Source organism: Hemiscyllium ocellatum, chromosome 10 (genome assembly GCF_020745735.1).
Source record: "Hemiscyllium ocellatum isolate sHemOce1 chromosome 10, sHemOce1.pat.X.cur, whole genome shotgun sequence".
Taxonomy (NCBI): Eukaryota; Metazoa; Chordata; class Chondrichthyes; order Orectolobiformes; family Hemiscylliidae; genus Hemiscyllium; species Hemiscyllium ocellatum.
The window spans coordinates 28,440,315-28,584,493 of record NC_083410.1 but is presented as its reverse complement, the minus strand read 5'-3'; the positions used below and the strand labels follow the sequence as shown (position 1 = coordinate 28,584,493).

Here is a 144,179-nt window from a genome sequence, read left to right as displayed (position 1 = left end):
CATGATAACACAAAGCCAACGTGCCCAGACTGCCCATATAGCAGTTGAGATGGGTCAATATACAACTATACTCTCAGATCTAAAACCTTAGAGTTTGCCTGTTAGAATCATCTCAAGACTCTCGTTTGGGCATCAGCAACCATCAGCTGAAGCTACAGTATGATCATCATTTTGACAAATTAAAAACTAAAATATCACTGAAGACAAGCAGGCTGCAGTAACACCTAGGTGTAATGTTGTCTCAGAGAGGCAGTGACGCCAGTTCTATACTAGCTGCTAAGCCTCTGTTGTCAAGTTCCTTTTTGTTGTTGAATGGTTGGATATTCACCTTTGGAGGATGGAATGGTATGATGTTGTGTGGTAGGCCTCTGAACTAGAGGTAGGAATGGGTATATATTAATTTACTTGAGGCACTGATTTGGCTCATGAAGAACTCTTGTTGGCAACTGTTGATGTTCCAGCGCTTCGGATTCCTCTTCATGTTTCGCAGCGTCAGAACAAGCCAGTTCAACTCCAGTGCACACTGCAACACAGCGTTATTTATTACATGCTTTCCGAAGTTCATCTGTGCTGCAGTGTGTGGTGGCTCATTGGAATAGTGTTCTGATACAGAGGAAAACAGAGGAGAACCACCTATACAACATATTCATGAAGAACGAATACTCAAAAAATACAGTGCGCAGATTCCTCAAGAACTAACCATGACAAGCAGACCAAACACAGCCAGAAACCCTAACCACCTTACCATACATCAAAGAAGTTTCAGAAATGACATTCAGACTACTAAGACCCCTCGGAATCCTAGTAGCACACAAACCCACCAACATTCTCAAACAAAAACTAACAAATTTAAAAGACCCAGTACAACCCATGGACAAAACCAATGTCATCTACAAAATTCCATGCAAGGACTGCCACAAACACTACGTAGGACAAACAGGAAGAAAGTTAGCTACCAGGATATACGAACACCAGCTAGCCACAAAAAGACACAACCCTCTCTCCCTAGTAGCCCTACACACGGATGAAAAAAACCATTTCAACTGGGACAACACATCTATCCTGGGACAGGCTAAGCAAAGACATGCCAGAGAATTCCTAGAGACCTGGCACTCCAACCACAATGCCATAAACAAACACATAGATCTAGATGCCATCTATCAACCCCTCAGAAAACAAACAGGAAATGACATCACCACAAACCCCAGGAACCCCATCCAGGAGAAAGATATAAATAGAAAACAGGAGACAACATCTTCGCTTCACTTGGAGGTCGCCACTGATGATGTTACCTAGCCAGGTAATGAAACTTCTGGATATCAAACTTACAGCTCAGCGAGCAAACCTACACCCTATTTACAACTCCTTTCTCTAATCTATCTTTTACCTTCCCTTCTGGAATACTAGTCCGATAAAATCCCCAGGAGAAAGTAAGGACTGCAGATGCTGGAGATCAGAGTTGAGAGTGTGGTGTTATAAAAGCACAGCAGGTCAGACAGCATCTGAAGAGCAGGAAAATTGATGTTTCAGGCTTAAGCCCTTCATCAGGAATGAGACTTGTGGGCTTCAATTCCCCCTCCCACTCCATCAAGGACATGCAGCTCCTGGACCTCCTGCACTGCCAAACTGTCACCACCCGATGCCTAGAGGAGGAATGTCTCATATTCCACCTTGGGACCCTGCAACCAACGGGATCATGTGGATTTCAACAGCTTCCTCATTTCCCCTCCCCCCACATTATCCCAGTCCCAAGCCTCCAACTCAGCATGGCCTTCCTGACCTGTCCATCACCTTTCCCATCTATCTGCTCTAACCCTCCCCTGACCTATCAACTTTTCCCTCACCTTCATCCACATATTGCTTTCTCAGCTACCTCCCCCCCCAATTATATCTCAACCCCCCCGCCCACAAGCCTAATTTCTGATGAAGGGCTTATGCTGAAACATTGATTCGTCTTCTCTTGATTTGCTGCTTGACCTGCTGTACTTTTCCAGCACCGCACTCTCGATAAAACCCCCAATTAAGATTTACGAAAAATTAAAATGTCAAAACCAGGCAACAGTCGAATCTTCTCTTTGCGTTTTCCTCTGTAGATTTGCTCTCCAGTCGGTGTTGATGTTTTTCCTCTGTGCAAACTCCTTCTCCAGACAGGTACCTCTCAGACAGTTATAACTAGCAGCTTACATCTGTTGGTCTTTTGGCAATTCTCTCTCAACTTTTCATGTTTTCCCTCAAAGCATTCGATCATGTCAGTGGTTTTTAAGATTGTGAATATGCTAAATTCAAACTTGAGTGGAGTTTGGTATTTTTTGGAGGTATAATTTAAACTGATTGGCCTAATTTGAATTTGTTTTTGTCTCCAGGCAACCAGTTACTCTAGCTGCCAGGCCGAAAGGTGACATTGTATCTTGTTCAGAATATTTAGTGCTCTCAGGTAGTTCTGCTAACTTTTAACTCACTTAAAAGTATAGTACTTCATAACACATTATCAAGCCACTAACATTCAGGTCACTCTTTGACAACGATATTGAAGGACTTCTCAAGACTTGTCCTGGCAACAAGTGCTTTGCTTTAAGATGCCAACAAATTGCTTAATGGTTGCTCTTTGGAAATAATGACCGCAATTGTGTCTTCTTTCTTCAGTGGTATTAGTTCAGGACACCACTTGCGGAAATGAGTATCGTGAATCCTTCAAACCACACACCATGTTGTTGATCAAGATGCCAGTCATCAGTCATCCATTGTGGTAGTTTGACTGCTGAAGTAAACCTTTTCAAATTCTCGGTCATGTTCCTGAAAGATCGCTGCCCACGCAGCACTATTTCTACTACTGGCATAGATTATCCTGTTTTGGAAAGCAGAGATTGAACATTTCCACCAGTTCTGTGAAGTGTGTGAGACTCACTTTGTGTTGACAATGTTAGAAGATTCTTTTATGCCACCATATGATATAACATAATTGGATTCTTTCTTCTGTTTGGGTTATGAGTCAGGGAAGCCCAGTAGGATCTTCTACTCGTTGTGTCTTGTCTGGTTGGTCATTAGTGGTATGTTCCTGTAAAAATGAATGAATGAATAAATAAATGATTTATTGTCACATATATCTTGGGGAATACAGTGAAAAGTATTCTGTTGCCAGAATCTGGTGACATTTTGAGGTGCAAAGGAATAAAAAGAAAGTGCCTAAATAGAATTTCTCTTCATCATCCCGGGACCCAAACATGGCTCCAGCACTTCTGCACGGTCCCTACTCTGGGCTGACCGCAGCCAGGAGTCCTTGCTCCCGGCACCAACACTGCCACAGTCAATCACCCACCACTGCCAAAAGAGTCCCTGCTCCGCTAACTTCTCTGCTGTAATTGAAGTTGAGACATGGATGTTGATGGGTGTTTCACTTGTAGACCTCTTTATGTTTTTATCTACCGGTATTTCTGCTGTTCTGAAACTGTATCTTACACGACCTCCAATATTTCTTACTGATATCTGGATATCATTTGTGCCACTGATCCCTTGCTGTCCCATGATATTGACATTGGTTTTTACTTCAGTTGTTTGACTTGTTCTCTGTGTAGAATTATCCCATTTCTTTTTAAGTTAATAGGCACTGTTGGCCATTTGAAATAGCCTTGACTTCTCCTTTCAGTATCTACCTTGAGACTTCTAGTTTTTTGATTCCTGTGTGAATTAATTAGTTTTCTCAAAGTTAAAACTTTCTTGGTCTGTGAGAAATTCAAAAAAGCCTCATCCAGAATTCCACAATTCTCCTGGCTCTCATGAATTATATTCAATGCTCTATGTTATAGTTTTCCACTAACCTATAAAGGTTATTAGTTAAATTGTTGATGGGTTGCCCTAATAGGTGAACTCTTCTGTTAAATTGTGCTCATTCAAGAATTTTATTTGATTATCAATTGATATAATTATCAAAAACTATTCTTTGACTTTATAATCTTTTTAAGTGTCTCTCTGCTGTTTGCCTGTAACTCTGCTGTTTGGCTATCACTTCCTGCAGTTTTGCCTGTGATTCTCTGCTGTTTAGCCTGTGACTTTACGCTGTTTTGCCTGTGACGCTATGCTGTTTTGCCTGTCAATAACATAGTCTGTAATGGGACCCATTGAATGCAACAGTGTATTCATTCATTCAGCTTCAGTTTTTATGTTTAAGTTTGAGCGAATACTGTATCTTAAGAATAAGATCACCTCCGTTATGTCCAAACTTGTGTTTGATATGGTTCTTCTTTGGTCTTGAGTTCTTCTCAATATGCAAATTAATTTTACTTCAGTAAAGGTATTTTCAATCTGCATCATTTCAGTATTGCTTTAAACCTTCTGTTCTTTAAGCTTGCATTCTTGTACCTATTAATACAGTTTGAAATTGAATGACTGTAGAGCTTGCTAGACTGTGTATCATTGCAATATTTCTTCTATTTGCCAATCATTTAAGCTCTATATTGTTGTATTTTGTATTGGAATCTTCAATAAAGCTTTAAATTATGTTTTTGGCTATTCTGTAGTAAGTTACTGTTTTCAAATTTTTAACATCTGTTCTTTCTAATACTGTCTTCAGTGATTTCCCTTATTTTATATTAATCAAAATAATGGCTTCGTCCAGGGTTGTCCAGCTCTTTGCAATCGAGATAGAATTTTCCCTCCTCTTCCTGCGTAAAATGAATTTTTTCCTTACCTTTCACAGTCTAAATCACCAAACACTTTCCTCTGCATTGATTTGCAGGTAAGATGCTCTGGTTTTGGCTTTACTGAACCTCGCCACTGGAAACACAATTTCATTTTGAGTCCCTTTAAACCTACAGAGTCATACAGTCAGAGAGATGTACAGCACAAAAACAGACCCTTCAGTCCAACTCATCCAGATCGACCAGATATCGTAACCTAATCTAGTCCCGTTTGCCAGCAATTAGCCGGTTTCCCTCTAAATATTTCCTATTCATATACCCATCCAGATGCCTTTTAAATGCTGTAATTATACCATCCTCCACCACTTCCTCTGGAAGCTCATTCCATGCACACACCACCCTCTGTGTGAAAAGGTTTCCCTTAGGTCCCTTGTAAGCCTTTCTCCTCTCATCCTAAACCTATACCCTCTAGTTTTGGATGCCCTTAACCCTGGGAAAAGACCTTGTCTATTTATCCTATCCATGCCCCTCATGATTTTATAAACCTCTATAAGGTCATCCCTCAGCCTCCGACACTCCAAGGAAACCAGCCCAGCCTGTTCAGCCTCTCCCGAGAGCTCAAACTCTCCCACCCTGGCAACATCCTTGTTAATCTTTTCTGAAACCTTTCAAGTTTCACAGCATCCTATAGGAAGGAAATCAGAATTGCACACGGTATTCCAAAAGTGGCCTAATCAATGTCCTGTACAGCCTCAAATGATCTCCCAATTCCTATACTCAATACATTGACCAATAAAGGCAAGCATACCAAATGCTTTCTTCACTGTCCTATTTACTTGCGACTTCACTATCAAGGAACACTCTCCAGGACCTTCCCATTAAGTATATAAGTCCTGCCCTGATTTGCCTTTCCAAAATGCAGCACCTCGCATTTATCTAAGTTAAATTCCATCTGCCATGCCTTGGCCCATTGACCCATCTGATCAAGATCCCGTTGTACTCTGAGGTCACCTTCTTCTTTGTCTACTGCACCACCAATCTTGGTGTCGTCTGCAAACTTACGAACTGTACCTCCTATGTTTACATCCAAATCATTTAAATAGATAACAAAAAGCAGTGGACCCAGCACTGATTTTTTGGCACTCCACTTGTCACAGGCCTCCAGTTTGAAAAGTAACCATTCACCACCACCCTTTGTCTCCTCCTTCAAGCCAGTTCTGTATCCAAATGGCTAGTTTTCTCTGTACTCCATGTCATCTAACTTAGCCAACCAGTCTCCCATGGGCAACCTTGTCGAACGCCTTACTGAAGGCCATATAGATCATGTCCTTTTCTCTGCCCTCATCAATCCTCTTTGCTACTTCATCAAATAACTCAATCAAGTTTGTGAGACATGATTTGCCATGTTGACTATCCCTAATCAGTCCTTGCCTTTCCATATATAAATTTACATCCTATCCCTCAGCATTCCCTCCAACAACCTGCACACTATTGATGTCAGACTTTCTTAAACAGTGGCACCATGTTAGCCAACTTCCAGTCTTCTGATTTTTACTGATTTCTTCCTCTGCCGAAGGGTCTGTTTCCACGCTGTACATCTCTATGACTCTAGACATTTCTGCGAGGTTTCTTTAAAAGCGCTTGTTTTCAACACTGAGGCCAACTGAATTCCGGGTAAACTAATATTGTGAAGGGAGCTTTGAAGAAGTGATCAGCACTAAGTTTGAGTTTGTAAAGGCACTAATGCCCACTTGAAGTCAGCTTGGAAGCCAATTTATTTTGCTACCTCCAGTTACATCTCATAATGAATGTGCCTTCTACCTGCTATGTTGGAGGCTTAGTGAGTAGCTTAATACCTGAAAAAAGGGGAACAACACAGTCAATTCCGATAAAGCAACAAAAATAGAAATGTTTAGGTAGTTGTTAAAAATTCAACAGTAAAAAAGTATTATCTGCCATCTTTCGGTGCATGATAAGACTAGCATCACCATTAGGGTCATGTTGACATTTACTGTTGAAATGCAGCTGTTTGCAGGGTAGGTAAACAAAAGCTAGTTGAAGGGAAGTTGAAATCCAGGGAATTCACAAGGAATATAACACTTCCAAAAAATAAATTGAATCATGGTCTGGTGTATAACAGTAATGCTACCCTCGCAACTCATTTTTTTACTTAATTTACTTAGAGAGAAGAACAAAATAAGTGAACTTGAAAAAAAGTTTCTAAGTAAGTTGGCTGTCATACATTTATCTTTTTGCATTAACAAATATTAGTTGAACTTACTGTACATTGGAATCTCTTTTGAAGTAAAAGCTAGAGAAGTGATTGCTGGCTTCTTGCTGAGATATTTGTATCATCGATAGTCACAGGTGAGGTGCCAGAAGACTGGAGGTTGGCTAACGTGGTGCCACTGTTTGTTGACTCTAGTTGTTGGAGGGAATTCTGAGGGACAGGATATACATGTATTTCGAAAGGCAAGGACTGATTCGGGATAGTCAACATGGCTTTGTGCATGGGAAATGCTGCCTCACAAACTTGATGGAGTTTTTTGAGGAAGTAACAAAGAGAATTGATGAGGGCAGAGCGGTAGATGTGATCTATATGGACTTCAGTAAGGCGTTCAGCAAGGTTCCCCATGGGAGACTGATTAGCAAGGTTGGATCTCACGGAACACAGGGAGAACTAGCCATTTGGATACAGAACTGGCTCAAAGGTAGAAGACAGAGGGGGGTGGTGGAAGGTTGTTTTTCAGACTGGAGGCCTGTGACAAGTGGAGTGCCACAAGGATCGGTGCTGGGTTCTCTACTTTTTGTCATTTACATAAATAATTTGGATGCTGCAAAAAAGGTACAGTTAGTAAGTTTGCAGGTGATACCAAAATTGGAGGTGTAGTGGACAGCGAAGAGAGTTACCTCAGATTACAACAGGATCTGGACCAGATGGACCAATGGGCTGAGAAATAGCAGATGGAATTTAATTCAGATAAATGCGAAGTGCTGCATTTTGGGAAAGCAAATCTTAGCAGGACTTATACACTTAATGGTAAGATCCTAGGGAGTGTTGCTGGACAAAGAGACCTTGGAGTACAGGTTCATAGTTCCTTGAAAGTGGAGTCACAGGTAGATAGGATAGTGAAGAAGCCGTTTGGTATGCTTTCCTTTATTGGCCAGAGTATTGAGTACAGGGTAAAAAGTGAGGTCTGCAGATGCTGGAGATCAGAGCTGAAAATGTGTTGCTGGTTAAAGCGCAGCAGGTCAGGCAGCATCCAAGGAACAGGAAATTTGACGTTTCGGGCATAAGCCCTTCATTAGGAATCATCAGGAATCTTGATGAAGGGCTTATGCCCGAAACGTCGAATTTCCTGTTCCTTGGATGCTGCCTGACCTGCTGCGCTTTAATCAGCAACACATTTTCAGCTATTGAGTACAGGGGTTGGGATGTCATGTTGCGGCTGTACAGGACATTGGTTAGGCCACTGTTGGAATATTGCGTGCAATTCTGGTCTCCTTCATATCGGAAAGATATTGTGAAACTTGAAAGGGTTCAGAAAAGATTTACAAGGATGTTGCCAGGGTTGGAGGATTTGAGCTATAGGGAGAGGTTGAATAGGCTGGGGCTGTTTTCCCTGAAGTGTCAGAGGCTGAAGGGTGACCTTATAGAGATTGACAAAATTCTGAGGGGCATGGATAGGATAAATAGACAAAGTCTTTTCCCTGGGGTCAGGGAGTTCAGAACTAGAGGGCATAGGTTTAGGGTGAGAAGGGAGAGATATAAAAGAGACCTATGGGGCAACTTTTTCACACAGAGGGTGGTACATGTATGGAATGAGCTGCCAGAGGAAGTGGTGGAGGCTGGTATAATTGCAACATTTGAGAGACATTTGGATGGGTATATGAATAGGAAGGGTTTGGAGGGATATGGGCCTGGTGCTGGCAGGTGGGATTAGATTGGGTTGGGATATCTGGTTGGCATGGACGGGTTGGACTGAAGGGTCTGTTTCCATGCTGTACATCTCTATGACTGTATCTCCACATGAAAGAAAGAACTTGCATTTACATAGCGCCGTTCGTGATCTCAAGGCAGGGTGCTTCACTGTCAGTTAAACAAGTTTGTAGTCACAGTTGTAATGTTAGGAAATCCACAGCAACATATAGATTAAGAGTCAATGCAAATTTGTAGATAGAATTAGGAAGTTACAAAGAAAAGCAAACAGATTAAATGAGCACTGTAAGCTTTCCTGATTTGAATAAGCATGCAGAAAACATGCCTAGAGAAGTCAGCTCGGAAGCATAAAATTCAGCAAGGCAGGAAATTATGAAGAGGTCCAGGTTGCAATAAAAGTGAATGATAAACTGGTGACAGAGAAACTAATTATTCACAAAGGCGACATGGAAACTTGTGGAGTAACTCTCCTTTCAATGTTACTAAAGTCATTCAGTGGGTGAGTTGAAGGATGTATGTTACCCACCCCAGGATCTAGTGGCAGACAGCAAGATGACTGAGCCATTACAGTCACTTACCTATGTAATTTGTAAGAAATAATAACATTCAGTGCTATGGAGATCTTGAGGAGGAGGAGTATGTCACAATGCATGTTAATCATTGGTTAAGATTAAGTAGTTTCAGTACTTTGAGGACAACTGAAAGACAAAGAGATTTGATTAAAGATTTAGGGAAAAATAGGTATGAAGCTGGGAAGCAGTGACAAATACAAGAATTTTGTAGAAAATATAGAAAGTGAACATGCTAAGCAGGACAAATAGGTTGCGTACTCTTTTATTGAAGAGGGAGTAGGTGCAAGCATTTTTGAAAAGTGACACTTGCAGAAAAGGAGCCAACTGAGATATCATAAAACAAAGAAATGCACATGTTGGAGATCTGAAACACATAGAAACAGAAATTGTTGGAGATAGTCAGCAGATATGGCAGCATCTGTGGAGACAAAGCAGAGTTAATGTTTTGAGTTCAGAACCTTCTTTGGAAGGGTCACTGGACCTGAAAAATTAACTTTGCTTCCTCTTCCCAAACGCTATCCAACCTGCTGAGTTTCTCCGGCAATTTCTGCTTTTGTGTGTGTCGACTGTAATATTATCTAGCTTGGGGTTTAGGAGAGATGATCCAGATGTCAGAGATGCAATAACACCTTAAGTCCACTGTTAGAGGGTTAAATTACAGCACTTCAAATTTCCATTATAAAAGTGAGCATAAAATTATATAAAAAAATAGAAGTAAGGACATAATGCATTATTTTAAAATGGAGATAGAATTACACCTGTTGACCATTGTCATCCTGTCTCTGATATTATTTTAGCTGAAGATCATGGTCAATTTTGACACTCCACATGCAATAACACAGGAAATCAATTTGAATGAATAAAGGTTCAGGAGCAGTATAATATGAATGTATTTTGTCTCCATTAATCAAGATGTTTATTGCTGTGCATAGTTAGGTAAAACAAAGAGCAGTGATGCTGCATTGTCAAGATTCATATTTTATTCATCATTTTTATTAAGGAACATTATTTTATGACTTTACCAACCTTAACAGATTTGAACTACAGACAATTGAAATAATTTGTTAGACTTCTTTTTTTGATATCAACAAGTTAAAGCACATTCCGGGAAGCTAAAGAATGAAGTTCAGCCAGTCTTATGGTAACCAATGAGTTGGAGCTTATATTTAGACCAAGTTAACAAGAGAATGAGCCAAACATCAATACAGATACCAGTAAGATTCTACTGCACAAAAACAGGATAAAAACACCCTGCTTCCATCCTTAACACTTCAGGAGCTGGTTATCTCTTTTCTTGTTGTCACAATTGTTTTATCGTTTACAATCTCCCCATTTCATCCTCACATTCCCTTTTTGCCATTCCATGCTGGAATTCTTCCTATCAGTGTCACATACTACTTGCCACACTCTTCCCCACACCCCTTCCAACACACACACATGCACACGCACATAAACTATTTCTTTCTCTCTCTCACCTCCAGCGTGCACACACGCACACATGCATGACCTCATGCCTAACTCTCAGCATTATTCTTATGCTCTTATGCTCTAATGGTTTTATAAGGAGACCAAAATTGCGCACAATACTATAGGTGTGGTCTCACCAAGGCCTTGTACAGTTGCAGTAAGACACCACTGCTCATCATTACTGCCCTGAAGCATCCAGCCACACCCTGTGCTTGTCAATGTTCTGCACTGGATCTGGGTTATTTGTCTATATATTTTAGGACAAGGCTCAAAATGTAATTGTTTTGATGTATGACAGTTTCAAAAAAAGACCTGAATTGAAATATTTGCAGGCAGTGCTGAAAGAAAGGAAATTTTTAAAAGTACATTGCTTTTACCTAGCCCTTTTCTTGACGACTGAACAATTCAAAGTGATTTATAGCCAATCGAGTACTTTTGTTGTGTAATGTAGAAAACAGCAACCAATTTATGCTCAGCAAATTCCCACATATAATAATGACCAGATAATCTATTTTAATGATTTGGATTGAATGATAATTAGCTGGTAGTCAACCAGGGATACGTATCCTCCACTTCTTCAAAACTGAACCATGAGGTCTTTCACATCCACCCTTAACCTAAAATCTGATCTGAAAAACTACATTTCCTCCAGTATTGCATTGTCAGCCTTGTTTTATACTCAATCCTGAGAGTGAGAATTGAACCCATAATCTTGGGATTAAGAGGTGAGTATGCTATCCACTCAAGCAGAACTACAAGAGCATAGCACAAGGATTTGAATACAGGAGCAGTGATGTCTTACCGAAATTGTACAGGGCCTTGGTGAGGCCACACCTACAGTATCATGCGTAGTTTTGGTCTCCTTATAAAACCATTAGACCATAAGAAGTAGGAGCAGTAAGCAATTCAGCCTCTCGAGTCTGTTGTGCCATTTAATATGATCATGGCTAATTTAATTTTAGCCTCAACTCTACTCTCCTGCCTGTTTCCATAACTCTTCAACCTGTTACTAATTAAGAATTTATCTATCTCCTCCTTAAATTTACCCAATGTTCAAACATCTACTGCAAACTGGGGTAGTGAACTTTTTTTGACTTATGGGATACAGGTAACTCTGGCTAGGCCAGCACTTGTTGCTCATCCCTAATTGCCCAGATTGCTGTGGGTCTGGAGTCACGTAAAGGTCAGACCAGGTAAGGACGGCAGATTTCCTTCCCTAAAACTCATTAGTAAACCAGATAGGTTTTTCCAAAAATTGACAATGGATTCATGGTCATCATCAGATCCTTAATGCCAGACTTCTTTTTTTTCAGTTGGGACCTGAGGACAGAACTCTGTGGGGCTCCACTAGTTACAGCTTATCAACCAGAAAATAATCCATTTATCCCAACTCTCCAGTTTTTGTTGGTTAGTTAATCCTCCATCAAAGCTAATAAATTACCCCAACCCCATCTGATATTTCCTATTGTATTAATGTTTTGAGTGGCATTTTATCAAATGCCTTCCCAAAATCTCGATAAACTACATCAATAAGATCCCCATTATCTACATTGCTTGTTACATCCTCAAAGAATTATAGCAAATTAGTTAAACATGATTTACCCTTCATAAATAAAATTACTAAGTTATGAATGCAAACAGAGATGAATGGGTATGATTTGGTAGCAATGGCCGAGACGTGGTCGTAGGAGACCAGATTTGGGAATTGAATATCCAAGCACTCTAAAGGATTGCACTTTGATTTACCAAATGCCCTGTTTTTACTTCCTTAATAATGGATCCTCACAAAATTCCAACAACATGTTAAAATCAACTGGTCTAAACTTCCTACCTTTTGCCTCTCTCCCCTTTTGAATAAAGGTGTTATATATTTTCCAATTGACTAGAACCCCTGTATCCAGGGAAGTTTGGAGTATTATTACCATCTATCTTTGCTGCCACTTCCTTAAGACCCTAGGATGTAGGCCATTAGGCCCTGGGGACTTCCTAGTTTTACTATGCTTATTTTAAGCCCTATGAGTCTTAATTGTTTAACCCCAATAGTTTGCTCAGTACATCCCCGCGGTGATAATGTTTATTCTGAGTTCCCCATGATTACAGCTGAACGTTTCTTATAAGCTGCCAGTATTTCCTGGTTAATACTGTGTCCCACTGGGGAATTACTATTTGGGGACCTATAGATCACTATCATCAGGGAATCCTTTCCTTTGCTAGTTCTTATTTCTGTCTGGACTGATTCTACGTCTTCATCTTAAGTGCCTACATTATTTTTTATCATAGCAGTGATTCGCTCCTTTACAAACAAACAAAGCTACACCACCTCCTTTTTCTTCCTTTGGAGACACTGAGTATCTTTGGATATTCAATTTCCAAAGCTGGTCTTGCTGCAACCACATCACAGCAATTTCGCCCAAATTGTACCCATTCATCTCTATTTGCATATATAACTTATTGATATGATTCCAGATGCTTTGCTGATTCAGATACAAAGCCTTTAAAGTTTGTTATATTCTCAAATTTCCCTACTTACAGATATCTCCTTGGTGAAATATGACGTTCACACATTTTGTCCCTTCCTTTGACGGTAACAATCAGCCTCATCACGAATCTGTTCTCCCACCTTCTCCTATAATTTGGTTTCCTAATTTTCCATGCAACTGAACCTTCCCCCTTTATTATTTAGTTTGTAGCTCTACCTATATCCCTTCATTAGGGCTGTGGTCCCAACCTGATTCAGGTGGAGCCTAAGCCATGGCAACAGCTCCCTCCTTCCCCAGTACTGGTGCCAATGTCCCATGAATTTGAGACTGTTTCTTCCAAATCTTTCAGCTACACACTTACCTCTTTAATCTTACTCACCCTGTGCCAGTTAGCTTACAGCATAGGTAGTAATACAGAGTTTATTACCTTTTTGATTCTTTTTCTAATTTAGTCTCTAGCTGCTCATAGCCCCTCAGCATAACCTCTTTCCTTATTCTATCACTGGTACCTATGTGGACCATGATAGCCGCATCTTTCCCCTTCCATTCCAAGTTTCTCTACATCCCAAACCCTGGCACCAGATATGCAACATGGCCTCTGAGGCTCTCGGGCCTGGTGACAGACAGGAGTGTCTCAGGCTTGGAGGGCCAAAGGGCCTGATCCTGGGCTGTAAATTTTCTTTGTTCTTTGTTCTTTGTCTCTGCCCCTAATTATACTTGCCCCAATTATCACTATCTGAGGAATAATGTTCTGGCTAGGAAGGGAGTGGTTTACCAGACAGTTTCCTGGGATGACAACACTGACATACGAAGAAAGATTAGATCTGTTAAGATATATTCACTGGAGTTTAAAAGAATGAGTGCCAGATCTTATAGAAACCTATAAAGTTCTAATATGAATTGACAGGGTAAAATAGATGATTTGGAAGTGCAGAACCTGGGCTCAGTTTAAGAATATAGGATTTTTGTTTCTTTGTTCATCCACAGGATGAGGGTATCACTGGCCAGACAGAATTTATTGTCCATCCCTAATTGCCCAGAGGGCAGTTAAGAGTCAACCACATTGCTGTGGGTCTGGAGTCACATGTATGCACGACTGGATAAGGATGGCAGTTTCCTTCCCTAAAGGGCATTAGTAAACCAGATGGGCTTTTCCTACAATCGACAATGGATTCATGGTCATCATTAGACTCTTTAATTCTAGATGTTTTATTGAATTCAATTTACACCATCTGCCATGATGGTATTTGAACCTGGGTTCCCAGAATATTACCTGGGTCTCTAAGTTAACAGTCCAGCAAGATTAGCATCACCATTTAAGACTGAGATGAGGAGAGAAAGAAAGAACAAAGAACAAAGAACATTACAGCACAGGAATAAACCTTTCGGCCCTCCAAGCCTGCGCCGATCCAGATCCTCTATCTAAACCTACCATCTATTTTCTAAGGATCTGTATCCTTTTGCTCCCTGCCCATTCATGTATCTGTCTAGATACATCTTAAATGATGCTATCTTTCGTGCCCCTACCATCTCCGCTGGTAACACATTGCAGGCACTCACCACCCTCAGCATAAAGAACGTTCCAAGCCTATCTCCCCTAAACTTTACCCTCCTCACTTTGAACTCATGACCCCTAGTAATTGCGTCCTCCACTCTGGGAGAAAGTGTCTTGCTTGTCGACACCTTTCACAATTTTGTAGGCCTCAATCAGATCCCCCCCAACCTCCTTCCTTCCAATGAAAATAATCTTAATCTGCTCAAGCTGTCTTCATAGCTAGCACCCTCCATACTAGGCAACGTCCTGGTGGACTTCTTCTGCACTCTCTCCAAAGCATCCACATCCCTTTGGTAATGTGGCAACCAGAACTGTACGCAATATTCCATATGTGTCCGAACCAAAGTTTTATACAATTGTAACATGACTTGCCAACTCTTGTACTCAATATTCCGTCAGATGAAGGAAAACATGCTGTATGTTTTCTTGACCACTCTATCGATCTGTGTTGCCACCTTCAGGGAACAATGGACCTGAACACCCAGATCTCTCTGTACATCAGTTTCCCCAGGACCATTTCATTTACTGTATAGTTCACTCTGGAATTGCATCTTCCAAAATGCATCACTGCACATTTGTCTGATTGAACTCCATCTGCCATTTCTCTGCCCAACTTTCCAATCTATCTATACTCTGCTGTATTCTCTGACAGTCCCCTTCACTACCTGCTACTCCACCAATCTTAGTGTTATCTGCAAACTTGCTAGTGAGGCAACCTATACCTTCCTCCACATCATTTATGAATATCGGAAACAATAGTGGCCCCAGCACGGATCCCTGTGGGACACCACTGGTCACAGGTCTCCATTTTGAGAAGCTCCCTTCTACTACAACTGTCTGTCTCCTGTTGCCCAACCAGTTCTCCAATCATCTAGCTAGAACACCCTGGACCCCATGCAACTTCACCTTCTTCATCAGCCTACATGGGAAACCTTATCAAACATCTTATTAAAGTCCCTGTATATGACACCTGCATCCCTTCCCTCATCAATCAACTTTGTCAACTCTTCAAAGAGTTCTATTAGGCTTGTAAGATGTGGCCTCTCCTGGACAAAGCCAAGTTGCTTATCACTGATAAGCCCATTTTCTTCCAACTGGGTATATATCCTATCCCTAAGTATCTTTTCCAGTAGCTTCCCTCCTACTGACGTCAGGCTCACAGGTCTATAATTACCTGGATTATCCCTGCTACCCTTCTTAAACAAGGGGACAATATTAACAATTCTCCAGTCCTCTGGGACCTCCCCCATGTTCAAGGATGCTGCAAAGATATCTGTTAAAGCCCTAACTATTTCCTCTCCTGCTTCCTTCCGTAGCATGGGATATATCCCATCCGGTCCTGGGGACTTGTCCACCTTAATGCCTTTTAGAATACATAACACTTCCTCCCTCCTTATGCTGACTTGACCTAGAATAATCAAAGATCTATCCCTCATTTTAACATCCGCCATCTGGGCGGCACGGTGGCACAGTGGTTAGCACTGCTGCCTCACAGCGCCAGGGACCTGGGTTCAATTCCCGCCTCAGGCGACTGACTGTGTGGAGTTTGCACGTTCTCCCCATGTCTGCGTGGGTTTCCTCCGGGTGCTCCGGTTTCCTCCCACAGTCCAAAGATGTGCGGGTCAGGTGAATTGGCCATGCTAAATTGCCCGTAGTGTTAGGTAAGGGGTATATGTAGGGGTATGGGTGGGTTGCGCTTCGGCGGGTCGGTGTGGACTTGTTGGGCCGAAGGGCCTGTTTCCACACTGTAAGTAATCTAATCTAATCTAATGTCCCTCTCCTCGGTGAATACCGATGCAAAGTACACATTAAGAATCTCATCCATTTTTTCTGAGTGTTGAGCCTGTGGAATTCTCTGTCACAGAAAGTGGTTGAGGCAAAAACATTGAACGTTTTCAAAAAAGAGTTCTGAGGCCTAAAGGGATCAAAGAGTATGGGGAAAAAGCAAGAACAATCCCTGTTCCACAATCATATTGAATATTAGGGCAGACTTGAAGAATGAATGGCCCGCTTCTGTTTTCTATGTTACTCAGGCCTGAAGCTCAGTGAGGAAGAAGCAGCAGATATGGCCATTGTGTAAGAATGTTTTGGCCTCAACTGTAATCTGGGGCAATAAAACATGTTAATTGCACTCACTGTCCAGCTCACACCTAAGAATTTGTCATTTGGAAATAATAGAGCAGTAATCATTCTGAAGTCCAGAAAGATTCATGAATCTTGAAGAGAATGAAGCTTGATAAGGAAAAACCCAAAAGCATTAAAAGTAAATACATTTCATAAGAGTATATTCTAAAGGTCAGATTTTACTCAGTGTGTTCAATATTATGTCTATCTAATCCTGTTCAACTTTTTCTGCATTGTTTATATGTACTTGTTTGTATTGTACTGTAAATTATATAAAGGAAAATTATCTTCAGAAAAAAACGATGAATACCAAAGATCAGCAAGAATATATTTAAGGCAAAACAATATTCAGAAAAACAAAATGGAAGGAAGACAAAAACCCCAGAACAATTATCTATCAGGAAGAAAGTTGGAGTTGGTTGCCACCTAGAGGAGTTTCTGCACTATGCAACTACAACTTTAAAAAGTGTGGCCCTGTCATTCCACATGAGGAATTATGAGGAATTGGTGCCAATGAGGTAGGACTTCCAGCCTCTGAGTGATGTTTTGCAGTAAATGATGAAGTTATTCCAATATCCATTGATTGTCCAGTAGCACAAATCTCTTACAGGTGCATGATTGCAAATTAAAGATTTAAAATGCCAGGTTTTGCTGCACATTTGCAGTAAGAAACTGAGGAAACAGCAAACCAAGTACTCAGTTTAGTCAGTTGACTGCTCAAATGTGTTTCTATGTCATTTTCAAGAATACAGAATTGTAGAATTTTACAGCCCAGAAGGAGGCCTTTTGTCCCATCCTTTCTATGCACTCTTTAAAGAGCTAACCAATTATTCTACCTTACCGTGCACCCTCACAAGTTTTGTTTTACATCTTCAATGATTTACAGTTAGTCAGGTATCGCCTCATACACACATCATGCTCCCTCCTGTCACCCTATGCCTGCCTTTTATTTGATGGTTAATATATTTCCCCTCAGCCCCTGGCCTACTGTAATGCTAGGCCCACTATTTTGATACACTGTCCTCTTCATGAAGTCAGGGCGGCTTGTGAAAGCTGCCCATCCCAACTCTTACAGTAGTCTATGCCTTCTTCGGCTGTTTCAGCATTCTCACCCCCCCTCCACCCCCTTACTGTCATTACCCCATAAGCATCGCTTTGTAATTCAGCCCATTCACAGACTTGAAACCCTCTCCCCCCACAGAAAAATATGTGAAAATTTTCCACAGATAATCCCGACCCTCCAACATTTACTGTCCATATTCCCCCAGGAACTGATGAGGTTAGCTGTGACTGGCCCAGCCACTGACTGATGTCTCCACAGCTTGCAGATTGAATGATCTATAATGCTCAGACCTGGCACGCTTGGCCCAGTGTGGCCCAAGCCCCCGACTGTGAGGACAACGATCCCTGGACCCTGATCACTCTTATAGAATGTGGCAATACCCCTCCCTAGTCGGAGTGGGGAGATATCCCTTGACTGCCATAAAACAAACCTGTGCAGACAGATGAGATGGGTGTGCATCATTATGAGTTCATCCATGGTGACTTGATGAGGCTAGTGTTTTCTCAATGCCACCTTCCAGAGATGAATGATGGAGGCTGTTGTTGACCATGGAGCATGCCATGACATGTTGATGATTGGGATCTTAAATTGGATGCCTTTGGGTAAGCCAACCAAAGGTAGGACTTACACAATTAGTAATCAGGAGAGAGATCTAGGACTTCAGGTACATTGTTCCTTGAATGTTGCATCACAGTGTGATTAAGAAGGCGTTTGGCACATTGGCTTTCATTCTTCAGACCATCGAGAGTAGGAGTTGGAACGTCATGTTGAGGTTGTACAGGGTGTTGGTGAGGACATTTTTGGAGTACTGCGTATACCTTGCTGTAGAAAAGAAATTAAATTGGAGATGGTGCAAAAAAGATTTTCAAGGATGTTACTGGGATTGGAGGGTTTGAGTTATAAGGAGGGGCTGCATAGGCGGGGACTTTCTTCACTAGAGCATAGGAGGTTGAGGGGTGAACTTATATGGGTTTGTAAAATCATGAGGACCATAGATAAGATGAATTGCAATGGATTTTTACCCCTAAGGTAGGGGAATTCACAATGAGCGGGCATAGTTTTAGGGTAAGAGACAAAAGATTTAAAAGAGACCTGAGGGGCAATTGTGGGAGGAACTGCCAGAGGAAGTGGTGGATGCAGGTACAGTTGGAATATTTAAAAGACATTTGGAAAGGTACATGAACAGGAATGGTTTAGAGGGATATGGACCAAATGTAGGAAAATGGGACTAGTTTATTTTGGGATGAGTTGGACCAAAGAGTCTGTTTCCGTGCTGTATGACTCTATGAGCTGAAAATGTGTTGCTGGTTAAAGCACAGCAGGTCAGGCAGCATCCAAGGAACAGGAAATTCGATGTTTCGGGCCGGAGCCCTTCATCAGGAATATGACCCTATGAGAAACAGTTGGCAGACTGCTACTGCCCACGTAACCTTAGGAATTGATGGTCTATCTTCTTGACGGTGCATGAGAGAATCATGAAACGCATTAGGAATGAGGTCGAGGGCTAGGCAAATTCCATCCAAAGTAATTTTACAGCAGTAATCATTTTAATTCCCGGCTGCTCACCAGCTGACAAACATTGCCTGGAAAACTGCCTCGAACCATTCCTGCTTATTTCTATATTACTGTGCCAGAGGTCCTGATGTATTTCTAACACAATTACTAGGCAGAGCTTGACCAAGGAACTACCCAGACAATGCAGTGGCACTGAAGAATGGGAGAAATAAGATTTTTTTCTGCAGTGATTCTGTATCAAACCGGACATTCTATGAAGGGATAAGTTAGCAGCAACAATTCAGGGTCATCCTGCCATTTTACACAGACTGAAGCTCTGAAGTGAAAACTCATGGGATCATAGAGGAAGTTGTAAACTGGATAAGTAATCAGTTGCATAATACAACCAGAAGATGGTTTATTAATAATAGCCATCCCTATTGTGCAGCTGTGATTAGTGGAGCTCATTGGAGATCAGTTCAGGAACACCTGATACTCCTAATATTTATTAATGGCTTCAATAAACACAATCTAAGTAGACAGTCAAAGTTTGGACAGCAGTGAGTGGGAAGATCAACAGTTCAGAAGAGATGGACGTAACTAAAACTGCTTCATAACTCAGCTGGCTGAACATCAAGTGATATTTAAAATGTTGAGAAATGCAAGATTGAGCTTATTGGTGCTGAATATAGCAAAACACAATTAAATACTAAACTCAATATAGTCAACCAAAGTTTAATTTGGGTAAAATTTAGGTTCGTTTGTTTAACAAATATTGAAAAGCTATGCCATAGAAATGCATCTGCTCTTTTTTTGATTATTAAAATTTCCAGGGTCTCTGTTATTGATCTTAAAAAAGAAACAGTGAACCATCTTCTTGATTCCAACTAAGTGGCTTCCAAAGCCATTTCATAGGCCAATTATGCATTATTTATCTAGATGTAGACCAGAACAGGTAAGGACTGATGTTTTCCTATCCTACAGGACATCCGTGAACCTGATGAGATTTTATAACAATCAAGTAGTTTAATGATTATTATCAATAACACTTGCTTCTGTTTCTATTGATGGGCTTTCAATCTGAATTACTGTTTTGGAAAAATGACCACAATGCTACCATAGTCCTAAGCCAAGTAACGTCAGGTTTCTGGTACCTTAATGCACTTTGTATAGTCCAACTGCCAAGATCAATAAATGTGAGGTGCTGCATTTTGGAAATGAAAATCGTAGCAGGACTTCTGCACTAAATGGTAAGATCCTGGGGAGTGTTGCCGAACAAAGAGACCTTGGAGTGTAGTTTCATAGTTCTTTGAAAATGGAGTCACAGGGTAGATAGGAGAGTGATGAAGGTGTTTGGTATGCTTTCCTTAATTGGTCAGAGCATTGAATAGAAGTGTTAGGAGAGCATGTCGCAGCTGTACAGGACATTGGTTAGGCCACTGTTGGACTATTGCATGCAATTCTGGTCTCCTTCATATTGGAAGGATGATGTGAAACTTGAAAAGGTTCAGAAAAGATGTACAAGGATGTTGCCAGGGTTGGAGGATTTGAGCTACTGAGGGAGGCTGAATAGGCTGGAGCTGTTTTCCGTGGAGCGTTAGAGGCTGAGGGGTGACCTTTTGGAGGTTGTATAAAATCATGTATATATCATGTATAAATGGACAAGGTCTTTTCCCTGGGGTGGGGATGTCCAGAACGAGAGTGCATAAGTTGAGGGTGAGAGGGGAAAGATATAAAAGGAACCTAAGGGGAACCTTTTTATGTAAAGGGTGGTGCATGTATGGAATGAGTTACCAGAGGAAATGGTAGAGGTTGGTATAAGTACAGCACTTAACAGGCATCAGGATGGGTATATGAATAGGAATGGTTTAGACAGATATGAGCCAAGTTTGGTAAATGGGACTAGGTTAGGTTAGGATGTCTGGTTGGCATGGGCGAGTTGGACTGAAGGATCTGTTTCTGTGCTGTACAGCTCCATGACTATATAGCACATAAAACACCACCTTTCACTGTATCTCGGTACATATAACAACAATAAACCATGAGTGTTCAAATCAGACTGGGAATCAGACTTGGAAAACACTAAGAACACTTCCTAAAAATTATCATAACATTCAGTAACACTGATGAAGTCACAGGTAGATCTCTAAATTTCTCTTTGATTGAAACTAGCAGATGTGCTAATTCTGTAGATCAGAGGTAACAAATTTGATTTTGAAAGATTTTAAACTCATGGGCTTAGTTTGCAATGTGCGTTTTGGAACATTTATATGGGGACACAATCCCAACCAATGTGGACCTTGCTATCATACTGGATGTCCTTAAATCAGGTTCTACGCAGAATATATTAAATTCAGACAAAGTCTGCACACAGCCATAAAGTAAAATGAGCAGATCAGTCCCAGTAGATGAGGTCTTTACCATAAGGTTCTGAAAGGTTCTTTAGCCAACATAGTAAAGCCTTTCACTTGCTCCAAAGGATGTTAATTATCAAATCAAAAATGGTAAGTTCCAATTTTAGCAGGAATGTAAAACTGGCAACAGCAGTTTATCCATCCATTGTCAGCCCAGATTTTCACCACTAAAGAGATTCGACCATTTTAGCAAAAATGGTGGAAGTTAGAAAAAAATCAGAATTCCTGTTCCCGAGCAGAGCATTTTTCTTTTCTGTGGGAGCAGGAGAATCACCAGCTATCTCCACTGAAGTGGGATTTTAACATTCTTGTATCATGATTAGATTAGATTAAATTAGATTCTCTACAGTGTGGAAACAGGCCCTTCGGCCCAACAAGTCCACACCAACCCTCCAAAGAGTTACCCACCCAAACCCCTTTTCCTGCTGTACTGAGTCTGCACATTAAGCCTGTTAAGTACAGGTCTGAGCTTCATAAACTAATTTGGATGGCTAAGGCACCTGTTTGGATTAGTAAAATGAATGGGATGGGCATACGGCAAGTTGCTGCTCCCAGGTACCCACTCTGTTTCACCTGTTGGACGTTTGTGCCATCTGGTGTCTTGTTGGGGGAGAAGAGAATTTATATATGATGAGCTGGGGTTTTAATGAGATGTAAAAGCATGGAACTAAAGTAGTCGCCATTCATGAACAAAGTTCAGAAATTACCATTTAAGTATTGGGAAAATCGGGAACATTCTATTCAATGTTGAGACTTTGTTTCTCGCTTTCTCACCCTATTTTGTCTCCATATCTACCATTATCTTCACCACATGGGGCAGGAAATTCTGCCCACAGTTTGCTGACATATTGGCAAGAGCACTGCTAACTGACCATCAATGAGCAAAGCTTTAGATAGGAAAGATACCCTCAGACCAATTCTGGTTATTTGTGGATGTGACAAGTTGGATTGTCTTTCATCCTCAGATCGAGCATGCTTACGCTGCAAGAGGATTTGTATAAAATTCCACTTGGAGAATGGCTAAATGGTGGCTGAGCAGAGTGTAGTTGAAAATAACAACAAGAAATATTCATTAACAGGGCAAAATCAAGGAACCTCAAACCTCACAGTTGGGATCAATAATATTCCGAATTAACTTGTATACTTGATTTCTGATCATCAGTCCAAACACAGATATATGGAATAGAAGCAGGAGTAGGCTATTTGACCCTTTGAGGGAGAAAGTGAGGACTGCAGATGCTGGAGATCAGAGTGAGAGTGTGGTGCTGGAAAAGCACAGCAGGTCAGACAGTATCCAAGGAGCAGGAGAATCAAGTTTCATCACAAATGAGGCTTGTAAGCTGAGAGGGGTGGAGAGATAAATGGGAGGCAGCTGGGTCTGCTGGGAAGGTCGCTGAGTGTGTAATAGGTAGATGGAGGTGGGGGTAATGGTGATAGGTCGGAGAGGAGGGTGGAGTGGATGATTGTGAAGGAAGATGGACAGGGAGGACAGGTCATGAGGACGGTGCAGAGTTGGAAAGTTGGATCTGGGATGAGGTGGGGGGGAGGGGAAATGAGGAAACCAGTGAAATCCACATTGATTCATGGGATTGGAGGGTCCCGAGGTGGAAGATAAAGCATTCTTCCTCCAGGCGTCGGGTGGTTAGGGTGTGGCGATGGAGGAGGCCCAGGACCTGCATATCCTCAGCAGAGTGGGAGGGGGAGTTGAAGTGTTTGGCCACTGGGTGCTGGGATTGGTTGATGCGGGTGTCCCTGAGATGCCCTGTGAAGTGCTCTGCGAGTAGGCGTCCTGTCTCTCCAATGTAGAGGAGATCCCATCAGGAGCAACGATACAATAAATGACACAGGTGGAAGTGCAAGTAAATATCTGATGGATGTGGAAGGCTCCTTTGGACAGAGGTGAAGGGGTGGGGTGGCGCAGGTTTTATAATTCCTACGGTGGCAAGGCCTTACAAGAGAGTCGCAGAGGGAATGGTCTTTATGGAAAGCGGATGGGGTGTGGAGAGAAATATATCTTTGGTGGTGGGGTCCGTTTATAGGTGGCAGAAATGGTGGAGGATGGTGTGATGTATATGGAGGTTGGTGGGGTGGAAGTTGGAACCGGGGGTTTCTGTCCTTGTTGCAGTTGAAGGGGTGGGGTTCAAGGGCAGAGGTGCAGGAAGTGGATAAGATGTGCTGGAGGGCATCATCAACCACGTTTGGTTGGGGGGGGGGTACTGCAGTCTTTGAAGAAGGAGGCCATCTGGTGTGTTCTGTGTTGGAACTGGTCCTCCTGGGAGCAGATGTAGTGGAGGCAGAGGAATTGGGAATAAGGGATAGGGTTTTTACCGAAGGCAGGGTGGGAGGAGCTGTAGTCAGGTAGCTGTGGGAATTGGTGGGTTTGTAGAAGATGTCCATGTTGAGTTGGTCACCGTTGATGGAGTTCACTCCACCACACAATTGGATCATGGCTGAGCTGACTGTAGCCTCAAATCTACATTCCCATCCCCTCTCCCCAGTAACTCCTGATTTGTTAGTGAAGAATCTAACTAACTTTGTCTTTTAATCAGCACATTATATAACATTAAAAGAAGCATTTGAATTGACAGCTGCAGCCCAGAAACCACAGAACATAGAATTGGAATAAGGAAATGAACTGAACAATGGTAGAGTACATTTTAATGCAGATAAATGTATTAATCCAAGAAAAGAAAATTGCTAGCAAGTATACTGGAGGAGTCAAGGAGTCATACAGATATATAGCACTGAAACAGACCCTTCGGTCCAACTAGTCCATGCCGACCAGATATCCGAAATTAATCTAGTCCCAGTTGCCAGAATTTGGCCCATATCCCTCTAAACCCTTCCTATTCGCATACTCATGTAGGTGCCTTTTAAATGTTGTAATTGTACCAGCCTCCACTATTTCCTCTGGCAGCTCATTCCATATACACGACATCCTCTGCATGAAACTGTTGCCCCTTAGGTCCCTTTTATACCTTTCCCCTCTCACCCTAAACCTATGCCCTCTAGTTTTAGACTCCTTTACCTGGAGAGTCATTTTATATCTTCTGCCTGACCAAAGAGGATGTAGGAGAGCATTACCAAAGTGGGAGAAGTTTTTGATGATGTTGGAAGCCTCTCCACAGCAACGAACTGTGAAAACTGTGGAAGGTTAGCTTCCGTGATGGCCTGGACTATGCACATAACCTTCTGTAGTTTCTTATGGTCCTGGGCAGAGCGGTTGCTGTACCAAACCCATTATGCACCAGGGCAGTACACTTTTAATGGTGCCTTGGTCGAAGTTGGTGAGAGTCCTTATGGACATTCCAAATTTCTTGAGTTACCTGAGGAAGAAGAGGTGTTGTTGTGCCTTCTTGACTGTTGCATTTATATAGGAGGTTCAGGACAGTTTGTTGGTTATCATCACTCCTAGGAATTGTTTGCTCTTGACACTCTCAACTATTGACTATTCTCCCTATCCATGCCCCTCATGATTTATAAGGTCTACAACATCTATAAGGTTACCCCTCAGCCTCTGATCCTCCAGAGAAAATAGCCCCAGCCTATTCAGCCTCTCCCTATAGCTCAAACCCTCCAACCCTGGCAACATCCTTGTAAACCTTTTCTGAACCCTTTCAAGTTTTACCAACATCCTTCTGATAGGAAGGAGACCAGAATTGAATGCAGTATTCCAAAGGTGGCCAAACCAATGTCCTGTATAGTTGCAACATGACCTCCCTACCCCTATACTCAATGTACCGACCAATAAAAGCAAGTAGACCAAACGCCTTCTTCATTACCCTGTCTACCTGCAACTTCACTTTCAAGGAACTGTGAACCTGCATCCCTAGGTCCCTTTGTTTGACAACATTCCGCAGGACCTTAACCTTAAGTGTATAAGTCATGTCCTGGTTTGCCCTACCAAACGTAGCACCTCACATTTATCTAGATTAAACTCCATCTGCCACTCGTTGGCCCATTGGCCCATCTGATCAAGGTCCTGTTGTACTCTGAGGTAACCTTCTTTGCTATCCACTACACCTCCAATTTTGGTATCATTTGCAAATTTACTGACCATATCTCCTATGTTCACATCCAAATCATTTACAGAGGTGACAAAAAAGCAGTGGACCCAGCACTGAACCTTGTGCCACTCCACTGGTCACAGGCCTCCAGTCCAAAAAGCATCCCTCCACCACCACCCTCTGTGTTCAACCTTTGAGCCAATTTTGTATTCAAGTGTTAGTTCTCCCTGTATTTCATGTGATCTAATATTGTTAACCAGTCTACCATGCAGAACGTTGTTATATAAATTGCTAAGAGTGGATCAGAAAGCGACCTGGAAGTTTAAGTACTTAAAAGTTTTTTTTTGATTTATTGTAGTTGCATGTACCTAAGTACAGTGAAATGTACTGCGAGCAGTACAAGCAGATCATAACAAACAAGGACTTACAGATCATAGACAGAGCAAGGCATATAAGTTATCCTGCAGAGGAGGTGAATAAAACAAGATCAACATTAGCAAGATCGACATTATTTGAAGTTAGAAAGTCCATTCATCAGTCTAATATTGGGAGGGAAGAAACTGTTCTTGAACCTGTTGGTTTGTGTATTCAAACTTCTGTATCTTCTGCATGAAGGAAGAGGATGGAAGAGTGCATTACAGGAGTGGGAGGGGTCTCTGATGTTGGCAACCTTTCCATGGCAACAAAGAGAGTAAATGGAGTTCATGGATGGGGGGGTTAATTTCCATGATGGTGTGGGTTGTGTTCACAACCTTCTGTAGCTTCTTATGGTCCTGGGCAGAGCAGTTGCCATACCAAGTCGTTATGTACACATCACTGGGGGACTCATGATGAAGATTATCATGGAGGAGGTACTATTGTCTATCTTCACTGATTATGGTCTATGGGTCAGGAAGCTGATGATCCAGTTGCAGAGGGTGGAGCCAATCCCTAGGTCTCTGAGTATTGAGATTAGTCTGAAGGGTATTAAAACTGTAGTCAATGAGTAGGAGGCTGACGTAGGTTTCCTTATTGTCCAGATGTTCCAGAGATAAGTACAGGGCTAGGGAAATGGAATTGTGGAAGTGTTATGTCAGTAGGCAAATTGTAGGGGCTCGAGGCAGGCTGGGAGGATAGAGTTAACGTGACTATAACCAGCCTCTTGAAGCACTTCATGATTATGGAGGTCAGAGCCATTGGGCGGTAGTCATTAAGGCATGTTGCATGTGCTTTCTTTGGTACTGGGATGATGATGGTCTTCTTGAAGCAGGTGGGGACTTTGGCTTGTAAGATAGAAAGGTCGAAGATGTCAGTGAATAGCTCTGCCAACTGGTCTGCACAAGATCTAAGTGTATGCTGGGGACTCCATCTGAGCCCATCGCTTTCCTTGGGTTGATTCTGAGGAAGACTGACCTGACATGTGCAGTGGCGATGGAGGGAACAGGCGCATCCTGGGCTGTTGGGTGACACCGCACTGCTGGCATTCTGCTTGAACCAAGCAAAATAGGATCAGAATGTCCAACTAAACATTAAATTAATGAAATGTTTACAAATTCTTGGATATCGTTATGTGTTGAGCTAATGATAAAACTATTGATAAAGGAAAGCACTGTACAAGTCAATAGTTTTGAAATATCGCAGGCAGAGGGCAAGTAATCATTGGACTCTTAAGGAGGAAACCAAACACCGCAGGTTGGTGAGGCTAGGGAAAGGCAATCCGGTTCAGGTTAGTAATGGCATGAACTGACTACAATAATGTCAGTGCTTATAGTCTGTTGAAGATACATTGATCTCTGCATTCAATCATTGTCTACTCATTTCTTCTAATCACAAGTCAGTATGCACCTTAAGAAAATGAATTAGCGCTGTAATCTCACAGGTGACTGGATGCTTAAGGAAGAAAAGGAACTAATGAGTGACCTGACAAATCTGCAGTACTCAATCTCACACCTGATTCACAGACAAATGGTTTATTACTGAAATATTTTAGCACAAGGAGGTTGTAAATAGCAGTATGCCACAGGGTGAAGTACAGAGCACCAGTCAGCAGGGGGAGCTGACAAGTAAGCATGAGGAAACAGTTATGTGCGGAAATGATGGAGAATGGAAACTCAATGAAACAAATATCAGGAAAACGAGCTTCAAAATAGCCATGATTTAGGAACTTAGATATCATATGTCGGCAGTTGTGAAAACTCTACGTGTTAGAGATAGCAGACAAATTCAGAGGAATCCTTAACTTACATTTAGAATACACTATAGCTATAACAGGTTCTGTGGAATACCTGATGAATGTTACTATCCACAAGATTTCTGAGATAACAGAACACAACAAAGAGGTTCTCTGAGAGCTACCTGTACTTCTGGAATGCTGACCACAACTGTTCCTGAAGGTTTCTGCCATACTTGAAGACTTAATTGGGATTGTGTGGTTCACTCTCAGGTAACCCATATTAAAAATTTCATACTGCTACCTATGTGAATGCATCAGATCAGTTTCCTCCAATGTCTGCATGAGGAAGTTTCCCTTTAGACCTGCATAAATTTATTAGAAAGGAAATGATCATGTTCCATATTTCAAATTTAGACCAATAGAGATTGTTTTGTCATGGATATCTTATTAAGAGTGGAAATAATGTAACTGCTCATAAAATGGTGTCCTTTGTCATGAATCAGATACATCTCACAAAATAGTACTTGTTACCTAGTGTATCATTTTCGACAGGTTTAATCCATATCGTGGCGAATTCATGAAGTTCCTGTTTTAAACTGGAACAATTCATTTTTTTAAAGATTTCAAAATTACAAAATAAGTTTTGAGGCTAGAATTAGTAGAAATAACTGCTTTTTGTCATTCATATAAATAATTTGGATGTGTATAAGCTCCTCTAATCGATGCACTAACCAATGAAGGCATGTGTGCCAAATGCTTCCTTTACCACACTGTCTACCTGCGACTCCATTTTTGAGGAACTACACACCTATACCCCTAGGTCCCTTTTTTTGGCAACATTCCCCAGAGCCCTAACATTAACTATACATTTCTATCCTGATTTGCCTTACCAAAATATAACACCTCACAGTTACCTAGATTAAACTCCATCTGCTACTCCTAGGCCCATTGGCCCATCTGATCAAGATCCCTTGTTCTCTGAGGTAACCTTCTTTGCTGTCCACAACATCACCAATTTTGGTGTCATCTGCTAATTTACTAACCAATCCTCTTATATTCACATCCAAATTATTTATATGAATGACAAAAAGCAGTGGATCCAATACAGATCCTTGCAGCACACCACTGGTTCACAGGCTTCCAGTCTGAAACACAACCCTCCACCACCACCCTGTGACTTGTAGCTTCACGGCAATTTTGTATCCAAGTGGCAAGCTCTCCCTGGATTCCATGATCTAACCTTACTAACCAGGCTATCATGCAGAACTTTACTTATACGCCTTGCTGAAGTCCATATGGACAACATCTATCACTCTGCATTCATCGATCTTCTTTTGTACTTGTTCAAAAAACTTAATCAAGTTAGTGAGACATGATTGCTCACACACAAAGCCATGTTAACTATTCCTGATCAGTCCTTGCCTTTCCAAATGCATCTAAATCCTATCCCTCAGAATCCCCTCCAGCAACTACCCGTTACTGCTGTCAGGCTCACCGGTGTACAGTTTCCTGGCTTTTCCTTACCACATTCCTTAAATAATGACACCACATTTGCCATCTGCCAGTCTTCTGGCACTGCACCCATGGCTATCGATGATACAAATATCTCAGCAAGGGGCCCAGTAATCTCTTCTCTAGCTTCCCACAAAGTTTTGAGATAAGCCTGATCAGATCCTGGGGATTTATCCACCTTTGTACTTTAAGGTCTCCTCTTCTGTGATATGGACATTTTCAAGGCTATTAATTCTTGATAAATAGCATGTTAACACACACATTCAGCAAGCAATTAGGACAGTAAATGGTAAATTGGTCTTAATGAAGAGAATTTGAGAATGGAAATAAAAATGCTTTGCTTTAATTGTCCAAAATTTCAATGAGACTGCACCAAATATTGTGCGCATTTTGGTTCCCTTATTAAAAGAAAAATAATGTATGATGAAGTTTCATAATGTATTATTATTGTTTGAGAACTTATGTTCTAAAGTGGAGGATTGATGCGTAACTTTACAATAAATCTCTATTTCTATATTATGTGTGTTAAGGTGAGGGAGAACATCAGCCCAGATTATTCAGTGACCAGATAGTCCAGTTATTCCAGCCTGGATGGGCATTGCTCATAGGATTGCCATCGCAATATATTCTGAAGAAATTGCCCAGGAAATTGAATTTGCTGCTGGGTGATTTTCCTACACTTCAAACCCTTTGAAAATCTCCATTTAAATTTGAATGAGACTTTGGGGGGTCCAGTGAAATTAAGTAAGATATTTACTCAGGAAAATGTTTAAACTATTAATATAGTCTAATAATGGTCCCTTCCTCCTTACACGTGCCCAACTACATCTCCCCAAATCACCTACAGCACTCCCAGATCCTGGCCCATTTCTTCCTCATCTGAGTTAGATGGAAACAATTTAAATAATGCCTTCCAAATAGCATAATTCCAATTAGAAAATATATTACTTCAGTGGAAAATATATTACTTCATTGTTGCTGGGTTTAAAATCTTGAAACCCTCTATCTGGTAACACGATGTGCATAATTAAGCCTGGTAGGCAAAAATCTGAATTTTGCTGAGCTCTTTAGAGAGCTGATATAGAGAGGAAATATATCCTTTGGATACAGTCCTTGCAAACATCTTGCAAGGAGAGAAATAAAGTGCCCTTCAGGAGAGATCATGTGCCATTGGGAGAGCTAGGTGTCCTTTAGGATGGTTAAAAGCAGACATGAATGTGCATAAAATATGCATAAGCGTATTAGAATTAGCAACCTTACTGGAACTGTCAAAAGTGTCAAAGCAATAAGCAAAAGAGCCAAAAGGACCCATCAAAAGCAACTGCCCAGCTGTCAACAATTTCAAAATTTCCACTCTTTTTCCATGAAAAATTAATTTATAATTTTAATTTGTCTGTTGACATAAACCTGTGAGTTACCATTACTGGATTTGTGCTACATAATGGATTTCACAACTTTCTGTTATCACAGTAGGGTACCTGCAATTTTACAGTTTAATTGACAGCTCCAAGTGGCAATAAACTGTTTGAAGTGGGACTGTGAATTCCAAAGCTTGTTTTTAATTGTGATTATAGTCAAATTCAATGTTTTTCTAATAAGGGATTAAGAGTTGTAAGTACACAAGTGTAATTTTTTTAAAATTAATGATGTGTTTTTCTTCAAAACTGAAGTCTGCAATAAATATAGAACCTATCTGATGATAGATGAAAGGGTAAAGGCTGGTTGCTTGGAGTATTATGAGTTGACATAAATTGGCACCAGTTTGGAATATGGGCAACGAAAGACTTTGGGAGTGTGTGGAGATTATAGGATTGGCAGGTTATGAAAGGTCATAGGGTAGGCAGAGGGATATGGATTGAAATGGGAGGTATGAGAGGTTATGGCTGTGAGTGGAAGGCATGACATGGCACAGGCCTGTCATGGGTGGGAGATGATGAATATGGGAGGTTGTTGAAATTGAATGACGGCTGAAGTGTTGTTTTATGGGACTTTTAAATGAAAACTTCAAGACATTGCTAGATCACCAACACCTACTGCCCAATCCCCCTCTACTTTGGGGATCGTGAACATGAGTTCTAGAGACCCCTAGCCTGACTCCAAGGGAATATGGGCACTCAGAATAAAAGCTCTAATTTCTGTTGACTATCTCTCAGGTCAGGTTTGCACAGCTGGGAAATGCATAGAAACTCCATGCATTAGACTGAGAACTCTGTACCTAGCCAACCAAAATTTTTCATTATTTTAATCGCTTCTATTAAGTCATTCCTCAGCCTTCTGTTTACAAGAGAAAAATACATTCAGTCTGTGCATCCTTTCCCAATGTATATCCCCACATATATCTGATATAACCCTTACTTTTCTCTGCATCCTCTCCAAAGCCTCAATACTCCTTTAACAATATGACAACCACAATTGCACAATTTATTCTAAATGTAATCCAAAATTCCTTTACAATTCACACTCTCAAGAAATCAAGCCGCATGTTTGTTTTGTTTTTAGTTCTTTCTAACCTGTGAGACAGCCTTTAGTAATTGTTTCCCTGTATTCCAAGGTCCCCTTATCAGTTCCCTATCACACTTTCAACTTCCAAGTAATTAGGCATGAGTAATAAACGTGGGCTCTGTTATCTCATAAATAAACAAAGGATAGCGAAAAACATATTTAAGTTGTAAAACAAAACAAGTGAACATGGGTGTAAGTGGTAATTGCTTATTTCTTAGAACTTACCTACAGCTTGAACATTGGTTCTAGAGAGATTTGGAGAGTGAAAATTCTTATCAGTTTCCCAAATATCTTCATAGATTCTTTACCTTGTCAATAATTGATTACTCGGAAAGTTAACTTTTGATTTCATCCTCACCCTTTATTAACTTTGCATATGTTGAATACATTTAGCTTGTTCAATTTACACTCAATCTGGATTGTTGTGTCCAGTTCTGGTCTTTCTGCTATAGGAAGGATATAATTAAGATGGAGAGGGTTCAGGAGAGATTTACCAGGACATTCCCTGGAGTGGAATGTTTAAGTTATAGAGAGAGATTGGATGGGCTTTGACTTTTTTCACTGGAGCATAAGGGAGTTGAGGGGTGACTTGAGAGAGGTTTATTAAATCATGACAGATATAGGTAAGATGAATGCCAGATGTCGTTTCCTAGCATGGGGGATTTCAAGACTAGGGGGCATATTTTTGAGGTGAGAGGAGAAAGATTTAAGAAAGACATGAGGGACAACGTTTTTACACAGAGAGTGGTTCAATATAAGATAATCAGAGAGTTAGATAGGGTGGACAGTGAGATGGGATATAGCTTAAAATTGAGGGTTGATAGATATAGGACAGAAGTCCGAGGTAATTTCTTTACTCAGAGAGTAGTAGGAATGTGGAATGGCCTGACTGCAACAGTAGTAGACTCACCAACTGTAAGGGCATTTAAATGGTCATTGGATAGACATATGGATGAAAATGAATAGTGTAGAATAGATAGGCTTCAGATTGTCTCCTCATGTCTGCTCAACATCGAGGGCCAAAGAGCTGCACTGTTTTGTTTTATGTGTAGAATGAACTTCCAGAGGAAGTGGTGGATACAGGTACAGTTAATGTTTAAAAGGCGATTAGATATTTGGAAATTCAAAATATCCAGGAAATTAGACAGCTACTATTTTGGAGAACTGGTAAGTTCGACAGCAATTCATTGAAATGTACAGCACTAAATGGGCACTTTGGTCCAAATTGTGCCAATCAGGTATCCTAAATTAATTCAATCCCATTTGCCAGCCTTTGGCCCATATCCCTACAAATCCACTGATTCATGTACCCATCTAGATGCCTTTTAAATGTTGTAATTGTATCTGCCTCCTCCATCTCCTCTAGCACCTCATTCCATACAGGCACCACCCTTTGTGTGATAAAGTTGCTCCTTAGGTCCTTTTAAAAGGATGCTCAGCTTTCTGACCCACAGACTGCAATCAGTGAAGAACAACCGCACCTCCTCCACATTAACACTCAACACTGGAGGTCCCCAAGTACATGTCCTCAGCCCCCTGCTGTACTCCCTATACACCTACAACTGTGTTGTCAAATTCTATTTGCAAGTATGCTGATGACACCACTGTGGCAGGAGGGATATCTAACAATGAAGAATCAGAATACAGAAAGAGATAAAGAGCTTGGTGTCATGGTGCAATGAAAACAATCTCTCTCTCTCAATGTCAGCAAAAAAAAGAACTGATCATTGACTTCAGGAAGAAAGAAGAAGGACCCCCCCCCATCTACATCAATGATGTTGAGGTTGAGAGGGTGCAGAGCATCAAGTTACAGAGATACAGTCATAGAGATGTACAGCATGGAAACAGACCCTTCGGTCCAACTCATCCATGCCAACCAGATATCCCAAACCAATCGAGTCCCACCTGCCAGCACCTGGCCCATATCCCTCCAAACCCTTACATAAATTCTTAGAAATGACAATTATTGACAACCTGTCCTGGATATCCCATGTAAATTCAACTGTCAAGAAGGCACAACAATGCCTTTTCTTCCTTGGGTGGCTCAGGAAATTTGGCATGTCCATAAGAATCTTCATCAACTTTACAGGTGCACCATTGAAAGCATATTGTCCAGTTGCATAACGGCCTGGTATGGCAGCTGCTCTGCCTAGGACTATAAGAAACTACAAAAGGTTGTGTGCACAACCCAGACCATCACGGAAGCCAACCAACCATCCATTTACAGTTTTTGTTGTCGCAGAAAGGCTGCCAACATCATCAAAGACACCTCCCAGCTTGTTAATACTCTCCTACAATCTCTTCTGTCGGGCAGAACATACAGAATCGTGAACCCATGCACCAGAAGGTTCCGGAGCAACTTTTTCCTGGCTGTTATTAGACTGATGAATGGATTCTCTGACATCAAGTAATGTTGATCTTGCTAAAGTTGATCTTCCCTAGCACACGCACTGTGTGATGTAAACTATATGCCTCTGTCTAAGGTGTTTTTTCACCCTATGATCTGTATGTCCTCGCTTACTATAATCTGTCTGTGCAGCTCGTAAACAAAGCTTTTCACTGCACTTAGGTACAAATGACAAATCAAACAACTAAATCTTTCCTTAAATCTACACCCTGTAATTTTGGACCCCCCCCCATCCTGGGAAAAATACCTTGACTACTTACCCTATCCATGCCCCTCATTATTTGATAAACCCTATAAGGTCACCCCTCAGCCTCTGACACTCCAGGGAGAATAGCTGCAGCCTATTCAGCCTCTACCTACAGCTCAAATCCTCAAATTTTGGCAACATCCTTGTAAATCTGTCTTTCAAGTTTCACAAATTCTTTCCTATAGCGGGGAGACCAGAATTGAACGCAGTATTCCAAAGTGGCCTATCTAATGTCCTGTATAGCGGCAACATGACCTCCCAATTCCTATAATCAATGCACTGACCAATAAGGACAAACATACCAAATGCCTCATTTGCTATCCTATCTACTTGTGACTCCACTTTCAAGAAACTATGAACTTGCACTCCAAGGGCTCTTTCTTTGGCAATACTCCCAAGGACCTTACCATTAAACATATAGGTCTGCTCTGATTCACCTTACCAAAATGCAGCACCTCATATTTATTTAAATTAAACTCAATCTGCCATTCCTCGGCCCATTTACCCATTTGATAAATGTCCTATTGTACTCTGAAGTAACCTTCTTTGCTGTCCACAACACCACCAGTTTTGGTGTCATCTGCAAACTTACTAACGACACCTCTTATGTACACATCCAAGTCATTTATATAAATGACACAAAGCAGTGGACACAGCATCGATTCTTGTGGCACACCGCTGGTCACAGGTCTCCAGTCCAAAATGCAGCCGTCAATGACCATCCTCTGTCTACTGCCTTCGAGCCAATTTTGTATCCAAATGATTACCTCTCCTTGAATTCCATGTGATCTAAATTTGCTAATCAGTCTACCATGCAGAACTTTATTGAACACCTTGCTGAAGTCCAGATAGACAACATCCACCGCTTTGCCTTCATCAATCTTCTTTGTCACTCCTTCAAAAGACTCATGATTTCTCATGCACAAAGCCATTTTGACTACCTCTAATCAATCCTTGCGTTTAAAGCATTTAAATTCATTTAAATGTGTAGCAATATAATAGCATGCACTTTCAACCATTCATTCTCAACCATTTATGCTGGGATATCTGTTTTCCATGATATTTTATTTTATCCCCCTTCAGCATCACTGGCATCCAATGATTTCCCAATGGGAATAGCAAAGTCATTACAAGTTGGGCAAGGAATGGCAGGGAATTCTGGTCTACATCTGTTCAATCCTGCACATCTACATCTGTAAGTACCTGTGAGCATTCTTTGTTTTGGCAGATTATTGTAGGAAATATCCTCTGTTGCCTTTGCTCAAGGTTAAAGTTACAAAACTCTTGGGGGAGACATGAAGTATAGAGTTTTAAGCAAGGCAGGCTTTAAGGGCTGAACACTCATGATTATCCAATGAAATGGAAATAGAAGTCAGAAAGAAAGAACATTGCAAAGGAAGTGCATTGGCAACCATAATACTTTAAAGAGCTGGTTTTTGCTTCCCAGGCCCCACCTGGGTGTTTCTGGTCAAGCAAGCTAAAGGTATGCTTTGTGAGGCTTGAACCAGCCTGTGTTTAAAGGTGCAAATCTAATAAGAATCCTCCCACAGCGGAGCCCTGTGCCTGAGGGCAGGGAGAACACCGGCTGTAGTACTTGATCTGTCATTACGGAGTGTTAGTCGAGGATTCTCTAAAAGGTAAACATGCAGGTTGAGTCCGTGCTTAAGAAAGCGAATGCAATGTTGTCACTTATCTCAAGAGGGTTGGAATATAAAAGCACCGTTGTGCTACTGAGACTTTATAAAGCTCTGGTTAGGCCCCATTTGGAGTACTGTGTCCAGTTTTGGTCCCCACACCTCAGGAAGGACATACTGGCACTGGAACGTGTCCAGCGGAGATTCACACGGATGATCCCTGGAATGGTTGGTCTAACATATGAGGAACGGCTGAGGATCCTGGGATTGTATTCATTGGAGTTTAGAAGATTAAGGGGAGACTTAATAGAAGCTTACAAGATAATACATGGCTTGGAAAGGGTGGACACTAGGAAATTTTTTCCGTTAGCGAGGAGACTAGGACCCGTGGACACAGCCTTAAAATTAGAGGGGGTCAATTCTGAACAGAAATGCGGAGAAATTTCTTCAGCCAGAGAGTGGTGAGCCTGTGGAATTCATTGTCGCAGAGTGCAGTGGAGGCCGGGACGCTAAATGTCTTCAAGGCAGAGATTGATAGATTCTTGCTGTCTTGAGGAATTAAGGGCTACGGGGAGAATGCGGGTAAGTGGAGTTGAAATGCCCATCAGCCATGATTGAATGGGGGAGTGGACTCGATGGGCTGAATGGCCTTACTTCCACTCCTAGGTCTTATGGTCTTATATAATCCCTGGTTGATTTTGAGTACTTTGGGGTTAGGTTGCCATGATGGTTGGGGATCCAAATTGCACATCTGAGAGATTCCTTCCTTAAACTATTTCATCGTCACACTTCATAAGTTATTTTGTTTACACATAAGTATACGCCATTCTGATCCATGTAATAGATCCATGTAATCCTCACTTTCTCCCAGAGACCCTATAGCACATAGCTGCTGATATGAACCTAGGAATGTATGGAATAGGAGCAATTGTAGACTATTCAGCCACTGTAGTCTGCTCCAGCATCCAATAAGATAATGGCAGATTAGTTTATGTTTTGAATTCCATACTATCCCCAAATAACCCTTGACTCCCCTGCCTAACAAGAATCCATTACATTCTGTTTTAAAAAGACTTAATGATCCCACTTTCACTGCTCTCAGCCATAAAGCATTCCAAAGTTGCACAACCCTTTGAGAGAAAGTATTTCTCTTCACCATTGGCATGCAATATTGACCCCAATTTTTAAACAGTGACCTCTAGTTCTGAACTGACCCACAACAGAAAATACCCTTTCCACATGCATGTTGTCAAGATCATTCAGGTTAAGTTAATCAAATCAATACTCACTCATCTGAACTCCAGTGAAGACAAGCCCAGCATGTCCAATCTATGCTCATAAGATAACCTGCTCTTTCCATGTATCAATGTGGGAAAGCTCCTCTGAACTGCCTCCAATGCATTTACCTCCTTCCCTAAATATGAAAACCAAAACTGCAGACAGTATTAAAATATGGTCTCACCAATATCCTGTATAACTGAAACATAGCATCCTTACTTTTATGTTTAATTTTTCTCATAATAGAGGATTACATACAATTCTTGATTAGGTGCTGTAACCGCAGGCTAACCTTTTGTGACTCATGCACTAAAAAACTTAAATCCTTCTGTATCTTGGAATTCTGTAATCTACTGTATTTATGTCAAATTCTGTTCTTTTTTTATCTTGCCAAAACAAAAACATTTATGTTCAATTTCTCATTGTAATAAAACATTGCATTTCATTGGAATTCTTAATCACTTGCTGTGTCTGCTTCCCAACATTTTGTGACAAATGCACTCAAATACCTGGATCCCTCGCCATCTTGGAAATCTGCAATCTTTCTACATTTGAGTAATACTGTGTTTTTATATTTTCCTGGTAAATTGTACAACTTTGCATTTTCCCACATTATACTCTGTTGCTAGATTCTTGCCCTCTCATTCAACTTACCTTTTCATCTGTACATGCCTTATGCTATCTTCATAACATAGGTTCTACCTATCTTGGTGTACTCTGTAAATCTAGCTACCAAGCTTTTGTTTCTCTCATCTAAGTCATTAAAATGTACTGTAAAAGCTATTTGTCACACTCTGCTAATCAAACACAGACCCATTTATGCATACTCTGTGTTTTTTGCTACCCAACAAGCCAATCTTACATCCACAATAATATGTTACCCTCTATACCGTGAACTTTTATTTTGCACATGAAAGTTTGATGTAGCATCTTATGAAATGCCCCCTGAAAATTCAAGCGTAATATGTCTACAGTCTGCTCTTTATGGATGGAACATGTTACTCGTTTAAAGCATTCTAATAATTTGATTAAGCGTGATTTGATGAAACTATGCTAACTCTTTCCTATCGCCTTGAACTTGTTTTAAGTACACAGCTATAATTTCTTTAGTGATTTTTCCTAATATCTTCCCCATGACAGATGTTAAGCTAATTGACCCATAGAGTCATAGAGATGTACAGCATGGAAACAGAACCTTTGGTCCAACCTGTCCATGCCGACCAGATATCTCAACCCAATCTAGTCCCACCTGCCAGCACCCGGCCCATATCCCTCCAAACCCTTCCTATTCATGTACCCATCCAAATGCCTTGCAAATGTTACAATTGTACCAGTCTTCACCATATCCTCTGGCAGCTTATTCCATACACGTACCACCCTCTGCGTGAAAAAGTTGCCCCTTAAGTCTCTTTTATATCTTTCCCCTCTTATCATAAACCTATGCCCTCTAATTCTGGACTCCCTGACCCCAGGGAAAAGACTTTGCCTATTTACTCTATCCATGCCCTTCATAATTTTGTAAACCTCTATAAGGTCACCCCTCAGCCTCCGACGCTCCAGGGAAAACAGCCCCAGCCTGTTCACCTCTCCCTATAGCTCAAATCCTCCAATCCTGGCAACATCCTTATAAATCTTTTCTGAACCCTTTCAAGTTTCACAACATCTTTCCAGTAGGAAGGAGACTGGAATTGCATGCAATATTCCAACAGTGGCCTAACCAATGACCTGTACAGCCGCAACATGACTTCCCAACTCCTGTACTCAATGCTCTGACCAATAAAAGGAAGCATACCAAATGCCTTCTTCACTATCCTATCTACCTGCAACTCCATAGTTTTGTCATTTTCTGCCTCCCTCTCTTCTTGATTAGAGATGTTATACTGCTACTTCTCAGGTCAGTGAACTCTTTCCTGAACCTGGGGAATGGAGGGAAATTTAAACTATTGCTTTATTACTTAATTATTACTTAATTAGAAAACTCTTTTACGCTCTTAGGATGAAATCCATCTAAACGCAAAGAATCGTAAGCCTACAGATACATCATTTTGCCTAGTACAGTTCCTCATTGACACTAATTTTGTTCAGTTTCTCTCTCTCTTTCATCTCCTGATTTATAGATATTACTGGAGATTTTTGATTTGACTTATTATTGTCATATGTACCCAACTAAAGTGAAAGATTTGTTTTGTGTGTAGTGCAGGCACATCATATCGTACATGGTCTCTCATGGTAACAGAGCAAGGTATACAATGTTATGGCTACAGAAAATGTGCACAAAGAGCAAAGTCAACATTAAATTTGAAATTAGGGAGGCACATTTAGCAGCCTAATAACAGCAGGGAAGAAACTGTTCTTAAATCTGTTGGTATGATGTGTTTTTGCGTTTGTATCTTCTGCCCAGTTGTAGAGGTTGAAAGAGATTATAACTGGGATGAGAGCTGTCTTTGATTATGTTGGTTGCCTTTCTGAGGCTGCGAGATTAATAGATAAAATCAATGAATGGAAGGTTGGCTGGCATGATGGACCTTGTACTGTGTTCACAACTCTCTGTAGTTTCTTGTGGTCCAGAGCAGAGCAGTTGCCATACCAGGTTGAGATGCATCTGGATAGAATGCTTTCTTTAGTGCATCTTTAAGAATTACTAAGAGACTTAATGCCAAAGTTCCTTAGCCTCCTGAGGAAGTAGAGGCATTGTTGTGCTTTCATGACTGTCGCATCAACGTGGGTGGACCAAGACAGATTGTTGGCGATCATCACTCTGAGGAACTTGACAATCTCGATCATCTTCACCTCAGCTGCACTGATGTAAATAGCCCTTCACCTTGCTTTCTGAATCCTCTAGGAGAAACTGAGGACTGCAGATGCTGGAGATCAGAGCTGAAAATGTGTTGCTGGAAAAGCGCAGTAGGTCAGGCAGCATCCAAGGAGCAGGAGAATCGATGTTTGGGGCATGAGCCTTTCTTCAGGAATTCCTGAAGAAGGGCTCATGCCCGAAACGTCAATTCTCGTTTCTGAATCCTCTGACTAGCTCTTTCATTTTCCTGACATTGAGGGAGAGATTGTTATCTTTATTATATAAATATTTTTATTGAAAAAAAAACTTTGGGCTTTTTACAAAATTACAAAATCAGTACAAAATAGTATGACAACATTATAATATAATAGCAATCATAGAAAACAAACTACTACTCTACTCCACCGACCACCGAAACACGAAAAAACAAAATAACTCTACAAAAACTACAATTCAATAAATAATCAAGGAGAAAGAAGAAAAATAAATAAACAACAAAATAACATTAAACCAACTTATAGCAAGGTAGCTTAAATTATATTTAATTAAATTACTGCACTCAGCACAATCTCATCGAAGCTCCCCACCACTTGGAGCAATAGTAAGTAAACCCATATTTGTTTAGGACTCCCCCCCCCCCCCCCCCCCCCACCCCCTCCTCCAAAGAGGCCCCCGCACCGACAGACACAATCCCCATGGCTACACCAATGCTCTGAATAATATAGTCGATATATCTGCATCAATATAACACAAAAAGGGCTGCTATGATCTGTAAAACAATTCCGTTTTCTGGTGTACCATACTTGTAAGGAAGTCCAGTGGGATGTGTTCCATGACTATCATACACCAACTCGAGAGTCCTGGATGATTCTCTGATACCCAGCTCATTAGAATGTTAGAAAGAAAGAATTTTAAAAAATTTCTTCCCATGTACATCAAGAGAGAGAAAATGTGGGAGACCCAAAAGGAGGGATACCAGATCCAACTTAACCTCAGTTCCCAGAACCTTTGCCAAAACACTTGCAATGGCATCCTGATACCTGTGGAGCTTGTGGCGTGACCACAAGCAGTGGGTAAGAGAACCAACCTCATTTTACACTTGGGGCACATTGGGGCCACTCCTGTCTTACATTTTGCAAGCCACTCCGGTGCCAGGTGAGCCCTATGACGTACTTCACTTGAATAGCCTGGGTCTTATTATAAATTGAGATCTTCCTAATATTTTCCCAGATATCTGCCCACATCTGAGGGGATTTCCACCCCTAATTCTTGAGTCCAGGTTTATATAACCGTTCAATGTCCCTCGGGATGCTACTACCTAACAAGTGATAGAGATTGCTAACCAAGAGGGTGCCTGTAGACTAGAGCACTCTCCTCTCTTTGCCCAACTTGTAGGGGTTAACCATCAATATAGTCTTTTTTTTGTACAAAGTCTCTAACCTGGAAGTAATGAAAGAGATCTTTCCTAGGTAGCTCGAACTTCTGACTCAGCTGTTCAAAGGACATCATGACCTCCCTGTCAAATAGATCTCCCAAACAGGAGATTCCTCTGGACTCCCAGAGCTTAAAGCAGTGCCCATCGAACCCGGCTGGAATCCCAACATTCTTACTATGGGAGTGAAAGGGGAAGTTTCAACCCTCACGCTGCTGCATCATTCTCCACGTTTTCACTGTGTTTAGGACAATCTAGTTTTTACAATGATCCATAACAGTTTCATCTTGTCCATAAATGTCAAATTAATGAGAGGGCATTTTGTCTGGGAGGTCTCGATGTCTAGCCAGATTGATCGCAGATCCTGACAGGCCCATTCAGCCACATAGGATAGTAAAGAACTCAATTGGTATTTCTTCAAGTCTGGAAAATCTAGACTCCCCCCCCACCCCTTGCAGAAACAGCAATTTATCCAGTTTAGTAAGAGGCCACCTACAATGCCAAATAAAAGATCCAAGCCAGCTGTAAAGCCTGTACAGTGCTTGCCTTGGCAGCATCAAATGGAGCATTCTTATGGGATATAATAAGCGAGGAAGAACATTCATCTTAACCAAAACTATTCTGCCCAACCAAGATATCGGAAGATCTTCCCAGCGCCGAATGTCCTGCCTTATCTTCTCTAGCAACTGCCCGTAATTGGCTTTATATAATTGATCGAAAACTGGGGTAATAAAAATGCCTAAATACAGACAACCTCCCTGTGACCATGGGAAAGGGAAACAGGTTCCATCCCCAAAGTTGGATATACTAGTAAGACACCCCCCTAACCCCACACACACAGGCATGGCCTCTGATTTCATGAAATTAATTTTATAACCTGAAAACAAGCCAAATAGACTAATCACTTGTATTAAGCAGGGTACAGATATCATTGGATCAGTTAGAAAGAAAAGGACATAGAGGGTGATATTATGCCTGCATGACCCTACCTCCGGGACAGTTATATTGGGATCCCTCCGGATGGCTTCCGCCAGTGGCTCGATCTCTGTTGTCAAAATAGTGGCAAGAGAGGGCACCCTTGACGGCAGCCTCTGCCAACACTAAAACTATCTGATCGTATACCATTAATGAGAACTGCTGCTTTCGGATCATTACACAGCAGTGCCACCCATTTGGTAACACCTCTCCAAGACCAAACCATCCATGACATAAAAGAGGTATGGCCACTCTACTTGGTCAAATGGTTTCTCTGCATCCAGGGAGACTACCAAAACTGGGATCACTCTTTGCTGACATATTTGGACCATATTTAATACTCTTCTAATATTGTTGGTAGACCTGTGACCCTTAATAAAACCTGTCTGGTCCTCCTTTACAATAAAAGGCAATGTCCTCTCCGGCCTTAACGCCAGCATTTTTGGCAGGATTTTAAAATCCACGTTCAGTAACAATATGGGTTTCTATGAATTGCAATCTTCTGGGGATTTTCCTTACTTAAGAATGAGGGAAATATTTGCTTCTCTCAAAGAAGATGGGAGGCAGTCCTGACTGGAAGAGTAATTGTACATATCCAAGAGTGGCCCGGCCAGCTTGTCTATAAATTCCTTATAAAACCCACTTTGAAATCCATCTGGTCTGGTCGCTTTACACTCTGGAGCAGTCTCAGTGCCTCCTGTATTTCCTGAATTGTCAGGGGCGCACTCAGAAAGGACACCTGCTCTGAGGTTACACCTGAAAGGTCCAACGGACTCCATCTTCATCATTCTATCCTCACAGCCCTCCGACTGATACAGCTCAAAATAAAACTTTCTAAATGCTGCATTAATCTTTTTAGCATTGCAAGTAAGAGTAGCAGCGCTCTCTCTGATGGATGTAATAGATTGAAGGGCATTCTTCTTTCTAGCCAAGTACTCTAGTTATCTACCTGGTTTATCACCATACTCAAATAATCTTTATTTCGCAAAAGAGATTTCCCTTTTTGCTGTTTGGGTAAGTGCAGCATTCAAAGTAGCCCTAAGGGCTGTAACATGCTGCAATTTAGTTACACACGGCCTATCAAAGTATGCTAGCTCAGCTGCCTTCAGGCGAGCCTTGAGCAAACATTGCTGTTCTTCCCTCTGTCATTTCTGATTCGCAGAGTAAGAAATAATCAAACCCCGTGCATAGTCTCCCATGGTACCGATGGATTACTGGCCATACCTAAATCAATATCTGAAAAGATTTTAAACTTCCGCACTGTAAACTTGCTACCTTTCAGGAGGAAAGGGTTCATGTGCCAATGCTGGGAATCCGTCCCACCACTATCGGTCTTGACCTCCATGTATACTGCCACATGATCAGAAATGGCTATATGGCAAGACAGAACCAAGTTCAAAAAGGTCAATGGGACAAAAAAAATGTCAATTCTCGTATAGCACTTATGTGGATTAGAAAGGAAGGTAAAATCCCCACCTTTGGGGTGAAGACATCTCTATACGCCCGCATACTCCAGCTCCCTGTTCAGGTCCACCAACTGCCTGGATTGCAGAGACATACCTGCAAGACCCCCTAGGCATCCTGTCCACCTCAGGGTCAATAATGCAATTAAAGTCTTCCCCTGAAATTGTATGATGCGCCCCAAGGGCCATCAATCTCGATAGCCCATCCATTACAAATTTAAAGGGGTGTTCGGGAGTGGGGGGCAATATACATTCAGAATCCCATATTAAATCCCATGTTAAAACTTTAAATATTATGAATCGGCCGCACTCATCCTTAATTTGGCCTAACATTTGAAACGGGAGGTTCTTCCTGATGAGAATAGCAACTCATCTACTTTTCAAGTTAAATGATGAGAAAAAACTTGGCCGAATCCTCCCTGTTGCAACTTCAAATGCTCCTTATCAGTTAAGTGCATTTCTTGTAACAAGGCTACATCGACCCTCTCTTTTCTAAGGCTTGACAGTATCTATTTTCTCTTAGTTGGTGAATGACTCCCCTTACAACTTCTAAAACTAAATCATAACTTCTAACAACTATTTCTACAACATACCAACATATAACATAACTGAAAGGAGACTTCCCCCTTGTCCACAGGGGGTACTCATGCCACCCATTAGTCCCACCGTGACTCCTTCTAGTTGAAGCTGTGCCCCCACCCCAGAAAACACAAAGTAAGGAAAAAACACCAATATCTTATAACAAACAAGTTAAAAGTGAGCACCCAACCCATCGCCTCCATACTGTAATCTTAGGCACTCCTGGTAGAACAACAAAAAAATGATAATATATGACCTCTCCCCGCTTCCCCTCACTGCACCCCACCCCCATCCAAAACAATGGATGACAGGGAAGGGGAGAGAAGGGAGAGAAAACAAAACAAAAATGATAATTATGTCCCCGGCATATATTAAACAAAAGACCAACACCACCCGCTGACAACCGGTAAACCTGGCAAATTACAAAGTTACAAAGAATAAAATAATTGTCCATATAGTTCAAGCCAGCCAGTCTATTTTAAAGCATCCAAGAAGTCTTTTGCCTTTTCCAGTGAATCAAAGTTGAACACATACATTCTGTGGCTGAAACACGGTATTGCCGGATATCTAATGGAATACTAGATATTCAGGTCCCTCAGCCGCCTTTTTAATCTCATCGAAGGCCTTTCTCTCGCAAATCACGACTGGAGAGAAGTCCTAAAAAAGCATGATTCATGATCCTTTATATACCATAGCCAGAGGATCCTTCCCCAGTGCTCTAGAGGCTTCCAGCATCATTTGTTTGTCTCTACAATGCTGGAGTCGCACTAGGACTGGGCCGGGGGCGCAGGTCCGATCTGGGTTCGCGCACTGCGACCCGGTGGGCCCACCCGACCTGCACCCAGCCTACCTCAGACTCCAGCCTTAGAAACTGTGGGAGCCATTGCTCCAGAAAGCTGATGAGCTGGCCTTCTTCCTCCCGTTCAGGAAGCCCCAGCAACCGATACTCTTTTCCAGGTCGTCAACCTGCTCCTCCAAGGCCCACACTCAGCATTCCAGGGTCTGAACCCAACCTGCTGAGGATTATGCTGCAGTCTCGGAAGCCGCGGCCTGTTACTCCGCCTCCCCAACACACTGCCTGAGACGCTGGATCTCCAGGTCATGCCTCTACAACATGACTGAGATCGATTCAAGCCTGGCTCGGGTCTCTTCCTTCGACGAATCAATCTTCCCTTGGAGTTTCATGAACTCCGAGATCAGGCTCTGCTCTGCAAGTGAATCTCCTGGGGCGGTTGCAGAGGCCAACGCTGCAGCCACGGGTGTGTCCGTTATTGCAGGGGGGGCCCCTGCCTGATTTGATCCCCATGCTCCTTCCCCTTAGTCCCCCACTTTGTGCCTCACTTTGTCTGGGTTCTGGTGCAGAGCTCAGCAAAGCAGACCTTCTGGATTGCAGCTATCTTGAATACCCCCCAAGATTTTTATCTTTAACACCATGCCACCAAGCACTCTATCTCTTTCACCTATACTCTGTTTTGTCATTGTTTGAGATCGAGACCATAATGTTGTCAGAGATTATTAAATAACTAAGGAAGTGTAAGTTTTCGTGTCTGTGTGTGGTTGTGTGTGTGAGAGAGAGAGGGAGAGGGAGTGAACTGAAAAAGTCAGTTGAACGTAAAGATTTGAGATAAAAGGGTAACCTTTGGGTTTGGCATTGTAAATTGTGATTTATATTCATTTAGTTTTGTTTATTTATTTCATTGTTTTACCTTGTAAGTCATAAACTTTACTTTATGATACAGTCGTGGATAGGAGGAGGAGTGGGGAGATAGTTGAAGTCAGAGACCAGGGAGAGATAAAGAAGGTTAGACAGATAATGGGTGTTTGATAGTAAGCTAGGGGGTGAAAGAAAAGCTGATCATGGAGACGATGAGTAAGTAATGGTTTCAAATAATGTAACTGTTAGCAAAATGATATTCAATAGCTTATAGACTTGTCCCTGAAGCTTATCAATTAAAATTTAGAACTACAGGAAAGAAAATTAATCAGAAATATCTGGAATTTGCAAGAGAAACAGAAATATTATGGGATCAGTGGCTTTGATCTCTGAAGTTACAAAAAAAGCTTATGGAAAAACTATGAAAGAATTCAAGAATAACATTCCTGCAAACTGAATACTGTATTTAGATGAGCATCAAGAATCAAAGATCAGAAAAGCAGCGGTTTTGTCAGGTACCTATAGTATCTCACACAGACAACTGCACAGAAGGTAGTCATATGGGTACCCACAACCGAACTGGAAGAGTAGAAAATCTGCAGATGTAAGAGACACGAGGCTTAGTGAACAAACAGAGGGCACCAAATTGAAAAAGAAGAAAGACCAGAACCATGCTTCCATTGTAATAAGATTCGATATGCCAAAGCAAATTGCTGGAAATTAAATAGGATTCTGATTGCAGCTGCAAGACCATCTAAGGAATTCACAGAAAAAAATGGCATCAGAAAAGGAAATAGGTATTAAAAATGTAGTGGTGGTACAAAAAGCACATGTTTCCAAAGAATGGACTAAGGCAGGAGAGATGGTTCTGGACAAGCAAGGAAGTTCTTCTTAAGATATTGATAAGGACAATCCAACCGCTGGAAGTTCATAATATTTTCTCTCAAGTGACAGAAGTTTCCTTATACTTTGAATCAAGGAGGTATTCCAATAAAGATATTGAGGGATGCTGGAATAAGTCGGCAACTGATGTTGACTGATGAAATGATTTGACTTTCAGATGAGTTAATGAAGGAAAAAATATTAATTGGACATATACATGGATATTATAAACCAAACCCACTTTCGAGAGTTTGATGAGGCAGCAACTTAGTAAACAGGTAAGTTGTAGTTGGGGTAGTGAAACAAATGTGTGGAAGAAAAGATTTTATTTTGGGGAATCACTTTCCTCACTGAGGGAACAACAAGAGGATATAATTTGAATTGTGACATTACAGATAAATAGTATTTATAAATGTATTGTGACCATGCTGTACATCTCTATGACTCTATGATTGTATTGTAACTAAATACAGGTTCCATTCACTGAGACAGAAAGAAAAAGAGACCATTAAAAAGAAGGAAAACTTTACTAAAAAGGGTGAAGGTAAAGAGAATGAGACTGATATGTTTAGCCCAGCTTCTTTCACGAAATACAGCAAAGGATTCTGAGTTGAGAGAATTACATCAAACAGCTTACATATAAATTGAATCAGAACCAATATCTGAATGTTAATACTTGAAAGATGAGGTACAATAAGGATATAGAAGCCACCTCTGATAATGACAATGAGAAATATGTGGTGATCCATCAGGTGGCTTCTCCATTAGGTGGTAATTCTATTTGAGTCTCATCAGAAATTTTATGAATGGCTCATGAAATTCCAAGGTCAGGTATTTTAGGTATTAAGAAAACACAGACTAAAACATTTTTATTGAGCAGGATTACATAAAGTTGTGGTCAAATTTTGCCAGACATGCCATACATGTCAAGCAGTGAGGAAAACTCACCCATTAAATAAACCTCTACTTCTAATCCTGAAACCAGCTTTTGGAGAACAAGGTCTTAATAGATTGTCTAAGACCTTTCACTGAAACCTGAATGCATGTCAACAAAATTTCTTGAAGTAGTGCTTTAAAGGTCAAATTACTGCAAATATGATAGAGGAAATGTTATTTTTTATTACAAAATATGTTTACCAAAAGACGTACAGTCAGATCAAGATTCAAATATTGTGTGACAAATATTCAGACAAATGATGACTACTTTGGAAATAAAAGAAAGTTGTGCCTGCTATTTATCATCCATAATTTCAAGGTGCATTGGAAAGATGACATCAAAATTGTGTTTCTTATGAAGAATATCCTCATGATTGTGATAAATGAATTCCCTTGTTACTGTTTGTCATTAGGGGTGCTCTTAATGAGTCTATATGTTTCGGTCCCTTTGAACTGATATAACTGATTATTAACTCAAAATGAAACTCAATCATGTGAATTATGTAGTGGAAAAAAATCAGTTTGTCATGTCGATATCTTCAAGAGATATTATGACAGGGAAGATAGAGAGCAGGAAGTTACATTTAAGGTAGTGAAAGTCAGAGGGAGTGAAACAAAAATGCCAGGACAATTGGGGAACGAAATGTTTAAAAGGTTAGTTAACATATATTTGATCTTCTAGAGTAATAACCAAATGGTACATAAAAGCTATTAAAGTCTCAAAAGTTGATTTGGTGCCAATAGATAGGAAAAACATTTTTGTCTAACTGTGACCTGCAATGGGGTTAGCTTTTCATTTATTTAACATTTAGCATCTAATTGCAAAGCTAACAGTTATATTCTGAAGTATACGAATTATGAAATGGATATTTGCAAGATCAGCAACAATTAACAAGGACAGATACATAATTAAATGCAGAGAAATGACACTTTGCTTTCCAAGATCCATTGCTCTGCTATTAGCTTCTTAGGGATGATAGATGTTATCTTCTAATCCCTTTGGCAGTGAGCCCGGAGTGAGGAAAGACATTTAATTAGGTAGATGGAGGCCTTCCTGCATCCATCAGATTTAAGTTCTGGATGGGAAAGCCAGTGGCCAGCCTTCCCGATCTAACCTTTAGGTGGCCAATTAGTAAACATTTAAGGGCCATATTCCACCCAGGGGCAGATGTGCCTGCCACCATGTGCCAGGCATGACATATAAAACTGTGCAGCCAGCTTGTCAGTTCTGGAGAGGTTCCCCTGGTAAAAGGCACTTGGGGCCCAGTTGAGGGAATCAGTTTTAGGAAAAGGAATGTTCACTGATTGCCACCAATGCCACCAACTAAACCACTTTTCCTACAGCCCTCACATTCTGACATTTTTTTAACCTCTGGCCTGGATCACTCTGCAATCCTGGGACTCGAAATCTCATTGTTCAAGCTGCCACCTCTGTCTCCTCTTAGTAGGTGAGACCTCCACCCCTGGAGACTTGATTCCAAACGCAAGTCCACTACTGGTCTTGCCGCTGTCTGACTGGTTTGTGGTTCATCAGGTTTTCGGTATTGGTGTGGTTCGATGTTAAATCTTGTCATTTTCAGACCGCGTAAGTGCCCTTTTACTGACACATTGTATGATTTATTCCCAGTTAACTCCTTCAGCATTGATAATTAACCATTGCATTTGGGGGATATCATTTCTTCAGGTATTAATTATTGTCAGAGTTTTAAAAATTTTACATACAGCAGCATTTGGTGATGACTTCTGCAATGGAGTGCAGACATTTGAAATATTTGTTATTGAATACCTTGGCAGGTATAATTTCCTGCTAAGAGTCATTCTCCCATACACCTCTACCAATATTCAGACTTTATGTGGTATCTGTTCATAGAATCCCTACAGCGTGGAAGCAGGCCATACAGCCCATCAAGTCCACACTGACCTACCAAAGAGCAGCCCACCCAGACCCACTTTCACCCCTGTATTTCCTGTGGCCAATCCATCTAACCTGCATATCTGTGGGAGGAAACTAGAGCACCCAGAGGAAAGTCACACTGACACAGGGAGAATGTGCAAGCTCCACACAATCACCTGGGGCTGGAATTGAACAAGGGTCCCAGGCGCAGTGAGGCAGGAGTGCTGACCATTGAGCAACCGTGCCGCCCTTTTCCAGTCATTGGTTATTCTGAAGGTCTTTTCCTGCAGTAAATCATGAAGCACCTGCCAGGGACAGGGACAGAAAAAACAGGTCCTGGTGTTGCTCTTTGTCTAAACTCCTGGTCCCGCTCGACACCCAGAACCTGGCAACAGCAGAGTGTGGCCCAGTTCTGGGTCCTGATGTTCCATCTGTACTGAACTTTGGCACTTTGCCTGTGCAGAAAGCTGAAGTCAAAAAAACCCTATCCCTAACCATGATCCTAACCTGATCCTGCCACATCATTCTGTGTAGATGTCTGAACCTTGAAGCAGCTATTGGGAGCATTAAAATGTGTGGGATTATAATGACCAGCACCATGCAAGTACTTGATTGTGCTTTTAGAAATAGCACTGGGGTGTTTTTTTTTATCCCGACGTGCTTTCATGCACAACTGAACAGATTTTACCATCACCAAATCATCTATGTTAATTTTATATTTTATTTTCCACTGCTAAACCACCCTTTAAATTACCAATGGACACCAGGGGCAGTGCATTGACTCCAAATGAAAAGGGAAAGGGAAATCAAAATGGTATTGGAGGGAGAAAGAAGACACTCCACCCTCTGCAGAGCCCAGTGCTCTCTGAAGGCCTAGGTAGTATTGGTGGACACCATGTGCACAAACATAGCCACGGTGGAGAGGCAGGCAGTTGGCAACTATAACCCCCTCCATAGCTTGCTGCCTAGATCTGGTCACGGCCACCTTGGCCAGTTCCAGGAGCTGACACAAAACACAATCTTCCAATGTATTGACTCCTCTCTGCGCCATTGCCCAGAGTTCAGAAGCAGAGTGCTGAGGTGGGATATTCTCATAATTTCTGAGCAACTTGTGCAAAGATGCTGTTACTCACCTCTTGTGCAGATGGGACTCGAACCCAGGATTCTTGGCTCAGAGGTGGGGTCACTACCCTTGCAGCACAAGAATGTTGCTGGAGCATTGCTCACTTTGCTTAAAAGCAAGTTCAACTGTGCAAGGTTAAGACACACTTGGTTTGGTTTAACTACAGCAAAGGTTAGGGAGTTATATAATGGACAAATTGGAAATGTGAAAGAATTTAAAAGGCTTAATAATGAATATTTTTGTTTTCCACTGGTTGCTGAATTCATATTATAAGATCATGAGCTTGCAGACTTCTTCTTCATTAAAATGTTGGGCACATGATCATTATTGGCAATTGAAGGCTGGTCATGGATGACATGTATCAGATAAACAATTCAACAAGAAATTAATGGGCATGGTAATGGTGCAAGATGATTCCAAAATGGAGTTTACACAGGCAAACTGAGACAAATAGCCTCGCTCTAAACATAAATTCCCATGGTTTTGTCAAATACAGACTACAGTGATAGTCATAGCAAAATGAACAATACAGTGTCATCAGTGGAAAGCAAATAATCAGAACTGTAGGGTGTGAATTACTTTTATGTACTTAGATTTTTGTAACTTTTGGGGAAATTGTATAATTGGGTTAAAGTCTAGGAAAGGCAAATTTTACATTCTTTACATGTAGTTGTTACTCAGATCACTTTCTGAAAGTTGAACTCAATATTGTAACCAGTTCAGCAGGTTAAATGCTTACCTTCATGTGATGCAATCATTATTTTTGGGAGTTTTGTAAATTACAAATATTGCAATAAGGATTCATGGCTGTAGTTTATTTGTTGATTCACTTGGAGTCACACCCATGAATTGTTTACCAGACTTCTAACAAGATAATTGCTCCTACATGAGTCATTGATGAATAAAATCTTATTAATATTGCACAAATTAAAATAATGGCAAATACACCTTTCAGTCCTAAATTTGCCTTCTCTTTCTTGTTTGATCTGTAATCTTAAACCATTTCTATAAGGCAAAGTGGTCTGATTTTCTGACCAGCTGCTAAATCTTCTAAAGATGTGTAAATGCCAGTCAGAAACATCTCCTTGCAGATGCAATGTGGAAAGAAATAACCCTGTGATATTTACATCTATGTATGAGAACAAATAGTTGTGGTTTTCAATGTCTCATCTGAATTTGGCATCTCTGACAGTGCAACACTTCCTCTGTACTGCACTAGACATGCCAACATGGAACACATCATTGGAATGGATCTTAAACAGAGCTGAAAATGTGTTGCTGGAAAAGAATAGCAGGTCAGGCAGCATCCAAGGAACAGGAGATTTGACGTTTCGGGCATAAGCCCTTCTTCAGGAATGAGGAAAGTGTGTCCAACAGGCTAAGATAAAAGGTAGGGAGGAGGGACTTGGGGGAGGGGCGATGGAGATGCGATAGGTGGAAGGAGGTCAAGGTGAGGGTGATAGGCCGGAGTGGGGTGGGGGCGGAGAGGTCAGGAAGAAGATTGCAGGTTAGGAAGGCGGTGCTGAGTTCGATGGATTAGACTGAAACAGCAGCAGCAAAAGGCATCACCACCAATGGCGGAACGTATAAATCATTGAAAATACCAAAGTGTGCAGAACCACACAGAGCATAAGGTCAAAGGTCAGTGATTCAGGTAGCTGATCTCAGTCAGGGTAGCATTGGAATGGTAACATGAAGATGGGAGTTTAAGCCACAATGTGCCGCTTGGAATATGGAGATCTTGTAATGCAGTGATGGGTATCTCTAATTCTCAGCTAGACATTCTGAATTCAAGTTCCATTCTAAGTCTTAGTGTTCAAGGAAGGTGCATTCATAATGTGGTCCAACAGGTTGAGCATCAACTTGTAACTCCTTAAAACATATATCAGTAGCAGGTGGAAGATCCCTGGTCAATGGTCTGCAGAAGAGAATGGCAAACCACCACAGTGCTTTTCCAAGTATATTTGTGGACCAATGTAGAAAAGCCATAGTCACCTAAAGCATTTCAGGGTATGGTTCCTGAGGAGTGGCACCCACTTAGGATCAAATCTATCACAAAGGAAAGGTTAAAAATCACACAACACCAGGTTATAGTCCAACAGGTTTAATTGGAAGCACACTAGCTTTCGGAGCGACACTCCTTCATCAGGTGACTCCAAAAGCTAGTGCTTCCAATTAAACCTGTTGGACTATAACCCGGTGTTGTGTGATTTTTAACTTTGTACAACCCCGTCCAACACCGGCATCTCCAAATCATGACAAAGGAAAGGAGTTTCAATTTTTTTTTCTTACGTTAAACATCCAACTTAAAAAATTTCAAGCAATATTTTTGCCAAAGACTATTTCCACCACCGTGTGAGAATTCTAGTTTGCATTTGAGACTCCCCACCTCATGGTGGCACTAGTTAGGCAATTGGTTGCATGAATTGCCACGGCTTTAAAATGTGCAACTTGGGAGTGCTGAGAGCAGCAGGGTAATTTTAAACACAGGAGTCATGCACACACTGTATTATGCACAATCTTGCCCTGAGGGTGAGCTCCTGTGTGTTTGTTTCAGCAGGAAGGTATGTGGAGGTACTTAAAGCTACGAGGCTTGTGAAGAAACGATATGAAATACGCTGCAAGCGATCAGGAGGCTGGCCCACCCATCACTTTTTAAGCAAGCTCACGAGTGTTTGCAGCCTGTGTACTCCGCCCATATGATTCTCATCTCAAATTCAGACTGGGACTACTTAATCTGTAAATCACTACACAGTTTGTATAATTAACTGAACAAACACGGTTCAGCACACCATTGTTCATGTTTTAGTGATTATTGATTCAAGAGAAATTGAAGTACTCTGTGGAGCATATTTAAAATACATGATGTCAATATGCTGTCTAAGACTTTTTTAAGTTGTTGTGCCTATACAATATGAGATGAGTAACCCTTCAGGAACTACTCTTGCATAAGTTCCTTCAGTAACTTTCCACTCACCAGTTATTAAATCATCATATCTGCCAAGCAACTTGCTCAGAATATGTGGTGTTACCCCTTCTTATATGAAGTCCTACCACAATGAAGAGCACAGCTTCAGGGACATCTGCTATGACATGGGATGTTTATATGCTGGATGCTTGAACAGAAATTCACGGCCTGAGATATTATTGTTAGAGTGAAGGATTTACAATGAGCAAAAGCAGGTTCAAATTAAAACATTTAGTTAGAAAAAGTATTTGATTACAAACAAACAACTCATCCATTTCTCAGGACATCCAGGATCTCTTACTGTAACTCACCTGAGCTGGAGGGTCATAGAGTTAAACAACACAGAAACAGATCCTTCAGTTCAATTCATCCGTCCTGACCAGATATCCTAAATTAATCTAATCCCATTTGCCAGTATTTGCCTCAAGTCTCTCTAAAACCTTCCTATTCATGTACACAGTAAGATGCCTTTTAAGTATTAATGATGAAGGGCTTATGCCCGAAACGTCGAATTTCCTGCTCCTTGGATGCTGCCTAACCTGCTGTGCTTTAACCAGCAACACATTTTCAGCTTTTAAGTATTATAATTGTACCTTTTAAATATTATAATTGTACCAGCCTCCACCACTTCCTCTGGCAGCTCATTCCATACATGCATTTCCTTTTGTGTGAAAAAGTAGACCCTTAAGTCCTTTTTAAATCTTTACTCTCTCACTTTAAATCTATGCCTCCTAGTTTTGGACTTCCCTACCCTGGGAAAAAGACCTTGACTATTCACCTTATCTATACCCCTCATGATTTTATAAACGTATAAAGGGTTACCCTTCACCTGCCTCTCCAGGGAAAATAGCCCCTGCCCCCTCAGCCTCTACAGCTCAAATCCTCCAACCCTGTCAATGTCCTTGTAAGGAAACTTTCAAGTTTTACAATATAGCAAGGAGAGCAGAAATGAATGCAGTACTTCCAAAAGTGGCCTAGTCAATGTCCTCTACAGCCACAACATGACATCCCAACTCCTATTCTCAATGCATTTACCAATAAAAGCAAGTGTCCCAAATGCCTTCTTCACTATCCTGTGATTCCACTTTCAAGGTCAGAAGTCACACAACACGAGGTTATAGTCCAACAGGTTTATTTAAAATCACAAGCTTTCAGAAAACATCTCCTTTGTCAGGTAAAGTGGAGGGAGGCACTCAGGCACAGAATATATAGGCAGAGAGTTAATGGCAAGATAATTCCAGATGATTAGAATGGCAACAGATAAGTACAAATAGTGTGAGCAGAGTGACGCCAGGATGCATAACAAGCCTTTACAGGTAATCAAAAGTGTCAAATCGAGTCATAGTGATGTACAGCATGGAAACAGACCCTTCGGCCCAACCCGTCTATGCTGACCAGATATCCCAATCCAATCTAGTCCCACCTTCCAGCACCTGGCCCATATCCCTCCAAACCCTTCCTATTCACATACCGATCCAAATGCCTCTTAAATGTTACAATTGTACCAGCCTCCACCACTTCCTCTGGCAGCTCATTCCATACACGTACCACCCTCTAATTCTGGAGTCCCTGACCCCATGGAAAAGACTTTGTCTATTTATCCTATCCATTCCCCTCATGATTTTGTAAACCTCGTTAAGGTCACCCCTCAGCCTCCGATGCTCCAGGGAAAACAGGCCCAGCCTGTGAGCCTCTCCCTATAGTTCAAATTCTCCAAACCTGACAATATCCTTGTAAATCTTTTCTGAACCCTTTCATGTTTCACAGCATCTTTCTGATAGGAAGGAGACCAGAATTGCATTCAATATTCCAACAGTGGCCTAACCAATGTCCTGTACAGCCGCAACATGACCTCCCAACTCCTGTACTCAATACTGTGACCAATAAAAGAAAGCATACCAAATGCCTTCTTCACTATGCTATCCACCTGTGACTCCACTTTCAAGGAGCTACGAACCTGCACTCCAAGGTCTGTTTGTTCAGCAACACTCCCTAGGTCCTTACCATTAAGTGTATAAGTCCTGCTAAGATTTGCTTTCCCAAAATGCAGCACCTCGCATTTATCTGAATTAAACTCCATCTACCACTTCTCAGCCCATTGGCCCTTCTGGTCAAGATCCTGTTGTAATCTGAGGTAACCTTCTCGCTCTCCACTGCACCTCCAATTTTGGTGTCATCTGCAAACTTACGAACTATACCTCTTATGCTCGCATCCAAATCATTTATGTAAATGGCAACAAGTAGTGGACCCAGCACCGATCCTAGTGGCACTCCCCTGATCACGGGCCTCCAGTCTGAAAAACAACCCTCCACCACCACCCTCTGTCTTCTATCTTTCAGCCAGTTCTATATCCAATTGGCTAGTTCACCCTGTATTCCATGAGATCTAACCTTGATAACCAGTCTCCCATGGGGAACCTTGTTGAATGCCTTACTGAAGTCTATATAGATCACATCTACCGCTCTGCCCTCATCAATCTTCTTTGTTACTTCTTCAAAAACTCTTATCAAGTTTGTGAGACATGATTTCCCACGCACAAAGCCATGTTGACTATCCTGAATCAGTCCTTGCCTTTCCAAATACATGTACATCCTGTCCCTCAGGATTCCCTCCAACAACTTGCCCACCACCGATATCAGGCTCACTGGTCCATAGTTCTCTGGCTTGTCCTTACCACTTCTTAAACAGCGGCACTACATTAGCCAATCTCCAGTCTTCCCGCACCTCACCTGTGACTATCTCAGAGATATACAAATATCTCAGCAAGAGATCCAGCAATCACTTCTCTAGCTTCCTACAGAGTTCTAGGATACACCTGATCAGGTCCTGGGGATTTATTCAGCTTTATGCATTTCAAGACATCCAGCCCCTCCCCCTCTGTAATATGGCCACTTTGCAAGGTGTCACCATCTTTTTCCCTACATTTCACATCTTCCATATCCTTTTCCACAGTAAATACTGATGCAAAATACTCGTTTAGTATCTCCCCCATTTTCTACGGCTCCATACACGGGCCGCCTTGCTGATCTTTGAGGGGCCCTATTCTCTCCCTAGTTACAGTTTTATCCTTAACGTATTTGTAAAAACCCTTTGGATTCTCCTTAATTCTATTTTCCAAAGCTATCTTATGTCACCTTTTTGCCCTCCTTGTTTCCCTCTTAAGTATACTCCTACTGCCTTTATACTCTTTTAAGGATTCACTTGATCTATTCTGTCTATACCAGAAATATGCTTCCTCTTTTTCTTAACCAAACCCTCAATTTCTTTAGTCATCCAGCATTCCCTATACCTACCAGTCTTTCCTTTCAACCGAACAGGAATATATTTTCTCTGGATTGTCATTATCTCACTCCTAAAGGCTTCTCATTTTCCAGCTGTCCCTTTACCTGTGAACATTTACCCCCAATCAGCTTTTGAAAGTTCTTGCCTCATACAATCAAAATTGGCCTTTCTCCAATTTAGAACTTCAACTTTTAGATCTGGTCTATCCTTTTCCATCACTATTTTAAATCTAATAGAATTATGGTCACTGGCCCCAAAGTGGTCCCCCGCTGACACCTCAGTCACCTGCCCTGCCTTATTTCCCAAGAGTAGGTCAAGTTTTGCACCTTCTCTAGTAGGTACATCCACATACTGAATCAGAAAATTATCTTGTATACACTTAACAAATTCCTCTCCATCTAAACCCTTAACACTATGGCAGTCTCAGTCTATGTCTGGAAAGTTAAAATCCCCTACCATAATCACCATATTATTCTTACATATAGCTGAGATCGCCTTACAAGTTTGTTTCTCAATTTCCCTCTGACTACTGGGGGGTCTATAATACAATCCCAGTAAGGTGTTCATCCCTTTCTTATTTCTCAGTTCCACGCAAATAACTTTCCTGGATGTATTTCTGGGAATATCCTCCCTCAGCACAGCTGTAATGCTATCCCTTATGTAAAATGCCACTCCCCCTCCTCTCTTGCCTCCCTTTCTATCCTTCCTGTAGCATTTGTATCCTGGGACATTAAGCGGCCAGTCCTGCCCATTCCTGAGCCATATTTGATGTAAGTAAAGTGTCAACTGCTGAATAATAAATGAAGGAATGACCTATGAATCAATTAATTAAGGCAAAGAGATTAACAATAAAATGATGTTAGAGACAAACCAAATGGTTGGAATATCATGTTAGGTATCAGAGACGCATGATGGGGGTCTAACAAAGTAACAAGTAATCAAAAACCAAACCCAATGATCAAGGTCGAGAGATGATCACAAGTGATCAAGGTAATGGTGTCAAAACAGCAGTAAGGAAGATTTTACAAACACTGAACAGTATGGTGGGGTTACATGAACCCAAGATCACAGTTGAGGCCGTCCTTTTAATAGTTTCTGCTCAGTGATTCTGCATTGCTGTAACCTTGAAGACTGCAGGGCAGATGCTTACCCGAAGATCGGAGACTGAATTTCCTTGACCGAGTGGGTGGAATATTCCTGTCCGGCGATTGTTGCATGGTGTCCATTCATCCATTGTCATAGGATCTGCATGGTCTCGCCGACATACCATGCCATGGGCCATCCTTTCCTGTAGTACATGTGGTAGACAAGGTTGTTGGAGTCACATGAGTACATACCGTGTACCTGGTGGGTGTTGTTCCCATGTCTGATGTTAATATCCACATCGATGATTTGGGATGTCTTGCAAATGTTGCCATGGCAGAGTTGTGCGGTTCTCCTGAAGGCTCAGTTGTTTGCTCTGAATGGTATTTCCAGGAGCTATGAACCTGCACCCCAAGGTCTCTTTGTTTGGCAACACTCCCCAAGACCCTACCATTTGGGGAAAGAATCCTATTATCTATTGTATGTCTACACAGATAAGAATCACTCAAATACAGAATGATTTTCCATTATTTGCTGTTTTCCATTACAAATAACTGACTAACAGAGCTACAGATTAAGATTTAGACTCATTAACATTAAAATTCTGCTGTGGGCTGCATAGAAGCATGAATCTTTATTCTATCCATCATGGTAAAACTCTGTGGAAAAGATTTTCAATATTGTTGCCTAAATGATAATGTAGTGGACCTGATTTAACGATGATAGAATCTGCCCAATTATCAGCCCATTGATTCACCCCACCAACAGCTCAACTGCTAGTAGCATGTTACAGATTACCACCTACACAGGCAATAAGGAGCTTAGGAATTGGAGTCAGCTAATTAACCACTCAAACATGTCCACTATTCAATGAGATCCATAACTGTACTGTGACTAACATCGTAACTTAATACCATGGTTAGCAAAAGGCTATCAAACTGGCGTCAATAATTACTAACTGGTAAATCAGCAATAGACATTTATGGGAGATAGTTCCAAACTTCTAGCCCCCTTTAGGTGTGGATGTGTTTCTGCATTGCACTCTTGAAAGTTCTGTCTAACTTTTTACAAAAATTGTTCATGGGATGCCAACGTCTTTGGCCAAACCAGCATTTACTGCAAATCCCTAATTGTCCTTGAGAGGTCAACAGTTTATCCACAAATATTCCACGTTTCTCCTTCATATCTTGAGAGCACCCACTGTATAACCTGCTATATTCTCAGTTCCAACCAACTGAGATTACCACAAAGGACTTTCCCCTCACCTTTCGCCTAAGGTCTAGTGACCTTAGGTTAGCCACCAGCAATCATCTGTGGACAATAGTAATGATACTTGCTTCTAATATTCAAGAACTACAACCCCAGTTTGTATAATCTTTCCATGTAATTTAATCCTTCAACTCAATTAATCATTCTGGTAAATGTATACAGCATTTCCTCCAATGCACAATGGCCATTATCTCTCCGCCTATGAATTCTGTGCCTGTGTGCCTCCCTCCACTTCACCTGATGAAATAAATCAAGCTTGGAGGGTTTGAGCAATAGGGAGAGACCAAATTGGCTGGGGCTACTTTCCGTGGAGTGTAGGAATCTAAAGGGGGACTGCACAGAGGTTTATAAAATCATGAGGGACATGGATAAGGTAAATACACAAGGTCTTTTCCCTGGAGTGGGGGAGTTCAAAACAAGAAGTTTAGAGTGAGAGGAGAAAGATTTAAAAGGAATGCAAAGGATGACTTTTTCACACAGAGAATGGTGCATATATGGAATGAACTGCTAGAGGAAATGGTGGAGGCTGATACAATTGCAACATTTAAAAGGTAACTGGATGGGTGTAGAGGGATACAGGCTAAGTGTCGGCAAATGGGACTAGATTCGTTAAGGATATCTGGTCAGCATGGACAATTAGACCGAAAGGTCTGTTTCTGTGCTGTACGTCTCTATGACTGTATGACTATAACCTAGTTTCATATGACTTTTGACTTTGTCCATCCAGTCCAACACCGACATCTCCAATCATGATTATTTTCTATACCTGTTCATGGTCTCTGAATTACTTCTGTACCTGGACCCACAAGTCTTACTAGAAGTCCATTATTTCCAGATTTCTCATTAGAAAGTATATCCTTCAATCCTTTACTGTGTTGAAGTCCATTTGTCACAGTCTAGTCCTTTCATTTAAAATTTCATTATCTCGTTGTCATTTAATTCTTCCATATATACAGCTTATCATTTCAACAACATAGAACATAGAAAAATACAGCGCAGTACAAGCCCTTCGGCCCTCGATGTTGCGCCGATCCAAGCCAACCTAACCTACACTAGCCCACTATCCTCCCATATGTCTATCCAATGCCAGTTTAAATGCCCATAAAGAGGGAGAGTCCACCACTGCTACTGGCAGGGCATTCCATGAACTCACGACTCGCTGAGTAAAGAATCTACCCCTAACATCTGTCCTATACCTACCACCCCTTAATTTAAAGCTATGCCGCCTCGTAATAGTTGACTCCATACGTGGAAAAAGGTTCTCATGGTCAACCCTATCTAAACCCCTAATCATCTTGTACACTTTTATCAAGTCACCCCTAAATCTTCTTTTCTCCAATGAAAACAGCCCCAAGTGCCTCAGCCTTTCCTCATACGATCTTCCTACCATACCAGGCAACATCCTGGTAAACCTCCTCTGCACCCGTTCCAGTGCCTCCACATCCTTCCTATAGTATGGCGATCAAAACTGCACACAATACTCCAGATGCGGCCACACCAGAGTCTTATACAACTGCAACATGACCTCAGGACTCCGGAACTCAATTCCTCTACCAATAAGAGCCAGTACACCATATGCCTTCTTCACAGCACTATTTACCTGGGTGGCAACTTTCAGAGATCTATGTACATGGACACCAAGCTCCCTCTGCTCATCCACACTACCAAGTATCTGACCATTAGCCCAGTACCCCATCTTCTTGTTACTCTTACCAAAGTGAATCACTTCACACTTAGCTACATTGAACTCCATTTGCCATCTTTCTGCCCAGCTCTGCAGCTTATCTATATCCCGCTGTAACCTGCCACATCCTTCCTCACTGTCAACAACTCCACCGATTTGCGTATCATCCGCAAACTTGCTCACCCAACCTTCTAGCCCCTCCTCCAGGTCATTTATAAAAATGACAAACAGCAATGGTCCCAAAACAGATTCTTGCAGAACACTGCTAGTGACTGCACTCCAAGATGAACCTTTACCATCAACTACTACCCTCTGTTTTCTTCCAGCCAGCCAATACCGAATCCAACCCTCCAACTCACCCTCAATGCCATACCTCCGTATTTTTTTCAGTAGCCTACCATGGGGAACCTTATAAAATGCCTTACTAAAATCCATATACACCACATCAACCGCTTTACCCTTGTCCACCTCCTTAGTCACCTTCTCAAAGAATTCAATAAGGTTTGTGAGGCACGATCTGCCCTTCACAAAACCATGCTGACTATCCTTGACCACATTATTCCTATCCAGATGTTCACAAATCCTATCCCTTATAATTCTCTCTAAGACTTTGCCCACAACGGAAGTGAAACTCACCGGCCTATAGTTACTAGGGTTATCCCTAATATCCTTCTTGAACAAGGGAACCACATTTGCTATCCCCCAGTCTTCTGGCACTATTCCTGTAGACAACGAGGGCATAAAATCTGCAATCTCCTCCCTTGCTTCCCAGAGAATCCTGGGATAAATGCCAAAGGGCCCAGGGGACTTATCTATTTTCACCCTTTCCAGAATTTCCAACACCTCTTCCCTACATACCTCAAAGCCATCCATTCTAATTAATTGTGACTCAATATTCACATCGGCAACAATGTCCTGTTCCTGAGTGAATACTGACGAAAAGTATTCATTCAGTGTATCCCCAATTTCTTCAGCCTCCACACACAACTTCCCACTACTATCCTTGACTGGACCTATTCCTTCCCTAGTCATTCTTTTGTTCCTGACATACCAATAGAAAGCCTTTGGGTTTTCCCTAATCCTACCAACCAAGGACTTTTCATGTCCCCTCCCTGCTGCTCTTAGCTCTCTCTTTAGATCCTTCCTGGCTACCTTATAACTCTCAATCGCACCAATTGAACCTTCATGCCTCATCTTTACATAGGCCGCCCTCTTCCCTTTAACAAGGGATTCCAATTTCTTATTAAACCACGGCTCCCTCACACGACCCTTTCCTCCCTGCCTGACAGATACATATTTATCAAGGACACTCAATAGTTGCTCCTTGAACAAGCTCCACATATCGATTGCACCCTTCCCTTGAAGCCTACTTTTCCAAGCCACGCATCCTAAGTCATGCCTCACCGCATTATAATTTCCCTGCCCCCAGCTATAACTCTTGCCCTGCAGTGCACACTTATCTCTCTCCATCACTAAAGTAAAAGTCACCAAATTGTGGTCACTGTCCCCAAAGTGCTCACCTATCTCCAATTCTAACACCTGGCCTGGTTCGTTACCCAGAACCAAATCCAGTATGGCCTCACCTCTTGTTGGTCTGTCTACATATTGTGTTAGGAAACCCTCCTGCACACATTGGACAAACACCGACCCATCTAACGTACTCGAGCTATAGCTTTCCCAGTCAATATCTGGGAAGTTAAAGTCCCCCATAACAACCACCCTATTACTTTCACTCTTCTCCTGAATCATCCTCGCAATCCTTTCTTCTACATCTCTAGGACTATTAGGAGGCCTATAGAAAACTCCTAACAGGGTGACCTCACCTTTCCTATTTCTAAGCTCAGCCCAAACTACCTCAGATGGCGAGTCTTCATCCATCGTCCTTTCCACTGCTGTAATACTATCTTTGACAAGCAATGCCACACCTCCCCCTCTTTTACCCCTACCTCTGACCCTACTAAAACATTTAAACCCTGGAACCTGCAATAGCCTATCCTGTCCCTGTTCTACCCATGTCTCCGTAATAGCCACAACATCAAAATCCCAGGTACCAACCCACGCTGCAAGTTCACCTACCTTATTTCTCGCATTGAAGTATACACACTTCAAGCCACCTTCCTGTTTACAGGCACCCACCTTCGAGATTGATGCCATGTTCCTAACCTCCCTACACTCCAGGTCCTGCACCCTAAAGCTACAGTCTAGGTTCCCATGCCCCTGCAGAGTTAGTTTAAACTCCCCGAAAGAGCACTAGCAAACCTCACCCCAAGGATACTGGTGTTCCTCAGGTTCAGGTGTAGACCATCCTGTTTATAGAGGTCCCACCTTCCCCAGAAAGAACCCCAGTTATCCAGATACCGGAATCCCTCCCTCCTGCACCATCCCTGTAGCCACGCATTTAACTGTTCTCTCGCTATTCCTCAACTCTCTATCACGTGGCACGGGTAACAAACCAGAGACAACAACTCTGTTTGTTCTAATTCTGAGCTTCCAACCTAGCTCCCTGAAAGCCTGCCTAACATCCTTGTCCCTCTTCCTACCTATGTCGTTGGTGCCAATGTGGACCACAACTTTGGGCTGCTCCCCCCTCCCCCGGAAAACACGATCAGAGACATCACGTACCCTTGCACCTGGGAGGCAACATACCAAATGCTAATCTCTCTCACCCCCACAAAACCGCCTATCTGTGCCCCAAACTATCGAGTCTCCAATAACTATTGCTCTGCTCTTCTCTACCCTTCCCTTCTGAGCAACGGGTTTAGGCTCCATGCCAGAGGCCTGAACCCCATTGCTTACCCCTGGTAAGTTGTCCCCACGACAAGTATCCAAAACGGTATACTTGTTCTTGAGGGGAATGGCCGCAGGGGGTCCCTACACTCCCAGTCCCCCTCACTGTTACCCATCTGTCTGCAATCTTTGGAGTTACGACTTCCCTAAAGCTCCGATCTATGACCCCCTCTGCCTCCCGAATGATCCTAAGTTCATCCAACTCCAGCTCCAGTTCCCTAACTGATAAATTTTAAAAGGTGTGACTTTCTATTCCATCCTCTAGTCATTAATAAATATGGGAAATAGTTGAAGTCCCAAAACAGATCCTTTCTAAAACCAACTAGTGACTTCCTGCCAGTTACAGCAATTATCCTTAATCTCTGTCAAACTATGTCAATAGCTTGCCTTGAACTCCCTGAACTTGGAGTTTAATGAATAGTCTCTTGCCTTCTCCAAATCTAAGTAAGTAACATCTATAAACTACTCCCAACCTCGCCCTTACTAATCCAAGTGTGTAAATCTGCTTGTATAGAGCCTTGCATCTCTGCAGAGCTCTGCTCACAATCACTAAAATTGTAATCACCCAACATCAGGCTATAGTCTAACAGATTTATTTAGAAGCAATAGCTTTCGAAGCACTGCTTCTTCATTAAGCGGTTGTGGAGTATAAGATCATAAGACACAGAATTTATTGCAAAAGATTAAGGTGTCATGCAAACTGAATTGATATATTGAACAAACCTGGATTGTTGAGTCTTTCATCATTTAGAATAGGTTGCAAGTTTCAGTTCCTTAATATGCAAATCCCAGAACTTATTTTAAGTCACTTTGTCGAGATAGCTTAAGGTTTTATATCAAAAAGTGACATCTCAGCTCAGTCAATGCACTAACGTTGTGAGGTCAGAGTCTGTCTGTATCCCAATCTTGAGTCAGACTGGTTCTATTTCCGAAGTGGAATTTACAAAATAATACACGTATTGAGTGCCTGCATTGATTGCCTGCAGATTGTGCATTTTTTGAGCCAAATAGAATGTATCTGCAAATATAATTCTGCAAATATATATTCACCCCTTAGATTTATATGTGTTTGCGTGCATGTGAGAGAGAGTGCATGTGAGTACATGTGAGTGAGTGTGAGTGCATGTGAGAAAGTGTGTGTTGTGTGTGTGAAAGCTTGGTAAAAGAAAACATTTTTGTTATATTTATAAAATATCCTGAACTCCCAATGGTGAAATGTGGAAGGTTGTGTCACCCACAAATCTATGCTGCTATCTCAGCTTTTCCTGTGTGTTAATGTTACAGCCAGTCCCAATCACAGTTTCCCGACGTATTACAGTTAAAGACTGTAGGGTAGGGAAGGAAAGGGACAAGCTGGGTTTGCTTTTATTATGTACCCACCTCCTCAGTTGATCAAAACAAGGTCAATTTAAAAGAATCCCTTCCCTAGTGGATATCTTTCTTCAAGAGGAACTGGTTTATCCAGGCATTCTTAAGTTGTAGAGTCATAAAGATGTGCAGCACCGAAACTGACCCTTCAGTCCAACTTGTCCATTCCAGCCAGATATCCTAAATTAATCTCGTCCCATTTGCCAGCACTTAGCCCATATCCCTCTAAACCCTTCATATTCATAAACCCATTCAGATGTCTTTTAAATGTTTTAATTGTACCAGTCTCCACCACTTCCTCTGGCAGCTCATTCCATATCAGCCCCACTCTTTGCGTGAAAAAGTTGCCCCTTAGGTCCCTTTGAAATCTTTCCCCTCTCACCCTAATTCTATGCCCTCCAGTTTAGGATCCCCCACCTAATCCAGGGAAAAGACTTGTCTACTTAACCTAACCATGTCCCTCAAGATTTTGTAAACCTCTATAAGGTCACTCTTCAACATCTGATACTCCAGGCTATGCAGCCTCTTCCTATGGCTCAAAGCCTCCAACCCTGGCAACATCCTTATAAATCTTTTCTGAACCCTTTCAAGTTTCACAACGTCCTTCCTATAGGAGGGAGACCAGAATTGCAGTCAAAAAGGATCAAGTTTCTTAATTGCTAAATATGAGAAATAGTAGTGTCAGAAAAAGCAGAAATGAGAACTGACTCCAAAAAATATAAATGTTAAAGGATTTACAATTGTGTTTTTTGTGAAGAGAAGACAGTGGAACATTGCATCAATTACATTGGATAACACCATTGGTATTGATGAAATTGATTTTGAAATTTTTGGCTTTGCAGGTTGACTGAGAACCATTTGTCCAGTTTTATTTGGATGGTGGCTGGCTTGAAGTGCTTAAAGTGAAACATTGTATTTTTTTTTGTCTTCAGTGCAGGAATATTTAACGACAATACTCAAACTGTGAACTTCACAGCACGCTATTCCATGCTAGCGCATCAGTCCATTAATACCAGGGTTTGCAGCTGGTGTTTGCACTTCTTGTATTAGTGAGTTTTGAGAAGATTTGAGTTCAGGTTGAGGTTCATCATCATTCTAGGTAACATCATCAGTGAGCCTCTGGTGAAGCACTGGTGTTTAGGTTTCCTTGGATTTGTGGTGTAATTTCCTTTGGTAATGTCATTTCCTGTTCTTTTTCTCAGAGGATGGTAAATGGGGTCCAAGTCGATGTGTTTGTTGATAGAGTTCTGGTTGGAATTCCACACTTCTAGGAATTCTTGCGAGTGTCTCTGTTTGTCTTATCCTAGGGTGGATGTTTTGTCCCAGTCGAAGTGGTGTCCTTCCTCATCTGCATGTAAGGATACTAGTGATAGTGGGGGAAAAAGAACAGGAAATGACATCACCACAGGAAATGACATCACTAACCCTTGGAAACCTAAACACATAAATAGAAAGAGGGTCACAACACCAGTGTTTCACCGAAGGCTCACTGATGATGTTACCTATTATGGTGCCGAAACATCTGAAAACTAACCTACCAACTCAGCAAGCAAGCTTACATCCAGAAGTGTTTTGTATATTACCGAAAAGGCAAAGCACAGACTGATGTTGCCAGTCTGGAATATAACCCACAGCAGATGCTTTCCTGCTGAAATGAGGTGGGAAATTAGATTACCTTCCACTTCAACCTTTTGAAGTCTTTCACTTTTTCAAGCTTCCTTGGCACCTTACAAGGTGCAATATTCAAGGCTTTACACAAATTATCCTCAGACAGTCAGTGAATTCCATGCTTTGAAGTTACGTTATCAGTCAGGCTCAGTTTGCAGTTTTAGTTTTTAAAAAAATACATTACTGTTCAAAAATTCAAAATGTAATTTGGTATTTTGGTCCATCATCATGTCAATGACTTGGATGAAAGAACAATTGTTGTATATTTAAGCTGTTGCTAAGTTAGGAGAGACAGAAAATTCTGTAATTGGAAGAAGAAAGTCATTAATTGTCATAGAATGAGGGAGGCAGAACTCAATGTGGGAAAGTGTGGCACAAATGGTATTTCCTACTTATCAGCCTGACGCTAAATTTTATACATATCTAGCAGTGTGTGGGCATGGATACCTTTAGCATTCCAGGAGGTACAAAGGCACTGATTGAACATAAGAATTAGAAGCAGGAGTTGAGCCTGCTGTAATATAATCATGGCTGATCTCATCAGTCTCAACTCCACTTTCTAGTCTGCAGCCAATAATCTTTTAACCTGTCTCTAATATAAAAATCTATCTCCTCCTTAAATGTCTTCAGTATCCTGGCCTCCACTGCACTCTAGACTGTGAATTCCTCAGATTCACACCCCTTTGAGAGAATTAATTCTTCCTCATCTCTGTTTTAAACCTGCCGCCCTGATTGCTCTGCAATACTCAAACTAAGGAGTAGTGGTGTGTCACGGACTAGCATTTAAATTTAGGAACTGGATTGAAACCACACAGATTCATAGCCATCTATGTACCTCCCTCAATTCAGTTGTATCCATTTGACTTGTGTTTCAGCCAATATTCCGATGCAATTCATTCATTACTATGAGGTCAGCATGAACCTTTTTTCAAGTTTTTATTTTCAAAACACTGAAAATGACAGGAAAGATGGAAAAGGGTTAATGCTATTTAGGATCTAAAATGATTTAACTTCTAAAATGAATTTAATGTCATGAATCAGTCCCTGTCCAAATTCACGAAAACTAATCTGTAATATAAACTTAACTTTGGTTCATGATTCTGGTCGCTATCTAGTGACTCTACTGCAATGTGGGTATGAATGGGATATCAGGTGAGAATTGGGCCGAACTGTTGCTTTTTGATTTGATTTGACTTAGTATTGTTCTATATACTTAGGAAAAGTGAAATGTTTTGTGTGCAGTACAGGCAGATCATACCATAGAAAGTGCATTAGGAACAGGACAGAGTGAGGAATACAATGTTAAGGCTGCAGGAAAGGTGCACAAAGAGTGAGATCAACATTAAATTTAAAATTTGAGATGTCCATTCAGAAGTCTAATAACAGTGGGGAAGAAGCTGATGTTGAATCTGTTGGTGCATGTGTTTAAGCTTTTGAGCTTCTGCCTGATGGAAGAGTTTGGAAGTGATTATAATCGGGTTTTTGATTATGTTGGCTGTCTTCCTGAGGCAGTGAGAAGTAAAGCTGGAGTCAATGGATGGAAGGTTGACTTGGATGATGGATTGGGCTGTGTTCACAACTCTCTGTAGTTTCTAATGGTCCTGGGCAGGGCAGTTGCCGTACAAATCCATAATACATCGAGATAGAATGCTTTCGACAATGCATCTACAAAATTGGTAAAAATCTTTATGGACATTTCCCCATTATTAAAAGGTTATTATTGTCTTGACTCGTCTCCAAAGGATGAAAGGGTTATCGGTATTGCTATGGAAGAAAATGTTGTCATGCTCCTTAGTCTTTCGATTCTGAGGTGTCACTTGGAATAGCCTGCTTGCAAATGTGTTAAATATGTACTAGATAGAAATGCTTGTTTTCCATAATATATGTCAACTCGATAAGATTTTCTCATACTGATAATTGAAACAGTTAAAAGCAAGGGCAACTCCCAAGCCTAAAACCTTATTCACTGTAAAGGGCAGGGACAGCAGGTGCACGCGAACGTCATTTTCAAGTTAAACATCACTTTAGAATTTATCACCATTTCTGCAGTGCTGGGTCAAACTCCTGGAAGTTCCTACCTCACAAAACCAGGGGGAATGTCTGCACCACGTGGATTTCACTCGTTCAAGAAGTGGCCCACTATCACCTTCTCCACAACAATTAGATGGTCAACAAAACCCACACTCTAGAACTGAACTTCCAAAAAATTGTCAGATAATCTTTGGTCAATATTCCTCGCAATATATGTTTGTGTACATTTTCAAAGTTGTTGTAGGTATGTTTGCCGAGCTGGGAATTTGGTTTGTAGACGTTTCGTTCCCTTTTCTAGGCGATATCCTCCGTGCTATGGAGCCTTTTAAGAGTCCTGAAGCCAACAGAAGAAATATTATCCAGTGACTACAATGCAACTATCTACTGGGGAAATGCGACTCTGCACATTTACTTCGGTCGGTGATGTTAGGCATTGATTTCTTATAAACGCACTTCCGTCAGCATCAAAAGAAATTTCCGAAGGTGCGTCCTGCCAAAATTAAAAGAGGAAATTTTAATATAACCCGTAGTGAGGCATCACCCATATAGCACCTTCACCTTGGGAGCTCAATGCCGTCACATATGACCCCGGTGCAGTGATTGAGAATCCGTGCTGATAGGGTTGTGATTTGGCAATGGGCGGTCGGAATATTCCAAAATAAAACCTCTGTAGGGCGGCCACATAATCTCCCCACATCTATTCTTTGCAGTGCAGGTGTTGGCGTGGATGAAGCGTCGCCCAGCCCAGCCTGTGTGACACATAGACACGAACACCCACCCACACACACACACTCTGCAGAGTTCGCTCCATCCAGTCAAGGCGCGACTCCGCCGCTGCTTTTCCACCAGTTTCTGTCCCCAGCCGCTGAAAAGCGTGAAGCCTCCGCTAGGTTCTCATTATGTCAGGGATGGCAAGTCGGATCCAGAAGCTGCGAGGGCAAGCGGGAGGGATCGGTTCCCATGTCCAGCCCGTGAAATTTCTCAACCAGGACTTTGAAGCACTGCGGCAGCAATGCTTGGAAACTGGGACTCTGTACTGTGACGAGAGCTTCCCCGCCTGCCCTTCGGCTCTGGGCTACAATGAATTGGGACCGGGTTCATACAAAACCAGAGACGTCGAGTGGAAACGCCCCACGGTACTCAGCTTTCCTCTCACAGCAGATATTTGATTGTATTCATTCGTTTATCACTTAGTTAATTTCAATGCTTCTACTGAGTAATAACTAGCGGGTTCATCAAAACAGCAGGGAATCCCGAGGGTCGGTGCCGGTGATGTGAAATTCCTCTTCAGAGAGAGGGAAAAAAAACATCGAGATGTGCCACCAAATGTGACAATCCTCGGAGCAGAAACACACTCGAGCTGTTAGAGACAAGACAAAACGAAGCATTCTCGGCTCCGAGAAATATCTAGAGTAGAGAACTAATAAGTGTAATAGTCAGTCCTGGTTGCGATTTTATTTGAGTACAGCGGAATAAAGTGTGGAAGGTGTGGTAATAGCAGTGCTGCCTCAGAGCGTCAGGGACTCCGATTCGATTCTAGCTTCAGGCGACTGTCTGTGTGGAGTTTGCACATTTTCCCTGTGACTAAATGGTTTTACTCATACTCCAAAGATGTGCAGGTGAGCTGTATGGGCTCTGCTAAGTTGTGTAGGGATGTGCAGGTTAGCTGTATTGGTTGTGTTAAATTGCCCAAAGTGTGTAGGTTGGGTGGATTTCCCATTGGAAACACAGAGTTACAGGATAGGGTGGGGGCAGCTGGTCTGGGTGGGGATGCTCTTTGGAGGGTTGGTGTGAACTCCATGGGTCTCAGGACCTGCCTCCACATTGTGGACAGTCTATGGTTCCATGATTTATGTCATGTCAGATAGTTACCTAGTGCTATAGCCTCACGGGTATTTTTATTACCTGAGTGCAACTGTCAGTGGAAGCTGGTTTCCATCGCAGATCAGCATCTGTATTCCAGCACCATCAATCACACTCATGGTTTAAAAAATGTAATCGAGTCATCTGTTATTTTTGTAATGTTGACTGTTGATAGACATTGCTCTGGGATCTTCTACATTCACCTGAGCGGGCACATGGCAGCTCAGTTTAATGCCTCGCTGGAAAAATGACACCTCTGACTCTGTGGCACTCTGTCAGTGCTGCATTAGACTGTGAGCCTTGGAGTGGAATCTGAACCCAGCTGGGAGTCCTAGTTTAGAATTCTTTCAAAGTTGTAACGCATTTTGTTTGGCAGTTAGAAAGGCAAATGCAATGTTAGCATTCATTTCAAGAGGGCTAGAATACAAGATCAGAGATTTACTACTGAGGCTGTAGAAGGCTCTGGTCAGACCACATTTAGAATATTGTGAGCAGTTTTAGGCCCTGTATTAAACGAAGGAGGTTCTGGCATTGGAGGGGGTCCAGAGGGGGTTTCCAAGAATGGTTCAGCAGATAAAGGACTTATCATATAAGGAGTGGTTGAAGACTCTGGATTGGTACTTGATGGAGTTTAGAAGGATGAAGGGGGAACTGACTCAAACTGAAGACTGGGAGGTCTGGATGGAGTGGACATGGAGAAGGTGTAAGAGAGACTAGGACCCTAAGGCACAACCTCAGAGCAAAGGTACAACCCTTTAAAACTGAGATGAAAAAGAATTTCTTCAACCAGAGGGTGGTTAATTTGTGGGACACATCACTGCAGAAAGCTGTGGAGGCCAAGTCACTGAGTGTTTTTAAGACAGAGGTAGATAGGTTCTTCATTAGTAAGGAAATCAAAAGTTACAGGAAAAAAGCAGGAGAATGGGGTTGAGAAACATATGAGTCATGGTGCAGCTGACTTGATGGGCTGAATGGCCTAATTCTGCTCCTATATCTATGACCTTATGGGTTCTCAGCAGGGACACTTGACAGAATATGATATGAGTCAGACTAATTGGATGTTTCTAATACAAAATAGTTGTCAGACACATATCACAAATTTCATTGATTCTCATTTCCCTGAACATGAATCACAAAATGTTAGCATGTAGGCAGAGCAATTAGTTAGGAAGGCGAATGGAATGTTGGCCTTTATTGCAGAGGGAATGGAGAACAAATTGGGTTTATTTTGTTCCAATTCTGTAGGGCCTTTGTGAAACCACATCCAGGATATTTTGTGTAAGTTTGGTCGTCTTATTTAAGAGGGGGATATATTTGCATTGGCAGCAATCCAGTAATGATTCACTTGGTTGATTCCTAGGAAGAAGGGAGTTGTCTTATTAGGAAAGGTTAAACCTATTGTCCAGGGATGTGCAGGTTAGCTGTATTGGCCATGCTAAATTGTGCAGGGATGTGCAGGTTAGCTGTATTGGCCATGCTAAATTGTGCAGGGATGTGCAGGTTAGCTGTATTGGCCATGCTAAATTGTGCAGGGATATGCAGGTTAGCTGTATTGGCCATGCTAAATTGTGCAGGGATATGCAGGTTAGCTGTATTGGCCATGCTAAATTGTGCAGGGATATGCAGGTTAGCTGTATTGGCCATGCTAAATTGTGCAGGGATATGCAGGTTAGCTGTATTGGCCGTGCTAAATACCCCAAAGTGTCCAAGTAAAATGTCTAGGTTTGGTGGATTTCCAATGGGAAACATGGGGTTACACAGATAGGGTGAGGGGGATGGTGGCCTATACTGATTGGAGTTTGGAAGAATAAGAGGGTCTCACTGAAACATATAAGATCCTGAAGGAACTTGATTGGGAAAATACTGTGAAGATGTTTCCCTTTTTATGGGAATGTTGGCTGGGGTCACCATTTCAAAATAAACTATCTTTCATTCAAAGTGGAGATCAGGATGAATTATTTTGTTGCAGACTGTGAAGCAGAATTCTAGTAAAGTTGAGGTATTGGATTTATTCAGGGTTACATTAGAGAGTTATTTGATTGACAAAGTTAGGACAGGCAGGAAGGTGGAGTTAGTCATGATCAGTTCGGTATGATTTTCTTGAATGGGAGAGCAATTCTGATGCATGACTGGCTGACTACTGTTTGATTCCTAATAATATTTTTTATTTTCCTCATCACAGCCATTTTGCCATTATTGCTTTGAAAATGCATAATTGTATTTAATCAATTGTATTTAATTTATTTATGTTTTATGTTGGGGGTGTATTTTTTAAAATGTCAGATATTGCTGTCTATTTTCAACCATTTCCTCTTCCTCCTCCTTGGGAGAGCGAAGGTGTGAACAAATCTTGTGCAATATCCTCCTCCAACAAATCACCTCATTCCCCAATCGTAATGGTCAGCATGGAGACAGCTTGAACCTATCTGATTGTGGTCTCCTGCTGCATATTTTGTGTGACTTCTTGCAAGAAAGTAGGAAGTGCGTTAATGAGGGTGGGTTGTAGGGGGAGTGGACCTGACCAGATAGTCATGGAGGAAACAGTCTTTGCGGAAGGCGGAAAGGGGAGGGGAGGGAAATATATCCCTGGCAGTGGGGTCTGTTTGGAGGTGGCGGAAATGTCGGCGGATGATTTGGTTTATGCGAAGGTTGGTAGGGTGGAAGGTGAGCACCAGGGATGTTCTGTCCTTGCTACGGTTGGAGGGGTGGGGTCTGAGGGCGGAGGTGCGGGATGTGGACGAGATGCATTGGAGGGCATCTTTAACCATGTGGGAAGGGAAATTGCAGTCTCTAAAGAAGGAGGCCATCTGGTGTGTTCTTGCGCCTCCGAGCAGAGCGCTTTAGGGAACATCTCCGGGACACCCGCACCAATCAACCACACCGCCCCGTGGCCCAACATTCCAACTCCCCCTCCCACTCTGCTGAGGACATGGAAGTCCCGGGCCTCCTTCACCGCCGCTCCCTCACCACCAGACCCCTGGAGGAAGAATGCCTCATCTTCCGCCTCGGAACACTTCAACCCCAGGGCATCAATGTGGACTTCAACAGTTTCCTCATTTCCCCTTCCCCCACCTCACCATAGTTCCAAACTTCCAGCTCAGCACTGTCCCCATGACTTGTCCTACCTGCCTATCTCCTTTTCCACCTATCCACTTCACCGTCTCCTCCCTGACCTATCACCTTCATCCCCTCCCCCTCTCACCTATTGTACTCCATTCTACTTTCTCCCCACCCCCACCCTCCTCTAGCTTATCTCTCCACGCTTCAGGTTCTCTGCCTTTATTCCTGATGAAGGGCTTTTGCCCGAAACGTCGATTTCGCTGCTCCTTGGATGCTGCCTGAACTGCTGTGCTCTTCCAGCACCACTAATCCAGAATCTGGTTTCCAGCATCTGCAGTCATTGTTTTTACCCTGTTGTTACAGAGACAAAGTTGTGAGGGAAGGAGTCACAAACTCCTATGCTTTGTCTTGTCCTTTACTTGCCCAAAGGTAAAAATTGAGATGACTTCTTGATTCCTTTTGGGAATGGGAATGGCTTTGTTAACAGACATGCTAAGCTGTACAATTTCTTTGAGAAATGTACTTTTATGCATTATTTGGTTGTTGAATATAAACATTGGACAGTGAGAGTAGTGTATCTAATATAGTTTATAGGAGGTGATGGCCCAGTGGTATTATCATTAGGCTATTAATCCAGAGACCTGGAAATGTTCTGGGGACCACGACTGAATCCTGCCATGGTAGATGGTGGAATTTAAATTCAGTAAAAATTTGGAATGAAGAGTCTAATGATGGCATGAATCTATTGTCAGTTGTCAGGAAAATCCCATCTGTTTCACCAATGCCCTGTAGAGGAGGAAACTGCCATGCTTACCCTGTCTGGCCTATATGTGATTCCAGTCCCACAGAAATGTGGTTGATTCTTAACTACTATTTGGGCTATTAGGGATGGGCAATAAATGCTGGCATAGCCAGTGACGCCCTCATCCCATGAATTAATTCTTAAAACAGATCCAAGTTTCTACAGACATTTTGAATTGATTTGTACATTGTTTATTTTTATAAAATGTCAGCTGATTCCAGAGTTTCAAAAACCATTTAATGGTCATAATCTAAACTGAACGACATCAGGGGAGATGTCACTCTGCAGAGGGTAACCTTGCTGTCTGATAGGAATTTAGGCTCTTTCGAAACTATTCCTGACTGCCAGTGATTGACCAACAATACATTTTGTTGTTATTTGCACAAGAGTTATCGATTTCTTTGGCGGAGGGTATTGATAGCTAATGTAGAAAATAGATTATTTTTCCTTTGTAAATGCAGAGAACTCTTGTGAATTATGAAGCCTTGTCCTTTTAGTGCATCTGACAGATAACTATAAATATAAAACTGTTTATGTCTCTTGGCAATAAGCAAAACTTTTTTATTGTAGCTAAAAAGATAAAAATAGAAATAAAAGTGAAGTTCTTTCTCCATTTCTTTATTTCTGTTTAATTATTCAGGATCTGTGTGCAGACCCCAAGTTTATTATTGGAGCGGCATCCCGCACAGATATCTGCCAGGGGGCACTGGGTGAGTGTCAAGAAAATTTTTTTGAAAATTTTTCGTTGGGGCATAACATGATGAATGTCCTGAGGAGGACAGAAGATGGTTATTTGGCTCTGTTGGTTTGTGTTAGAGTTTATATTTGCTGAAGTCCTGTGTGCTGTTTGTGTTAACTAATCCCTGTGATAACAAGTTCCACATCTTACTATTCTCTGGGTAAAGACATTTCTCAAAAATTGGGATTGTGATGTCTCCTGATACCCAACGCTTGCAGGGTGATCAAATCTGGGCGTGTGCATAAGTGGAGGGGGCCTGAGGTCGAATTGTGTTCTTTAGCCTGATGTTATCTTTTCCAGGATGGAGATAAAGTGGACCTAATAATGCCATCATATTTTAAGTGGAAAGATATGTAATTGCCTCTGATTTGAGCTTTAAAATTGGAAACTTCTTGCCAGCATTGAGTCATAGACTCAGAACCTCCAATTGCCATTAAAACAGATTCAACCAAAGCTAAATGGATCAAATCAGGCCTTTTTAACTTTCTGTCTTTGTTTTGGCCAGACTTCTGAGTTCCTAAAAGTAGCAGCAAACAATGTGGAGATAATGCTTACCCTTTCTGGGTTAATCATATTTCTGTAGTATTGCACCTTTATGTTCCTTTTTCTGTTTGTAAATCTCCATTTTTAATTGGTTATTTGTAAATGTACTTTGTAATTTTTAAAATTTACTTTAAAGTTTTAATGTCATTGTAATTTATTAACAATTCAAATTAGTATTTCATATTTAACATTCAATGGGATTGATTTACAGTGAATGAGTGTGGGTGAGTAAATGGTTTGTAGGTGGGAGTAGCAGATGGGTAAGGTTGGTCAGATGGTTGGCAGCTGCAGGTAAGTAAATGTGTGCAGAGTGTAGGCCATGGAGAGTTAAGTCTGGGGGAGAGTGTCAAATCTTGGAAGATGATGGGGTGGAGGGGTCAGTTATCCAGTCAGAAGGTGGGTGGGGATATTTGGTGTATTTAGGGTGGAGAGGGGATTAGTGGTAAGTCTTCAGGCAATGGTGAATCGGGCTGGGGTGGGTCAGGGCCAGCGTGGATCAGTGCCAGGGTGATGGGGTTTGGGGAATTGTCAGTTTAATGGTTACCTGGAGTTACAGTAAGTTTTAGTTCCTCTAACTTTTCCAGGGTAAATATTAAGCTAAGTCGGTTGGAACTGAGCAAATTCTTTGACACTAATTCAGATTTGGGGACATTTTTGGATATATATCTACCTCCATTGATCCACTGTGAAATAAAGAAATGTAAGGTTATATTTCCTCTTCTGTTAGCAGTACAAACATGATGGTTCACCGGATGAAGAAGTATTTTCACATCATGTTTGGTCTCCTACTAAAAAAAATCCTGTTTAAACACAAACAAAATGAAAACATTTCCATAAACTAGATTATCAATGCAATTGGAAAAATAGGGATTTGCTGCACTTTTTGTTTCATGGAAGAAATATTTCATAATGTGGCATTTATGGATGGTACATTATTGAGTTCTTCAGATAACCTGTTTTACAACCTTCATCGTATTTCCACCTGAGGCATAAACATTAAGAACAAACAACATTTTACATTTTATTTTTAATACTATTTGTTATATAGAACTCACTTTTTTTCCTTCCAAGGATTGCAAGTTATGCTCGCAACTACTGCACATAAAATATAACTTCATTTTAAACATCTGATATTGAGAGAACTAGATGAAAGACTGAGGTGAATATTGTAGAATTATGCCAAAGAGAAAGTAGTCAACAAGAACATAAATGTTGGCAAGTTATAAGATTAGCCGTGATCTGAGGAGCACTTAGACAGAATAATATTTTTGGTGTGAGCTACTTATGAAGGCTCTGAGTAGGAGCTAACAAAGGCATTTAATTCTGAGAGTTCTGGTTAAAAACTAACATTCCCTTTAGATTTTCATTGAGATTAACTGAAGATATCAGAACAATCCTGTGGAAATTCTAGTTGTTTGTGCTTCAAAGAAGCAACTTTACACAAAACGTTATTATGTTTATCCTCTCCACAGGTACTGACTGACTAGTGTATGAATTTAGCGTTTGGCGTTTTTATTCCAGAACTTTTCAGCAGATTTAGTGTAGTATTTTGCTTTTTAGGTGGTATGAGTGATTACAGTTGAGCAACACCATAATGGAATTTGGAAAAACTCATGAATTTTGGGAAAGGAAAACAGGAGTGGGCTGGAGGGTGGGGGATGAGTGTTGTGGGTTGGGGGTGTGAAGGTAGGGATAGAATTTGTTTTGTTTTGAAATACTGAGAGATAAAGCCTTAGGGTTGGAAATGACCACTGGTCATCCATGAATCATTCGCAATTTCCATTGATTAAACATCGAAAAAACTGAAACTACACACTCCACAACTTCATTCCAGTTCCCCATGCAGCAACCTGTCCCAGGTTGAACCAGATTGTCTGTGCTTCCAGACATGCTATTCAGCCCAAAAGATGAGCTCAATGTTATAACCTTTCTGCCCCATTTAGAAAGTAGTCTCCCTTTTTAGATTATCCATTCAGGTGATAGGACATCACTTATTGCCCATCCCTACTTCTCCTTTAGAAGGTGGTGATGAACTGCCTTCTTGAACTATTGCTGTCCATTTGGTGTAGGTACACCCACAGCGCTGTCTAGATTTTTGATCTAGCAACAGTGAAGAAACAGTGATATATTTCCAAGTTAAATGGGAGAGTTCAGAGGGTGGAAGGTGCCATTTGAATTACAGGGTCATTGTCCCATTTAACAAGATCCGTGTGAGGCCTCCTAACCTCCAGTCACTCATTCCCCTTCAATAGTCCTGTGACTTCAAGTTTTATCACCAACCCCTTGAGGATTTTACCAATGCCTGGTGTGCCCCCACATCTGCTCACCCAACTCCATAAAGTACAAAACTGAGCTGTCTATCAAACAGTTCGAATATCTTTTCAAGCTTACAAGTGGAGGGCTGAGTCTGAACTGTCATTCAATAAAAAAGATTGAATCACAGGGGACAGCTGACATAGTTAACTGTGAACATTGCTATTGTTTAATGCAGAAAAGATTAATTTATCCTCAGGTATCTGAATGCATTTCTATTTTCACAGTGCTGGCCAATTTAATAGTCAATCAACTTTTTAAGACAAAACCTGTATTAAAATCTATTTAACTTGTCGACCATTTTGTTATGACATAAAAAGTTGTCAAGACCTTTTGAATTTACCTGTAAAACGATTCCTGACCTCGGGCTAGGGCTCCCCCATAATACAACACTCCTGTAAAATGCCATGATATTCTGACCTGACTCCATCAAAATTTCAGAGTTGGAGGAGGAGCAAGTGAAATAACTGCCAGGGAGGCCAGGTCCCATCACCAAGTCACCCTTTATTTACCACTGCACAGTACACTGACAGTGGCTGGCTAGCCTGATTGGAGTCAGTCCTCAATTTAAGAGATTCTAATTGCCTGGTTTTTTTTTTATTTTCGTACAGTTTACTAAAGTCAACAGTGAACAAGAAACAACAATTCACAATAAACAGCAACTTACAGGGGAAAGGGGCAATAAAGCCAAACCCCAAACCATAATCGTACAACCAATTCACAAGTAAATGTGGATGAAACGCAATTCCTACTTCAACTTACCAAAGGTGAAACAGTCCAGTTAACTGAATAACGAAACCGTGCACATTACACAGATACTCCTGGTAAACCCGCAAACAGCTTGCCCCTCCCACTTTCTGGCCACTCAAAGGTAGCCCGCCTCAGCCCTCCTTCCTGCTCCCTATCCACCCCTTCTGGTTCCTGGCTTGACTGACAGGCCTGCCCGTCCCGATATCACCCAGGACAATGGATCTTGGGACAGCCCACATGCCTTCCGGCCCTGGGCCACCCTTACACATATTCCAGCCCTTGGTCCGCTCCCTTCTCGGGGTGATAGTGTTCAGGACGGCATACCCACCCTCCGCCTCTTGGGGTGGCAGCTTTCAGGATGACCTACGAATCTACCGGCTCAAAGTAAGGCCTGCCAGACCCAGGGATACACAAGACACAGTGCAGCTGATAAAACCAACGACCAAAAAGCTGAGTCCATTACCAAAACTAAGTCCATGCCCAACGGCAGAGTCCATGCCTGAAGACCGAGTCCACTCCAGAAGGCAGCAAATATACACCTCACAGCACACACACAGTGGCCTGGTCCATCCACAGAGGCCCAGGCCCACTCATAGTGGTACTGTCCATTTGTAAAGGAGCACTCACAGGGGCTAAGTCCAAACACAAAATGGTGAAAACACATGCAAAAGTAAAGTGCACTAAAAACCGTTGTGCAAGGCCACAAAATCAGCATAGTCCTTGCTCAAAAACAAAAAGAGTAACACACAGGCTGCAACCAGCCAGTGAAACAACAAAACAGCAGTTCCCTAGTGAGAACTGAAATACAACAATAACACACTGACAGTGTGGTCAGCCAGCTCAGAAACCAGTCCTGAAAAAGGAATAACTGTAACAAACTGGCTGTGTGATCAACCTTCCCACGACAATGGCTGGTCGGACCATATCCTGAAGAACAGTTTGGCCATTTAGCCGAAGCTTGGCTTTAATGTGGGGTTCTGCTGTGGGTTGGCCTAAGGTCCCTCTACTCAGGACATTCTGTGTGTGAGGCTCTGTGACTGCCTATACTCCAGTGATGTTTCCCTAGCTCAGTTGAACAAGTGAGGGTGTCCACTTCCACTGGGATGCCCTGTAGGCCCCATGCTCCATTTGCCACAGTTTCTCATGGCAAAGCCAGTTGTCGTACCTGTTTGAGATCCAGTTGGGTTTCAGCTAGTTGGTGCTTCTGCATAGTTACATCATTAATCCCACATACCAAATGGTCTCTCAGCATCTCATTTGGTTAACCCAAATTCACATGCCTCTGCCAGTCATCCTAATTTCATCAAAAATCCCAATATGGATTTCTCTAACAGCCAAATAAGACCGATCGCATCTCTGGATTAGAGGATGTTTGGGGTCGTAATATTCCTTAACCAACTCTGTCAACTCTTGGAAGGTTTTAGTGTATGCTGCCTCTGGGAAAGTTAAGCCCCTTGTAACTGAAAATGCCACAGGTCCACACACAGTCAGAAGTACTACTTGTTGCTTTTCATCTGTCCCAATATCAAATGCCTAGAAAACATTTGCATTCTTTCCACATACTCGGCCCAGTCTTTGACAACAAGATCAAATGAGGTGAAAGTGAGGACTGCAGACGCTGGAGAATCAGAGTCAAGATTAAAGTGTTGCTGGAAAAGCTCAGCAGGTCAGGCAGCATCCGGATCAAATGAGTCAAGCTTCCCAAATAGAGGTATGGTGCCGGAAATGCTTATCCCAACTCCAAGGTGACAGTTGCTAGCGAATGTTCTTCAAGCACAATGTTTCTCCCGTCACCACTGAAATAACTGCCCAGAGAGGCTGGGTCCCATAATTAAGTCATCCTTTATTTACTAGTGCATAGTACATTGGGTATGGTTGGTCAGCCAGCTTGAAGTCAGTCCTTGACTGAGGAGGTACTAATCTCCTGGTTATTTATTTTATTCCATCAGGAAAAACACCCATGTGCCTAGGGAGCTAGTGACAAGCAAAGCCCTGACAGGAGAAATGCTCACATGAAACATAAAGTGAAGGGGAGGGTAAGGACTAAACCAAAATGGTATTGGAGGGGGAAATAAAGCACTCCAAGCCCCGTGGTGCCCACCTCTCCCTGAAGACCCCAAGAGTTTTGGTGGACACCAAATGCTCCTATTTCAAGGACACCCAGGCTTGAAGGTAGCCGCGGAAGAGTACCTTGCAGTCGACAGAAATGACTCCCTCCACGGTCCGCTGACTGGACCTGTTTATAGCTAGTCTGGCCACGCCCAGGAGCAGACCCACGAGGAGATCCTTTGACCTGCTCTACCCCCCTCTGTACCGAGTGCCCAAAGATCAGAAGCGTGGGGCAGAAGTGCAACCAAAAACATTAAAGATGATCTTTAAGAAAACTAAAAAAGGGAGTGCAGGTGCCCACACCCCGTATATGCATGGTCCACAGAATCCACAGCACCGCAGAACAAGCAGCTAGGCTGGGAATCCGTGAACCACCGCAATCTGCGGTTGCAGGGGACTGCTGCGTGCAACACCCTCCACCCCAGATCCCCGAGAGAAAGGGGGAGGACTCCCATGTAGAGAGCTCTCCACTGGGAGTTCCCACCATCCGGTGGTAAATGGGCATGTCAAGGTGTATCCGGGTGGTGGATGAAAGAGAAGAGGTGGATCGTGTGCAGCAATAGTCTGTACTGGGCAACCTCCTGATTATATTATATTATTATTTTTTTTTACCCCCACACTACCGCCTAACTGTGGTAGTGCTTTTTTTTTTTTTCGCCAGCACCCATGGTGTGTGTGTGTGCAGCTGTGAAACACAGTGAAAGACACAAAGTGTACAAATCTTTATTCAATTTCCACCACCAGGAAAAATAGGAAAACACCCGAGTGGCCAGTGACAAGCAGTGCCCTTCACATCAAAGAGGGCAATGCTGTGTGATCAAACAGTGAAGGGGAGGGCAGGGATTAAATCAAAATAGCGTTGGAGGGGGAAATGATGCACTCCACTCCCTGCGGCACCCACCTCTCCCTGAACAACGCCAGGGTGTTGGTGGACACTGCGTGCTCCTTCTCCAAGGACACCCGGGCCCTAACGTTACCGCGGAAGCGGGGCAGGCAGTTGGCCCTAACGACCCCCTCCACGGCCCGCTGCCTGGACCTGTTTATGGCCAGTTTGGCCAGGCCCAGGAGCAGACCCACGAGGAGGTCTTCAGACTTGCCCTCCCTCCTCCGCACCGGGTGCCCGAAGATCAGGAGCGTGGGACTGAAGAGCAACCAAAAACAGAGGAGAAGGTTTTTCAGAAAATCAAAGAGGGAGTGCAAATGCCCACACCCAATATACACATGGTCCACGGACTCCACAGCACCACAGAACAAGCAGTTGGGCTGGGAGTCCGTGAACCACCGCAATCTGCGGTTGCAGGGGACTGCTGCATGCAGCACCCTCCACCCCAGATCCCCGAGAGAAAGGGGGAGGACTCCCATGTAGAGAGCTCTCCACTGGGAGTTCCCACCATTTGGTGGTAAATGGGCATGTCAAGGTGTATCCGGGTGGTGGATGAAAGAGAAGAGGTGGATCGTGTGCAGCAATAGATTAGATTAGATTAGACTTACAGTGTGGAAACAGGCCCTTCGGCCCAACAAGTCCACACCGACCCGCCGAAGCGCAACCCACCCATACCCCTACATTTACCCCTTACCTAACACTACGGGCAATTTAACATGGCCAATTCACCTGAGCTGCACATCTTTGGACTGTGGGAGGAAACCGGAGCACCCGGAGGAAACCCACGCTGACACGGGGAGAATGTGCAAACTCCACACAGTCTGTACGGGGCAACCTCCTGATTATATTATTGGTCAGCCAAGGCTTTCCTGATTGGCCCAGGTTAACAACCCCAATCAAAATGAAACCAACCTGGTCTAATCACTACAGGGGGTATTGTCTAAAATGCCCAACTGTTCAAAGGAGCAGGCAAGATTGGTGGTGCTGTGTGTGGAGTGGCATCTCCACATCTAAGCAGTGCTGCTGAGAAGTGATGGAAATGGAAGCAGGTATTGCCTTTGTCAGGTGAGCCATGCAAATTTGGTCTCATGAATCTCAAAGAGTTCTATGGTATTACATAGGAGATGAATCTCCATTGGAAACGTAACCCTGCTAAAACAAAATGGTCTTGCGAAGAGGGTATATAGATGGAATGTGAATCCTATGTGGTACCAGCTGTTGATATTTATATCTGAATAAAACAGAATTGAATTATTGTTATCCAACTGCATAAACATGATGGAACAGGGTTTTTGGAGCTGTGTTTGCAAGAACTCAACTTGGATGACAATTTTACATATCTCCACTGTTCATTTCTAAAGATCACTTCGACTTATTTTAATATTTTGCCTTTTGTAGAACCAAGCTTGCTTTTTGACTGTTGTTAGAGACTCTACCCCAGTTGGTAACAGTAGCATGCATTGCATGTTCTAATAGCCTGTGAGCAGGAACAGAATGTCTTATTGCTACTCTGTTCATTTGTCTCATACTAATTCTGTCTATTCTGTACCACTCCCAACACCACACACTCCCCATTATTGACTCACTAAGCAGTGGAAACATTTCTTCTTAAGTCATTAAACTTGAAGCTAACAATATTTACAGCAAAGTTTTGATCTGTTTGGGAAATGGGCTGAGCTGAAAGATAATAGGCAGGTCTGTCCTTGGCAAGACCTGACTAGTCTGGAGAAGTTACGGTAGAGGGACCTCAACTGTTCATAGTATTCACTAATGAAAGGTGATCGGAAGGAAATCTAAACTGCACATTGATGCAATGCAAGCAATTTAACTAGAAAAATTAAATTAGAGATACTTAGAGATTAAAGTAATGGGCGAAACTGTGCTGGATGGATTTCAATATAATTAATGTGAAGTCATCCATGTTGAATTTAAAAAGAATGGAACAGACTAGTGAATGGTACTAAAATATAAATTGGGACATAATGGTTTGTCACTGGAATGGTAATTAGATTAGATTACTTACAGTGTGGAAACAGGCCCTTCGGCCCAACAAGTCCACACCGACCCGCCGAAGCGCAACCCACCCATACCCCTACATTTACCCCTTACCTAACACTACGGGCAATTTAGCATGGCCAATTCACCTGACCCGCACATCTTTGGACTGTGGGAGGAAACCGGAGCACCCGGAGGAAACCCACGCAGACACGGGGAGAACGTGCAAACTCCACACAGTCAGTCGCCTGAATCGGGAATTGAACCCGGGTCTCAGGCACTGTGAGGCACCAGTGCTAACCACTGTGCCACTGTGCCGCCCTTTAACCTGCAGACCAAAACTCTTGCTAAAACTCTTGACCATTGGTTTAAATCGAACCATGACAGATGGTGAAATTTTACTTCAACTGATAATTCTGAAACTGAAAGCCAGTCCATTACCATCTGCTTCACTAATGCCCTTTAAGGAAGGGAAATCTGCTGATCTTACTTGGTATGTCTTATATATGAGTCCAGTCCCAAAATGATGTGGTTGGCTCTTAACTGTCCTCTGAAGTGGCCTAGTTACCCACTCATTTGTATCAAGCTGCTACAAGAACTGATAGTAGAAATGAAACCAATAGAAACAATAATGGCACACACACTGCACCAGGGAGCCTGCAGAGCCCCTCTTAGTAACATGCATGTGCTTATGTCAAAATTAAAAATCACACAGCACCAGTTTAGACTCCAACAGGTTTATTTGGAAGTACATGCTTTCAGAGCACTGCTCCTTAATCAGGTAACCAGTGGGGCAGGATCCCAGGACACTGAATTTATAGTAAAAGATCAAAGTGTCATGCAATTGATGCGATGCATTGAACAAACCGAGATTTCCATTAAGTCTTTAATCATTTAGAAATGGTTGCAGGTTTCGATTCATTAGTATGTAAATCCTAAAACTACTTTCAAGTTTCCCGAGATAATATAAGGCTCTTAAAAAAAAAAGTGATGTCTTGGCTCAGACAATGCATTAAGGGTATGAGGTTAGAGTCTGTCTGTATTCCAACCTTGAGTCAGACTGATTCTCTTTCCAAAATGGGCATTTATAAAATGTCACATGGACTGACTGCCTACAGATTGTGTGCTTTTTGAACAAAATAGTTTGTAAGAGTGTGATTATGTGTAAGTGTGTGTGTGTGTGTGTGCTTAGTGTAGTGAGGTCACCTGAGATGTGCAGTGAACTCAAGATCCCAGTTGAGGCCATCCTCATGGTTACTGAACTTAGCTATCAGCCTCTGCCCAGAGACACTGCATTGATGCGTATCCTGAAGTCTGCCTTGGAGGACAGTCACCTGAAGATCTGAGGCTGAATGTCCTGAACTACCAAAGGGCATCCTTGCTTGCAGCATATGAGACAACGTTGGCTGAGTCACATGAGTGCCTGCCACGCACGTGGTGGGTGGTGTCCCCACAAGACCAAGCAAATGTGTGACAATGGATGAATGGACACCCCACAACAATTGCCAGACAAGAGTGTTCCCTCCCAATTGGGGAACACTTCAGCAGTTTTACGTTCAGCCTCAGATTTTCGGGTGACTGTCCTCCAAGGCGGACTTCAGGATATGCAACAACGCAGAGTTGCTGAGCAGAGGCTGATAGCCAAGTTCAATACCCATGGTGATGGCCTCAACCAGCATTTTCGGTTCATGTCATACTACAGGTGACCCCGCTACACTATACACACTCTTACACACAATCAAACTCTTACACACTCATGCAGACCCTCACACACGCTCCCTCTCACAGGCATATACTCCATCACATTCGCAAACACATGCACACACTCCCCACACTCCTATACACATACACATGCACACACGCATGCCTATGGGGTGAATTTGTATTTGCAGACACATTTTATTTTGATCAAAAAGCACACTATCTGTAGTCCATGTGACATTTTCTAAATTCCTCCTTTGGAAACAGAACCATCTGACTCAAGGTTGGAATACAGACAGACTCTAACCTCACACCCTTAAAGCATTGTTGAGCTGAGCTGTCACCTTTTTAAAATCCTTAAGTTATCTCGGGAATGTGACTTGTAAGAACTTCGGTGATTTACATATTAATGAATTGAAACCTGCAAATCGTTCTAAGTGATTAAAACTTAACAGAAATTGGGTTTGTTCAATGTATTGCATCAGTTGTATGACATTTTGATCTTTTACTATAAATTTTGTGTCCTTGGATCTTGCCTCGCTACTTATCTGATTACGGAACAGCGCTCCGAAAACTTGTACTTTCAAATAAACCTGTTGGACTATAACCTGGTGTTGTGTGATTTTTAGCTTTGTCCAACACGGTCCAACACCAGTATCTTCACATGATGTGCCAAAATTGACAGAGCTGTGCCAGGGACTAGTTAGGTGACAGCATAATATAGTCATTCGCAAAGAGTTGTTCCTTACAGATAATGTCTTGACCTCAAAATCCCTGGGTGGGATCAGAGGTGGCAACACAGTCAGGAGAGGTTTGTCCTGAGATATGTCAATATTGCTCCAGAACCCGATGTAGTCAGATGATATCAGGTCAAACATGAGCAAGTAAACTATCTGCTGATTAGCATCTTCTCCCACTCTCAGCTGATGAATTTGCTGTCCTCCATGTTGAACGCCACTTGGAGGTTGCAGCAAGAGTAACAAGGGCACAGAATAATCTGACTGGGGATCTTCAATGTCTGTCACCAAAATGACTTGGTAGCACCACTATTTATTAAGCTATGTCCTAAAGGGCATTGCTGCTAGACTATGTTGCTAGCCCATGAGGCAGGTGTAAGGGAACCAATAGGAAGGAAAGAACTTACTTGATCCAGTTGACCAAATGTGGCATTAAGAAATTCTACCAAATCCTCAGTGAATGGGAATCAAAGAAAATAGAGTCATAGAATCACAAAGGACTGAAACAGACCCTTTGGTCCAACTCGTCCATGCTGACCAAGTTTCCCAAAGTATACTAGCCTCAATTACCTGCATTTGGCCTAAATCTCTCCAAATCTTTCTTATTCATGTACAAGTCCAAATATCTTTTAAATGTTGTAATTGTACTTGCGTCTACCACTTCCTCTGGCAGTTCATTCTATATACGAACCACCCTCTATATGAAAACGTTGCCCCTTAGTGCCTTTTAAATCCTTTTTCTCTCACCTTAAAAATATGTTCACAGTTTTGAGCTGCTCCACCCTCAGGAAAAGACCTTTGCCATCTATGATGGCACCCCTCAACTTCTTATGCTTCTGTGAAAAAAGTCCCAGCCTCTCCTTATAACTCAAACCCTCAAGTCCTGATAACATCCTGGTAAATCTTTTATGAGCCCTCACTAATTTAATAATATCCTTCCTATAGTAGGGCCACAGAACTGCACTCAGTACTCCCAAAGTGGCCTCACCACACTCAGTACAACCCCAACATAATGTCCCAACTCCTATACTTAATGGTCTGAGCAATGAAGACAAGCATGTTAAACACCTTATTAACCAACCCACCTACCTGTGATGCAACTTTCAAAGAGCTATTTATCTGAACTCCTAGATCTCTCTGTACTACAACACTATCCAGGATCCTACCATTAAACTATATAGCTCGCATTTATTCAAATTAAACTCCATCTGCCTTTGCTCAGCCCACTGGTCCGATTGATGAAGATCACTTTGTAACATTATATAACCTTCTTCACTGTTGATGCAAGCACCAATCTTGGTATTATCTGCAAATTTACTAACCCTGGCTCCAAATATCTCATCCAAACCATGTATATGAATAACAAGCAAAAGTGAACCCAGCACTGATCCATGCAGAACACCCGTTGGTCACAGGTCTCCAGTCCAGGAAAAAATTCTCCACCACCTCCCTCTCTCCTATGTTAAGCCAATTTTGAATCCAATCGACAGGCTTTCATGAATCCCATGTGGTCTAATGTTACTAATTACTATGCAGAACCTTGTCAAAGGTTTTACTAAAGTCCATTAAGACAATGTTTACCCCTCTGCCCTCAACAATCTTTTTGGTTACTTCACTAGAAGACTAAAGTTTGTGAGACACAATTTCCCATGCACAAAGCCATGCTGACTAATCAGTCCTTGCCTCTCCAAATGCATATAAATCCTATCTCTCAGAATCAGCTCCAACAGATTACCCATCAGTAATGTCAGACTCACCGTAGAGTCATAGAGGTGTACAGCATGGAAACAGACCCTTTGGTCCAACCCGTCTATGCCGACCAGATATCCCAACCCAATCTCGTCCCACCTGCCAGCACCCGGCCCATATCCCTCCAAACCATTCCTATTCATATACCCATCCAAATGCCTCTTAAATGTTGCAATTGTACCAGCCTCCTCCACTTCCTCTGGCAGCTCATTCCATACACGTACCACCCTCTGTGTGTAAACATTGCCCCGTAGGTTTCTTTTATATCTTTCCCCTCTCACCCTAAACCTATGCCCTCTAGTTCTGGACTCCCTGACCCCAGGGAAAAGACTTTGCCTATTTACCCTATCCATGCCCTTCATAATTTTGTAAACCTCTATAAGGTCGCCCCTGAGCCTCCAACGTTCCAGGGAAAACAGCCCTAGCCTGTTCAGCCCTTCATGTAGCTCAAATCCTCCAAACCTGGCAACATCCTTGTAAATCTTTTCTGAACCCTTTCAAGTTTCGCAACATCTTTCTGATAGGAAGAAGACCAGAATTACACACAATATTCCAACAGTGGCCTAACCAATGCCCTGTACAACCGCAATATGACCTCCTAACTCCTGTACTCAATACTCTGACCAATAAAGGAAAGCATACCAAACGCTTTCTGTCCTTCCAGCCTTTCTTAAATAAAAGTACAACATTAGCTACTGTCCAGTCCTCCAGCACCTCACTCATGGCTATAGACGATACAAGTATCTCTATTATTAGTTAGTGATGATCATTCGAAATATATCCTTCACTGCCTATTAATAAACTTTCCAAAACAGCCATGTCTCTGAAGCAGTTGTGAACACATGAAACAGTGTTCTGAATAAAATGTGTTCACAATAAGAGATCTGAAATTCAATTCCCAGTAGCAAAGTACACATTTTTGGTTAGTGCGTCAGTGGAGAGAAAAAAATCTCTACACCGTGCAAAGGTGTTTGTACATTTTCATTTTAAATGCGGTTCACAATCGATCATATACAGAGAAATGTACAGCGGGTGGGGACAGCAGGAAGACCCCCACGTCCTCACCAATGGAAAGGAAGTTTATTCAGTTCTCTCAAGCCCGACTCTCAGGTATAACTGGTTAAAGTTGGGAATTCTGCACCCTCGGGTGGGAGGTGGTCCTACCCCTGAGAGATTCCAACCACACCAGAGTGCAGTGGGGGGCACAGCCAGTGTTGCAGGTGAGAGCTCAAAGAGGGCTCTGACTCTCCGGATAAGGTCCTTAGCAAGGTTTCATAGTGGGGAGCAATCCTCCAGCCCAGAGAGGGAGCAAGATTCTGTAGGGCAGGGAGTATAGAAGGAGGGGTAGGATAACATCTTTGGGGTGCCCCTGATGTACCTGGTGCCCTCTGAATGAGATTCCCCCTTCCTCCATGCCTTTGTTCACATAGACATTTAAAAATAGCCCAACCACTCCTATCTCACTGCCACACCCACCATATTCAGATGAAGGCAGCATATTATCTATTCAGCTTTTAATCAGCACAGTTTATCCTTTGTTTAAAATTTATAAATGCAGGGTAGGGTTCTGATATGAGTACCCTCTCTGTACAATGGGGGTGAGCAGAAACATGGTGGGCTGGACATCTGACTTATTTGTACATGAAACACTTGCTGTGGAAAACTCACCCGGCCCACGATAAAATGAAAAAGTGCTTAAAATTAAAATATCATGCATCCTGCAAATGAACCAGTTCTTTTTCTGTCTTTCTGGTCTGGATTTGAGTCTGAAGATGGAAGAGGTGAGGCACACAGGCCCGAGGCCTGATTATATTACACATTGTTACCGATCTGGTTTTTCAGTACAACTTAAAATTCCAATCCTGACCTATCCTTAGTAAGTTCTTGAACAGCTGTCATTTAAAAAGAGAACTTATTTAATTGTACCACTTGTACATCTCAAGTTTCACTTGTTTCTATCTGAACTAGAGGCTAGAGAGGAGCTTGGTTTGGATGACTAAGCATAGTTTAAGTTCCAGATATTTCATGTATTATATTTGCATTTTCAAAACATTCCAAATCTACTCGTGTAAAATTTTAATGTGACACACAAGCATATGCAATCTTCCAGGTTCCTTTCATTACTAGGATGGCACCTTCAGTCCTGAACAATTGACCACAATTTATTCTTTTGCACAGTACTGAGTGAATTTATGTACAGGTCCCACCATTTGCATTGGAAGCACTGACAATGCAGTTTGTCTCCAACATGAGGAGTTAAATTGCTGGTACTTCCTCAAACATTAACTTTACATTCACAATATCTCAGAATCGCCTGTATGCAGTATAACTAACTTCGTTTAGGCCATAAATACAAAAGCAAAGTATCATTGACAACAGGAGTCTGAAATAAAAACTGAGAATGCTGGAAATGCAGGTCTAGCACTATATGGGGAGAGAGGGAAAGGGCTAATATTTCGGACTGGTTCTGATGATAGGTAACTAACCAGTAATAGTTTCTCTCTCCCCCAATGCTGCCAGAACTGCTACGTGTTTCTAGCATTCTGATTTTATTTATTTAGGCCATGCTTTAATTTTCTTTGAAATATCAACTGAAAGTTAACGTCTGATCTCTTGATCGAGCATGTAGTTGGACCATCCTTTACTTTTTTGCACAATAGTATGTGTCAATGCAATCTAATCCATGCCTGCACTGTAATTTTCTGCTGGTACAGTCATCAAACTTTTCCACCTTTCTTAGTGTGCCCTGGGGTTGTCTCATTACCTAAGAGCATATCGCAAACCTCCTCAGTGTTAAAATCTCAACTGTAACCAGCATCAACCATCTTTACCTACGCCTTGAATGAAGATTTTCTTTGTGCAAAATGAGACCCTCAGTTGTGGAAAGGTTTCTGTCTCCGATCTACGCATCAAAGGGATTTAAATTGGGTTTGCCAGTTAAGTGCTGGGAGCCAATGAGGAATACATCTCCTATATTTTGAAGCCAATGAAAAGACATTTCCTGAATCTCCCTCACACTCCTCTTTCGGTCGGGATTGGAATTTTGATGCATTTCGGTGAACAGTTGGCACTGTCTAAATCAGTGACGGTAGATTTTGGGGTTCTGCTCCAAGTCAAGCTGGTCCATCTTTGGCAGCTCATACTTCTGTTTTCTTTTTGAGACCAGTGTTTTGACGTGGGCTTCTCGTTTCCCCCCCTCGCAGCAAAGTATACCAACAGCAAATTAGATGTTAAACTGCAACCTGACACTTATTACATTTGGATAAACTGCCAAGGCCAGTAACCATAGCAACTTATAAAAGGTGTGACCAGCTGATTGTGCCGAAAATTGAGTAGGCTTTTTCTTCTGATGTGTGCAAGCAGGACTTTGTTTCTTAGATGCTGGGAAAGAGCAAGCGAGAGAGGATTCTCAGCCCTATATAGAGTCACAACAGGCATCATAACAGCTTTGTGAAGGTGGAATAAACAATTACAACATGAAATGAGAAAAATGGAAAGTCAGGCTGAATATTGTGTATTTTAAATAACACCTTTCCCACTTGTCATCTTGGCTTTTGCAGAACTGTGAGATGATTTGGTCTGCTACTCATCTCTCATAAGCTGAACAAAGGAAGGCAGTTATGAGATTGGATTATGGTTTGAACACTGGAAGGGAATCTGCTGCATACAGAAGTATAATAGCCAGTTCCTGTCCATCTTAAACATGCGGTTAGAATTTTCAAGATTTAATGTTGCTGACAGAACTTTGAATGCATCAAGCAGCTTATCAGTAAATGTACTGCCTGTGATATTCCTTCCATTTGAAATTAATGGATGGAAAGTTGCTATAGCCTTCCTAAATTTTCCTGTAAGTTGCTTTCTGTGTGGTAACGCAAGGCCTGAAGAAATGGTGTGCTTCATACCTAGTGCATTTTTCAACATTCAGATATCCATGCTGCAGTATAACTGTGGAGTAAATTGAAAATTGTGGTGATTACGCTAATTGTGGTAAAATTTGAAAATTCTAAGAAAAAGGAAGCTTGCTGCTGTAGTTGAAATCAGTTTGAAGCAGACATTGGCATATGATGCAAACAGGTTATTGACCTAGACCTTGTGGTTAAGATATGGGGAACCTCTTACAAGCATCTATCAAAAATACACATAAACTTAGACATGAAAACAACAAATGCTGGAGATCACAGCAGGTCAGGAAGCATCCTTGGAAAGACAGCCAGCTAACATTTTGAGTCTTCTAGACTTCAGAGCTGAAGTGAAGCGTGGAGATAGCAGCATTTATGCTATAGTTCGGGGGAGAGGGGGAGGTGGACGGTTGTGGTGGTCGTGGTGGGGATTGTGGGTGTGTAGAGTGCTGGTGGAGAAAGTATGTTCCTAAGGTATATTAAATGACGGAAATCCTGTTAGACTTGAAAGGACAGTAAGTGGGATGGGAGAGAGGAGGACATGATAACAAGCTAAAAGAAAAAAAAAGAAATGGTTCACAGTTTGAAGGGGTTGAACTCAATGTTAAGTCCAGAAGACTGTAAAGTGCCCAATCTGAAGATGAGACGTTGTCCTTCCAGTTTGTGCTGTGATTCACTGGAACACTGCAGCATGCTGAGGACAGACATGGGGACATGCGAGCATGTCAGGGTCCTGTTTGCACACAGACCTGAGATGTCCGCAAATTGGCACCCAGTCTGGGTTTGGTCTCTCCAATGTAGAGTCGGCCACATTGGGTACAGTGAATAAAATACACAGGATTGGAGAAGGTACAGGCGAAATGCTGCTTCACCTGGAAAGACTGTTTTGGCCCTTGGATGGTGAGCAGGGAAGAGGGGAAGAGGCAGGTGATGCATCCTCTGCAGTTACATGGGAAGACGCTGTGGGAAAAGGGAGGGAGTGGTGTTAGCCGTTGATGAATGGACTAGGGTGTCCTGGAGGGAACGATATCTGCAAAATGCAGACAGGGGAGTCGGGGGAAGATGTGTTTATTGATGGTGTTCTGCTGGAGTTGTCTGAAATGGCAGAGAATGATCCTTTCCATACGGAGGCTGGTGAGATGAAAAGTAAGACCAAGGGGGACCTGATTATGCTGTTGTGAGTGATGGGGTGGATACAAGGGCGAAAGCACGGGTGATTGGTGGGATGCGGTTGAAGGCCCTGTCAACCACAGTGGGTGGGAAATCACAGTTATGGAAGAAGGAAGCCATGTCAGCAGCACTGTTTTGGAGGGAGGCGGCATCTGAACAGATGGCGAAGGAACTGGGAGAATGGGATGGAGTCCTTGCAGTATGTGGGGTTGGATGAGCTGTAGTGAAGGTTGTTATGGGAGACAATTACTTTGTAGTGGATCGCAGTGGACAGTTTATTCACTAAAATGGAGACAGACAGGTCAAGGAAACAAACGGAGGTGTCAGAAATGGACAATGTGAAATTACAGAAGGGTGGAAATTGGAGGCAAAGTTTTCAAGGTCCTGGGACAGCATGAAGCAACACTGAAGATGTTGTCAATATACTGAAAGAAAGGTTATAAATAGGGGCCAGTGTAAGACTGGAACTAGAATTGTTCAACATATTCCATAAAGAGGCAGGCATAATTGGGACCCATGCAGGTGCCCATAGCCACTCCTTTGACTTGGAAGAAGTGAGATGGATTAATAGAGAAATTGTTCAGTAAGAGAACAAGTTCAGCCAGGCGGAGGAGAGTGGGGATTGTTCAGGCCTCTGGTTAAGAAAGAAGCCGAGAGCTCGCAGACTGACCTGGGTGGGGTAAATTTGGTCCAATTTGGGCAAATTGGTCTTGGAAGGAAACCTAATAACTTCTTGCCATTAAGTTCTGGGTGAGAAGGTCCACAGGTGTCTTTCTTAACTCACCGCCTGTTATGCAACCTGGAGGGAGCCAGGAGTATGAATAGTGGTCAAGGGTGGGGCTTCTGAAAGCCACTCCCTCTGCCTTTACACATGTGAGTGTCTCCAAACAACAGTTTTCCATTACATTAAATGAAAGAATTTCATGAGCAAGTCAGGACAGGTAAACTGTAGCCTGAAGACATGCTTAATGTAATTTGACAAATAAACTGATGCAAGGAATTGAGATTCTTGTTTATAACAAGGCTCTCAATGGGAAGCTCTTCACACTTTTGCACTCATTCTAATGAATTAAAATTGCAATAATTTTTAGAAGAATTTCTGTTGAGCTGATTATGTAAATAGTTATGGCAAAAGCAAAGTTAATAGTAGTAAGTGTGGCATGCATAACATGGACATATTTCAACTGGCTCATTCTGGCACTTCTGGTTGGACTTGTGTCCTCCCCCCTCCCTAAATTTGTGTTCATCAAAAATTCACTCTTCATATTGTCAAGTTGGGTTCATCAATCGTCTCTGTGTACTTGGCTAATGTTAGTTTCCAGTTGAGCAACATACAGATTCAAAATTCTCATGCTTTCACATTCCGTCATAGCCTCACTCCTTCCTCCCTCTGTAAACTGTACAACCTGGTGATCTTCCAAGGTACTTGAGCTCCTCCTTTTCTCTCCTCTTTCACATTTGCAATTTTAACCATTCTACCGTTGACAACTGTGTCTTTAGCCGTCAAGGGTCTAGTCCTGAAATCTCACCCCCGTCACCATGCTGTAGAAAAGCAACCCTCAAGTTAAATACCACTCGGGCTTTTAACTGGATATCAAGTTGATGGCCAATCAGTGGCCGACAGCTCTATTGAAAGGCAGCACCAATGGGGAGGCAATGATTACTGCTGATACACTGAATCCAACTGAGCCCTAGTAATGCCACTGGAACCCAGGTCGCAGGTACTTAATGCTGGAGCAGCAAGAGCAGGTGGTAATGTTGCTCATTCTTTCCGTTTCCCTCAATCAGACGCTAAGTACCGTTGAAGGAGGGAAATCTCTGTCCAACCCTGAAAGCCCCCAACTAACTACATTCCTCTTGGGAGGCCACATGATCTGCTGCTGGGCTGGTACTAGTGGTGGCAGCATTGAGGTCTTTTAGTGTTTTTTTTCCCCAGAGATGTAATTGGGTTGGATGCTGGTAAGCAATGGGGTCTGCACTTGCCACCTGCTCACTCACCTGATTAAACTGCTCACTCGCTACTAAGTTTGTCACAGAAGAGAGTTTTAAATTCTGCTTCAGAGTCAATTTAATACATTTCATGTCATTTGGAGGAATATCTATTTTTTTCAAACCAATTTTACTGGTCATTAGGATTGTTAAAGAGACTTAGTGACCAACAGCTGAGGATAGAACCATGATCATCTAGGATTTGTCTTAAGAAGCATAACTCTTTAGATACCATATGGTCAAAATCAGTGAGCATAAAATGCAAAGAAGCAAATGAAGGAAACATTAAAAGGAGAATGAGTAGGCATGTGGTGATTGAGGGACACAAGAACTGAAGAAAGGATGAGATTTGTAAAGATAATTCACAGTGCTAGATGGTGTATTGCTTTCCAAGTGGACATCATGAAGTCAGCAACTGCAGGGTTGAAAGAATGGTGCAGAAAGGAGGGTTTGGCTTGCTGGAGAATGTGATCATTTTGGTGGCCAGGATGGGAGAGACACTAGTGTTCCTGTAGATCAGGTAAATACAGAAGTGGCAACAGACTTGAATTAATTGGGTCAAAAATATGTTAACCAAGATGAGCAGGTTGGGTACAGAAGTCCAAATAAGTGTTCCCTTTTTGGTTTTACATGCCATAATAAGAAAATGAAGCAAGTTAGAAGCACAATGATTAATACATTAGACACTACAGAGACACCTGGCTTAAAGATAGATTTAGAGTGATACACTTCATGCCCTCTGAACTTTCAACAGACCTGGAATTGATTTATAAAAGGAAGGGGTAGAGCATAATAGACACAATAGCAGCAGTAAAAAGTAAGGATTTTGTTGATCAAGAAACAAAATTAAGAGAAAGCAAAAATTGCAACACAATAGGGAGTTGTCTACATACCTAACCAACTACTGAGAATAATGGTGTAATGGGGTGGATAGATAAATATAAACAATAGGGAAGGGTATAGTATAGACAATGTGGTTATAAAGGGTGTTTTAAATTGATGCAAAAAAAGTTAGAATTTTCTAAAACATATTCAGGAGTTTTGTACAGCAATGTTACATAAAGAAACAGTTCATTTTGTGTTTTAGAGAGAGAAGGGTACAGACCATACTGGAATCAGTAATGAATAACAAACCACATTTAGTTAATAATCTGTCAGTAAGGGAACATCTTAGGAGAAGTGACTAAAATGTGTTTGAATTTAATATTATGTTGGGATTAGATGAGGAAAAACCACAAATCAGATTCTTAACTTTAGGTAAGCTTTGAAGAGATTACGAATAGATTAACCACAGCAAAACTTACTAAGTAAATCTACTGACAACAAGTGGGAAATATTCAAGGAATGAAAGAAGTATAAAAACTCTTTAAATGTCAAGGCATTGAACTCCAACTTGGGAAGTAGTCCAAAATGAGCGAGAATGAATTTCACACTTCACCTACTTCTCAACTCCAGTTACGTGGAGAAAGTGAGGACTGCAGGTGCTGGAAATCAGAGTCAAAAAGTGTGGGTGCTGGAAAAGCACAGCAGGTCAGGCAGCATCTGAGGAGCAGGAGAGTCAATGTTTTGGGCGTAAGCCCTTCATGAGGAATGCTGTATCCTGATAAAAAGCTTATGCCTGAAATGTTGACTCTCTAGCTCCTCAGATGCTGCCTGACCTGCTCTGCTTTTCCAGCGCCCACACTTTTTAACTCCAGTTACCTATCCATCCTGGCTGAACTTAAGGAACATTTAATTATCATGCAGGCATGTGGGTAAGATCATCAGGGTGATTGGCCAGATGGGCGAGTACCAAACCACACCAACCTTGGTAGTAGGATACCTGAGCAGTTTTAATACCTGGTTGTCCGCATATACTAAATAAACACTGATGACCCAATTCCACAGGACAAGAACAGAATTTTGACAACCAGAAACTGTAATAGAAGTTTATAAAATTATGAGGGCAGAGTTAAGGTGAACAGTCAAGGCCTTTTTACAAGGGTAGAGGAGTCTAAAACTAAAGGGTATAGGTTTAAGGTGATAGGGGAAAGATTTAAAAGGGACCTGAGGGGCAATGTTTTCATTCAGATGGTCTATAATATGTTTCCTTCAGTCTCTTCTCTCCTTGGGTGCTGAATGTCCGTTTTTGAAGATTTCTGGAATCTGCTGTTTAAACGCTTACATTGATACTGCAGTAAGTTGTTTTACAGCAGCCATTTTAAAAATAGTTCTGTTCATAATCTTTTTTTTCAGAAGCTAATATTAATGGATGATCACATTAGAAATCTCAATGTGTACACTTTGGCTAATGCAACAAAGACAAAAAGCAGTTCTGCTTACTGATATATGTGGAATAAAAACAGGAAGTGGGTGAACAAACCTGATCTGAAAGAAGGAGAAGATTGAGTTCTGGTTTACACCCAGAATGCTAATATACTTTTGTGTTTCATGTATTGATTAATCTGCTGCGCATTTCCTGCTTTTTATCCTTTTGGCATTTGTGGTTCTGTTGCATTACCTCATCATTTCTAAATACAAATATAGATTGAATTAGTTTGATCTAGGCAGTCGTGATGAATGTAAATCATGAAATGGGTGAATGATAAACCAGTTTGACCAGGTGCAAACAAAAGACGACATAAATAACTTTTTGTTTGCAAAGGCAAATTACTTTATTTGATTTGGAGATGCCGGTGTTGGACTGGGGTGTACAAAGTTAAAAATCACACAACACCAGGTTATAGTCCAACAGGTTTAATTGGAAGCACACTAGCTTTCGGAGCGACGCTCTTCACACAATCACCTGATGAAGGGGCAGCACTCCGAAAGCCAGTGTGCCTCCAATTAAACCTGTTGGACTATAACCTGGTGTTGTGATTTTTACTCCATTTGACATCTCTTTATGCTAAAAAAACTGAAACTGATCCAAGTCTTGTCTGTATTCGTTAGTTCTGTCGTTTCAATTCACATTCAAATAATGCTGTGATAATTAGCTTCATATTGAGCTAGAAATCAATCTCTCTGGCATGCAAGCTCATTCTCAATGCACTGGGGCCTACTGTGGTATATGAACCAAAGAGAAGAATCAGCTTGAAGTTTAGTTTACAAAATAGTCTTGAAGTTCAAATGGAAACTCGGAAATAAGTTAGAACTGTTTTTAAAAGTCATAACAGGTTTATACTCTAGAGGACAAGATGTATGAGGATAAAGTTATTCCAGGATGGAAACTCAGTTTCGCAAGTGCTGAATTTGTCAGTGATTTTGTGCATTCCTACAGATTGCAATCTGTACTTCGGACAGATTGATCCTTCCCAGTTTCCCAGACACTTCTCTACCATTGCTTGGGAGGATCCACAGGTCAGCCATATGCTTTGCCCATTCTTAGCAATTAAGAACATAGTCTGGCTACAGTTTGAATCAAAATGATAGTTGCTTTCATAGCATCATTTTAAGTTTGCCATTGGTATGTTGCTTCTAGAGATGGAGAACAATTGCCTTCCTTATGCATTAGTAATAGCTTTTTCACAATACACAGACTCCACGATCACACTCACATCAGACTTCGGTCCTGCCAGACTCTGTCTGTACTGTGTGTTGGACAGTTTGGAGTTCGCAATATTGGGAATGAAGCAGATATTGGAAACGTTAGGGCCAAATGTAAAGGTGTGAATAAGGATTCTGTTGCTACTGTTGTTCAGGGGTGTGTGTGTGTGTGTGTGTGGTGGGGGGAGGGGCGCGGTGGGTGGGTGGTTGGTATTAAGTATTAGAAATACAAACAAGTGACCTTCATAATAGATAGGTGTTGCCCATCTCTGAGAGACAACAGCATGTACATAAACAGAGATACTCTTAGAGCTCTATAAAACCCAATTAGTTTATTAAGTACTTAAATGATGTTTTTAACTATGAAAGATGTCTCCATCACTGTCTTTCACTACCCTGGATTCTGTAATGAACCTGAAACATTATTAGCTGGCCAGGCTGGAACTTTTCTTGACATCTTCGCCATGCCTCCTGACGTGGGGTATCTCCTGCATTGTTAATCTTTGAAGTTCTGCTGAAAGCTAATTTCCTCAGGCTCTTTACACATAGGTGTCTGTGCTAAGTGCATGCCTTATTTGGAATTATTTATGCACATTACCAACCCTGAAAATTTTGTCCATGTGCGTGCCTTATTGGGAAGAGACAACAGTTACTGATTTCCTGCAATAGTAGCTCTTAAAAAACCTGAATGACTTAACGTAATTCCACTCACATTACAGCCCACTGTAAAGCTTCTTAGAGGCATAGAGATGTAAAGCATGGAAACAGACCATTCGGTCCAACTCATCCATGCTGACCAGATATCCTAACCTACTCTAGTCCCAATTGCCAGCACTTGGCCCATATCCCTCAAAACCCTTCCTATTCATTTACCCGTCCAGATGCCTTTTAAATGTTGTAATTGTACCAGCCTCCACCACTTCCTCTGGCAGTTTATTTCTTATCAATTTCTGTTATCTTCAGCCTTATCCAACACAAGATAAGGATTTCAAAACATAGCTATGAGTTGTACAAACTAGCAAGTCTCAGTTTAGCCTGGGCAAGAAGTCAAGGAGAAGAAGAAATCCATTTGCTCAGAGTCAAAATGATGGCTTTGGTGAGCGAGAGGTGGATGTCCCTATCATACCCATTTTTCAGAAAGATCTGAAAGCAGCATTTAGCTAAGGAGTTATGGGCGGAGTGCATTCAAGGAGTGGCACGGTGGCTCAGTGGTTAGCACTGCTGCCTCACAGCGCCAGGGTCCCAAGTTTGATTCCAGTCTCGGGCGACTGTGTGGAGTTTGCACATTCTCCCTGAGTCTGTGTGGGTTTCTTCTGGGTGCTCCGGTTTCCTCCCACAGTCCAAAGATGTGCAGGTCAGGTGAATTGGCCATGCTAAATTGCCCATAGTGTTAGGTGCATTAGTCTGACGGAAATGGGTCTGGGTGGGTTACTCTTTGGAGGATTGGTGTGGACTGGTTGGGCCGAAGGGCCTGTTTCCACACTGTAGGGAATTGAATCTAATCTAAAAAACTCTGGAGTTGACAATGATGGAGGTTAAGGGAAGTCAATTGTGTGCATTGCAACAAGTTAGAGTGGAACAGCATTAAGGGCAGCAGAGGCTGTGGGCGAACATAGAATGATTGACACAGCTGCAGAGTCCCAGGGAAGGTAGATTTTAGGTGTTGGCAAATAGCGGTGATGGTGAAACTGAAAGGGAAATGGGCAATGCCACCCAAAAAAGCCACAAACAAAGCAAAACAAATTTAAGCAAGAAGAATCACAGCAGGAAAGCAGGTGTAACTTTGGGAAAGCTATCAATTTTCAAAGTAGGGTCTTGAACTTAGCAAAAGGAGTGCAAGGGATAACAGCTCAGGCCAGTAAACATCGACACTCTTGCATTAATTCTATTATTTGGCAAAATGTCACCATAGGCTGAATTTTAAAGGTTGGGCTGAATTATCGTGGGAAGGAAAACATACGGGTGGATCTGTACATTAAGGGTGCTGTGTTACTTGTGCCATTCCTGCTGCCAGCCCACTTCTTCCGCCATGATGTTATGAGCAGCAGAAGAGGCTTTCATTGGATTGCCTGCCCATGGCCTACTTATAACCCCCATGAAATGGTTTAATGCCGAATTAAGGATTTCATTTCACTCTAATTTTGGGAACAGTAGAAGAGTCCAGAGCTCAATCTGATGTGACTGGCAGGATTAAGCCCAGCTGTCTGCTGGCCAGTGAAACTATTCTTTAGAGACATTTATAGATAATTCCTGCCAACACCCCTCGTGCAAATTCCCTTTCCCATCTTGGCCTCCATCATCCAGCTTTGTACCCCGTCATACTTGTCCAACATGTGTCACAATCCAACCGCACCCCCCCCCCCCCCCCCCCCCCCCCCACCAATGACCTGTTGGACTGGCTCCAGAGATATTTTGGGTGTACCTGAATGTCAGAATCTAGTGCCGAATGCTGTCTTCTTGATTTCCCACAGTACTGTCATTGGCCACTGCTCATGGTGATGTCGCCATCATGCAGTGATGGTAATGTCTGACTGGCTGGCAGTTATATTAGATGGAACGTCCTCCTGGACATGGTTGGAAATCATCCTAATTGAAGGATAAAGGTGTTGCAAACAGAGTGGAATTCTTGAAGTGCTGTACCTATTAGACGGAAAGCTAGAAAATAGGATCAGGCTTGATGGCTGTATATGATGGGCTGAATGGCCTTCTTCCCTAATTCAGATTTATCCAATACTGTGAATATATGATTGTATGCAGAATTTTCCAAAATTCCTAATCCTGTCATTCAACCCTCCTGCTACTTCTGTCTTTCTTTTCTGCCTTTTTAAAAAGTCTGTTATATTTAATGATGAAGATGGGAATTAGCTTTTTTTATTTTCAACATTAAATAGAAATCATTGAAGGTTCAGACCAGTTGAAATGTGTGACTGCCTAAACTATCAGTGCAAAAAACATGTCTCAGTATTGACATAGGATGTTTATTAGTGTAGGCGTGTGCAACGCTGAGTTTCATAAATAGGGGGAGACTTCAAAATTCCATATCAATAGACAATCTTTTACTCTGTTCCCTTCTTGGAAGGATTTCCAGCTCAGACGAAAGGGAAGCAGTTGAGTGCCTTTTGGCTCAAGGGTTTTCTCTGAACAGTATTTAGACTGAAGCAGTCTATTTACATTGGAACCTATTTGTTGTACTCAGTGTGACACTGGGTTTCATTTATAATATCGGTCATCTGCTCCACACCAACTCTGCCTCCTCATAGCTGCACTCCACTATCCCCAGTTTTAGTTCTAATCTTTGGAGTTGAGTCCACACGACACCGTCAAATGAGTGTGCCTGACTCCCTTTCTGATCTCCTCAAAGTATAGTTTATTTAACTCTGGTCATCACTCCAAATGGTTCCATTTTGCTATCCATTTCTCCTCTGCAAACCATTTATAGAGTATTTCCTACATTAAGCCACTACATGAGTTAGAATTGTCACTGTAACTGGAGCCTCTCACGTGTTATGGAAACAGAATGCCTTCAGGTTCGACAGTGTTCAGTTCCAGGATCTCAGCTTGAAATACTTTTAAAACATTATTTCCTTGCTCACAGCACCCTGCTCAGAGGTTACCTCCAGAGGTAACTTTATATATTTAATGAAATGAATGGAACTGCCCAAGTCTGGCAGCTGTCCAGCCTGGGTACACTCCCACTGAAAGTACGCTTGTATCAGTACATTCACATTATCACATTCTGGCAACCCTTTGGTTTGTGCTGATTTCCAAAGAATGTTTGGTATCTTCCAAAGTCCTTTACAGTGAAGTTGGATGAGTAAAAGAAAGAGTTACAGCATTATAGACTGCTTCTCCAGCCAGTGCTCTCTGCAAGAATACTTCTTATTGGGAACACAGGTTGGAGCACAAACCTCTGGACTTCATTATTTTGAAATATAATTGTTGATTTTGATACATGAACAGATGAGGGAAAGATCACCAAACTGAACTTGTTTCTGCGCAAGGACTTTTAAGAATTACCTTATGCTGTGGTCATGTCTTCTCTTAGACAAGCTGTGGTTGTGTGCTCAGTATATATGAGATGCTGTTTACACAAGCAATATTAAAGCCCTCACAACCAGGTGAATAGATGGTTAGTAATGAGCTTATTGAGGTGACGAAGTGGAATATTGCTGACACTTCCATTTCAATTGTCTAAGGAGAGCTAGTTTTGTAAAGATGCTCAAGGAATGCTTCCTTTCTTGTGCCATCCCCGCCTCCCCCTTCAGCCCAGAGGTTTTAATCACACTGTTCCAAATGCTTCAACCTTTCTCTCCAGAACTTTGAAATAAACAAACCTGACACCTGAATGCATCTAATCTGCACTGATTGGGGAAACATGAACGTGAAATGACTCTCTGGTTTCCTCCTGGTTTCCTTTTACAGGTGACTGCTGGCTTCTGGCTGCCATTGCCTCGCTGACCCTGAATCATGAGGTTCTTTGCAAGGTTGTTCCCAGTGGACAAGAATTTGACTCTGATTATGCTGGAATCTTCCATTTCCAGGTAAGCACTGCTAATTTTACATTTTGCTGAGAGGCAGGGTGAAGGACTATGAAAGGAATTCTGTTTCTAAGTGAACGAGTTAAGAGAGCCTTATCTTAAGAGAGGGATAAGAGAGCATATACGTGATGGGGGCTGGTGAGAGAGCAAAGTGTGTGTGCAAGGGCTAAGGGATGAGGAAGAGATAAGAAGGGTGACTGAATGAGGGGAACAAGGACTGAAAAACCACATTGAGAGGAAGTGAAAATTGGGGCCATACATCTTCAGGAGTGCAGTGAATGTAGTAGTTAGAACACGGAAGCCTATAAGCTAAACAATTGGTTACTATTTATCTTCTAAATGAACAATAGATCTAATATCTGTGTACTTTGTTTCAATATCCTTTTATTCCCTTTATATCAATGGCACTCATAATGGACCTCTTTGTCTTACAGTAGAGTTTTATTAATTCTGTTCCCTTTGATCATTTTAAAATGAGGGAAAACTCTTCTGCTGGGAAAAGCAGTTCCAACTGGCACACTTAGATGCAGAATTTCGAAAGTTTTAAGAGCAGTTGAAACTGACAGAATGTAATTATGATTTAGATTGTTAGGCCATGTTGAGTGATGTGAGCTCGATTCCTGCAGTGTGCTAACATCTCGATGTTCGTGTTCAGTTCTGGCAGTATGGCGAATGGGTGGATGTGGTGATTGATGACAGGTTGCCCACAAAAGATGATCAGCTGATATTTGTGCACTCAGCTTCTGGCAATGAGTTTTGGAGTGCCCTGCTGGAGAAAGCCTACTCAAAGTAAGTTCATTATGACCATTTTCTGGTTCTTTCTGTGGATGTGGAAATAGTGGTTTCACTCTTAACAGCTATTGATTTGTTCATTTACTCTTGATGTCTGTGTAACTCTTTTCTCCTGGGAAGCGGGTAAATGCATCTCTAGCTTAGAGCCGTTGGAAGATGACAGTTTTGGATTGTAACCAACTCTATCGAGCAGAACACAAGGGTGTCCACTCAAGGTGGGATTTTATTTTGCTGTGATAATTGCCTGACCCTGACGAAAACATTGGAACCCAACTGCAATTTTAACTTAAGGGTTTGAATGAGAAGTCGCAATGGCACACTCATTAACTTGAGATATATTAGAAGGAGCCTAATCATATCCAGCAGAAATATCATAGAATAGAATCCCTACAGTGTGTAAACAGGCCATTTGGCCCAATGAGCCCATACTGACCCTCTGAAGAGTCACCAACCCAGACCTATTCCCCTTATCCTATTACTCTACATTTACCCTGACTAATGCACCTAACCAACACATCCAGGAACACTATGGGCAATTTAGCATGGCCAACTCGCCTAACCTTATTTATACATTTCCTTCCGAGAAGGGGGTCAGGAGAAGGAGTTCCTCTGGATCCAGAACTGAAATCGTTTATCTTTTTGCTGTGGATTCTCCTGTACTCCATCTGATTGTGACTCCTACAAAGGATGTTACATGGTGTATTAATGGGAGCCTTTGGGTATGTGATTGCCCTGCTGCTTTTTGCTGAATTTCACTTTCTCCAGTGGAATACTACTGTCAGATACGGGGCTGAAACGTGCCAATGGATTCTCAATGGATTAATTGCAACGTCCCCATTTCTCAGGTTAAATGGTTCATATGAAGCACTCTCTGGAGGAGCCACCACTGAAGGGTTTGAAGATTTTACAGGAGGAATTTCAGAGTGGTACGAATTAGACAAAGCACCAAGCAACCTCTTTAAAATCATTCGAAAGGCACTAAGATGCGGCTCACTCCTCGGCTGTTCAATTAATGTGAGTCTCTAATTAATCCAAAATATCATTAGAACTCCGCAGTCCTAGATACGATGAAGACTCAAAGAGCAATTGTGATTGGAAGTCCGATAGGTGACTGTATGGGTTTTTCTCCAGGATGGTATGCTGCCTCCCTGGAACAGCCAGTGCTAATGGGTGATATTTTTTACCAATAACGTAAGGAGAAAAAGGGAAATGATCCTACAATCAGTGTTTAAGAAGCTACATAGAATATGAGCAGGCAGGACCTCAAATGTAACAATCTGATTAACTCCCAGCACTACATGCAAGTGTGTAAAGAATTAGGAAAGAGAGCATGTGAATGCATGGCCGGATAGAGAGATAATGCTGAACGGAGGGCTTTAATTTCTTGAGATCTCAGAATCAGTTCTTACTGAGGGTTGGAATATGTCCAGGCATGATCAGTTGCACTTAAACAAAACCAGGACCAACTTTCCCTATAAGCTCCATGCATGCAGATTAGTGTGGCAATACATGGCTTCTGCTTCCAGGAGCTGCTCCTGCGCATGAACCTTGGAGATCTGTGCAGTGAAAACAAATTAGAGGGAACATTGACAGGACCTTGTGGCACAGTTTGCAAATACAGTGTTTAGACTGATTTGGAGATACCAGTGTTGGACTGGGGTGTACAAAGTTAAAAATCACACAATACCAGGTTATAGTCCAACAGGTTTAATTGGAAGCACTAGCTTCCGAGTGCCGCTCCTTCATCAGGTGGTTGTGCTGATGAAGGAATGTTGCTCCAAAAGCTAGTGCTTCCAATTGAACCCGTTGGACTATAACCTGGTGTTGTGTGATTTTTAAGTGTTTAGACTAAAATGGCAGGGTTATGGGAATCATGAGATAATACTGGAGAGGGATTCCAGTAACAAACAATATTGAGAGGGAGACAGATAGCATTATGTTGGAAATATTAAGGAATGAGGTGGGTTCTCGGGAGGTTACAGTGCATGTACGGAAATTTACAGATTGTGAAAATAGGATTGGTGAGTTGCAGGTGCAGATTGACTTGTGGAATTCAATATTATTACGATAACGGAGACCTGTCTCAAAGAATGGCATTAAATATTCCTAGTGTAGGTGTTTAGAAAAGATCAGAAAGGAGAAGGTGTGACAAAATTGATTAAAGAGAACATTGCAGTCCTGGGAAGAGGGAAGGAGATTTCCAATGGGGTCACAGACAGAATCTATCTGGCTCAAGGTAAAAAGTTAAAAAAAGGAAGAGTTGCATTGCTCACTGTAATCTGTCAGCCGCCTACTAATGGTGAAGATGTAGGGAAGCAAATTTACAAAGTTATTAAAGACGTTCAAGAATTATTGAGTGACTATACTGGGAAGCTTTGAGGAGAGGCTGAATGGGCTGTTTTCCCTGGAGCATCAGAGGCTGAGGGGTGACCTTCTAGAGGTTTATAAAATCATGAGGGGAATGGATAAAGTGAATAGCCAAGGCCTTTTCCCCAAGATGGGTGAGTCTAAAACTCAAGGGCATAGGTTTACGGTGAGAGGGGAAAGATTTAAAAGGGACCTAAGGGGCAACATTTTCATGCAGAGGGTGGTGCATGTATGGAATGAGCTGCCAGAGGAAGTGGTGGAGGCTGGTCCAATTACAACATTTAAAAGGCATCTGGATGGGTACTTGAATAGGGAGGATTTAGAGTGATATGGGCCAAGTGCTGGAAAATGGGACTAGATTTATCTAGGAAATCTGGTCAGCACAGACGAGTTGGACCAAAGGGTTTGTTTCCATGCTATATATCTCTATGAATGTATGGCTGCATATAGTTTGTGTGTTGTTCTAAAGCAGTATTTTGCCAGTCTGAGGAGAAAGAAAACATGGATGGACTAAATATTGAAAGAGAGATATGCGAAGTGCATAAATGTTAGTAGGGAATATTTAGGGTCAGAGATCTTTGAATCAGAAGGTTTTAATTTGATTGGCTATGGAAAAGGGCAAAGAGTAATTCCAAGTAAGAATGATTGACTGGAGGATTGCCAGCTTCATTGTGTTAAGAATGGATCTAGCATAGATAAAATGGAACCCAAGATTAGCAGGCAAAATTTAAATTGCCTTTAGAAAAGACAGAATTCAAATGCTACCAAGGTATATTCCTCTGAAGGGGAAAGACAGGACAAACAAAAACAAAGCTCCCTGAATGAAAAAATGGAGAAATATTAAGATGGAGCAGAAAAAGTGTGCTCACGACTGATATCAGGTGGGAATTACATTTGAGAACCAAGCTGAATATGAAAGCTTCTGAGGAGAATTGAACAAGAAAATAAGAGAAACAAAGAAAAAAAGCCTGCAAATAACATTAAAGGGAATCCAAAAATCATTTATGGACAGGTTAACAATAAAAGGGTAGTAAGAACAGAAAAGGCCAATTAGGGACAAAAAATGAGATCTATGCATGAAGGGAAGGCATGTTGCTGAGGTTTCGAATTATTATTTGGCGGCAGCATCTCTCTTGTTGAAGCTTGCTGGACATTTAAATCACAGGACATAGCATCTACTTCTGAGAAAAAGGGGGTGTAGTTGTATTTTGCCTGACTACCCTGCACTGCAGAGAACCTGTTAGCTTTCAGGTAATTCTGAATTTCTGAAGCAGCTGTGATTGAAAGCTCATACCAGGAGCAACATGCTAAACTCAGGTAATACTTGAATTTTGTCCGTTGTATTCTTGACTTAATCTGTGAGGCAAAATTTCATGAATGCTCTTCAGCATAGAACATCAAATATATAAAAATAAACAGAATAACACATAACAGAGCCAGAGTCTAATTCTGTTGAATATGTTAAATGGGTGGGTGTGTGATGGGATATGCTCGGTTACCTGTGCAATCTCCCCAAACAGTTTGCCTCTACTTGCTGCATCTAAATGTTCCTTTACCTTTAAGGACACTCAGAAAATTCTGCCTCAATGTGCACTTAGCTGCTGATCTCAAAAACTATCCATTTCCACAGATATTGATTAAATTCAATTAAATATTTTCACTATCATCTCCATTGGAGAGCTTCCAATTTTTTACTTTGTTCAGTGACAATTTATTTTCTTTTATGGGCATGAGTAAACATCCTTTACAGCTCAGCCTTACATGTGAATGTATGGTCCGACACGCTGCGGGTCTAATAGGAATTGTAGGATAGGGTAGACTTCACTTCTGGTAAGCCGATCACATTCCCCTATATCTGTTTCCATTTAGTGAAAACCAGTAGTTCTGATAAAGTGAATGCAGTTTGTTCAGGGGTAAGGATTCAGCCTGGAGACTAGGCTATAAATACATGATTCAAGAACAAAGTACACACTTAGACCAGAAATAAAAACAAAATATTGCAGAAGTTCAGCAGGTCTGGCAGCATTGGAGGAAAGAGAAAAAGTTATCATTTTGAGTCTCGGATGACTTCTTCAGAATATTGTTGAAGGAGATTCATTGAACCTAAAATGTTAACTGTTTCTCTCTCCACAGATGTTGCCAGACCTGCTGAGCTTCTCCAGCACCTTTTGTGTTTTATTTCAGAATGCCAGCATCCACAATATTTTGCCTTTTTATGATGTTTTAGGCTGCTATAATTCAGTTAAAACAGATAAAGATTTTAATTTCTTTTTTGCAATATTTTTGCCTTTGATTCTGAGACTTGATATTTATACCATTTAAATTGTTGGTATTTGTGTAACCTGCAAGCCTTAGTAACAATCTCCAAGTTAACTGAACTGCATGTTGCTTTGGATCCCTGTGCCTTATTGCACTCCTGTTCTCTCCTATCTAATTTATTTTCTAGGATTCCAAGACTGAAGATTTCCTTGCCTACTGCACTGTTCCTTCCATTCTATAAGCTACAAACCTTTGAAGCTCTGCTTTAGCATCAGATACTAACTTTATGATTTACTTCACCTTCTCCTACTCCTCTTCATTTGGTAATGTAGTAGAGTATGAATCTTGGTTTTTACAGATTCTCAAATGCATAATTCTATATTTGATAAAGTTTTATGTTCCATTTAAAAATATTAAATAACATAGAAGTTATGTATTGTAGTGACTAAAGCTATTTTTAATCAATGATAATCTGACTTTTGACTATTTAACACTGATACTCTTGTTCATTAGATCACCAGTGCAGCAGAGACTGAAGCAATTACTTCCCAACAGTTGGTCAAGGGCCATGCTTATTCTGTTACTGGAGCAGAAACAGTAAGTGTCAAATAGTCAGTTTTTAATTTCTCCAAAATATGTCATGTTATCTGAAAGGGTGATGTTGTTTCTCTGTGTCATCTGCCAAATGCAACATATAATGAATTCCCCAACTTTTTTCTTTCTCTCTTTATTCTTGCTGTACAGCTGGTTGTACAGATGCATTAAGCCTTTGATACCCGGCCCCTTGCCTGACATAGTCATTCATGCCTGTGCCTTTAAATTTCAAATGTCTGGTATTTGATCTCCATTTGCCACAGGACCTGTTCGGCTGCTAATCTGCTCAAACATTCACTCACCTTTCAATCACTGTCCCGAGCAGAACCCTTATTTTCTTCCACCTTGGTCAGTTTACCAATTCTCAGTTACAAATGGCATAGACTTGAACATTGTGGAACACAATTGGTTTAGCCTTTTATTGCCACATCGGGCTGAATCATTCACCAAGTTCATCCTGAAATGCAAGATAAACCCAGCTTACTTCCTCTTCTTCAACTTGATAAACTCTTTTTTTGGCAGATAACGATACGCTGATCTCTAAAAGCAACTGTTCATTTGCCACTGTGTCAGTCTTTTCACCTTATGTGCAAAGCCTGGCTTTGCCCAGGTGTTCCCGAGCCCCAGCCCGAATCTACATCCTGTGTGAGACCACAGACCAAGATTGAATCCCAGTGATTAATATACTCAATGAATTTAACATTTTCTATAGGGATCTGGACAATAATCTAATAAAATCAAACTTTCTAACAGCAAACTCTGATGTAGAGAGGTGTTCATGGTGACAATTGCAGCAGGCTAATTGCAGTTGAGATTTGTTACAATAACTTCACAACAAAGAAGCTTAAAACTCAATGAGTTAATCAGGAGTAGGATGCTGTTCGTCATTTATATAAATAATTTGGATGTGAACATAGGAGGGTATAGTTAGTAAGTTTGCAGATGACACCAAAATTGAAGGTGTAGTGGACAGCAAAGAAGGTTACCTCAGAGTATAACGGCATCTTGATTAGATGGGCAATGGGCTAAGGAGTGGCAGATGGAGTTTAATTTAGATAAATAGGAGGTGCTGCATTTTGGGAAAGCAAATCTTAGCAGGACTTATACACTTAATGGTAAGGTCCTGGGGAGTGTTGCTGAACAAAGAGACCTTGGAGTGCAGGTTCATAGTTCCTTGAAAGTACAGTCGCAGATAGATAGGACAGTGAAGAAAGTATAAATATAGAACATTGCAGCACAGTACAGGCCCTTCAGCCCTCGATGTTGTGCCGACCTGTCATATCAATCTGAAGCCCATCTAACCTACACTATTCCATGTATGTCCATATGCTTGTCCAATGACGACTGAAATGTACTTAAAGTTGGTGAATCTACTACCGTTGCAGACAAAGCATTCCATACCTTTACTACTCTCTGAGTAAAGGAACTACCTCTGACATCTGTCCTATATCTATCACCCCTCAATGTAAAGCTATGCCCCTTCTTGCTCGCCGTCACCATACTTGGAAAAAGGCTCTCCCTGTCCACCCTATCTAACCCTCTGATTATCTTATATGTCTCTATTAAGTCACCTCTCAACCTTCTCTCCAACGAAAACAACCTCAAGTCCCTCAGCCTTTCCTCGTAAGACCTTCCCTCCACACCAGGCAATATCCTAGTAAATCTCCTCTGCACCCTTTCCAAAGCTTCCACATCCTTCTTATAATGCAGTGACCAGAACTGTATACAATACTCCAAGTGTGGCCACACCAGAGTTTTGTACAGCTGTAGCATAACCTCATGATTCCAGAACTCGATCCCTCTATTAATAAAAGCTAAAATACTGTATGCCTTCTTAACAACCGTGTCAACCTGGGTGGTAACTTTCAAGGACCTGTGTACCTGGACACCGAGATCTCTCTGCTCATCTACACTACCAAGAATCTTACCATTAGCCCAGTACTTTGCATTCTGGTTACTCCGACCAAAATGAATCACCTCACACATGTCCACATTATATTCCATTTGCCACCTCTCAGCCCAGCTCTGCAGCTTATCTATGTCTCTCTGTAACCTACAACATCCTTCATCACTATCTACAACTCCACAGACCTTAGTATCATCTGCAAATTTACCAACCCACCCTTCTACGCCCTCATCCAGGTCATTTATCAAAATGACGAACAGCAGTGGACCCAACACCGACCCTGGTGGTACACCGCTAGTAACTGGACATTTCCCATCAACCAGCACCCTCTGTCTTCTTTCAGCAAGCCAATTACTGATCCAAACTGCTGTATTTCCCACAATCCCATTCCTTCGCATTTTGTACAATAGCCTACTGTGGGGAACCTTATCGAATGCCTTGTTTGGTACGCTTTCCTTTATTGGTGAGAACATTGAGTAAAGGAGTTGGGAAGTCATGTTGCGGCTATACAGGACATTGGTTAGGCTAATGTTGGAATATTGCGTGCAATTTTGGTCTCCTTCCAATTGGAAGGATGTTGTGAAGCTTCAAAGAGTTGGAGATAGGTTTACAAGGATGTTGCCAGGGTTGGAGGATTTGAGCTACAAGGATAGGCTAAATAGGCTGGGGCTGTTTTTCCCTGGAGCGTCAAAGGCTGAGGGGTGACCTTATAGAGGTTTACAAAATCATGAGGGGCATTGATAGGATAAATAAACAAGGTCTTTTCCCTGGGGTGAGGGAGTCCAGAATTAGAGGGCATAGGTTTAGGGTAAGAGGGGAAAGATATAAAAGGGACTAAAGGGGCAACCTTTTCACACAGAGAGTGGTACATGTATGGAATGAGCTGCCAGAGGAAGTGGTGGAGGCTGGTACAATTACAGCATTTAAAAGGCATCTGGATGGGTATATGAACAGGAAGGGTTTAGAGGGATGCAGGCCAAGTGCTGGCAAATGGGACTGGATTAGGTTAGGATATCTGGTCGGCATGGACGAGTTGAACTGAAAGGTCGGTTTTTTTTGCTGTACATCTCTACGACTCTATGACTCTGGTCGGTAGATGTTTCTGAGACAATATTATGTGGGGACTGTGTTGGATACTAGTGCAATCTTTCTTAAATCCAAAAACATTATTCAATTTTGCCAGCTGCCCAAGATTTTCCTCACCCTCAAGGTACGTCCACTTGACATTCCTGAGAAGGTCAATGCCTTCAAGGTGCCAGTAGGGCAGGTGTGCACTTCCGGAAATTAACTGAACTCTGCTTGTTAATTGTTTATACTAATCTGTTTGTCCCTGCACTATCCACATGTCTTGAGCTTTCTGTCAATATGTAGAAAAGAACCATTGACCTATTGATGAATGCAGGTTGTTTGTTTCCTATTAATAGAATAAAATTTTACTCTTAACTCAAAATTAAGTGGATCAAAATTAAAATATTCTGCAGTAGCATAAAAATTGCTTTTGTCCGTGTTGGTATTATATGACGATATGGAGGTGCTTAATCAAAAAATGTCATAAAACTAATTTGGAATCCTGAAAGATAAATGCTTCATTCAAAAACCTGAAGTAACAGCTTTTCATTTTTTTCCTGGTATACTTCAGATCCAGCTCTGAATATTAATTCCAGAGACCATAAGTGAAATAGAAACATTATGGGACTGTCCTTGTATTTTAACCCTTACAGGTGAATTATCAAGGTGATGAAGAGCAGCTGATCCGGATCAGGAACCCTTGGGGTCAAACGGAATGGACTGGAAGCTGGAGTGACGAGTAGGTTCCGGGAATAATTTCCCTCAGCACAGCTGTAATACTATCCCTTATCAAAAATGCACTCCCCCTCCTCTCTTGCCTCCCTTTCTATCCTTCCTGTAGCATTTGTATCCTGGAACATTAAGCTGCCAGTCCTGCCCATCCTTGAGCCATGATTCCATAATTGCTATGATATCCCAGTCCCGTGTTCCTAATCATGCCCTGAGTTCATCTGCCTTCCCTGTTAGGCCCCTTGCATTGAAATAAATGCAGTTTAATGTATTAGTCCTACCTTGTCCCTGCCTGCCCTGACTGTTTGACTCACCTCTGTTCTCAGCTGTACCTGTCTCAGGTCAATTTCTTTCCTCATTATCTCCCCGGGTCCTACCCCCCCACACCCCCACACACTTTACTAGTTTAAATCCTCCCAAGCAGTTCTAGCAAATTTCCCTGCCAGTATATTAGTCCCCTTCCAATTTACGTGCAATCCGTCCTTCTTGTACAGGTCACAACTACCCCAAAAGAGAATCCAATGATCCAAAAATGTGAATCCTTCTCCCATACACCAGCTCCTCAGCATGCATTCATCTGCTCTATCCTCATATTCCTGCCCTCACTAGCTCATAGTACTGGGAGTAATCCAGATATTACTTCCTTTGAGGACCTCCTTTTTAAATTTCTACCTAACTCTCTGTAATCTCCCTTCCAAACCTCAACCTTTTCCCTTCCTATATCGATCCTGAAGCTCCTTTCGTAACAGCACAGTAATTACCACCACATAGACTATACCAGTTCAAGAAGGCAGCTCACCACCACCTTCTCAAGGGTAATTGAGGATGGGCAATAAATATTCAAATCTCATGAATGAATTAAAGAATTTAATGGCTCACTATAACTCATTTAACAGCAACAGAAGAATATGGCAAGGAATATACTTTAATCAGAGCAGCTATCGTGTCCATGAAGCATTGATGTCCATGATATTGCATTATCAGGTCAGGAGGGGGAAGCTCCTGTGTACACATAGTAGTTGGCTCTTTGGTTGTTTCATAACTTTTTCATAAAGAAAAGCTAATTTTGAGGAGACAGTCTGAGCTGCATTGGAGACATTAATACATGAGGGGGTTATCAGAGCGACCATCACTCTCAGAACTTCAGTTACTATATTGAAAATATCTAGAACATCAATATAACTCAAAACTCTGTCTGTGCATGATTATGACAGAAGTAAATACTGATTGTTGGTATGAAACTGGTGTGTAAGTTCCTGTATGACTTTATGAATAATGAACTACAACAAACATGTACAAAGTCTCTTATTTCATTGAACATCAAAGTGAACTGTTGTTAATCTATTATTTTCTCACCCTGAGGTTCCCTGAGTGCCTCAATTTACTTTTCCTTCCTCCAGATGCAAAATGGGTGTCTGAATTGTGAGAGGGGCTTGGGTTTTGATGCAACATATGAATGAAAAGACATATATTTTCCACCACCTTTTCTAATACTGTACAATCAAAAAAGAAAACTCTGGCCCTTTAAAAAATAGTGCATTATGTATAAATCATATGAGTAAATTATATGTAGGACTCCATCATCAGCTACATTGTTACCAAGAGTTTAAGGGTCAGACACACAACAAAACCATATTGGCAGCTGGGCAAATTATGAATTTTGTTGTAATGAAAGCTGATGTGTTTTTGCTCCCATTTCATTCCTACAAAATATAACAACGTTTTTTCCAATTATCTACCTCATTACAGTGCATGTGAGTGGGATTGCATCCCTGGTGAAGAAAGAGATCGGCTACATGATGAATCAGAAGATGGAGAATTCTGGTAAAGTGAATTCAGATGTCCAAGAGAGAAGATTCAGAAGACAAAAAAGTTTATTTGTTTGTGGGGACTAGTGAAGGACTGGGCTGGGAGAAGACTGTCGAGCTTCTCTAGGTTAAGGCAAGAATTAGAACAAAGCTCAGGGAAACAGAAAGATGAGAATTTTAAATTTGTGTTACTGGAGAACTGAGAACTACGTTAGCTCAGTAAGGGTTGGAGTGATAGGGAAGTGGATTAGTGGTGCTGGAAGAGCTCAGCAGTTCAGGCAGCATCCAACGAGCAGCGAAATCAACGTTTCGGGCAAAAGCCCTTCATCAGGAATAAAGGCAGTAAGCTGGAAGTATGGAGAGATAATCTGGAGGAGGGTGGGGTGGGGAGAGAGTAGCATAGAGTGGGGGAGGAGATGAAGGTGATAGGTCAGGGAGGAGAGGGTGGAGTGGATAGGTGGAAAAGGAGCTAGGCAGGTCGGACAAGTCCGGACAAGTCATGGGGACAGTGCTAAGCTGAAAGTTTGAAACCAGGATGAGGTGGGAGAAGGGGAAATGAGGAAGCTGTTGAAGTCCACATTGATGCCCTGGGGTTGAAGTGTTCTGAGGCGGAAGATGAGGCGTTCTTCCTCCAGGCGTCTGGTGGTGAGGGAGTGGCGGTGGAGGAGGCCCAGGACCTCCATGTCCTCGGGAGAGTGGAAGGGGGAGTTGAAATGTTGGGCCACGGGGCGGTGTGGTTGATTGGTGCGGGTGTCTCGGAGATGTTCCCTAAAGCGCTCTGCTAGGAGGCGCCCAGTCTCCCCAATGTAGAGGAGACCGCATCGGGAGCAACGGATACAATAAATGATGTTAGTGGATGTGCAGGTAAAACTTTGGATGTGGAAGGCTCCTTTAGGGCCTTGGATAGAGGTGAGGGAGGAGGTTTGGGCACAGGCTTTACAGTTCCTGCGGTGGCAGGGGAAAGTGCCAGGATGGGAGGGTGGGTCGTAGGGGGGCGTGGACCTGACCAGGTAGTCACGGAGGGAACGGTCTTTGCGGAAGGCGGAAAGGGGTGGAGAGGGAAATATATTAGGGAAAGTTATTAAGCTGTACAGGGCAAAGGAGTTGGGTTGTAGATCAATGCCTTATTGGCTAGCGGAACAGGCCAGAGATGCTAAATAATCTATTTGCAATGAAAAAGCGCGGATTTGAATTGTATGCAGAAGTATTCCAAGTCTGTTCATCTTGGACTCCAGGATGTGAAGATGAAACCCCTATCTTACATGGAGACCAACACATTATCTGTGGTTGCAAGAGTGATACGGATGGTATTGAGTTATTGGATAAGATCTGGATTCCTAACAAGCCTCTTCCCCTTCTAATTGCCTCTGCCTATCCTCCATCCAATTCCACCCCACTTCATTCCCTATTTCCTTCAGTGTCCATTCTTATGGGGTTTTTCATCTTGATTTACATAATATATACTTTAAGTGAGGAAAGGTTGGATGATATAGAAAAGCAGAACATTTTATAAGTTCAAATTCACAAAATTTTAAATGAGGTACTTCAGCTGTTAAGGTGATATTTAAAAACAAATAACCAAAAGGTTAGGTCGCATGGAATCCAGAGAGAGCTGGCAAATTGGATACACAGTTGGCTTAATGGTAGGAAGCAGAGGGTAATAGTGGAAGGATACCTGTTGGACTGGACACTTGTGACTAGTGGTGTGTCTCAGGAGTTGGTGCTGGGCCCATTGCTATTTGTTATCTATATCAATGATTTGGATAAGAATGTACGAGACATAACTAGTAAGTTTGCTGATGACACTAAAATAGGTGGTACTGGGGACAGCGAGGAAGGTTATCAGAAATTGCAGCAGGATCTTGATCAGCTGGGGAAGTGGGCCAAGAAACAGCAAATATAGATAAGTGTGAAGTGTTGCATTTTGGAAAGTCAAGACAGGGTAGGTGTTTCATGGTGAATGGTAGGGTCTTAAGGAGTGTAATGGAGTAGAGGGACCTTGGAGTTCAGATGCACGGTTCTCTGAAAGTGGAGTCACAGGCAGACAGGACAGTGAAGAAGGCTTTTGGCACACTGACCTTCCTCAGTCAGGGCACTGATTATAGAATTGGGAAGTTATGTTGCAGTTGTACAGGATATTGGTGAGGCTGCACTTGGAGTATTGTGTTCAGTTTTGGTCACCTTGCTATAGGAAGGATGTTATTAAACTGGGAAGAGTGCAGAACCCATTGCCAGGACTCAAGAGTCTGAGTTATAGGGAGAGGTTGGATAGGCTAGGACTTCTTTCTTTACAGCATGGGAGACTGAGGAGGAATCTGAAAGAAGCGTGTAAGATCATGAGAGGCACGGATAGGGTGAATGCACTCAGTTTTCTTTCCCCAGGGTTGGAGAATTGAGGATTAGAGGGCATCAGTTTAAGGTAAGAGGGGAAAGAATAAACCTGAGGGGCCACGTTTTTTACACAAAAGGTGGTACGCATATGGAATGAGCTGCCAGCAGAAGTGGTTGAGGTGGCTACATTAACAAACATTTCAGAGGCATTTGGGCAAATACATGAATAGGAAAAGTTTAGAAGGATATGGGTTAAGTGCAGGGAAATGGGGTTAGTGTGGATGGACATTTTGGTTAGCATGGACCAGTTTGGGCCAAAGGGCCTGTCTCTGTGCTGTAGGACTCCATGACTCTAAAAGACTGCTATAGACTAATGAAATATAAAATCCCATGAGGTAATAATTATCCCTGTCTAAAATCTTAGTGTCAGATTTCTGTATGGACTACTGAGTCTTCAGGTTAGGAGGGATAATAAGAGTTGAGAGAGCATACAATGCTGCTTCATCAGGAGGCTGTCTAATATGAGGAACCATAGCAATTCAATAAAAAATGTTTAAAATTATGATTACTGAAGGAGTAAATTGAAGCAAATGGCTTCCAATAATTAAGAACTTTAGAAGAGACCATAGTTACAAGAAGAAAACTGAACAATTTAGAATGATGAGTCAAAAAAAACACAACAGAGAACTATTGAGGCTTTGAACTGCTGTAATGTTGGTGGCTCAGATAGGAATCATGTCAACATTAAAGGAACAGAAACAGAAATTGATGGAAAATCTCAGCAGATCTGGCAGTATCTGTGAAAGAAATCAGAGTTAACATTTCAGGTCCAGTGATTTTTCTTCAGAGTTCTGAAGAAGGGTCATTGGACCCAAAACATTAAATCTGATTTCTATCCACATATACTGCCAGACCTGCTATGTTTTTCCAGCAATTTCTGTTTCTCTTTCTGATTATCAGCATCTGCAGTTCTTTTGGGGTTTTTTTGTTCAACATTGAAGGATATTATTAAAATAAGGGGAATAAAAAGATATAGGAATAGAGGAAAGGCTGACCTTAAAAGTAGGACTAATACTACTGGGTACACACCTAATTGGAGGAGGATTTTGAAATGCCTGTTTTTATATTGTAATTCCTATGCAGGTATAATTCTAATTTGATTAAAGACAGAAGTGAAGGAAAACCATTTGTTGAAGATAGTTAGGTGTTTTTTGGTCCACATTTCTCTGTAATTTTTTGTCGGCTCTGCCCTCATTCCCAATCTCCTTCCAGGATGTCATTTACTGACTTTCTCCGAAATTTCTCCCGAGTGGAAATATGCAACCTTACTCCTGACACTCTTAGCAGTGACACAGTTCACAAATGGAGCATGACGACATTTAATGGGAGTTGGAGGGCTGGATCTACTGCAGGAGGATGTCGAAATTACCCAAGTATGAAATTTCAATTTCTCTCTCTCACCCATGGCACTGTGTTTTTCTGTTCAATCTATCACATTAAGCAACTTAATAGATGAACGAAGATTATATTGGCACTCAGTTAAGTGAACATCAACAGGCTTCATTAAATATAATTGTGTTTACATCAGAGAGGATAGGAGAGAACATCTGAGACCTTACACAGTCTGCTTCAGGTTCCATTATGTTTTACTCCGTTATGACATTACTGCTGACATAATCGCTAATTTTGCATCTTCTCCACCTATGCAGTTTGTTAACATGCAGTTTGACAAGAGATTCTTTTGACTTTGCATTGAAGATACTTCAGTAACAAGAACGTTTAATTTTCCTTGAGTGGCTGCTACTTCAAGATTAGATATTACTGCTTTACATCTACCTTCTTTGCCAAGTCTGTCCTGATCAGTCTATAGTATTACAGTTCAATATATTTTTCAAATAGCTTTATGATCTCTTGTATCCACCTTTCCACTAGTAATTACAACATTTTCATACAAATAACCAAATTCTATCAAAATCTAATGTTACTTTCCTTTACATATTCTGTGTTTTTTTTTCTTTTATTAAATTTGGGTGCCTATTTGCACACTGTAGGGATTCTAATATAAAGTGTGATTAATACCTGTGGTAAAAAATAATGTTATATGATACGTTATTTGTCTGTTTCTAAACAGTAATAAACAAACCATCAGTTTTGTCCTGCGAGAATAATGTGCATGGTGTTATGATCTCAATTCGTGTTGTTACTGGACAAATCCGATCCCCGATTGAAATCTGGCTTGATAGATCATAGTTTGATTTCTGCTGTTTTAACAAAATTGTCTTTCACTGTAACATGCAACACAATGGATTTGAGTTTAACAATAAAACAGAAGTTTATTGCAGAAAAACAAGATATAATAGAGTAAACCAAACTATTTGCATATATTGCAAATGTAGAGGTTTCAAAATAGGTAGTAAAATACAATTCATTAATACCCACAGCATCCTTTTACAGTACTCACGGTGGTTAAAATTTCCTTCTCTATCACATCTATAGTGTTTAACATAATTGATGCATCAATTCCTGGTCCTGAGAATCTGATATCCTCTTCCTTGAATCTTCGTTCAACTGACCTTAAACTTTCTCAGCTTCAACTAACCCCCTTCAGGACCTTAACCAGACATTTCTGGAACTTCGAAATCAAGCATGTAACCTATTTCTTAACAGCTTGAAACTGTCTCCCTTTTTCGGGAGAAACTGTTTTACACATCCAACTTCAACTAAGGTTTCTACAAACTCAAACCAGAAGGACTTTGCAAGATTTGGGCATTTCCCCTAAACCAACAATAAAAAAAGCACAAAGCCTGATCCTTCTAAATGAAACCTAATGAACAACAATCTCTTTTCTCTGTTGACTAGTTAAAACTTTCCCAATGTAAATAAATTCTCATTAATCTGCAGGAACTATACCTGTCTCTTTTTATTTAAACAAATTATAGCCTCAGAAAGCCTTACAAATTAATCATTTACCTCCTTCATACACACAGACCAAATCCCACATGTCACTAGCAGTGTTCTTTCTAAGCTTGTGAATGCATGCAACCACTCTGATACTCTGTATACAGCATTCAGCATTGGCACATTGATTGCAGCACTGACCTCCAGTTCTGGAGGTCTCAGCCATGCACTGACCTTGTCCCACACAGCCAGTAAGAAAATTAGAGGGAATGCTGGTCATCAGTTCAAGATCCAAACTCTAAAATGAATGATGCTATATAAATCTCACACATTACATCACAAGCAGCATCAATTACTGAAAGACTGATCTTGCTCAGAACTGGTTTCCATTTATAGGAACATTTTGGACAAATCCTCAGTTTAAAATCCAGCTGGATGAAGCAGATGATGATCCTACAGATGACGATGATAAATGTAGCTTTCTGGTTGGTGTGATTCAAAAGAATCGTAGAAGGCAAAGAAAAATGGGTGAAGACATGCATACCATAGGCTTCGCTATCTATGAGGTAAGTTTCTTGTTTTGATCATGTAAAATAAGTTAACAGGTAAAAAATAAGTAACAATTCCTGTCGTGCTGATTTACATATGGCTTTTCAGACATTTGGTGCAAAGAAATAGAAATCAATATTATAAACCTAATGTTGCAGATCATTGAGACTGTCAAGACAGTACTTCACTGAAATATTATCTTTCCCTTAGTTAGAAGTTGGGGCAGTCTCTGCAGAGTATATGGCCCTGTCTTCACACTCTCTTGTATGAAAATATTGGCAGCCACCAATGCAATATCTTCTTAGGTTGCTCTGTACCAAAGCTTTATCACCATAAAATCTCATTTTGGGGCACAGACATTATTAGTTCTGTCATTCCAGAATTTGTGAAATGTTCGTATAAGTTTAATTGTTGGTATAGCACTTAAAAACATGACTTCAGTTCAGCTCAAAATTTTTTAAACATTGCATAAATTGTAAATGCCTTATAAAACCCTTTGGACTTATGTTCCTCTTTCTTAACTTCACAGGTCCCTGACGAGGTGCGTATAAATAAGATCTGGATTACAACCTTAATTAGATTTTTATAAGATGGTAGTATTTTCATAGCTTTTAATATTACACTGAATATCATCCAATTAATCTTCAAACAAAAAAAGAACAAGCCTGCAGATGTTGGAAGTCAGAAACACAAGCAGAAAAAACTGGGAAAACTCAGCTGATCCGGCAACGACTGTGGAGTGAAAGCAAAATTTGCATTTTGGGTTCAGTGACTCTTTTTCAGAAGTGAAGAAGTTGAACTCCTAGAATTTTTTTTCACAACAGACAGTTACATTTTGGGAGAGTATCCTCCTGGTACAGTGGATCACCTTATTGATCTGATCAGTATATACATTTACTTCTTGTTTGATTTTTCTTTTCCCTTTGATTATCCTGACCAAAACCACATGCTGAAGAAGAATTTTAACAGTGAAGTCAATGCAGAGCTGGAAAATATTCTGTTGCTTTGTTGCTTTCCTGGTAACAGCGCTATCATCGCAAATATATAGAAAGATTGTGATAACAGTTCAAAAGTATGGCAAAATCAGAAACAAGTTAATGTCATTTTCTTTTGTTTATCCATAGTATAAAGATCAAACTAATATTCAGCTGAGGAGAGATTTTTTCATGACGCATGCAGCCAGCGCAAGATCAGAAACCTTCATCAATCTGCGAGAAGTCATGAACCGTCTTGCTCTTGAACCTGGACAGTATTTCATTGTACCATCCACTTTTGAGCCACATAAGAATGGAGATTTTGCAATTCGTGTGTTTACAGAGAAACAAACTGATCTACAGTGAGTATAGACAACACAAACTCAGATATGAGCAAATGCTGTGAAAGGCCTTGATACTTTTAAAGCAAGCATTCTGAGTCAAGCGTGCCTAGGAATGTGAAAAGCTGCTGCCAATCATCAGTTATGACATTTATGGAAATACGATGAAAACTTACTACATTTATGATGTTGGATCAAGACCAAATCTCTGTCCTCTTGGTCTCTTCTCCATGAAATTAAATGACGTGTGTTAATGTGGAGAGTTCAGAGAAGCTGGAATTGCATTTTTAGAGTAGAATAGTTTAAGGGATATTTTAATGTTCAGAGCTTGGGTGGGTTTTGATATAGTCATGGGGAAAAAACATTTTTTGTTGGCAGAAAGGTCAGCACACAAATGACAAAGTTTTTAGACAATTGGCAAAGGAACCAGAGGGAGACAAAGTTTCTTTTTTCTGCAGTGAGCTATTACGTTATCATTTGGAATATGTGATGCCTGAAGAAAAAGCAGAAACAGATTCAGCAGTATCTTTTCTCTCAAAATTGGAAATGTACTTGAAAGGGAAAGTTTTCATGGCTGTGAGGGAAGGGCTGAGGTAGAACTAATTGGATGTCTTTTTGAATAAGCTTCCTTTTGTGCCATTTGATTATAAGTAATTTTATGATTAATTTCCCAGCATTCATCTTTCAGAAGAAAATAGTTCTATATGAAAACATTGCACATGTTCTGCAAACCATATTTCTGCTTTTTGTCTGAAATTAAGATTCCAAGTTTGTGCATAGAAAAATACTTTAATTCTATCCTAAACATATATAAATTCCATGCAAATAATTAATTTGGTCTTCACAAAAATATGTTAGAAACATTAAATCAACCTCTTCCAATCTCTATGGTCTGTAATTGGTAAAATCTGAACCATGCAGGTGAGGAAGGTGCCAGTTTTGATTTCTGATCTATGTTAGTCATTCTCAACCAGGAGGCACTATACTTTATCTCTATCCCACAGTAGAGTAAGCTTGGCAAGGTTGCTGTCTTGAGTCCTGTGTTAGAAAGTCTGCATACTAATCTAATGAGGAATTGAGCTCGTTTGTGATGCACTTCATGGTAAAATAACCTGGAGGCAGTAGCTAGCCAGAAAGGCCCATGAATAATATCCCAACATGTGTCAATGCATTTCATTCAGAAATGAGATTCTGAAATGGGATTGAATTGCAATGTGCTCAGGATACATGGAACACAGCTGAAATATTCATTGCAAGTAATATGCAACGTCTTTCTATTACAGAGTCATAGATGTTGAGGTTGATGCAAAACTGGAAGATGAGGAGGTATGTGTGACTATAATTGTCTTTTTTTCAGGTGTTATAGGATCAGTTGTGATTGTTTGTCCTCAATATCAAAAACATTGTTATGAAATACCACCATTTCTCCTAACTTTTCCTAACATTCTCGCTAACCTGACTGGTATAAAATCCGACATCTATAAGGCCACCTGTTTCCTGATTTTTTTTATAGGGTCCTTCTGCCTCTGTAAATGCCTGGCTGCTGGTTTGTGCCATGTAACTACTTCAACTTTGTGTTTGGGTACTGACTGCTGCCACTCTGAATGCCAAGAATCCCAACAGGTTTATAAGATGACTGATTGGAGGGTGGGGCACAATTGGAGAACTAGATAGAATAACCTGAAGAGGGAAGTTTGATTCAAAAAAATCTGTAAAAGTCATGATCAAAATTTATTTGACTTTAGTCAGACTGCAACTTGAGTCAACTATAATCTCCAGGGCACATGAGGAATGTTGGACTTAGACCCACACTCATTACTTTGTGCAGTGGTACACTGGAATAGATTTTCTGTTTGATCACAGTTTGATATTTTGGTCCCCAAGGATACGTTAAACAGCGACATAGCTGTTTGTTGTTCTGTGCTTCCTTGAAGACTAGTTGAAGCTGTCAGTGGCCATCAAGGGGCACGGCTCTTCACTCCATCTGCTGAGAATTATTAGTGAACTGGCTGGCTTCCCTTACAGAGTAATGACACTGATAAATGGAACCGAGACTCTTCTCTTGCCCTTTGGTTTTGGTTAGGATAGTATATTAATATTTCTGCGCTGGTATCGTATGCTGTTAATACTACGTATCATTCAAAAATACTGGTATGTGTGCTTTTCCATGTTAAATGAGACTGATTCCTGGAAATTAAATGTTTATAGTGTTGCCTTAACAATAATTTTTTCTAGTTATTTATGGTTATATGTGCATGTAATTCAATTCTTCTTCAATAATTCCTAAAGGTTGATGAAGACGACATTAGCGAGAGCTTTGAGACTTTGTTTGGATATTTAGCAGGACAGGTGAGAAATTTACATTCACTACTAGAGTTATTCCACATGTCTTTTGTAACTTTACTCTTGTGCTTGCCATTAGAAGAGTATTCTATTACTTTAATGTTGCCTGTTCTCAAGTAAATTGAGATAAAATATGTTTATGGACAGTAACTTTACTACCTGGATTACTCTACAGGGAGCTGACATAGCCACGGTAAGCTCAGTGCTGGCCTCCTCTGCTGTGAAAAGTCACTGCCAATAAAATAACAGTGAGCCAGCAAAATATACTTAGCTCTTACCACAGAGTCAGAGAGATGTACAACATGGAAACTGACCCTTTGGTCCAACTCGTCCATGCTGACCAGATATCCTAGATAAATCTAGTCCCATTTTCCAGCACTTGGCCCATTTTCCTCTAAACCTTTCCTATTCATATGTCCACCCAGATGTCTTTTAAATGTTGTAATTGTGCCAGTCTCCACCACTTCCCCTGACAGCTCATACCACATAACACACCACCCTCTGCATTAAAAAGTTGCCCCTTACTCACTGCTGAGCAAGATGAGGGCCCATGGTGTTCGAGGTGAGCTACTGGGATGGATTGAGGATTGGCTATCTGACAGAAGGCAGAGAGTTGGGATAAAAGGTTCTTTTACGGAATGGCAGCTGGTGACAAGCGGTGTCCCGCAGGGTTCACTGTTGGGGCCACAGCTGTTTACATTATATATTAATGATCTGGATGAAGGGACTGGGGGCATTCTAGCGAAGTTTGCAGATGATACGAAGTTAGGCAGACAGGCAGGTAGTACTGAGGAAGTGGGGAGGCTACAGAAGGATCTAGACAGTTTGGGAGAGTGGCCCAGGAAATGGCTGATGGAATTCAACATGAGCAAATGCGAGGTCTTGCACTTTGGCAAAAAGAATAAAAGCATAGACTACTTTCTAAATGGTGAGAAAATTCGTAAAGCCAAAGTATAAAGGGATCTGGGAGTACTAGTCGAGGATTTTCTAAAGGTAAACATGCAGGTTGAGTCCGTGATTAAGAAAGCGAATGCAATGTTGTCACTTATCTCAAGAGGGTTGGAATATAAAAGCACCGTTGTGCTACTGAGACTTTATAAATCTCTGGTTAGGCCCCATTTGGAGTACTGTGTCCAGTTTTGGTCCCCACACCTCAGGAAGGACATACTGGCACTGGAACGTGTCCAGCGGAGATTCACACGGATGATCCCTGGAATGGTTGGTCTAACATATGAGGAACGGCTGAGGATCCTGGGATTGTATTCATTGGAGTTTAGAAGATTAAGGGGAGACTTAATAGAAGCTTACAAGATAATACATGGCTTGGAAAGGGTGGACGCTAGGAAATTTTTTCCGTTAGGCATGGAGACTAAGACCCATGGACACAGCCTTAAAATTAGAGGGGGTCAATTCAGAACAAAAATGCAGAATTTCTTCAACCAGAGAGTGGTGGGCCTGTGGAATTCATTGCCGCAGAGTGCAGTGGAGGCTGGGACGCTAAATGTCTTCAACGCAGAGATTGATAGATTCTTGATGTCACGAGGAATTAACGGCTACGGGGAGAATGCGGGTAAGTGGAGTTGAAATCCCCATCAGCCATGATTGAATGGCGGAGTGGACTCGATGGGCCGAATGGCCTTACTTCCACTCCTATGTCTTATGGTCTTATGGTCTTAGGTCCCTTCTTTTATCTTTCCCTTCTCACCTTAAACCTATGCCCTCTAGTTTTTGACTCCCCTAACCTGGGGAATAGACCTTGTCTATTTAACCTATCCATGCCCCTCATGATTTTATAAACCTCTATAAGGTCACCCCTCAGCCTCCGACGCTCCAGGCCACAGCTGTTCACTTTATACATTAATGATCTGGATGAAGGGACTGGGGGCATTCTGATGAAGTTTGCCGATGATACGAAGTTAGATGGACAGGCAGGTAGTACTGAGGAGGTGGGGAGGCTGCAGAAAGATTTAGACGGTTTAGCACAGTGGTCCAGGAAATGGATGATGAAATTCAACGTGAGCAAATGCGAGGTCTTGCATGTTGGAAAAAAGAAAAAAGAGAGGGCATCTTGAATTTCAGAATAATGGAACAGCAGAAATATTCAAGTTGTTCATCAGATCTTGTAATAATGGAACAACATTGGCAGATTGCCTGAGGGTGCTTTCAAAGAGCCATTACTAATATTAAATATCGATTGGGAAAATGAAATTCATTCATTGTGTTTTAATATCAAAAAGTCCCCAAATTGGATATTTCCCAAAAAGAATTTTAAAAAAACGAACTGTGCCAAAGAATTCAAGGAAAAAAATTGTTACAGCTATGTTCAAGAAAGAAGAAAAGGATAAGACAGGAATTATAGGGATTATCACCTCTATAAGCATTACCTTTGAAATGGTAAATCTTCACTATTTAACTAATTGGAAACAAGATGACATGGATTCAGGATTGTTATTAAAAGAACACAGGGAATATTAATAAAATTGTTTTGAAACAGTTAGAACTAAGGGGTGCTAGGGCAGTGACTGTGACATCAATTGAAAAGAAGTTAGTTAATTATTTGAAAAAACATGAAAAATATTCAACCCATTATTTTCATCCACTTGGAAGGAAACATTAGGTTGGTATTACCTGATTTGTTTGAATTTGGGCTGCTTTCCTGTGAAGGGTATGGCACTTGAATTCTGATTTTTTTTTTCTTTCAAAATCAGGATGCAGAAATTTCTTGCTTTGAGCTACAAAGAATACTGAACAGAATTGTGTCTAACCGTAAGTAAAGAAGCATACTACATAAATTTATACCAGTAAATCTGTGCTGGTAGATGAACCGAGTTGTTGTAACATAATGCTAATCACGTGCATTCCCCTGATGCTATGGAAGAAAGAACTGAACACTCCTGGTCAGAAAGTCTACTTGCTGATGAGACCAAACATGGACAGATTTGGGGCAAGATTGGAAACAGTTGATGATCTATCACTTGAAGATTGGATTGAGGATGGACAGACAGCTAGTGGTGATGTCCAGTGGCCTCAAAGTTTGCAAGCAGGCAGGGTTCAGGGGGGAGCATCTGGATGGGAAAGCCTGTTGGGATGTACTGGGAAGTGGTATGGTTGTTCAAAGAAGACTGCAGTGGGGTTTCAGGTACTGACAATGGATTGTGGAACATCAAAAGCCTGACATAGTTAAAGAAGAGCACAAACAACTAAACCGAGGATTTGGACTCTGTCTCCCTGGAACTGGTAAAGTTGTTTGACTGTGGTGTCCTTGTGGATCCCTCCTTAAAGTTTGTGAGAAGATTTGTAGTTTGTTGTTGAGGTTCTGTTCGCCGAGCTGGGAATTTGTGTTGCAGACGTTTCGTCCCCTGTCTAGGTGACATCCTCAGTGCTTGGGAGCCTCCTGTGAAGCGCTTCTGTGATCTTCCCTCCAGCATTTGTAGTGGTTTGAATCTGCTGCTTCTGGTTGTCAGTTCCAGCAGTTCGTTGCAGTGTTCAGTATATTGGGTCCAGGTCGATGTGCTTATTGATTGAATCTGTGGATGAGTGCCATGCCTCTAGGAATTCCCTGGCTGTTCTCTGTTTGGCTTGTCCTATAATAGTAGTGTTGTCCCAGTCGAATTCATGCTGCTTGTCATCTGAGTGTGTGGCTACTAAGGATAGCTGGTCGTGTCATTTCGTGGCTAGTTGGTGTTCATGGAAGCGGATCGTTAGCTGTCTTCCTGTTTGTCCTATATAGTGTTTTGTGCAGCCCTTGCATGGGATTTTGTACACTACGTTGGTTTTGCTCATGCTGGGTATCGGGTCCTTCATTCTGGTGAGTTGTTGTCTGAGAGTGCCTGTTGGTTTGTGTGCTGTTATGAGTCCTAGTGGTCGCAGTAGTCTGGCTGTCAGTTCGGAAATGCTCTTGATTTATGGTAGAGTGGCTAGTCCTTTGGGTTGCGGTATGTCCTCGTTCCATTGTCTTTCCCTTAGGCATCTGTTGATGAAATTGCGCAGGTATCTATTTTTGGCGAATACATTGTATAGGTGTTTTTCTTCCTCTTTTTGCAGTTCTGGTGTACTGCAGTGTGTTGTGGCCCTTTTGAACAGTGTCTTGATGCAACTTCTTTTGTGTGTGTTGGGGTGGTTGCTTTTGTAGTTCAGGACTTGGTCTGTGTGTGTGGCTTTCCTGTATACTTTTGTGGTGAATTCTCAGACAACAACTCACCAGAACGAAGGACCCGATACCCAGCGTGAGCAAAACCAATGTAGTGTACAAAATCCGATGGAAGGACTGCACAAAACACTACATAGGACAAACAGGAAGACAGCTAACGATCCGCATCCATGAACACCAACTAGCCACGAAACAACACGACCAGCTATCCTTAGTAGCCACACATGCAGATGACAAGCAAAATGAGTTCGACTGGGACAACACTACTATTATAGGACAGGCCAAACAGAGAACAGCCAGGGAATTCCTAGAGGCATGGCACTCATCCACAGATTCCATTAATAAGCACATCGACCTGGACCCAATATACCGACCACTGCAGCAGACAGCTGGAACTGACAACCAGAAGCGGCAGATTCAAACCACTACAAATGCTGGAGGGAAGATCACAGAAGCGCTTCACAGGAGGCTCCCAAGCACTGAGGATGTCACCTAGACAGGGGACGAAACGTCTGCAACACAAATTCCCAGCTCGGCGAGCAGATCCCTCCTTCAAACTGACAAGTGAAGCCAGCTAATGGACCATCCTGCAGAACGGGTTAGGGATCAGAACCTGTGGGATTGACAAGGCTTAATACAACAAATGTCTTTCTTTGACATGTGGGATCACATCATTCAGACTGTAACAGGTCAAACGTCTTTGACCTTGCACCATGCACTCAAGGCCCATCTGCCTTTACAAGACCTGAGAACTGTCTCTGTTGCAGAGAATCAGGCTGTTCTTTTACCTGTCCTTGATTACGCAGGTTTCCAACTTCCTTTCTTACTGGAAGCAGTCACCAGTTTCCATGGCCTTGAAGTGGTGCTATAACGGGTTCAAGGACAGAAATTGTGATTATCACTTATACCTGTCAGAGTCTCAAACCAAACAAAAAGAATACGGAGAATTACTCCAGCATGAAACCTAGCCCATCTTGAAGTAAGTGGTTCGCAGAAGCTCAGAGACATTGTGATTGATGCAGAACGTGAAGTGTTCACAGCAAAAAAAACCCCTTTTGAAATGTCAGCCAAGTTTGGACGAGAGACCCAATGGGCCACTGCACTTGGGTTCAGTTATCAATTTATCACAAAGCTGGTCACTTTTTTCTAAAAGCTGTTCTTTTTCTCAAGGATACTGTGTCGTTGATTATTTTCAGAGGGGCTGTAGGCGGGCCAGGCTCCAATCAGACTGGATTGGTACAGAGGTGAAAAGGACTTTGAGAGGCCTTTTGTTTATATGTAAACAGATTAAACTTAAGGCCAAAGTGGTGATGGTTTAGAAGTGATCCATATAATGAAAGGGGAGTGGTCAGCTCTCTAGCTGAGCAGTTCACTCCAGAACTAGTTGGGACTTCAGCAGTGGACAGTGTGAACAGTCTCTCTCTCTCTGTCCTTCTAACTTCAATCCATAAACATCTGTTCCCTTTTACTGTATTTTAAGGAGGTTTGCTTATTGGGACTGTTGTGTATATTCAGAACAGCATAATTAAGTTTAGTTTGGATAGACTGAGTTCTGCAGGGGTTCTTTATTCTGTACTCGGTGTTTTATTGTGTAATTTTGTGAATAAAGTTTTGTCAATTTTAACACCTGCTAGTCAACCTAGCTAACTTACTCTGGGTAATTTTCACTGTACACTTAGCAAAACAAAATGCAAAATTATGGTCTGGGCTGCCTGCTTAAGAATGTTTTAGTGGTCTGACCTTGTCGAGTATCGGCCAGGCAAAAGTAACACAAATGCAGATGGCCTTAGTTGGAAGACTGACCATGGGAGTAAACCCATGCCTGCCCAGGTGAAAGGGGCTGTGGCTCAGCCTGTGCCAATGCTCAAATCAAATGCAGCGTTCCGACACTGATACTCTTATTACATGCAGTTGATGATTCATCACAGTTTCACTGGTGCACTTACGAATGAGAGCTAAATCAGGTTCAGACAGGTAAAGACAAGGTATGTATTCACATTTGCCATCTACTTTGCAAGAGGTCTTTAGACAGCTTCAGCTGATTCATGAGGGCGTCAGAAGATTGCATCATTGGTGGAAGGCCCAGCATCCACGTAACTCAGAGGTAACTTCTAAGGGAGTCCAGACAGGAATGGAAACTATTGCGGTGTTGGAGGAGGATCAGGGAGAAGGGTGGAGTCATCTTTTGGCTAGCTTATGATAAGTGTAGAGAGAGAGAGAGAGAGAGAGAGAAAGAGAGAGATGGGCAACTCATCCTTCCCAATGGCCTCAAGCATCAATTGTTGTTCACAGTTCATGATCAAGCAAGATACCAAATGACTAAACAGCTGACTGCCCTGAACGGATGGCAGTGTTGCTGGCCCGGAATGACTTCTGACATGAATGACTGGCATTAAAATTAAGAGAGGTACAATTTGGCCAAAGCAGGGAAGTAACTTCAACGCAGCATAGGATCTCTGGTCCTTGCAATGGATTTTGTGGTCCTCAGCACTAGTAATAACATGATTGAATGCATTCTCAGCCTCATGGATGCCTTCACCAAGTTCACACAGGCCATTCCCACTCCTGACCAAAAGGTCTCAATTAAAGCTGGAATTTTATATGTGCTTGATTTCTCCTTTATTGTGTTAGATTCACAGCGATCAGGATGCAACTTCAAAAGCAAGATCCTACACAATTTTTGCAAGGTCAATGATAAGAGCTGCACCCCTTGCCCTCAGTCCTATCACTTTGAGGGGATGGACCATTTGTTTACCTTGCCTCCTGAGTGGAAACAAAAATATACTACTCTAGAGGCTAGTTTATGTTTACAACAGAACCCCACATCATTCAAAGGCTATTCTCCATTCTTTGGACAAGACCTAATCCTTCCTCACTACAGGAGCTGATGGGGATAGTCAGGTCAATGGGTGGATAGCCAAGCATGACACGAAGGTAAGTGAGCTGTTCAGGAGACAGAGAGAAGAATAACATTGCATGATTGCAACATTGACAGGATTGACCTTCCAATTAGAGCTACAGTTCACAAAAGGACCTTGTTTGAGGTCAGGAATCTAGTGGATGAAGGCCAGCAGCACACTCAATAGCATTGCAGAAACTGTGCGTGATATCTCATGTGAAGCCAGATAATAATGAAAAATCCCGGAATGACTTGGTTGTGGTGAATCTATAGTGCATCCAGAGGGGAGAAACCAACTCCACCCAGGGGTCCGAAACTGGAGTGAAAACTGCCAGAGTTCCTCCACCAGATGTAAACTACAGGCTTAATGCTATATAAACATTGTCTTCCTTATTTAATCTGAATTTCCTCTCATGTTCATAGTGACCTGACGTCAGTGGAATAAAGAATCCCTGCTTCATGATCTTTGGGCTGTCCATGTGTCCAAATCTCATGTTACATCATTAACACAACTGTTTAAATGTTGACTTAAATTATATTTCCATTCTGTAATAATATGCACTGTTTTCATTTTAGGGGATGACATTCAAAGTGATGGTTTTAGTTTGGAAACTTGTCGAAATGTAATTAGTCTATTCGATGTATCCTTTTAAATGATCCAATTGAGGCCATAAGGCAGGAGCAATAGGTAATTCAGCCCGACAGGTTTGCTCTGTTATTCAATGAGGTCATGGATGATCTGTTAATCCTGAACTCTATTTTCCTGCCTTTACCCCATAATCCTTGATATGCTTACCGATTAAAAGACAGGTATGTGTTCACCTTTGCCATCTATTTTGAAAGAGGTTTTCAGGCAGCTTTAGCTGACTCAGGGGCATCAGAAGATTGCATCATTGATGCAAGGTCCATCATCCATCTAACCCAGGGCCAATTTCTAAGGGAGTTCAGACAGGAATGGAAACTGAGATGTTGGAAGAGGATCAGGAGAAGGATGGAATTATCTATTGGCTAGCTTATGATAAGGAGAGATGGAGAGACAGATGGGGCAACTTTCAGCTTTGAATATACTTAACTATCTAGCCTAACCACATTCTGCTATAAAGAATTCCATAGATTCATGACCATCTAAGAAACTCCTCCCCAGTTTAAATGTGCGCCCCTTATTCTGAGATTATGCCCTCTGATCCTTGACTCTCCCACAGGGAAAGCAGCCAATAAACACATGTCCAACCTTCTCAATCTATCTTCACAAAATGGTCTGTCCATGCTCATGATTGATCTAGTGGTCCTTTCTCTGGACTCCCTCTCATGACAGTATATCTTTCCTGAGTTAACTAGCTAAAATTGGTCATTGTTCCAGCTGTAATCTAACTAGTGATTTTAGCAAGACCTCCCAAATTTTATATTTCATTTCCTTTGAAATGAAGGCTAATATTCCATTTGCCTTCCCTACTGCCTGCTAAGTTTGTATATTAGCTTTTTATGATTTATTCATGAGTACTTTTTTCTAGTGATAGCTATTGTATGTATTTTGTTCCTTGATTATTTAGTATTATTGAATATTATGTCTTCTCCTGTGAAGATTAATGCAAAGTATTTATTCACATTATTACTTCCCTAGCCTCATTCTCTAAAGGGCCTAAATTCATTTTGGCCTCTCTTCCTTTTCAAATATTTAAAGAATATGCCCATCTTGATATTACTTGCAAGTATTTCCTCAAAGTTTACCTTCTCATTATTTTTTGGTCATCTTTTGTTAGTTTGTTCCCATTTTGAATTTCCACTGACCTTTGACATTTTGTATTTCTTTTTACTTAAATTCAGTGCTATCCTTAACGTTCCTGGTTAACTGTCATGACATAGCAACCATCTTTGCTGCTAAACTCCTTATCCAATCCACTGCCCTTATTCCTTTGCCATGAGGACTAGCATTTATTTCTTCGTGTTTTAAAAAATATTTTTTAATCAACCTGTTAATACCCCCCTTTGAAACAGGTGGACTGAACCCAGGTCTTTTGGCTCAGAGATAGGGACACTACCCACTATATCACAAGAGATCTTCAAAATTTATTTTAATCATATTTCTTCTTCTTTCCTAGGCTGAAATGAAAATCAGGATGAAATTTTATTTGTCTCGGTCTCTGAACATCAACTTTGTTAACATTTTCTTGCCAAACTGGTGATCTGAATCCAGGTTTCTGGTGGTGCTGTCAGTCTTAAATTAGCTGTCACGTGTGTAACAATTGCAATTTAGATTCATTTTTGCCTTTATAGCTGAATTTCTTGGGGAATGGCTTCACTTCTCTGCTGCCTTTCCCAATTTATCAGGTAGAGGTTGTGAAATGAATGCAAGTATGGTGTCCTGTCATTACATCACTTGCTGGTGAAGGTCCCTCACTTCCAAATGACCCAGCTATATGCATCCCAGATATTGTTTGAGCAGACCATGCCCAGGTGTAAGGTTTGTTCTGATGAATAACATATAAGATGGGATTTACTAAATTTCTTTACATTTCTGTATATGAGGTACTTTAAAGTAGTTTTCCTGAATGAGAAGTGTAAAACAGAAGGATGGATCTGGAAAAATTGGACTAGTGGAATTCAAAGCATTTTGGAACAAATTACAGAAGTTTCTGGTAAGTTTCCTGATTTGTGCCAACCTTCTGTTAGATTCTTTGTTCTCAGATCAATAAACTGCATTTAAAGGGCCTTGTACTACAATGATATTTCATCAAATTAACTTAAATGAGGTCCAATCAATTCATTACAGTCACTTTATTGGAATGGCCCAGAGGTTGTATATGAAAATCAACCCATGGACACAGTTGATCTTTGTAAAAAAAATTGTTCAAAGCATGAAATGTACACCCCCTGCTGGTCACGTAGAATGGCATTTAAAAAGCCAAAGAAACAGGTGAATCTGTAATTGTGACTGAAAGTAGTTATTAAAGCTTGTGACATTGGAGAGAGAATATAATTTTTGATTGATTGAGAGTACATATTTAATAATAGGAAAATTGGAAATTGAGCGAAAGCACTGTTTTATGAAAGTTAAGGTGCTACACAGGGATTGTAGCCAGCTTGATGCATAAATATGACCATAGCTTTATGTATATGCTATGTTCCTTCTGATTTAAACCAAAGAAATTTGTTAGATCTTTTATTTTTCATCATACTAAAATTCTGATGTAAAACTTAAAAATAAAACCAGAAAAACATTTTTTTTCTGCCATTTAGAAAATCTTCAAGAAGATGGATGTTGATTGCTCTGGTACCATGAGTTCACATGAAATGAGAATGGCACTTGAAGAAGCAGGTAATATTTGAACAATTCATCTGTCCCAATCAATCATCCATATGAAACCAAACTGCATTTGGAGACTTACTATTTCTAGAGTATAAAATGCTCAATAAATACTTAGCTGTTTTAAGAACAAGAATTTTTAGAAACTCTTAAAAAGAAGCTTTTAGGCCCAAAAAGATCATTCTTCTTGTCTCATCAACCGACTTTATCACTCTTCTTTAGTCAGTTCCTGGTAAGTCTCAGCCTATACTTGCCCTTACTTGCCCCATTTCACAGGTGACATTTTTGCAGGCAAAACAGAATTTGGTGCACCCAATCCGTACTCATTATTGTACCAAACTTATTTGGCCAAAACAGTAATATTCACCCAAAAATGAGGATGGATATATGATAATGATATGGTATTATCATGCATGCTAATTTCCATCATTATTGTCTTGCTTAATATGACCTTAGCTAAGGTTGCTCCATCTAAGAAAAGACATACCTACCTTCACAGAATTTCAGTGAAGGTTTACTTAACTGAATACTGAGATAAGGAGAATTGTGTTGAACAAGTCTATCTTCACTAGTGTTTAGAACAGTGATTGGTGATTTCATTTTGAGAGATTTTTAGGATATTGCTGAGATGATGTTTAGAGGTCACAAATTAGGACTAAGATGAGGGGAAATTTATAATCTTAACAAATTAACAATTGTATTATTATATAATTCTGGTTTTCTGCCCAGGTTTCACTCTGAATAATACATTGACTCAGATCCTTGTTGCCCGTTATGCAAGTATTGATCTTCTCATTGACTTTGATAACTTTGTTGGCTCTTTGATCCGTCTGGAAACCATGTTCAGTAAGTTATTTGTAAACTATCTTCATTGAAGTCCAAGTTCTGTAAACATGTCGGGTCCAACTTTCAGGAACCCCGCTCTAGTGGTATAAGCATTGAACCCATGATGTTGAAAGTAGCATACTGGCATCGATAGAGAATTGGCTAGGGCAGGTAACAGTGAGGGGGAATAAGAAGTTCTTTTTCAAGTTGACAACCTATAATCAGTGGGATTCCACAAGGATCAGTGCTAGGACTACTGTTTATAGAATATATTAATAACATGGAGGAAGGAAGTGAATGTACTGTAGCCAAATTTGCAGGCAACATTAAAATAGGTGGAAAGACAAGTTGCAAAAGTGATAGAAACAGAGATATTGATAGATTACATAAGTGGGCACAAAGTTGACAAATGAAGTGTAGTGTGGGAAAATGTGTAGTTATTCATTTTGGAATCAAGAACGAAAGAACAGTATTATTTAAATGGAGAAAAACTACAGAGAGCTGCAAAAAAAAGGGTACTTGTGGGTACTTGTGCATAAACACAGAAAGCTAGCACACAGGTGCAGCAAGTGATCAGGAATGCAAAAGGATATTGACTTACCTAAAATAGGTAAGTCTTACTATACAAGATACTCATGAGACCACATGTGGAGCACTGTGAGCAATTTTGGTTCCCTTGTCTGAAGAAAGATATTTCATATGGGGTTGTTCAGAAAAGGTTCACTAGGATGATCCTTGGTATGGAGGGATTGTCTTATGAATAAAGATTTAACAGATTGGGACTCATTAGAGTTTAGAAGAATGATGGTTAATCTTGTTGAAACATTCAGGATTCTTAGGGCTTGACAGGGTAAGACCTGAGAGGATGTGCTCCCTCATGGGAGAGTACAGAACAAAATGGCATCGTCTCAGAATAAAACCAATGTAAGACTGAGATAAAAAGGAATTTCTTCTCAGAGGACTGAGAATCTTTGAAATTTTTTGCCACAGCTATGGGACAGAGTCCTAGTGTATATTTAGGACTGAGATAGATTGATTCTTGATCAGCCGGGATAAATACAAGAAAGTGGACTTAGAAATGGCTCATCAGCCATGATCCTATAGAATGGCTAGGCTGGCTTGTGCAACCAACTGCCTATGCCTGTTCCTACTTATTATGGTCTTATGGAATAACTGAAGAATTCTCATTGATGGAGATTAATTCAGACCCTTTGCCAAACCACAAGGATAGATCACATGAAATTCTGTAAGGACATGTGAGAGGCATTTGTCCCAATACCTGTAGGGAAGCCAGAATGGCACCATACACTTGAGAGGACAGAATTGAGGCCTAGAATGACTGAAATAAAAGATCTTAACTGACATTATGGAAGAGATTATCTCAGACTAACAGCCTTATTAGATGGAATTTAAAAACTGCCCAGGAATACACTGATATTCCCCAAACATTATTCACCAGCAAATTATAGTTGGACTTTTCTATGTCCCAGGATGTGTCACATCAAGGTCTATTCCCCAGCTACAGGGCAATAACCTAAGATTCAGCACTAATTCTGACATTACTGAAAGCATTTGGCTCTCCCACCTACTTGAAGCTTGGCTCAATTTTAAACTATTCAGTAGACGTTGGTAGAATTTGATATAGGAACATAATTTAAACATGCATTCAGCATAAAATCTTCGAGTAAAAAGTGAGGTCTGCAGATGCTGGAGATCAGAGCTGAAAATGTGTTGCTGGCATCAGAATTCAGGCTCTGGCCCGCAACGTCGAATTTCCTGTTCCTTGGATGCTGCCTGACCTGCTGTGCTTTAACGAGCAACACATTTTCAGCTCATTCAGCATAAAATGTCAACAGAAAGGTTAATTTGGCAGGTTGTGGACAAGGAAGCTGATCATATGTTGCCTGTTTTACATCCCTAAAGTTGAATAATGCATCACAATGTAACTTTTCTATCTTGTCACGATGTCCCTCAAATTCTCGTGTTTGCAGAAGTTAATAGACTACAGAAAAAAATTCAAAAAGTACTGATTAAAAAAAGATTTTGAAAATTTAATCTTTAATATAAATAATATATACAGTGAGGCCACAAGGTTAGGAAACTGGCTGCCAAGTGTCTCAGTCATAAAGCCATCTAGCTGCCTCACCTGGCAATTTGTGCAGCATCAAGGCGTAGACATTTTCCCCATGAGTGAACTATGAAAGAAACTTCTCTCAATTTCTTGGGAGAGACATAGTAGAGAAGATACGTTCATTGTTAGTAATGTTCAAACGCTGCCTGCAACTGCAACAAACAAGTGAATTAGCCTCATCAATAATCCATAGCGATCTCATTTATTGTTCTAGTGTTCTGAGCATGTTGTTCATGATGTTACTGTGTGCTTAAGATATTTGGAATGGGAATGCTAAAGCTTTTATATAATTGCAGTCTTTTCAGCACTTATTTGTCCCTTGGCCCTTTTTTGTGGGGGTGGGGTGTTGTGAAGGAATGTAGTATATCAGTGTTCTGCATGTACTGGTTGCACGAGCTGCCTATCAATGTCTGTAAAACTGCTATGCCACAGAGAGTGTTCTTGCGATATGGGTGTTTGGCCAATCAGATGCCAACGATTGTGAGATTACCACCCACGATAGTCCCTTGTTGATCAGCTGACACAAGTGATAATTCATCATCTAATTCCTTAAGTTGAATCTATCAGGCTCCGTTTCAAACATATTTCCTGTCGAATATGCAATTTTGCTGTTTTACTCAAAAAAAATCTACATTTTAAGATAGAAATGCAAAGATACTGAAACAACCAGCTGTTTGACATAAAATTCAAAGATCCCCCATCCTCTGCATGAAAGAAAGGAGATTTGTTTTTGAAATGGGCCCATTTGTGTTCTTGCCTTTTCAGGAATATTTAAGCAATTAGAGCTGGATGATGAGGGATATGCTGAACTGGATCTATTTCAGGTATGCATTTTGTGATGGAAGTGAATCCATATGAACTCTTTGACATGTTTTATATACCCTGTTCTAAGTTTCCTGGCAAATGCAGTGAGAATGAATTGGCATCATAAGAATGGAAACAGACCATTCAGTCCAACTCGTCCATGCTAATCAGACATCCCAATAGGAACTAGTCCCATTTGCCAGCATTTGACCCACATCCATCTAAACCCTTCCTATTCACTGACCCATCCAGAAGCCTTTTAAGTGTTGTAATTGTACCAGCCTTCTCTCCTTCCTTCAGTAGTTCATTCCAGGCACATCACCCTCTGCATGAAAAATTTCCCCTCAGGTCCTTTTTAAGTCTTTTCCCTCTCACCTAAAACTATTCCCTCTAGTTTTGGACACCCCTAACCTTGGAAAATGATCATGGCTATTCACCCTATCCATGTCCCTTATGATTTCTTAACCTCTATAAAGTCACCTCTCAGCCTCTGATGCTTCAGGGAGAAAAAGCCCCAATGTATTTAGTCTCTCCCTATAAAATCAAACCATCCAGTTCTGGCAACTTCCTTGTAAATCTTCTCTGCACACTCTAAACTTTAACAATGCACTTCCCATAGGAGGGAGACCGCAATTGCACGCAGTATCCTAAAAGTGGCCTCACCGATATCAACTTCAGCTGCAACATGACATCACAACTCAATGTTATGATTAATGAAGACAAGAGTGCTAATTGCCTTCTTCACCACCCTGTATACCAGCAAAGCCATTTACAAGGAACTATGCACCTACACTCCTGAGTCTCTTTGTTCAACAACACCCATGGTGAAGTTGTACAGAATATTAGTGAGGTATTTTCTGGAGTACTGTATGCAGTTTGGTCACCCTGCTATAGAAAGGATATTACTGAACTGGAGAAGATTCAAAAAAGATTTACTAGGATGTTGCCAGGAATGGAGGATTTGAGTTATAAAAATAGGCTGGATAAGCTAGCACTTTTTTCATTTAAGTGCAGGAATTTAAGGGATGATCTTAGAGAGGTTTATAAAATCATGAGGATCATAGATAAGGCGAATAACAGTTTTTTTTAAACTCTAGAGTGGAGGAGTTCAAAACTCGGGGGCATATTTTTAAGGTGAGAGGAAAAGGTTTTTAAGAAGGACATGAGGGGCACCTTTTTGTTTTTTAAACACTGTGTAGTTCATGTTGGGAGTGAATTGCCAGAGGAAGTAATGGATCTAGGTACAGTTACAATTTTTTAAAAAATTGGATATGTATATGAACAGGAAAGGTTTGGAGGAATATGGACCAAATTGAGGCAAGTGGGACTAGTTTAGTTTGGGAACATGGCCGACGTGGACTAGTTGGACCGAAGGGTCTGTTTCCATGGTGCATGACTCTAATGACACTCCCCAGGACACAATTTCCCAAGCAGAAAGCCACGTTGACTATTCTTAATTAGTCCCTGCCTTTCCAAATGCATATAAATGATATCCCTCAGAATACCCTCCAACTGCTTATCCATCACTGATGTTAGTCTCACTGGTCTATAGTTCCCTGACTGTTCTCATGCCTTTTCTTAAATAACAGCACCACATTAGCCAGTCTTCAGGCTTCTGGCACCTCACCCAAGACTGTCGATGATGCAAATATCTGAGAAAGGGGCTCAGCAATCTCTTGCCTAGCTTCCCACAAAGTTTTAGACAATATCTAATCAGGTCCCAAAGATTTATCTACTTTTTATGCATTTTAAGATCTCCAGCACCTGCTCTTTTCTAATATGAACGGCTTATTTATCTAAGTTCCCCAGTTTCCATGTCCTCCTCCTCAGTAAATACTTACACAAAATATTTGTTTAGGATCTCATCCACCTCCTGTGGTTCCGCACATAGACGGCCATGTTGATCCTTAAGGGGCCCTATTCTCTCTCCAATTACTCTTATGCCCGTATAATACTTGTATCATCTGTTTGGATTCTTCTGAACCCTATTTGTCAAAACTATCTCATGTCTCCTTTTTGCCCTCCTGATTTCCCTCTTAAGTTTATTCCTACTGCCCTTAAACTGCATTAAGGATTCACTCAATCCCAGCTGTCCAAACCTGATATGCCTCCTCCTTTTGCTCAACCACAGCCTCAATTTCTCTAGTCATCCACCATTCCCTACACGTACCAGCCTTGCCCTTAACAGGAAGGTACTACCTCTGAACCCCATTATCTCATTTTTAAAGGCCTCCCACTTCGCAACTATGCATACCTCTGAACAGCCTCCTCCAATCAACTTTTGAAAGTTCCTGTCTAATACCATCAAAAATGGCCTTTAGAACCTTTAACTTTTTGATCAGTTCTATCCTTGTTTATAACTACTTTAAAACTAATAGAAATATGATCTCTTGGCCAAATCTTCCAATGTCAAAATTCCTGCAAAGGGTAGATACAATAATCACAGTCAAAAATACTGACACCTCATTAAAAGTTAGTTTTTTAAAAAAAACCACAGGAAACCAACTGCTCTGTATTCTGCTACTGTTTGGGTACTTGCCAATGTATTGGGGTAGCAAAGGGGCAGCTCCAGAAGTCACTGTTCTAAACAGCTGCTTCTGGAAACTGGTTTTAATTTTTCTGCCTCCTGCAAAGCCTGCACCTTACACATAATGAGGGGGCAAATACAGAAACTCTTTCTTGAGTGTTTTCATTTGACTCTGCACATTTATTGGTCAGCCCTAATGAAGTGATGAGAAAAACAGGTTTTGCTTGATTGATGGCTCTTTGGATTCAGCTGTACGTTTCTCCACATTTTTATATTAGCTACCTGATAAAAAAAAATTCCATGCTCAAAGTCAGAGCTGTGTAAGCTACCTCATGGATACCTGTAACCAGAGGGCTGACAGAGTGATATTAATAGTTGTGGATTAAGCTTGACTACACATGCAATGCTAATATTTTGGGTTGTTATTGTGGAATAATATGGAAGTTAATCTTCCTTGTAAAAGCCACAAGCAGCAAAAAATCCAAGATAAGCTCACAAGAGTTAACTATAGAATCACGCTTTCGTCTCAATTCCTTTACCTTCTTCATTTTTGCCCCTAAATGTGATACTCGTTAATCTTATTTCCTTTCCCATCATTAATCTGCTTTTCAGACTCATTTGTTAATGATAACAAAATTACCATAGAAACTGAGCATAAACATTCATTTAAATTTGTCCAATTTACCTAATTCAAGAATAGTTTGAAAAATACTTACTCCTCATTAATGCTTACTTCAACTTAGAATGTTAGCTTTCATTTCAACATGCAATGCTAAAAGTTCCTGTTTTAAATCAAAGTGTGCTTTTGTTTGCTAGGGGGAGGGGAATTCCATATTGTGCAAACATTACATGTTCTTCCTAATTTGCATAGTGTGAAATTCATTAATAATTATCTGATTTTTCTTTTCAGTGGTTGCACTTGGTACTAAACTAAAGTTCAGCTGCAAGAACTCAGACTTCAGCCAATCAACAGGCACTTGCCACAGACATGCCTAAACTGTAATGGAAAAATGGGAAATGCTTAGTTTGATGGGCATCATGAGGGAATATGTTTGTTTGCTTTTTTTAAAAATACATTGCCATTGTGTGCTTTATTCAACATTTTGGGTGGCAATGAATTAACCAATCAGAACTCATGCTCCTGAAGGATATTTTAATCTTTGTATAACGCAATGTTTGGATGGCGGAGAATGTGTTTTTCATTACAATTATTGATCTGTTCTATTTATCTGCTAAAACCTAAAGCATTTAAACTTCAAACTGCTTCTTTTAAAAATGGATTTGTAGATGCAGACATGAGGTCAAAGCTGAGATCTGCAGCTGAGGAGAATCAGGATTAAAATTTTGGGGACATCGTGTTTTAAATGCAAATGTAATATTCAAACTAGTGAACATGCAACAGATGTCTGACTGCTGTCCTTTGTCATTAATTAGGTACTGAAAGAATGGCACTTATAATTGCTATCGTTTATCTTAAAATTATAATGGTATGGATATTAGTGGTTTTTGTAGAGCTGTATGCTTAATATAATCAGAAATATCAAATTACTTTTGACAAAAGCTATCTGGAAATTAAATACGAGTATATGGGCAATTGCCTTTTTGTGGAAGCTCTCAATATGACTCAATTTAGTTTTATTCTGTCATACATGTGGGTTCTTTATTGCTAGTCCCTTATTATTCTTGACAATGATGAAGTGTCTCTTGAACCATTGAAGACCAGCTGCTGTTGGGGCACCCACAATACTGTTAGATAGGGAATTCCAGGATATGGATCCATGAACTGAAGGGACAGCCATATACTTTCAAGTCAGGATCGCACAGGCTTGGAGGGGAAGTTCTAGGCGCTGACACATCAATGCAGTTGTCTTTTTAGGTGGATGTTAGCAAAGGAGCCTTACAGAATTGTTGCAGCATGTCTTGTAAGTAATACTTATGAAACCATGCCTCATCTAACTGCATAGTGGTAGACAGTTGTGGTTCAGTACAATATAGCAATATGTAATTGCATTTTAATCTCAAGAACTACAATCTCCACACATTTCCTGGAAACAAGGACTTACATAAAAATACACTGACAACTATATATCAAATTGTGAAAGGGAACTGCTTATGCACTCGCTCAGAGTCTAAAGATGATTCAGGTACCTGACTCATTTAGATTAAATGGAGATCCCCTATCATCCAGAAACAAACTCAGCCTTTTAACTAAGCAGGATGCCCACGTGTTAAGTTCAAGGCATCTGTAATGATCTTGTAATCTCTCCAAATTAGCAACGTAGACATTACTAGTCACTTTACACTTTGACTTATTTACAGATATACAGCTAAAGATAGGACCAGTTTTTAAAATACAGAATTATTAACTATAATGCTAAAATGGTCTACCGTACATGCACAAAGGCGGCCCATAGTATCAGTGGGTCATGATCGGTCACAGGAAATATCAGCATGTGTGCTGTTGGCACCACTTCACCATGGTCACTTTGCCTCTGTGCCTGCATTTCAGCTGTTGGCCAAGGGAGGAGCCCGCCTGTTCCAAACCCCTCCCACACCTGTAGGTCTCCCTCGCTATCACTTCATACAGGTTTAGACTGCTAACTTTGGATAGCCATTGCACAATGCTGCAGCATGGGCTTCATTCTGCAGTGACTCTTCAAAGGCCTCACGATCTGGCCTCAATATTCAATACACAACATTATTCAGGCCACCAAGTTCTGGGTTACAAGGAATCTCAAGCAGCACCATCTCAGAGTGGCTGCTGCTTTCTGTCATTTCAGAAAGAGCACATGCATGCTCTTTGCACCGCCCAGAGGCATTTACACCTTTAAAATAGGTTCTGACCTTTCAGAAATTCCTG

The 144,179-nt window shown here is 41.4% G+C and overlaps 1 protein-coding gene across 1 annotated transcript; it reads left to right on the top strand.

Moving 5' to 3' along the window:
* The first annotated feature begins 70,106 nt into the window (after nt 1–70,106).
* On the top strand, nt 70,107–142,913 carry LOC132819701 (calpain-2 catalytic subunit-like). Its single transcript, XM_060831364.1, has 21 exons — nt 70,107–70,491; nt 75,721–75,790; nt 103,605–103,723; nt 104,376–104,509; nt 105,358–105,526; nt 109,652–109,735; nt 113,360–113,445; nt 115,185–115,259; nt 118,847–119,007; nt 120,869–121,038; nt 121,551–121,562; nt 122,146–122,357; nt 123,620–123,662; nt 124,626–124,685; nt 127,388–127,445; nt 132,305–132,369; nt 134,296–134,364; nt 134,966–135,044; nt 135,762–135,878; nt 138,754–138,812; nt 142,230–142,913. The coding sequence occupies exons 1-21, from the start codon at nt 70,255–70,257 to the stop codon at nt 142,251–142,253; spliced, it is 2,103 nt and encodes a 700-aa protein (XP_060687347.1). The 5' UTR covers nt 70,107–70,254; the 3' UTR covers nt 142,254–142,913.
* The last annotated feature ends 1,266 nt before the right edge of the window (nt 142,914–144,179 follow it).

Coding starts and splice junctions, on each gene's coding strand:
- LOC132819701 (XM_060831364.1), top strand. CDS start 70,255: ATGTCAGGGATGGCAAGTCGGATCCAGAAGCTGCGAGGGCAAGCGGGA. Junction 75,791..103,604: donor TATCTGCCAGGGGGCACTGG/GTGAGTGTCAAG, acceptor TTCCTTTTACAG/GTGACTGCTGGCTTCTGGCT. Junction 109,736..113,359: donor CTGTTACTGGAGCAGAAACA/GTAAGTGTCAAA, acceptor TAACCCTTACAG/GTGAATTATCAAGGTGATGA.